General features: G+C 44.4%; 5 protein-coding genes across 8 annotated transcripts in view; 3 read left to right on the forward strand and 2 right to left on the reverse strand.

Moving 5' to 3' along the window:
• Positions 1-652: 652 nt before the first annotated feature.
• Positions 653-17,364, forward strand: LOC142015736 (lipase member M-like). Its single transcript, XM_074999528.1, has 9 exons — positions 653-802; positions 4,253-4,370; positions 5,643-5,841; positions 7,333-7,442; positions 8,798-8,934; positions 9,803-9,949; positions 11,036-11,107; positions 16,759-16,830; positions 17,041-17,364. Exons 1-9 carry the CDS (start codon positions 653-655, stop codon positions 17,272-17,274), a joined length of 1,239 nt encoding a protein of 412 aa, XP_074855629.1. The 3' UTR covers positions 17,275-17,364.
• Positions 17,365-30,536: 13,172 nt separating this feature from the next.
• On the forward strand, positions 30,537-49,563 carry LOC142015794 (lysosomal acid lipase/cholesteryl ester hydrolase-like). The gene is given in 10 exon segments (XM_074999594.1): positions 30,537-30,704; positions 33,198-33,312; positions 36,774-36,972; positions 37,739-37,804; positions 37,806-37,828; positions 40,383-40,519; positions 41,511-41,651; positions 44,776-44,847; positions 46,441-46,512; positions 49,300-49,563. Coding segments are annotated over 10 exon segments (1,224 nt in total). The 5' UTR covers positions 30,537-30,569.
• An 8,996-nt stretch (positions 49,564-58,559) lies between these two features.
• On the reverse strand, positions 58,560-75,304 carry ANKRD22 (ankyrin repeat domain 22). The gene is made up of 6 exons (XM_074999529.1): positions 75,284-75,304; positions 67,023-67,214; positions 65,721-65,828; positions 64,638-64,715; positions 61,002-61,100; positions 58,560-59,676 (listed from the first exon to the last, which is right to left on the reverse strand). Exons 1-6 carry the CDS (start codon positions 75,302-75,304, stop codon positions 59,599-59,601), a joined length of 576 nt encoding a protein of 191 aa, XP_074855630.1. The 3' UTR covers positions 58,560-59,598.
• An 11,215-nt stretch (positions 75,305-86,519) lies between these two features.
• STAMBPL1 (STAM binding protein like 1) lies at positions 86,520-130,495 on the forward strand. Of its 4 annotated transcripts, none has more exons than XM_074999531.1 (11): positions 86,520-86,651; positions 104,400-104,480; positions 105,597-105,814; positions 109,444-109,519; positions 112,096-112,191; positions 114,140-114,494; positions 115,097-115,221; positions 116,217-116,354; positions 119,483-119,595; positions 124,378-124,477; positions 129,049-130,495. In XM_074999531.1, exons 2-11 carry the CDS (start codon positions 104,400-104,402, stop codon positions 129,103-129,105), a joined length of 1,359 nt encoding a protein of 452 aa, XP_074855632.1. In that variant the 5' UTR covers positions 86,520-86,651; the 3' UTR covers positions 129,106-130,495. The 4 variants fall into 4 exon arrangements, with proteins under 4 accessions (XP_074855632.1, XP_074855631.1, XP_074855633.1 ...); XM_074999530.1 differs by having other exon boundaries at positions 86,521-86,651; positions 104,381-104,480; positions 129,049-130,494; XM_074999532.1 differs by lacking the exon at positions 129,049-130,495 and adding an exon at positions 124,105-124,239 and having other exon boundaries at positions 86,521-86,651; positions 104,381-104,480; positions 124,378-124,476.
• A 2,456-nt stretch (positions 130,496-132,951) lies between these two features.
• Positions 132,952-143,386, reverse strand: part of ACTA2 (actin alpha 2, smooth muscle) — a 15,251-nt gene continuing 4,816 nt past the window's right edge. The window contains exons 3-9 of the mRNA XM_075000349.1: positions 141,929-142,057; positions 139,702-139,812; positions 138,446-138,530; positions 138,192-138,353; positions 137,745-137,936; positions 135,282-135,463; positions 132,952-133,210 (exon numbers count right to left, since the gene is read on the reverse strand). Of these exons, the coding sequence (XP_074856450.1) occupies positions 133,067-133,210; positions 135,282-135,463; positions 137,745-137,936; positions 138,192-138,353; positions 138,446-138,530; positions 139,702-139,812; positions 141,929-142,057 (1,005 nt within the window). The 3' untranslated portion in view covers positions 132,952-133,066. The remainder of the gene's footprint in view (positions 133,211-135,281; positions 135,464-137,744; positions 137,937-138,191; positions 138,354-138,445; positions 138,531-139,701; positions 139,813-141,928; positions 142,058-143,386) is intronic.

Consider the following 143,386-nt stretch of genomic DNA (forward strand, 5'->3'; position numbering starts at 1 on the left):
GATAAATGAAAACTGAGGTGAAGGGAATTTAACAGACAGAAAGAAAGAAATGGAATAAAAACTGATGAATCATCTAGATAGGGCAGAAAGTGAGGGGAAGAAAATTACTTACTGCCAGTGTCTATTCAGTTAAGTGGTCTGCATGTAATCACAACTAATATCAAAGATGGGGAAAGACAGTTTGCAAAGACAGTTTCTCCATCTTTGATATTATTGTGAGCCTGGTGTTCAAGGAAGTGCTGAGTTGGTAATGTGCCTGACTCCTGCGTGGATGCATTAAGAAGAATGGATCCCATCACCTCTTCCACAGCACACCAAAACCAAGGAAGCTGCTAATCTGATCTAAGTAACCTACGATGCAAAACCATATTATTCCAATGGTGTAAGTTCCATGACAATGTCTACAAGACCCTTTCACCAAGTACCACTCCCCAATGATGTTTACTGATGTTTTCATCCAGCACTGAGAGTCCTGATTGCTGCTCTTTCTGCTTTTTGCTTCAGGTTTTTCCTGCTTGTACTGCAGAGGTAACTGGGGGCCATGCCAAATGGCTTACTGTGTGGTACCAGGCACGGCTTGGTCTCTCAACTACTCACCTCTCATTGCACAAGAGGTCTCTTTCTGCATTGTATCCTGTGCACAGAGAAAGCAATGCTATTAACAGATGCATGTTCTGTTTTACACAGAACCAAGATGTGGCTATTCGTTACAATAGCATATTTGGTCCAAGAAACTGTATCTCCAGAGGAATTTGTAAGAGTGAAGAGAGATCATGTGGACCCTGAAGCCTACATGAACATTGTAAGTTATTCATTAGAATTAATTTAAAATGAATTGAATGTTTTGCTGATAACATGGTGTTGTTCAGAACAGTCTGAATCAACAGGTACAGCTGAAATGCACTTAGCTAAATTTCCTCCTAAACATTTACTGTCATTCTGATTTTGCAGCTGCTTCTTCCTATCTGCTTGTATAGAAGCCCAGGTCATTAGAGAGAGACAATACAACAAGTTACATCTTCCTGTACTAAAACGGCATAGTAAAATTTCCTATTTGAATACTTGATTGTTGCACCAGCTTCAGCCTGCTAATTGAAAAGGGCAAGGAGCAAAGGTTTTAGAGCTACAGACTTCCTGGGCCAAGAGTTTTGCAAACGATTTGTGATTTTTTTCTTTAATGTCTCCATTTTGGGGGGCCCAACATCAGACATCTTGAAGAGGCTGATTTTCAAAAGAGTGCTGAAAATCAAGCCTTTTTCAATCACCGGTGTATTTAAAATCTTAACCCTACGAGAAGAATAAAGATATTTACTGACAGCTAACTTGGCAAACTGTGTCTGATTCAAGCAGGTTTTCACCACGTATTTTCAGCTGTCTTCCAGACAAAACCCTATAGGTCTGGACCCCTTCTCCCAGAGTCCACTGAAGACTTGCCTTGTTGCTTCAGGTTCAATAAACATGATGTGGCAAGGGGAGAAAGAGGGAGTCCTTGGGGTGCCTGTCTTTCTTTTTAATAATTTTCATGCCGCTATTAATAAACATTTTCAGCTGGGCATCAGGAGGCCAAAAGTCTACGTGGAAGGATGTGCCCTTCTGATTTTTCCCCCTCACCTGTTTCGGTTTCCTTTGGTTCCATTTGTGTTTGATTATTCTGTTTACTGCTGTAGCATCAATTTCCTGTTATTAGGACAAATCTGTTTGCCAACCTCAGTTTGGGCACAGCTGTGGGTTTTTGAACATGTGTTAATAGTACCATATATGAAAATCTTATAAATTCATGTACAATGTCGCCACATGCATTTTATCAGGACAGCAATGGTCAGCAAATTATGAAATTTCAGATGATACCTTATAACGTATACTTTGTGCAAATATTATTACAACAATTTGTAGGATATAATACAGGGATGTAATCTGTTACAGACAGTTAACTTTTCTGAGTCATCCTGTAGCACACTGTTAAATGGAGGTAACATATCATCGGGCTTAACTTTAACTTTAGCCTACTTTAAGGGATTTTAATCACAAATATAACTGAGTCAATTTCTTTTCACTTTCCTGGGAAAGTTCTATGATCCACTGAAAGGTTAACTTTCAGGCACTCTTTTGCAAATGTGATTAGTATTATCGTAAAAGTTGGAGTGGCTTAAATGTAACTCTGGGTCCAACCTTAACTCAGAAGGATTGTCACCTCTCCTTCCCAAACTTCGTACACGAGACCATTCATCTCCTTCAATATACATTTATACATCATGTGAATTACAAAAGCTTCCATGGCATCCTTCAAAACAGACTCTTACCAAAATGTCTAGCCACTAGTACGTTTCTCAGTCATTAATCGCACTCTTTTACTTTATTTGTCTTCTAAGTCTTTTCTACATTTCTGTGCGAGTGGCAGAATTCTAGAGCTGAGGTTTAGAACATAGTGCATGGAAGTGTAGGACTGTATATGGCATCAGTAACTCATATAGTCCATTCCCCTGGTCTGAGGCGAGACTCAATTATCTAGATCACAGATTCCCAAGCTATGGGTCGGGACTGGGAATCTGTGTGGGTTGCTATTAGATTTTCTAAGGGTCATCAGCTGGGGTCTTAAGGAGCCATTTGCTTCTTCCTTGGCTCCCAGTCCCTGCCCTGCAGTGCTGAAATGGAACTCAATTTAATTGGTTTAACAGCCGGGAGCGGGGGGGGGGGGCCTGCCCTGAAACCAACTAAACTGAGCCCCATTTAAGTCTGCAGAACAGGGCACTGCCCTGCCACAGGTGGGGGAAGGGAAGGTAGGAGCCAGGCAGAGAAGGAAGTGGTCCAATAAAGGAGCAGCAGGGGTCAGAAGCAGCACTGGAACTCCCTTGTGAGGTAGGTCGGGGGGGAGGGTGGCTAAGACAGGTTTAAACCTGTGGATGGTGGGGCAGAGTGGGGCTGAGTGCCGGTCAGGGTTCTGTGCCCCAGCTGGCTAAAAGCTGTGTGGGTTTCCCCCAGCCAGGGTCCTATGGCTGGTGCTCAACCCAGCCAGGTCTCTACACCCCAGCCAGCTCCCAGCTGCAGGGCTGCCAGGCTCCCCACCCCAGTTTTGGAAATCTTATGCAGGACAGACAGCCCTGGCTGGGGATCCTGCGGGTGAGCTGCCTCTCTCGCATAAGTTTTCTAAAAATCTGGCAACCCTAAGAGGGTTTATTAAACCTTGGAATCGGGGGCTGAGTGGGGTTTAAGCTGAGGGGTGGGGGCATTTTGGGGATGAGAAGGGTTTAAGCTAGGGTGTGGGGGGTGTTTGGGGGAGTGAGAGGGATTTAAGATGGAGGGTGGAGGGGTGTGTTTTTCCCCTGGGAGAAACGCACCCCTTCCCCCTCCCCCAGTTTTGAATTGCCTTGGATCACAAGGTCTTCCTGAATTGGGTCCCTGACTTGAAAAGGTTGAGAACCGCTGATCTAAATCATCCCTGACAGGTGGTTTTCAAACCTGTTCTTAAAATCTTCCACTGCTGGATGGTGATTCTACTGCCCTGCTAGGTAATGTATTCCAATGGTTAACTACTCTTGGTTAGGTTGTTGTTTTTTTTTAAATCAATAATGTCTAACCCAAATACCACTTGAGGCAGTTTTAGCCCATCGATTCTTGTCCAGTCCACAGTGGATAAGGAGAACAATGTCTCACACTCCTTTTTATAACAACTTTTTACACATTTGAAGACTTCTCTCCTCCAGAGTAAACAAACCCACTCTTTTATATTTTCCACATAGAATATATTTTCTGCACTTTAAATAATTTTGTTGTTCTCTTCTGGCCTTTCTGTGATTTGTCCACATTTTTCCCAAAACGTGGTACCTAGAACTGGATTCAGTACTCCAACTGAAACCTTATCAGAGCAGAGTAGAAGAATTACTTCTCATGTTTTGCTTACAACACTCCTGCTAAAACCTTCCAGACTGTATTATGGAACATGAAAGGAAGGAAGTAGTTTTGAGGGATAAGTATCAGAGGGGTAGCTGTGTTACTCTGTATCTGCAAAAACAACAAGAAACCCCGTGGCATCTTATTGGCTAACAGATTTTTTGGAGCCTAAGCTTTCGTGGGCAAAGTTTATGCTTCAAAAAATCTGTTAGTTTGGAGGAATGTGTCATTAAAATATCATGTTTTATAATGGATACTTCATAACAAAGAGGTCATATTACCAATCAATCTTTTCTGACCACAGTATAGAAAATGGACACCCATAAGCCATCTGATGCACAAGCATTTGTGTTTTGTCTTGCAGAGCGAGCTCATTACCTACAGAGGGTACCCCAGTGAGGAGTATGAAGTGGTAACAGAAGATGGCTATATCCTTAGTGTTAACAGAATCCCTTATGGAATAGAAAATCAGGGGAATATGGGTATGATTTATTTCTGTAAAACAAGGAAGACTTGGGAGGTGTCTGAGGGTAGGTCTATGCAAGAAAGTTATTTCGAAATAACTATCCTAGCATCTACCTGATGCAACCGCTAATTCAAAAGAAATTTGAAATAGCAGTTGACTTGTGAAATTGGCAAACCTTGTTTTCCAAGGAATAGCACCTATTTTGAAAATAAGCCAGAGTGCATCCAATGACTCTATTTTGAAATAGGCTGTATGTGTGTAGATGCTGTATTCTGAAATACCTAAGTGCTGTTTTGAAATGCATTTTTGTGTGTAGCAGCATTATTTTGAAATAAGCCATTTCAGAATAGCTTATTTCAGAATAAGGCTGCTGTGTAGCCATACCGTAGATTGCTTTGACAATCTGTATATGTTTGGGCTCAAACCCTGCTCGCTGTAGGTCAGGAGTATCACACTGAAGCTGACAGAAACTTTTTTGGGAGTCAGATGAGCTAATTGTGTGCTACATGGATCGCAACAATTTGAATAGTTCAGGTATTTAAAGCCGTTGAACAAAACTATAAACCCTGAATTTCAGGGGTCTCAAACTCACAGCCCACAGGCCATCCCTGGCCATAGCAGTTGCACAATTAGGCATGGGAGTACCAGCGGGCCAAAGACGGGAGATTATCCTTTTGCCTTGCCCAAGCCCCACACCTTCCTGCTGCTGACCTGCCCTCTCCCTTCCCCCACGGCACCTCACTTCCTTCATGACACCTGGCCTTGGAGATGACTGAGGGGAGAGATGGTATGAGGTGGCATCAGCAGTTGCCCCCCCCCAACTCACTGTGGTAGCAGAAGCAGAGGTGCAGGGAGGCAGAGTGAGAGTACCTGCTGAGTGCACTCTGCTACCCTATGGCTCCCACTGCTGTGAAGAGTGCAGGGAGGAAGGGGCCAACTGCTGCTGTTTTCCTGGACCAGGTCCCCCACCATAATACCTGAGGCTGGGTCCCTTGGGAATGGGTGCAATGATGCGGGGAGAGTGAGGCAGTGGCAGGAAGAGGCAGGGACTGGGTGATGGGAACAGACAGCCCCCTGCCTGCAGCCACTGTCCACCAGTACTGATGGGCTGGGATGGGAAGCTGCCCTGACCAGAGATGTCTCTTAGGCTCTGAGTTTGAGACCCGAGCTGTAGTCCACCTTTAATCCAATACAGTACTGGGAATTGCAGGTTTAAGTACTAGATAAGATGTCTTTGTATTACCATATTAATCAAGCAGCTGAGTAAAGCGTTTTTTTTCCCCCCCAGTTGTAAAGCCTGCTGTGTTTCTTCAGCATGGATTACTAGGGGATGCTAGCAACTGGGTCACAAACCTGGCCAACAACAGTCTGGGCTTCATACTAGCAGATGCTGGGTATGATGTTTGGATGGGAAACAACAGAGGGAACACCTGGTCAAGAAGACACCGAAATCTTTCTGTTGAGCAAGATGAGTTCTGGTCTTTCAGGTAGACTGATTATTGAACACTGTGGGAAAGAGCATTCGGAGGGGCTTGGAATATGGATGCTGGGATATTGAACTCTTCATCTGTCTCCTCCATCTTTCTAGATTCTTATAAAACACTCATCACTGTGGCATCAGAGTACAGATTAGACTGAGTGAAAATTGTTGACATCTAATGGCTTAGAAGTTGATGCTGGAAAATGAGTTGGTTGTAGTTTGTCCACACTGTAAAAATATTATTGGCACTAACTGAAGTCCTTACTGGCCTATAAGACATGGGTGAGGTTCAACCATAGGGTAGCTCAGGAAAGACTGCACTGCTTGTAGGCAAGTCCCTGCTGTCCCTGTAGGCAGGCAAAAGACTTCAAACACTTAGGCTTCCGGTGTACTTCGTTATCATGAATGTCTGAAGACTAGACACTAAGGGTGCGTCTACACTAGCCGGCTACTTCAAAGTAGCCGGCACAACATAGAAATAGAACGCATCGCGTCTACACGTGCCATGAGCTATTTCAACGTTGAAATTGACGTTAGGCAGCGAGACGCCTAAATCCAAAGATGGGAATGGCACCCTACTTCGATGTTCAATGTTGAAGTAGGGAGTGTGTAGATGATCCATGTCCCGCTACTTCGAAATAGCGGGGTCCTCCATGGCGGCCATCAGCTGAGGGGTTGAGAGATGCTCTGTCCAGCCCCTGCGGGGCTCTATGGTCACCGCGTTCAGCAGCCCTTAGCCCAGGGCTTCTGGTGGTGGCGGCGGCAGCGGCGGCTGCTGCTGCTGCTGTTGGGGGTCCATGCTGCGTGCACAGGGTCTGCAACCGGTTGTCGGCTCTGTGGATCTCGTGCTGTGCAGGCCAAGTGTGTCTGGGAGGGGCCCTTTAAGGGAGCGGCTTGGGGCTTTACTGGCCCCTTATTTCGACGGGGAGCACTTGTGTGTGTGTGTGTGTGTGTGTGTGTGTGTATGCTCCGCATTTCCTTCCAGGGTGGCTCCTTTCGACGTTCTCTGTTGCTACTTCGACGTTGAACATCGATGGCACCAGCCCTGGAGGACGTGTAGATGATACGCGTCGAAGTAGCCTATTTCGATGCTCTTACTTCGAAATAGGCTACTTCGATGTAGTGTGCTAGTGTAGATGTAGCCTAATGGTACCTTATATAATCCTGTATCTCCATCAGAATAGTTCTATTGTATAATTAATTCTTCATTCTAGGCACTTGTGGTCTGATTGTAAGCCCACTCTCGTTAAAAAGATTCTTTCCATTGACTTCAATGGGTTCTGCATCAGCCCCGCAGGTATGAGCAGAAAGCGTCTCAGAAATTAGCAGACACTCTGTTTTACACCAGGGGCTGCAAAGATCTAGAACCCAAAACAGTAGAATTATTCACAAAGCCATTTGTTTATTCTCATCTGACAAGCCAGGATTTCCCTTAGCTCGCGCTAACTCACCCGGGATTTAATTTATGCATGCATGTTTTCATGCTTTCTCTCGGCAGTTTTGATGAGATGGCTAAGTTTGACCTTCCAGCAGTGCTAAACTTTATTATGCGTAAAACTGGACAAGAGCGATTGTACTATGTTGGCTATTCACAGGGAGCCACTATAGGTAGGTAATGTTACGAGGAATGCAGACTGATGTTTTAAAGATAGGGCCCAGCTCAATTCATAGCCAAGAAAAACATGTCACAGATCATGAGATCTGATCTCTCCCTGTAAAATCTGGTCTTTTATGTGCTTTTGCCATATATTAGACAGATTTCACAGCAAGACCAGCATTTCTCAGATTGAGGGTCCTGGCCCAAAAGGGAATTTGCAGGAGGTCACGAAGTTTTTTATTATTTTGTTTTGTTTTGTTTTTTGGGGGGAGTTGTGGCATTGCCACCCTTACTTTTGTGCTGTGTTCAGAGCTCAGTGTCCAAAGAGTGGCAGCTGTTGCCCAGCAGCAGGTTACATACCATACCATCCCCACTTCTGCATTGCTGCCTTCCAAGCTGGGCAGCTCGGAGAGTGGCAGCTACTGACTGACAGCCAAGCTCTGCAGGAGCAGCACAAAAGTAAGGATTGCAGCGCCATGAACCCCTTACACAGTCTTGAGACCTCCTCCCTAAGCTGCTGTTGGGACCAGACCCCCTACAAATTATATCACTGTGAAATTTCAGGTTTAATGGCTGAAATCATGTAATTTATAATTTTTCAAACCCCGTGCCTGTGAAATTGACCAAAATACATGGTAAATTTGGTAAGTCCTTAATTTGTGGAATCACGTCTGCACTACTATATATAGTGAAGACTGCATTTGGCTCTCTCTACCACCTTTTTTTATGAGTGATTTAAAATTCAGGTGTAAAAACACTTCCTAAAATGACAGTAGAAAATTTAAACGAACATTAATGAAGCCAATTTTTATTCGTCTGAAAGAGAACAAAACTGGATGGGCCAAGTATTTCTGTTGTAACTCCACTGGTGTGGAAATTACACTGGAGTTTAACATGATCCAATCCTTTCATTGAGTTAATGGGTTAAGGGAGTTGGCTCTAACTGGGTGATAGAATTTAAGTTAAGGCAAGCAAAATTTGGAGATGGCTGCATACAGAAGGGTTGGGACAGATGGAGGTTAAAATAAAGGCAATATGATGAGGCAGTTGTTTGGTAGTGTAATGCATACAACTTTAGAACAAAATAGCAGATCAATTTTGAATGAATATTTGAAGATACTCTTTTTGTTCTTTCCATGTAAGAGGAGAAAGTAAGATAATGGTTAGCAAGCCAGTAGGGAAGGGAGGCTGGTTGAGTTTCCCATGTCATCGAGGATGAACACTTACTTGAGTAGTCACTCCAAGTGTTTGAATAGCTATAGGATCACCTGTAAGTTAGAATCTTCAGGATGGACTATGACAAATATTGATAATATTGTAGTTAATGAAAGTTGCTCCAGTTAACTTGTCTCTTGAATTTCCTCAGCTCTCGTTACATTCTCGACGATGCCACAGCTGGCGAAAAGAATCAAACTGTATTTTGCCTTAGCCCCTGTTACTACAGTTAAGTATGCCAGGAGCCCTGCAGTGAAACTCCTGAACCTCCCTGAAATGTTGCTCAGGGTATGTGATACTTCCGCTTAACATATTTGATTGTTTAATTATTTCTTTGACTTTTAGAATGGCCAAAGTGAAAAAAATGTTTAAATTAGAAATGTATAGGTCTGCTCATGTCTGAAATTATATATTTTAGCTCTGCCCACAACACTGGGAAAATGGATTCATCTCCTTATAGTAACAGAGAGATAGCTGTGTTAGTCTATATTCTATTAAAACAAAAAAGCCGTCCAGTAGCACTTTAAAGACTAACAAAATAATTTATTAGGTGGTGAGCTTTCACGAAAGCTCATCTCCTTATGTCTTTCTTTTATGTCCAGAAACACTAAAGGAGAACATTGCATTCCACAAAGTCAAGTTCATGACAGAAAAAAATACACTTACCTCTATTTACAGTAACTCCCAAAGAATTGCTATAGCTCTGGTCCTACAGACACTCAATCACATGCGTAAGTATTACGCAAGTGTGAATAATCTCATTGATGTCAATAGAGCTACTTATTTGTGCAAAACTGTTCATGTGCATAAGTGTTTGCAGGTTCTGGAGCAAAAGCAGAACTGGAGTTAACTTGAAAGAGAGTCTATCATTAAACATACAAAGAAAACCTGAAGCACGTTGATTGGGCAGAGCCTGTGCTATGCTTGTTTGATTGGTAAACAAACAACTTCTTTCCCACATGGCCCTATTATCAAGCAGTATCTAGCTGCCAAGTTAGTGGGGAGAAGAAAAATAGGGGCATCACCATTAAGGAAGAGGAGGAAATGAAAGGGGGTAACAAAGTAAAAAGGGTTTTATTTTGAAAGAGAGAGAAAATGCATAGAACAATTTTTAAGTGAGCAATACCTTTCGTACCCACCCCCCACCCCACCCCAGGGCTTGCTTGGCAGAAGAGAATTATTTCACCAAAGTGAATGGCTGAGAAAGCTAATTGTTTCCTTGTGTGGCCGCAGCATTTTTGCTAAGCTTTGTGGAAATGTCTTCTTCATTCTGGGAGGCTACAACGTGAACAACATGAATATGGTAAGTACAGCCCAAACTGGCTGCAATTGTGATTTGAGATTTCAATTTGTATCCATTTTTAACTTGAAATTCTGAGATCTGACAATGGAAGTCTATGGAATCAAATCATGCCTTTCCACAGAAAAGTCCACAGGAATGAGCTGGGAGGTAGGAAAATTCTCACAGAACTGTGTTACTTTGGTAGGAGAGAGCTTTGCTCTACCTGCCAGAAATTCAGGCAATTCAGTCCAGAGAATCCACTGATGTTCCAAGACCCACAAGTGTTCAGGGCAATATGTTGGAGTTCTCTCTCCTGTCCTGAGAGAGCTTATCTTGCTGGCTGCTGCCCATAGAATTTTAATTTACCATGGAGGTGTCACAGGGCACTGGGACGCCACAGAAAAGATTGTTAAGCCCCAGGTTGTATGCCATTATCAGCAGGTTCCCCTTAGATAGGAAGGGAGAGAGGAGCAATGCTGAGTAGAAAACCTCCCTCCCTCATCTGGCTCCCCATCACATGGACTCCTCAATACTGCAGACAGCTCTCCATGGGTCCAAGGATGAGACTTTTATCAGCAGGGATACAGACACTTGGAAATCCCTGTCTTGTGCATTTCTAGACAAACCAGTCTGCCCCTTAAGATTTTTCTTCTGATTTTTCAGGCAAAATCCCCGTAGATTTTTTAGTTAGTTTCTCTTAACTATGGACTGTGTAACAGCTTCAGGGCTCAGGATTTATTTGTGTGTGTTCGTGGGAGTTAACATGTTCCTGGAACATCTATCTAGGGCTCTCCCTCATACCAACTTATTAATCCCTATAAGTGTGAACTAAATAAATACTCTATAGTCTCTTGGATAAATCTCCTGCCTTGTCATCTAATGACCTCATATTCTGTGAAATTATAACAGCATTAAAATCCTGCATTTTCTGTAGCCAGTGTGTTGCCATACTCTAAGTACGTAAGCCCTATCCTGCCACCTTTAATCATATGGAGTGTCTTACTCCAGGGGTACTTCCACCACCATCGTCATAAATCCTCTAGGGAAAAGGCACAATTCTGTTGGAAATGAGGTGAACCTGATCCCTCGTTAAATGTTTTCTTTCAGAGTCGTGTTAATGTGTATGTGGCCCGAGCCCCAGCAGGAACCTCTGCCCAAAATATAATCCACTGGAGCCAGGTATTGTTCATCTTTTGGGATGCAACGTAGGCACTCATCCTTGTGTGTTCTACAAATTGGACAAATTTAATAGTCTTAAGTGATGCTACAGCTAAGGGGTTGGAAACTTGCCTAATTTGTAGTTTACAGCTGAAATGTCAACAAAAACAATACTTTTAACCGACACTGAAACAACAGGTGTTGAAGTCCCTCTGGGTAATACACATACATTTGGAAATCAGAGGTAAGGGCAATGGGGCAGCTGTTTCAGCTGTCTGCTAGTGCAAATGGGCTCCTGGGGGGTTGACATTTCCCCCTGTCAAAGCTCTACGAAGAGCCGTGGCAAGTGGAAATTGATGAAATTTCACAGCACACTTGGGCAGTTCTCATGGCATGCCAGTGTGCCATGGCACACTGGTTAAAAACCACTGACCTAATGTAATGACAATTGAAAAGAAAAAGTCTCCAAAGACAATCCTGGCATTTGCAGGCCAGTAAGGCTAAGTTCGGTACCAAGCAAATGGGGTGGCACTATAGTAAATAGCAGACTTATTGGACATAGAAATGCATGTGAGATGTTAGGGAAGATTCAACATGGCTGTTGCCTCACCAATCTATTATGATTTTCAAGGGGGTCGTTTATCAGGTGGACAAGGGTGATCCAGTGGACAGAATGCACTTGGGCTTTTAGAAAGCCTTTGACCAGGTCCCACACCAAAGGACTTAAGCAAAGTAGACAATCCTGGGATAAGAAGAAAGGTCCTTTCATGGATATTCAGTAAAATTCCTTTAATCCGGCACATCTGGGACCAGACAGGAGCCAGACTACCAAATTTTCTGGACTATTGGATGTCACCATAACCCCCATGCCATAGCTTAACCACCGTCTCGTGGCTCACCACCCTGGCACCCAGCTGTGGCTCACCACTCCTGTGCATCCTCAGCTTCTTCTCTACCTCACGCTCCTGCAGCTTCTTCACCACCTCTGAGCTTCTCAGCTTCACCACCTCTGTGCTCCTGCAATTTCTTCACCCCCGTGTGTCTCCAGCTTCACCTCCCCCTCAAGCCCCAGCTCCAACCCCCGCACTCCCCAGCTCAACTCCACCCCCCCCGACCCCCCTGAAGCCCTAACACACCCCCGGCTTAACCCCTCTGCCTGCCTCCCACAGCCCCAACCCACCACCCAAGTCCCCCGACTTACACAAATTTCGAGATATGCATATCTTGGGAGGTGCCAGACCATCAGGTTTCCAGACCATCAGAGGTTTGATTAAAGGAATTTTACTGTATTTGGAGAGATATGAATATATTTTGGCTGGGTAAAAGAAAAGAAGCAAAGAGTAGGAATAAATCTAGGAATGGACAGTAGGAGGTGGAAGCCCAGAGGCTGGACCACTACATAAATTGTCCTGTTGTCTTCATTCCTTCTGAAGCATCTGGTACTGGCCCCAGTGAGAAGACAGAACAATGGCCTAAACAGACCATTATTCTGACCTAAAATGGCTTATGTTCATATTAGAGCAGCCCCTGGGCATTTGCACAATTATGCACACCTCAGCTAGCTACCTGTCTGCACACACCCATGCAGTTGCCCAATTTGCAAATACATACCAAGACCATTGGATGGCAATATCGCACATTGGAATTTAGCCCTGACTATATTTTTTTACATTGTGTTTTGAGATTTCAACTTGTAACTATTTTTAACTTGAAATTCTGAGGTCTGACTGAGAACGTCTGTGTGGCCAAATCATGCCTTTCCACAGAAAAGTCCACAGGAATGGTCTGGGAAGATAGAAAAACTCTCACAAGACTATGTTACTATGGTAGAAGAGAGCTTTGCTCTACCTGCCAGAAATTCAGGCAATTCAGTCCAGAAAGAAATAGCTACAGATTCATAGTTTCTATAGCTAGAAGGGCCCATTGTGATCATCTAGTGTGAACTCCTGTATAACCATTTGAGGCCATAGAATTTCCTCAAATAATTCCTTTGTATGAGAGTATGTATCTGAATCTTGTTTAGAGGCTCAAAACTGAAAACTCACTGCCCAACATTCTAATGGGAGAAAACTGCAAATTATTTCATTGTCTACTAATGTCTGGTCGTTGTCGTCGTCGTCATTGTCATCGTCATCATCATCAATAACCATGGGCTCAGCACCTGTTGGTGTTTGATGCCTCTCACTATTTCCTTCCATTTTTCCCTGTCCAGTGCAGAGTGGCTTAGTTTCTGTAAACTAGCACTGCAACAATCTACTATATCATCTATCCATTCTCTGTGCAGTCTGCCTCTCCTGTTTGAACTGTCTGTTATGCTGAATACCAGGGTCTTGATTTTCCATTTGTTGTTCATTCTGCACATATGCCCAAATAGTTGTAGCTTCTGGTTTATAACCTTCTGCATTAGGTTCTCTTTTGGCGCTATCTTCCTTTATAATTCCTCATTGGTGACCTTCTGCATCCATCCTATTCTCAAAATATTTCTATAACAACTCCTTTTGAACGCCAATATTCTTCTTTTTGAATCTTTCGTTGTCACTCATATCTCACATCTGTACAACATGCTGCTGAATACACACGTTTTCAAGATGCCCAGCTTCATTCCAAAGTTAATGGCTTTGCTTTTCCAGATCTTATCCATCGCTTTCAAACTTGCTCCTGCATTCGCTATTCAAGTCGCTATTTCCTTCTTACAGTCTAGATCATACGTTATGTTGCTCCCCAGATATGTGAACTTCTCTACATTTTCTAGTTCAATACCATTTACGCTGGTCTTCCTTCCTATTTCCTTATGTCCAAATACCATTGTTTTTGTTTTATCGATGTTCATAATCAGTCCATACCGCTACCCTTCTTCTTTGAGCACCTGCACCGTTTTCACTAGCTTCTCCTCATCTTCCTCAGTGATAACTATATCATCTGCAAACCTTAAATTGTTAATTCTTTTCCCATGCACAGATATCCCTTCTACATCTTCCTAGATCTTGTTCATCACTCTCTCCAGATGTGCAATGAAGATATTTGATGATATTGGATCTCCTTGTCTTGTACCTCTACTTGTCTTAAACCAGCTTCCGAATGTTTTAAACCAACTTCCCGCATGTTCTCACCGCTGCCTCTGCATTGTCATTGATATCCTTCAACAACCGTGTCAGTCTGCTATTCAGTCCATGTGACTCCAACACCACCCAAGTCACTTTCTGGTCTATACTGCCAAACGCCTACTGAAAATCAACTAAGCAAGTCCATACGTTCTTGTTCTTTTGTCGAGCTTTTTCTGCTATCAGTCTTAGTGCCAATATCTGCTGTATGGCACGTCTATCTTTTCTGAACCCCACTTGCTCATCTGCTATATGTTCTTCTATCTGCGATCTTAGTCTCTCCATCAGTATCATCATCAGCACCTTGCCTAGATGACTCGTTAGGGCAATCATTCTGTAGTTCTTGCACTCTAATGTATATCCTTGTGTATTGTCACTAGCACAGATCTTGTCCATTCCTTAGGTGCCTTCCCTTCTTTCCATGCTATATTACTTAGTTGGTGTATTTCCTGTATCATGCTTTCTCTGCCGTATTTGATCATCTCTCCTGGGATCTTATCATTTCCAGGGGTCTTGTTGTTCTTTAGTTGTTTCACTGCTTTTTCTACTTCCTCCTTTGAAATATCGGTCTCACTCTTGATGCTCGGTGGAGATATCTCTTTAAGTTCTTCAATCAGTCTCTCTGAGACACTCGGTTCCAACTGTGCTTTGTGTAGATCAGTGCAATATCTTGTCCATCGCTGCACAGTCTTCCCCCTGTTCATGAGCACTTCTTCATTCTTATCTTTGATCACCATCTGCTTTGGTTGCCATTTCCTATTAATATTCCTAATTGTTTTATACACCTTCCTGGTCTTACATTCACTGTAATACCTCTCTATATCTTCACATTGGTCCTCTAACCATTTCTCCTTATCCTTTCTGGCTGTTTTCCTTATTTCATTGCATTTCACCCTATATTGTTGTTCTGCTATCTCTGAAACATCTCTTCTGATCTTCAACACTCTCTTCTCTTGAATCAACTTCAGTGTCTCCTGGGTAATCCACTTCTTATTGATCTTTTCTTCTTCTGGAACAGTCTACTCAATTGCCTCTTCTATAACGATGGCTGTCCCTGTGACTCTCTTGTCTAGGTCTTTCTCTGTGGCAATAGTCTTAATCTTCTCTTCAAGCACTGCTCTGTATGCATTCCCTGTTTCTTCCTCACGTAGTCTCACCATGTCTCTTTTCTTAAACTGTGTCTTACATTTTCTTTTGAGTTTTATCTTGATGTCTGTGATCACTAGCTGTGGTCTGAGTTTATATCCACTCCTTGGAAAGTTCAGCACTGCTGTACTGATGTTATTTATCTTCTCCTTATCAAAATAATATCTATCGTGTTCTTGGACTTCCTGTCATTTGATCACCATATCCACTTCCTCCAGTCCTTTTGTTGGAATCTCGTGTTGCAGATCACCATCTCATGCTCTGTAGCAAACTCTCATAGCTTCTCACCTCGTTCATTTCTTTCTCCATATCCAAACCTTCCCATAACTCTCTCCCAACCTTTGTTATCTGTTCCAACCTTTGCATTCCAATCTCCTCTGATGATCAACACATCTTTCTTCGATATCTCCTCCACCGTCTTTGTCAAGTCTTTATAGAATAGCCCAAACTCTTCCTCTGTACTGTCCAACGTGGGTGCATACACCTGAATGACTGAGATGTTGAATGGTTTTGCTTTGAATCTCACTACCATCATTCTTGCACTCACCAGTTTGTATCCTAATAACCCGCTTCTAGCTGTTTTGCTAAGAAGGAATCCAACTCCTGCTTCATGCTTCGTTTAGTTTCCTGACCAAACGACTTCGCAACTGCATATCTCTCCTGATGCCATCCAACGCATCTCTGCCAGTCCAAGTATATCACACTGGTGTCTCTTCATCTCCTTCTGAAGCAGCTCTAATTTTCCAGCTGCCCACAGTGTTCGGACGTTCCATGTTCCAATGGATAGCATATGCATTAGTTGTAATTTTCTTTTGATAGCCAACTTATTGGCCCAACCCCGATAGCTCGATTGTTATCACGGACCTTGTTTATCGGGGAGACGTCTGAGCTGGCATCTTTTATCATTTAGTTGTACTGGCATCAGATTTCATTTGGATTGTTTGATGGTCAGCGCATTGACACTCATCCGACCAACCCTCCTCCTTCATCCAGGCTTGGGACTGGCATGGAGCTCATAGAGGCTTCATGGCAGAGTTTAATGTTTGGTCACCAGATGGCACATATGACAGGTGATGGTTTAGTTGTGCAAGCCCAGCTAGTCCTTAATGCTATTTATTATTTGTATTAGCAAAGTGGCAAGAAGCCCTAGCATGGACTGGGATTCCCTTCTGATAACAAGGTTATTGTGTTTGTTGTCAATTTCTTGGAAGCTGCCGAATATCTGTCCACTTGGCTCTGAGACCACTAATTTAATATAAGCCTCCACATAGCCTTGACATGGGAGTAAGCTTAGTTGCTGTCAGCATAGCATAGATTGAAATCCAACCAAAGTCTTTGTGGTGAAATATTCATGACTTACAACTTATCCCCTGATCAGTTGGTTTGTATATTACAATTGTAACTTTTTATATCTCTTCATATTAGATAGTTCATTCAGGGGAATTCCAAGCTTATAACTGGCGCAGTCAAACCAAGAATAAGGCAAAATATGGTCAGGTAGGATAATTTTTTTTATTGTAACTGTACTATCATCTCTGTAAAAATAAAAGCAATTGAGATGAGAGCCCAAGGGCGGGGAGGAGTAAGGAAGTTTTCCTGCCTGGTTTTTACTGAAGAGCAGATTCTCTCATCATTGACTGCATGAACGTGTGTAAAATTTGCTGTGATTCACAGGCTTTCTTGTCTACATTCATTACTGTTTTCCAGGCCACCCCTCCTTTATACAAGATAAAAGATATGACAGTGCCAACTGCAATATGGACTGGAGGGCAAGACTTGCTTGCAGACTTAAAGGATATTAACATTTTACGCCCTCAAATTATTAATCTTGTTCATTACAAAAACATTCCTGAATGGGCACATCTGGATTTCATCTGGGGGCTGGATGCACCACTTCGCATGTACAATGAAATCATTGACCTGATGGAGAAACATCCATAAAGAACACACAGTAGCCAAGCTTTCAGGTTAATGATGGATTCCTCTGAGGAAGCTTGTTTTATTGGTGTATGGAAAGAAGCCAATTTTCCTTTTTATAAAACAGTTAACCCCTCTACTGACTCCATTATTTGCTTTGGTTAGCTGTGTTTTCACTGCATCTGTTGTTGTATCGTGTTTTCTATCCTGCTGGTGATTTTCTGTAACTACAGCATCACATCACAAAGCCAACCTTCTTTAATTTCTGAAGAGAGTCCAATGCCAAATGTGTAGAAATGTCAAGCAATACCCTGTCTGTCCCCTGTTCAGAAACAGTTGAAGAACTCCTTGCCCCACTGCCTCCCACACCAGCTATTGTTGGGGTGAAACACCAAGAGCCCCTCGCTTATGTAAAGTAATGATTGTCACCTGGCTCCTCTGCAGATAAATGTGACTCCCAGACCTCACTCCCAGGCCACCCTTTGTTTGGCATGGGTTTGTGTTTTTCTGCTGCATTGGTTGAGTCTATCATTCTATGCAATCTAATCTTTTTGGCCCAGATCCCCAAAGACATTTAGGCCCCCAACTCCTCTTAGATTCAGCCTCTCTAAAGTCCTCATCACTGAGGTACACAAGTATTCTACAGGCACATTAGGAAAAATCAATTATACTCGAGGCCTGGTTGCAGCTCTGCTTGCAAGTAGAAGTTGGGATGGAAGAAAGTCCTGGACAGAAACTTGTTGTAATACACATCCAAAGTATATGAGCTGGGCCCCGAGCTGGCCAAGGGAGGAGCTCTATTGGGAGCTGGGCCGAGCCCTGCGTTGGCTGAGGGAGGGTTGTGGCTAGCAAGGTGCTTGTGGGAGACTGTGTTCAGGGAACTCGACCAGGCCATGCACTGACCAGGGAAGGGGCTGGGGCTCGAGAAGCTCTGTCAGGGCTGGACCAGGCCATGCGCTCTCCAGGGAAGGGCCTGGGACTGGCACAGTCCAGGATAGGGTTCCATTAGTGGGGGTGGGATGGGACCCACGCTGGCTGGGTGAGTTGCTGGGGCTGGCACAAAGAGGGGGATGGGAACATGGTAGGACCTTGCCCAGAAAGACAGATGGATGGACACAACAAAAATAATAAATGTAATGATTTTCTGTTGAGGTAGCTCACTCTTCCACTAATATAACCATAAGTATAAGCCCCACCTCAGATGAAATGAATGTGTGAACCTTCCCAGAAGCTTTTGGTTGAAATTGGGTGGGGGTGGACAGGATAAATCACAACATGTACCAGCAACTAAAAACATGATGTCTGGCCCAGGAAGAATCATGAGAGGAGGTTTCTGGGCTGATAGTTAAAGGAGCAAAAGAAACTGTTTCCTGCTGTTTGTTTTCCCCTGTACATTCATTGTAGATAAACAAGAACTGCTTCAAGGCAAATACTAGACTCCCTCAATTTCTACTTCTGACTGGGGAAATTCCTGAGGCCCAGTGCTTTATCTGGCTGGGCAGGGTTAAAAAGAGCCAACAGTGTCATTCAGGGTTCAGCTGTCTATTCCTCTCCTTTTATCTCCTACAATGCATGCAATTCTTGTCAGCCACTTTCCGAGGTGCTGACTGCTCACATCTCCAGCTGAAATTAGAGGCTCAGGATCTTTGATGATTAAGTGGCTCATTTTCAGGAGGAATGAGGCTCCAGCAACTGTACTCAGGAACAGGCCTGCTGACGTGTGGGTGGGGGGGCAATTGCATAGGGGCCAAGTGGACATGAGGGGGCCCAGGGCTGCACCTACTGTAGCTCTGCCTGTGTCCCAGGCCTTTATAAATAGCACTGCTGTAGCATAGTGGTAGGACTGCAGAGAGACCCAGATTTGCAGGGCAGGAGGAGGGCCCAGAGGTTGTATCTGTGTGGGTGAGCGGGAGGGAATAGTTAGGCTGGGAATGAAGTAGGGGGTGGGAAGAGGAGGAGGGTGCAGCGCTCTGGGGTAGAGCCAGAAATGAGATTGTGGGGAATGAGGGCTGAGCAGGGTGGAAGAACCAGGCTGCGAAGGGAAAAACAGAAATGTGGGGGCACAGCTAGGCAGGGATGGCTGGGAGAAAGGAGCCGAAATGGGGGCACAGGACCATTGGGGCACAAAGGCGAGCTGGGGGAGGGGCAGTAGGCAGAGGGATCTGAGCTGGGCCGAGAGCCACTGGGAGGCAGAGCTGTCCAGGGTGTTGCTGGGGTGAAGAGAAAGGAAAGGGCAGAGCTGAGCAGGGAGTTGCTGGGGATGCAGAGGGGAAGGGGCCAAGATGGGCACAGGAGTACTGGGGGCAGAGCCGTGCAGAGTTAACGGGCGTAGCAGACAGGGGAAGGAGGTTGGCAGGGGCACATCCAGGCAGGCGAGGGATGAGCTGCCACTGACCATGGGGCCCTCTGATTGAGGGGTGGTGGTGGGAGTTTCCCTGGGTGGGGGGCTTCTGGCACTGTCTGAGGAAGAGGAACAGAGGGCCCGGGGCAAAATAGATGTAAAAAAAAAAATAAAAAAGGGGATGGTGCTTGGTCCTGCTAAGAGGGCAGGGGACTGGACTAGAAGACCTCTCAAGATCCCTCCCAGTTCTATGAGATGTGTTATCTCTAATTCCTGTCAGCCGGCCTGCTTGGGAATATTTAAATGTTTTAGCTTGTTTGCCCTCTAGTGGCTGGTTCAAGAAGCGATACCCTAATACTTACAGGTAAAGGTGGTTTGCTTTCCTGGAGCAGTCTGTGTTTCTTGAAGCAAAAAGCTCTTAATTTTACTGCTGCTGGTACATGTGCTGTTAAATTGACTAATGTGAGTTCCATACATGTACAGCAACTGCCTTTATATGATGTGGACAGAGGATGGATCAGAGATCATGGTGGCACTGAGGTGTATATAAAAGCCTTGACTGTCCCCAGGGAGCCTGTGAATGACAATGTGGGGCACTTGTCCAGATCTAACTCACCTCCCTCAAGAAACTCACCTCTTTGTTTATCCAAGAATATGCAGCTTTGTTTTTCAGGTGAGAATTATTTCTGAAATGAGCTTGTCATTTTGATAATGATTTGCACCTGAGGAGTGTTTCTTTTTCCCCCAGAAGCAATATTTCATTAGAGTGTTGTAAAGAATGTGTAAAATCATCTCCAAAAACATGCCAGAACAGCAACCATTAAAATCTAGGTTTTTGCCTGATGGGTTTAGATTACACAGGTTTAAGCAAGGTTTGCACAATATGCATTGAAACTGCATGTCTCAGGGTAAATGACCTTCAGAAGAGAGGAGGAGTTATTAGGTTTTGGGTCTCTTTTAGAAGGATGATTATATTTTAACCAAACCATTTTGCTGATGCTAATTTCCTATCTAGTGTGTGTGCAGCAGAAGTTTTTGTGGATTTGGTAAGAACTGTCTTGGACCTGGCTATTCTATTTGTTTGTGTCAACAACTCTCTTCTAGTGCTTTTAGTTAGTTCATGGGCCTGGGGGCTGTTCACATAGTGGGGAAGGGCCGAATACATAAAGGGTCTGTAATCTCTACCTAACCACCTGGAGCACTTTGCAAGACTTACAAGCCAACGTCTCCATTCCAGTTTAGACTTTCTTGACCTATTTCAACTGATAAGTGAAGGTCTGACTAATGATCGTGTGCCTATCAGGAATTGAAATGACCTCTGAGGAAAGGCTATGGGGCGATTGGATAGCAGCCTTCAACTTTTTGAAAAGGGGTTCTAAACAGAGTGACAGATGGCAGAACAAGGAACAATGGTCTGAGATTAAAGTAGGGAAGGTCTAGTTTGGATATGAGAAAAAAAACTATTTTATTACAAGGGTGGTGAAGCACTGTAAAGCATCATCTGGAGAGGTGGACTCTCCATCCCCAGAGGTTTTTAAGTCCCAGCTTGACAAAGTCGTGGCTGGGATGACTTAGTTAGGGTTGATCCTGCTTTGGGCAGGATTCAATGACCTCCTGAGGTCTGTTCCAGCCTTAGGATTCAATGATTCTGTGATTGATTCTCTGACAATATCAGTTAAGATAGCTAACGATAGAAGTAGCTTTTCCAAATCCACACAACACTTCTGAAACTTCAGAACGCAGCCTGAAGTCAACATAGATATTCAGGAGACGGATGTTAATATCCCTGCTCAATTTAATTTTAAATCTTGAGGAAACATCTGGAGATGATTCTAGTCCATCTTTATGTACTATCCATGTGAACACCATTTGAACACCAAATGCTAGCCATTACACATAGAACTTACCCGCACCCACCTTGGAGACATGACTGAGCAGAAGTGAATCAAAGAGATACTGTTCCTGAAAATCTGCTATATATACTTTAAAATAGTGTGAAATTGTAGTTCCGTATGCATTTTTGGTGCATTTGGTAAAAAAGCAAGCAAAGTCCTGTTGACAATGTCATTACTAAGAGGACAGCTTATCTTCTCGTTTTTTCCTGAGAGCTGCAAGACATTCTGACACTGCTTGGGATCCTAATCCCTATGCTCCTTCTATGATCACTTGGTTTGTTAAATATGGGACAATCTTACTACTCGAAGGAATAAAAATAATTATTATAGTGCTATGTGAGCTCCTCAGAAATTGTTGCTGTACATGATTTCCCTGGTACTATATATGACATCCTGGCCCCACTGAAGTCAATGGGAATTTTACCATTGACTTTTGTAGAAAGAGCAAAAAATTCCTATCCTACATCTTTTTTACGGAATAATTTCAGATTGCTCTATAAGTGCATATTTTATCAGTTATCTGTGTGTGTTACTTTTCACATCATAATTTAAAAAGGTTTTCTTCTGAGACCATATCATATTTTGATTAGTACATGGCTTAGTGAATATTTGTGAAAAACCTATTAAAATTAGAATAGACAATTTTAAAATAATCTCAAAAGTCAGTATATGAAAATATACAAAATGAAATGCAGGCTTAAGCAGTCTTCCTGATAAGAATCAAAGATAAGAGGGGGACAGACCCGACTCCCCCTCCACACACCTATTGAGCTGGAGGGAAACCACATTTCATCACCATTTTGTTTTTACATTTACATTACTTGCCAAGAAGGCCTTAAACACACCCTGCTACATGTGTTGGCAACACACAGCAACTGTCACTGCTGCTCTTAAGCAATGAATGCATTTTGATTGCCTGTAGCTGACATATGCTTCCCACAATGAATCAGTCGGGGAGGAGTCAGCCTGAGAACTAGAGAGAGAAGTAGCACTGAGACAACTGAAGCAAAGTTAAGTTTCTTGTATATGTGTGTTCGTGCGTGATCTCTTTGTTTTGTCACCTCTTTATAAATAGGAATAATCTGCAGGGAATGGTTTGTGTCTTTTTGTTTCTGATGCAAATGGTCATTGTGTGGTTGGAGTGCTCTGCTTGGTGGTACTGGCAGATGGGATGTATCTGTGTACGAATTTCTGCTTCTCCTGTTTGACAGTGATGAGAGCTCAACAATTGCACTAAGGATTAAGCTGTGCAAATCCCTGCTCACTCAGGGTGCAGCTAAGCTACCCAATATTGGGCACATAATTTAACATTGGTAAAGCTGCATTTGGTAGTTAGCAGAGGCTGTGCCATAAACAGTGTCAGTGTGTCCGTTTTTGTGAGTATGCAGGTAATCTATTGGGTTTTGTGTCTTTTATCTGGGGTTTATAAGGAGATCATAGGCTGGGAGAACTGGGCAATAATCTTTAGTGCTGCATCTACACTAGCAAGCTCTTTCGGAAAATCAGGCCCTTTTGTGAAAGAACATATGGCGCACCCACATACAAAATGCACTCTTCCAATCCGAAATCGAAAGAATGAGGGTCTTCCTCTGGAAGCTCTCTTCTGCTCCTGGATCAGGAAGAGTGTCTCCTTTCCAAAGCTTCTTTAGAAAAGCAGCATATGTAGACACTCTGCCTCTGTGGGCCCTTTTGTTCAAAAAAGGTAGTCCTCATGGCACTGCATTTTTCAATCCTTGGCCCAGTCTTTTGCAACAGCAGAGGCTGTGGGGATGTTCTCTATCAAAACAGCTGATTGAGCTTTCAAGACGCGTTTTTTTGTGTGTGTGGACGCGCTCTTTTGAAAGTAGATCTTCCAGAAGAGGTTTTCTGGGAGATTATCTTTTGAAAGATTGCTGTAGTGTAGACATGGCTAGGAGAGCCCTGGTTTTGGGCTTCTGCAACATTTTGATGAGGGTTCCTTTTTAGAAATACTTAGTGTCCCAGATAGAAGGGGATCTTTCAGATTCCTACCGCATGGGGTTTTATGGCAAAGCGATGAGAGTTCTGCTAAGAGCCTTGATGATTCTGTCAGTCTGGGTACTGTGTGCATCTCTCAGAATTATCTAACTGACAGCCTGGGTCCAGAACTGGTACTGCTTAGGTACTAGCTGATCCATCAGCCTGCTGCAGAATGAAGTCTTAGAGGGGTAGCCATGTTAGTCTGTATCTTCACAAAACAAAGCTGCAAAGACAGCTGTCCATTCCCACCCTGGGACAGTGCAAAGAATGTGTCAGAGACTGAGGGTCAGTTCCCTGATCTGCCTGATTCAGGCCACACAGCTGAAATACAGACCTCCTATACCCGTGTGAGTGCCCTAAGCACTTGGCTATTCTGCAGTAGTCGTTCTTTCCGTTGTTTATTTCCACGCACACAAACTTCAGCAGCTCTTGGTTTCATTCTTCGTTGTAATTTCAAGACCACAAAACTTTTCAAGGACTGGAAATTTTGTTTCCCAGCTACCCAATTCCACCTGCTTTGTAGGACACGCTTACCCACAGTTTAGTTTGTTTCAGAATGTGCCTGTGCCTTTTACTTCTAGGGCCAACACTTATGGCTTGGCTCGTGTGTAAATGAACAGATTTTCAGGAGGACAGTCCATTCAAAATAGGGTGTGCATACACATAGGCAACGTCTGCACAAGCACCTTTTCCCAGCAAAACAGGGCTTTTTTTCTGGAAAAAAACACAGAGCACCTACATGGCAAATGCACTTTGTCAACAGTTGGTTGACAAAACTTGGCACATCTGCTGGCAGCGTATACCTCTCCCCATTCAGGCATAGCGCCCCTCTCGACAGTTTCTTGTCAACAATATAGCTGTTTAGACGCTCCAGGTCCCTTTTATCAACAGACAGGGCTTTCAGTTCACCAGGCAGCCCTATTTGCAGAGCTTCCTGTCAGCCATTCTGTTGAGAGAGGGCTGGGCAGCCTGGATGCTCTCTGTCGATGGAGCAAATTGCTCTTTCAATCTGCTTTTGTGTGTAGACACAATTCATCAACAAGTTTTGCTGGGAAATCCCTTCTGACAGTCACTTCTGTTGACAGATGCTTCTCGTGTAGACATAGGCATAATGAATACCAGCTTCACTCACTGTGCTGGTGTTAGTGTCCTCACACAAAATGAATGCGTCCACTCTTCCTTGGATGGCCTGTCCTGTGAATTCCTAGAAAGCATCTTCAGCTTCTGGATAAAACCTAGGAGGAGAATTGTCCCAGGGCTGGCCATGAGGTGATTTTTATTTGTTAAACCATAGTTGTGGTCTCTCCCCATGGATGGCAGATAATGTAGACATGGGAAGGCATTGCCTTCTCAAAACTGCCTACACTCCCCAGCTACCCAAGAAGGCTGGGAAGGTGGCATGGCAGCCTCAGCCCTCCAGGTGGCCAGGAAGCATTGGGCTGGGGCTGGGTGGGAGTTTTGTTTAGGGCTGCTGAAGGGACAAGCCTTTGAGAGGAAGGGGTGGGACTAGCCTTCCATAGCTGAGCCTTCGCCCACCTCCCACACCTCTCCCTGTGTTTGTGGGATTTTTTTTGGTGGTTCGATTTTCTTAATATGACTTGTTTCAATCAATGCTCTGTTTGTCTAACAAATAAAATTCAGTGCATTCTAGCTGTGTTATTAAGATAATTCTTCCTGATTCTGTGTGTGCTTGGTTAAAGAATGCTGTTTTCTGTGCCAATGGTCCAAGTAATATTAGTTTACGTTAGTATTATGCAAATGTAATTGTGAGACTTTTTATCCACATACAGGAAAATGTGAATCAACTGAATAGCACAGCCTCACCCAGAAGGAATTACTTAATTCAATGAGGGCATTCATGGGGGGGCTTGTTTGCTTGCTTTCAGACTCACATTCTTGAGTCCTTGTTCCTGAACCTGGCAGGAGTGATGGCAGTTTAGTACCTTTGTACTCTGTATATGATTTAAAAGGTAGTCAAGAGAAGTGCATTGAAGGTTCCAACATGGCAGCAACGCCAAACAGTAATAAGATGAGCATTAAGGAAAATCTCAGCCTTCAGGGGAGGAGTAATTCAGCCTTCTTAATCTCTGTGGCTGGGTTCCACAGGTAGACAGAAAGAACCTCGGACATCAGCAGAACCTTGCAAGCTCTACTAAACTCCCATAGAGAAGGAAAGAGGGTCTGCTCCTTGGTAATCACTGTATAATTAAGCTAACAGACCACTGAAGAGTTAAGAATATCAATGCCCATCACAGGATTCTGTTATTGTACCCTTGCTGGTTGTGCTGGTTTGGAATGATTGTTAGGGCTGACCAGGAATTTTTGAGTAAAAATTGTCTGAAAATTTGTCGAGTCAAGAGAGAGACCCCAAAATAACCAATAGGCCAGTGGTTTGGGTGCTCATTTGGGCTGTGAGAGACACTGCCACCCCATTCGAAGCAGGGGCTTGAAACTCTGTTTCCTAGATATGGTTGCCAAGTTCCTAATGGCAGAAAACTGAAAACCTTTGCCTGGTGCTGCTCCTTCTCCAGGGTCCCCTCCCCTCACGAGTAAAGCCCTTTCCCTGTTCACTCCCCCACCACCCCGCTGGTCTCTTGCTCTGCCCCATCCTCGCTCATTTTCAGCAGACTAGATTAGAGGGTTGGGATACATTAGGGGTGTCCTTGAGGACTCTAGCTGGATATTTGGGCCCTGGAGTGAGGTTGAGGAGAGGGAGTTGAGTGTGGGAGGAGGCTCCAGACTAGAGCTGAGGGTTATAAGCCATTGCCAAAGGTTGGGCCATTGTGGTTTTACAACTCTTTTGTTCCTGGTGGCTCAGGAACATATTGAAGCAATAGCACATTTGGAACGTTATCTTGATATTTGTAAGTATTTCTTTTAAACCTTAGATTATGGGGAAACTGTGTTTCACAACTCCCACAACTTACTGGGGTGACTTTGTCAAGCCCTAATCACCACCTAGTGTTGTCATCTCTCAGGAGTCTTGCAATATTTGGTGCTTTGCTTCTTGTATCAAGAAATTGCAGAAGAATATCATCTTTGGTTTAAAAAAAGGGAATTTTCAGCCTTCCGTGCTTATGGAGAAAAGCTTGAAAACATAAACTGAGTGCACACCAGGGCTCAGAAATGAGGCGGCAAATAAAAAATCCACTTAAAAAAAATCTCATGCATTTAAGGACATTGTTACATCATCAGGGGGGTCGACTCAAGATTTTGGAGCTTCTGTGGGTCACACTGTAAACTCTTGGTTTTTTAGAGCCAGAGCAGGAGCCACCCTTGCTTGGCTGCACTGGGATAGGTGTTCACAAGTAGGCTGTCCTCATGCAGTTGCACCACGGCCTCCAATAAAAGCAGTCCTGGTGCTAGGGAGAACACAAATAGGGGCAGAAAAGGGGAAGGTGTAGGGCCTTGGCCCCACATCTCCCCACATGGGCTAGCACAGCCAGGCTAGTGCACTGTGGGGGCACAACGTACTACATGCTGCTGGAGCTGGTCAGTCACCTCGAGTGCTCTGCAGATCCGTACTGCCCAGCATGTAGGTCTGTGCCATAAATGGCAGAGCAGCATGGTGGGTGGGTGTAAGAGGCAAAAGGGAGGCAATGCCTCCCCTGGTTCTTTGTACTCAGCCTTCCCCTTCTTCCTGCCCCTATTCTGATTGTTCTGAGGGCTCCAACAACACGCTACTTATTGCAGCTTGCAGACTGCTGACTCCTCCCACCAAGTCAATCCGTGAAAAGTCTTCCAGCCTGTAGCATAACACTGAACCTGTGAAAGAGCCAATTAAGTGATAATGAAACCATTTAATAGGCACGTGCCAACTCTGAATGGACTGACGAAACCAGTTGTACATTAATAGGTTTACAGGGTCTGTGCTTAAAATTTGCCCTAAACATATTCCATTAGTTTGTGGCTCACAATTATGAAATCACATCTGTAAAATAATCCTTGTATAGCTATTTAGCTGCACAATCTGAGCATTCAGCTTTGGCCTTAAGTGCTTGGATCCTCAGACATAGTTTTTTAAAATAAATTCTTCAGAAGACCACATTTACCTAAAATACATATTTTAATTTTAATTATTCCTGTATAAAATTTGCTTCCAAAGTCTTCGTGTCCATTCTGTCCATCCCTACTCTCCTTTTGCCCACTGTTGAAGAGGGCTCTTAAAGGAACAAGATACCTTTCCTTCCAGGTAGCTGGACAGATGAGTTTCCCTTTTACTTCTGGCTAGTTGATGAACTAATTTTAAGACAACCCTCCACCAAAATCAGTACCTTGTTAATATATTAAATTGTTTGGCATGCCTACAATTTTTTTAAATGTATTTTAACATAACCATAACATAAAATGAGTGCTCCTTTTCCTAAAAGCAATGAAGTTTGTTATGAACATGCTAAACAGCTCTGGCTGATTAATTTAAAATAATGTCTTTGTTTCAGTGAGTTTAAATATGTACTAATCTGGTATGATTACTTTATGAAGGCTTAAGTGTATCTTTAAAATAGAAAATCAGCTTAGAAATACCGATGAAGAAAATGTAAAACACATATCACTTATTCATTATATTTAATATTGTATTCAGCAGAACAACTGATTTGCCCTACAGCAATTTTTTTTCAAATAGATCTGTGATGAATTTCAGGGTATATAAAAAAAAAAAGCCCGTGTGATTGACTTTTTAAGTTCTTTAATTTAAGTAAGTTCTGCATGTACAGTCTTCACAATCAGGCATGCTAAGGAAAAAGAAAGAAAGAAAGAAATTTTAGGAGAGTGGGGTTTTTTACCCAAATGTGATTTGCTACAATTGGAAACAGGGATATGGTGAGCAGAGAGAAGAGTGATGAAGTGGGGCAGGGATGAGACAGTGGGGGAGGTGGTAGGACTTGGGAAGAGCAGGGTTTGAGTAGCGGCAGAGCCACAGGCTGGGGAGCTTGCTTCCCCAAGCAGCAGCTTCGTTCTCCACCCGTGTAGAGCCAGCTGGTTCTTTCAACAGAAATACTTTTTGGCCACGTCTACACTAGCAAGTTCTTTCTGAAAATCCAGCTGTTTTACAAAAGAACATGCAGAGCTCCCACACACAAAACGTGCACTTTCGATCTGAAATCGAAAGAGCGCATCTCTTCTTCCTGAAACCCTCTCCCACTCCCAGATCAGGAAGTCCACCTTCTTTCGAAAGCATCTTTTGGGAAAAAAAGTGTGTGTAGACACTCCTTGGGCCCTTTTTTTGTAGTTGTAGCTTTTCAGACCCAAACACAAATGTTCACATACAAACTTATCTTAATTTTTTTCTTTTTCTTTTTGATGAAAAATTTCAAAGCAGTTTAAAAAAAAATAGTTAAGAGCCACCACCCAGTCTTCGAGTGTTTTAGGAAACAGTAAAGGCACTCTGGACAACCTGGAAGCATACAACAAGCTGGGATGAGATGAGTTTGTGATGAGTGATATAGCATTGTACTGCATGGCGGGTTCTATTTCATACATGTCTTAACCTGCAAACTTTTTTCAGCTGAATAATGCTGTTTTCTTTTTTTAATTACATCTTCCTCTTCCAATCACTCTCATGTACCTGTCAGTGTAGGCACCTGGTATGTAAAGTACTAGACACGCAATGTCTGGTCAGTTATGTCCATGTCTTTGGCCCCACTGATAAATCACATGATCTGGAAAAAAAAGCTATTTTCTGAGGGTTTTTTTTTTGTAGGAAAGAGAAGGGCTGTTGGGCTATTTGATAGCTACATTTATGCAGGAAAACTCTGCAAAACACTGAGTCTTCCATTGTGAGCTGAATGATACAATATATTTATTTGCATTGATCTACAGTCAGGGATTCCTACCTCCAGAAGCCCTGTAATAAGCATATCTTATCCTCAGTCCTCAAGCTTCACCTTAGCCCAAGTATCACTGTTGATCCCAATGTTGGCATCATAGACGGATTCCTGCAGAGAGCTGGTCCAATAAGAATATAAGAACATAAGAATGTTCACACTGGGTCAGACCAAAGGTCCATCTAGCCCAGTATCCTGTCCCCCAATAGTGGCCAGTGCCAGGTGTCCCACAGGAATGGACAGAACAGGGAATCATCAAGTGATCCCTCTCCTGTCATTCATTCCCATCTTCTGACAATCAGAGGCTTGGGACACCATTCCTACCCATTCTGGCTAATAGCCATTGATGGACCTAACCTCCATAAATTTATCTAGCTCTTTTTTGAACCCTAGTAGAGTCCTGGCCCTCACAACATCCTCTGGCAAGGCGGTCCATAGGTAGACTGCATTGTGTGAAGAAAAACTTCCTTTCATTTGTTTTAAACCTGCTATCTATTAAGTTTGTTTGATGACCCCTAGTTATTGTATGAAGAGAACGAGTAAATAACTTTTTCTTAACACCAATCATCTTTTCATAGACCTCTATCATATCCCTCTTAGTTTCCTCTTTTCTAAGCAGAAGAGTCCCAGTTTTTTAATCTCTCCTCACATGGCAGCCATTCAAACACCTAATCATTTTTGTTGCCCTTTTCTAAACATTTTCCAATGCTAATATATCTTTTTTGTGATGAGGTGACCACATCTGTATTCAGTATTCAGGATGTGGGCCTACCATTGATTTATGTAGAGGCAGTAAGATATTTTCTGTCTAATTCTCTATCCCTTTTAAAATGATTCCTAGCATTCTGTTTGTTTGTTTATTTATTTAATTTGACTGCTGCAGCACATTGAGTGGATGTTTTCAGAGAACTATCCACAATGACTCTGCGATCTTGCTCTTGAGTGGTAATAACCAATTTAGTCCACACCATTATGCACATATATTTGGGCTTGTGTTTCCCAATATGCATTAATTTGCATTTATCAACATTAAAATTCATAGTTACTGTCATTTTCCAGTAGTGCTTTCTTCACTTTCCCAACTAGCCTCAAGCCTGGGAGCTGTAGGTGGTCCTTGTGCAGGTATGTGATTCTAAGCCAGCCACTGCGCTTCTTTCTTGCCATAAAAATACAGAATACCACTTTTTTTAAGCAGAGAGATACAGTATGTTAAATGAATTCCTATTAACAGACAAATGAATTGTTTCACACAGGCCAAAGATGCAGCTCCTTATTATGTTGGCATATTTGTTCCAAGGGCTTAGATATTCAGAAGAATTAATGAAATGGAGCCTTGAACATGCAGAAGAAATGCTACAGAAGATAACTGTGGAGCCAGAATGTTTTATGAATGTTGTAAGTGATAAAATTTTCTATCTTTAAATTATGGGTTGCATAACTGATTGGACCTTTATAGTCCAGACTGCCATAGTTTGGCAACATATGTGGTCTGACATCCTCATGGGTGCTCCCAGGCTGGAGCACTCACAGGAAAACCCTGGGCCCCATGCTCAGTAACTCCTTCCCCACCCTCCCAGCGTGCCACTATAGCTCAGGAAGAGAGTGGGAGGGGCAGGGATGGACTTTGAAGGAAGAACCAGGATGGATGCAGAGCCCTGCAGGGTTACACCCCTACTGCCAGCTGTGGGGTTCTGCAGCCACCCTGTCTCTTTCCCCAAGCAACCCTTTGTGTCCCCCCTTGGTCCCCACTGCAGCTGCCAAAGCCAATGTCCCACAGCCAGCGGCAGCAGAGGGGCCAGCATGGAACTTCCCTCGTCTGGCAGAGTCACTAGTTCAGGACTGGTCAGGTCTTGAGCAAGCTGGAGCAGGGAGGTACAACCTGTATTACTAATACAACATCACTTATTGATAATGGTCTGCAGGCTAAACTAATTTCACGAGAGTTCAGATCACAATGACTTGACGATACAATCATGTGTACAGTCAATGTACCTTTGCCTCAAATCCCTTCATAAGACAGCATGTTACATTGGCGCTGCCACCACCTCTCCTTTGTCTAACAGGACAGCTGAGTAGTTGCTTTAGGGCACAGGGAGTTAAGACTCCTGAGTCTCATACCCAGCTCTACCACTGATGGACATTGTTCATGAGCAGTGCACTCCAGGCCTGATCCAGCTCCTACAAAAATCAATGGGGTTCTCTCCACATATGAGCAAACATATGCCTGGGTAGCAGCTGTCAGCCATAGTGAGTTAGCTGGATGCAGTGACGGCTTCCTCTGATGGGCATTTTAGTATTTGCAGGCATGGCCGGGGGTTGAGAAGGGATTTGAGTGAGAGAAGGTGCCTGGTGCACTGGAACAGGAAAGGGATTTCAAGATCTAGATGCTTTGCCTTGAGGATTTTGACTGCAGGACAGCCAGCTCCCCAGTAGAGTTGGAGTAGACTATTTTCCAATCTGAAATAAATTAAACCTTTCCCTTGTAATAACATGGATGCTCACTGTTGTATGTAGGAAGTTAAGTATCTTCCCTCAAACACTGGGTTCTGACAGTAGAAGCTACCAGACAATTCGGGGAACAGGCTACAAACCTGCTGACTGAATTATTTTAAAATTGTCCCTTTTTAAAGGCAACAGTTTTATGAGTAAGTTGTTTCATTATTTTTCAAGTGAAAAGACCAGGCATTTCTTGCGAAAGTATTATGGTGCTCTGCAGCACTAAAGGATCATCTTTAACACTAAGATACTAAAGCTATGTAGCGAGTTCACCTAGCAAGATGAATATAGCCATGCTGTGCTGCTTGTCTCATGTAAAAGTGAAATGTTCCTTCCCAGCATCCAGGGAACCTGTTCTCCACTCTTTTTTGAAGCGGACTCTGAATGGGGGGAATGGATTGTCTACTAGTCAGGCTATCACGCATTCACCTTTATAGTATTCATTTTATTGTCTGTTCACAAATCTAGCTAACATGGCATTGTTTGGAAATAAGCCCAATAGTGAAAACCATTTCTGCTAATAGATTTCTGAATGTTTCTGAGCCTGTGAGATAGTAGAAACAAGGAACTGGTGAACACATCACTGGACCAGTTTCATGAATAAGCAAAATATATCAGCTTAATAGTATTACACTATCCCTGGAGTTGATCAAATACCACTGAAAGGATCCACCTATTCAGATGTCCAAAAGGTGAAAAAATTAGGAAAAAAGAGTAACAGAGAGGTAGCCGAGTTAGTCAGTATCTGAACAAAACGAAAAAGCAGTCTTGTAGAGCTTCAAAGACTAACCACATAATTTATTAGGTGATGTGCTTTCATGGGATAGACCCATTTCTAAACATATTAGCCTAATTCTCTTCAATCTGCTGTATTGTTTGATCCTTAGCCAGGATGCTTATCAGCAAAGAACTCAAATTTGTTCAGAACCTAGTTACCAGCACTGTGGTGATGGATGCTTCTGAAAAATCTGAACTATGTCACTGATGGTGTGGAATGGATTGTAATTCTTTGATATCTGACACTAATCTAGTCTAAAGGCTACACTATCCAGGGCATCTCAGATGCCCTTATATGCTGGTGTAACCGCATATCACAGCAAAAGCCCTTTTATGGCGATCTCTTAGAGGGAGGGTGCATAGCTTTGCTGTACTTCATTGATCAATTAGGGACTATTACCAGTTTGCATAATTAGGACTGTGGGCAAATGAATGGGTACCCAGCAGCCCTGGGAACTGGAAGAGCACAAAGGTGTCATATGGTCACCTTCTTTCTGTCCCTCCTGTGTTGAGCAACAGCTTGAGTGGACTTTCAGATGGGGACCAATGTTTCTTCCAAGAGACCAATGTGAAAAGAGGTTATGTGTAAACAAGCCTTTCTTTGACTCCCTGCAGACTGAAATTATCAGGTACCATGGATATCCTACTGAAGAATATGAAGTTACAACAGAAGATGGGTACATCCTTAGTGTTAACAGAATTCCTGGTGGGAAGAACAGTGAGAACACAGGTATGGCTTCTGTCTGTGAAGTAATAATGGCTCCATGAACCAAGTTTCTAAAAACACTCCCCTTAATTGCACTTGCATATATGCGGTTGCATGTTTCACGGTTTCCATTTATGCCAAACTGCACTGAATTCACCAGCACACATGGCGGGCTTCTGGAGGGCCCAGTTTTCCAGGTTCCATGGCCCTGGGACATCCTGGCTATGTGGAGTATCCCAGGACTTTCAGGCTCTCTGCCACATAATTGGAAGCTTGGGAGCCCTGGTTCCTTGCCGTGGAGGTAGAGGCTTTCAGGGCTTTCAGTTTTTTTTGATGGAGTTTGGAGCCTGGAATTCCTAGCAGATCTAAAGTACCTATAAGCCCTAGGAGCCAGGGCCAAGCCAGGAGCCTTGAAGATTGGGCATACAACCTCAATTTTTTCAAAAATATATTTTTTTCAGATTTACTTTCCAAAGATTTTGAAATTGTTTTTTTGTTCTGAGATAGAATGACATTTGATCAGAATTTTGTACAGAATGTAAATTCCATCTTTTGACCAGCTCTAGTTGCTACATAACAATTCTATATAACCTAACAGTAAAAACGCCACCTCATGTCTTTCTTTCCAAGAGTCGTCATCCCCAGGTAACATAAGCCAGAGGGTCAAGCTCTAGTTAAATTTGCAAACAAAAAATCTGTTTGGTGGCAGTTAAGGTTGCAGCAGAACACTCCTTCCACCAAAGACTTTTTAGGAGGGGAACTTCACATACATTACTTTTCATTTTCCTGTTGCTGAGCATGCGTGTAACAGACTTCAATATTCCATGAGGCTTTCACTTCTCCAAGAGACTTCCAAAATTAACACATCTCCCAGCTTCATTTAGTACAAAACCTTAACGGTCAGTTCATGAGCTTTTATATGAGCAGTTTAGTACACCTGACAGCTGCACGTGCCTCACTATTGGAAACTATTCTGCCTCAATGGTGCTAAGGTCTCTCCATGAAAATGCACCAGGAATAATTCTCCAAGTTTAGCAGTGATGACATAATTGGTTATTTGGAAGGAGCCTCAGTGGACAAGTCTGTCATCATTCCGTTCCCAAAATACTCCATAATCTCTCTTGGACTTCTGCTAATTGGGTACAGCCACAAGCATCTGCAGAAGCAGATCTGCCCATTTCTCTCCCATTTTTCTGCCACTACAAAACATAGTTTTCAAACTTCAAACATGCTAATAAGGACTATTGATGCCATTTTGACCAATGCTTGGGACAGAACGGATCATAGAATCATAGATTCATAGGGCTGGGAGGGACCTCAGGAGGTCATCAAGTCCAGCCCCCTGCCCAAAGCAGGATCAACCCCAACTAAGTCATCTCAGCAAATACTTTTTCAAACCAGGACTTAAAAACCTCTAGGGATGGAGATTCCACCTCCTCTCTAGGTAACACATTCCAGTGCTTCACCACCTTCCTGGTGAAACGGTGTTTCCTAATATCCAACCTACTTCTCTCCTTCTGTAACTTCAGACCATTGCTCCTTGTTCTGGCATCTGTCACCACTAAGAACACTTTCTCCCCATCCTCTTTAGAGCTCCCTTTCAGGAAGTTGAAGGGCTGCTATTAAATCACCCCTCAGTCTTCTCTTCTGCAAACTAAACAAGCCCAAACCCCTCAGCCTCTCCTCATAGGTCATGTGCTCCAGCCCCCTTGTCGTTTTCTTTGCCCTCCACTGAACCTGCTCCAACACAACAACATCCTTTCTATACTGGGGGGCCCAGAACTGGCCACAATACTCCAGATGTTGCTTCACCAGTGCCAAATAGAGAACAACAACTTCTCTAGATCTGCTCAAAATGTTCCTCTTGATGCACCCCAACATGCCATTAGCCTTCTTGGCTACAAGGGCACACTGTTTACTGATATCCAGCCTTTCATCCTCCAGAATTCCTCGGTCCCTTTCCACTGTACTGCTGCGTAGCCAGTCGGTCCCCAGACTATAACAATGCTTGGGATTCTTCCATCCCAAGTGCAGGACTCTACGCTTCTCCTTGTTGAACCACATCAGATTTCTTTTGACCCAATCCTCCAATTTATCCAGGTCCCTCTGGATCCTATTTCTACCCTGCAACAATTTACGTCTCCTGCTAGCTTGTTGAATGGCTTCCAGTGCTAAAAGCATGTACTAAAGAGTAACACTGAGAGCTATCACAGACTTGCGCTGTCTATGGATTGAGTCCAAAGAGGAGCATAGGAAACACTGACAAATGGGTGATGCAAGTAAAGTGTGTGGCAACATCCACTTTTCAGTTGCTGAGTCACGTTTTAGTTTACAGGCGATTCAAGTTTTCTAGTGCAAAGGCCTATTTTAAAGAGATCTTTTACTATGTGATTCATGCGCAACCATACCATCACCCTGTGAAATCAGCAGCAGGGTTTGAAGGGCTAGACCTGTCAACCCTTATTTTAGACCTTTATTGTTGAGCTTTATGAATAAGTGCCCCATCTTTTGGAGACTAGCCAATGGAGGAGAACTTGACGCACACTTCTGCAATGATTTGCATAACTATTTACTATTTAGGAGTAACCTCCTGGGGACCCTGTGTTCTATCTAGGGTTTTGGAAAGAGGTCTGAGATTTACAGTGGTTGGAGAAAAGATAATCCAAACTGATTTAGCCACTCTTAGTGTTAGTGTGATGCAGTTGGGTTTGTTAAGATAATTAGACATCTGTGTTCTTGGTCTCCAGACTCCTGCATAACTGTCTTCTAATTTGGGGTTCATGGCCTTCGTTGATAATAATAGGGTATTCTACTGTCAGTTACCCAAGAACTCTATGATAGGCTCTCTTGCCTTAAGAGAACACCTGACAGCTGATTTATTACACAGACAACACCCAATTTCCTTGCATACAGACGTTGCAACATAGCTCATTCATACAACCCAGTCACCCTATGGCAAACAGGCATTACACCCACAGTTAGGAGAGATTACATATGAGCCCCAGGCCTCTTCTTGCTGCAATCTAGGACCTTTCTCTTAGATTACAGGCATATTTTGGGGAAGGCTGTCACATTTGTTTTATTGCTCTTCTGAAAGTGACAGAATTTTATCAATCTGAGTCAAAAGTTCTAAAATACTCCATAGCTCATATTCTTGGAATCAGCATGTTAGGAGCAACAACATGGGCAAAGGATGGATCCCAGGGCTTTAAATTTCTTGCAAAATGAGTACAAAAATGTTACAATCCTGTAGGAAATTGCTAAAAGAGGTGATTTTGCGCTCTTATTAGTCTTTCTCTGTTTATTTCTTTTTCATCAAATCAGCAAGACAAACCCAAAGAAACTCCATTTGTATTCTGTGTTTGGGGGTTTGTCATTTCAATGAGACTTTTACAAAATAAGACTCTTCTAAAGCAAATTCTCTAATACAACCTTCACTACTAGGTTGCTATGTCATGCCCTAATGAAATGTTCTTCTTTTGCAGGGCAAAAACCAGTAGTGTTCTTGCAACATCCAATCCTAGGAGATGCTACCCACTGGATTTCAAACCTGGACAACAACAGCCTGGGCTTCTTGCTAGCAGATGCTGGCTTTGATGTTTGGATGGGAAACAGCAGAGGGAATACTTGGTCTACAAAACATAAGACACTTAAACCTGACCAACAAAAGTTCTGGGAGTTCAGGTAGAGTGAATTAAGGAGCACTACTAAAAATAGAACTGTCTGGCTCCTGGGAGACTGGCTGGATGGGTGGGGGGTGAGGGGTCATTAGAAAATGGTATAGGAGGCTCTTTTCTGCTCACTTTATTAGTTCGTACCTATCCCAGATTGGTAGGGACCTCAGAGGTGGGATGAACAGGTGATAAACAGGTAGGGTGAATGAGATGATAAAAAGGCATAGAGGCTAAAGTGTGGCAGAGAAATGGTGGGGAGGGACTGAGGGAGTAAAGGGATGAGTGTGGTTAAAGTGCAGCAGATACTGAAGTGAGTTAGGGGAAGAACAACAAAACGAAGACGAGCAACATGCTGGGCAGTGACCGTGAGCTAGCTGAGGGCCTGCAGGGGTAAGAGAGAGTTAGGAAAAAGTGTCATGGACAATCAAAGTCTACGCACCAAATGCAGAAAAAACACCTATTCATAGTGTAAGTGTCAGAACTGGCACAAGGCTGAACAGTTCTCCAGACTGTAGCTCCTCATTGGCATGAGGAAAGGTCCATGGCTTGGTGCTCTGGTACCTTCCAGTAACCTCAGGTCTGAGCTGACATGCTTGTCTTGATTTCTGGAGACAGAACTGCCTTAGTGAATCGAAACCTCTAAATGTTTTCACTTAGTCATTGAACTGTTATTGTTTTACTTAGCTAGCCAACCTGAGATTCACTAATGTGCATTCTAGTGCACTGGGTTCTAATATAATTAATGCATATTAGCTTTCTGTGTTTCCTCTCTATAGTTTTGATGAGATGGGTAAATATGACCTTCCAGCAGCTCTCTCCTTTGCCATGAATAAAACAGGACAGCCATTCAGAGGGCACAACTTTAGGTATGTTAAAGAATGCAATCTAGTCTACCATAGCATCGCATTTACATCTCCACAGCCTATTGAAAATAGGATGTGGACTTCAGTTCTTTATACCCTTTCCCCCAAGCTTAAAAGTCAACCTTAAAAGGTAGAGATTTTTTCTAAACTGAAATTGTCAGTGTTTGGATAACTTTTCTCAGAACAATTTTTGTTTGTCTGAGCTAAGAAAACAAGTTGGTTCCTGACATCCCTTTAAAGATGTCCTTGGAAAGGCTTGTAGGTGTCAGAACAGGTGGTCAGCATGCAAGCCTGCCTGGTCTATTTGGTTATTCTAACTTTGCCCATTCCTGTGATTTTATCACGTGTCTTACAATGTTTATTGCCAGCTCCTAGAGGCAAGCCATTACTTGAAATGCTCAACTTTCATGATTTTAAGTACTTTTTAACCCTCGTATTTTGGAGAAAAGATTTAAGAACCAGCCTCTTGAGGGTCCAACACCAGAAGAAAATGAAAAATATAAATATTATTGAATTTCAGCCCAATATTATTATTTTAGTGGGGCCCGATTAGGATTTTTGTGTTTGGTGCTGCCTGTTCTGCTACAGATTACACCTCTGATATCCAGTATTCTCTGTTACTGCCAGACCAGAATGGCCAGAAGCTCAGAACAGGGAGCGACAGACAGAAAACGGTGGCCCAGCATCGACCATGGAGCTGCCACTGGTCAGGGAATGGTTGGCCAGCGGCAGTCAGGGAATGGTTGGCCAGCGGCGGTCAGGGCATGGTTGGCCAGCGGCAGCCAGGGAACCTGAGGAGCTGCGGCTGGGGAGCCAGGAAGCTGTGACCCAGCTTCCAACCCTGCCGTGGTAGCACCTCAGCGGCCTCACTCCCAGCCCTGCTGTGGTAGCCCAGCTCTGCCATGGCAGCCCTGGCTCCAGCTTTGATGCAGGTGCCACAGCAGGGCTGTGAGCCAGGGCCATGGCAGCTGTGGCAGGGCTAGGGGGCCTAGGCTGGTGCAGGCCAACAGACAGCCCAGCTAGGGCCAGTGGCAGGGTGCTGGCCAGCCAGAAGTGGAGGCAGGAGCAGGCTGAGCGGACAGCAGCAAGGGACCACCACAGTCCAGCAAATTCCCTTGTTTGGGACCAGTCTTGTCCCAAGGGTGCCGGACCACGGTGGTTGATCCTGTATTTTAAAACAAAGTATTGGTACTATCACTACCAAACCAATGTTTACCAATTGTTTACTGTGCATAACACCTGTACAGAAAGTCAGCTCAGTCCCTAAGGTATTTATGCAACAAGGGATTTGATTTATTTATAGTCACTTGAGGCTTCATGGTTTGCCGTTGAAATCCACTGGGTGCAGTGGGATGGAAGGGTATATAGGCTTGTATGTCATGTTGCACCATTGCCATATGAAAACAGTGAAAATTGTTGGGAAAAAGATAGAAAAAAAGATGGTGGAGTAGGAAGCATGTTGCCACTTCTGTGCATAGTATCCTTTTCTCTTTTTCCAGTAAGAAGATTGTTAGGCTTTTAGGACAAAAGTGATAAAAAAATAAATTTAGGATGCAATTTTCAAAGGCATAAAAAAGGTTGGATGCCTGGTTTCCCTACACACTTTTGAAAATCCCATCTTTAGAATACAAATAGTACCACAAATCTGCTAAACATAGGCATTGTTAGTACCGTTTTAATTGCTCTTTCAAACACTGTGGAATTGTGTGAGTACTCACAGTAGAGTGTGTTTCTTTTTTAGCTGAACATTTGCTTCTCTTTTTTAATTTGGGTCACAGTTTTAACAGTCTTTCAAATACAGGTTTGTATGTGAATAATTAAATTGCAAATTACGTGCTATATAGATAAGGTCTCTGCTCTAAGGGTTAAACTTAAAAAAATGAAAGATTATAATACAAATCAAAACTTCATGAGAATTATACTACTGTAGTATGTATATGATTTATAATCTTATAAAACTCAGAAAATATTTTATGGGAATTTTGGAAACGCAATAAGAAGGATTCTGGAATCAACAGAAATCTGGGTAATATAAAATCTGCTCTGCATTAAAAGCCATTGAGGCTATAACTCTACAACTATAACTCTTGGCTACCTGAATCCATCTGACTAATAACCCAAAACTTATTTTTCCCAGTGAAGACTAAATGGAAATTTAGGATAAACATTTCACAGGGTTGGAAGGGACTTCAAAATCTTCAAACCCATATACTGAGGCAGGACCAAGATGCGACCTAGATCACAGGGTTTTTTTTCCAACCAGTTCTTCCAAACCGCCAGTGACAGCAATTCCACAAGTTGCCTTGGAAGACTATTCTGGAGCTCAACAACTCTTATAATAAGCAAGTTTTCCTTATTATCAACCCTCAATCTCCCTTGCTGCAGACTCAGTCCATTACTTTTGTACTATTTCAGTAGTGATGGAGAACAATTGCATAGAATTTGAATTGATAAAAGTCTACTTACAAATTTTAAGTTTCCATTTGCTTCCTAGTACTATGTATTTTAATTGTGGATGATTGCTTTGCAATAACACAGATCATTTGTATTTTCCCAGGTTTCGTAGCATTTTCAGTTAGGCCAGACTTGGCACAAAGAATAAAAATGTTCTTTGCCTTGGGACCAGTAGCCACAATTACATTTGCTAAAACCCCTGCGATTAAGCTTTTGAGACTTCCTGAAACCCTGATCAAGGTATGTCACTCCTCCACCTATTGGGATTCTCCAACAGTGGAGAATCCTTGGATGGTTCAAAATTGCTCTGTTCCCCAGGCTCCCTTTCTACTGGGGGGAGCATGTCGGGGACTAACAGAGTGAGGAGGACTGGGAGGGTAATTCAGCATAGCTGAAAATCTGGCTTTGAATATTTGATCATTCAAATATTTCTCTGAGGGACTTCCAGCTGCCCAGCAATGATTTACAAATGCTGCATGTTGGCCTGGATATTTGGGTGTATTAGGTTAGCTCAACAAGAGTCTGTGTGGAAGAATGGGCAGGAAAGAAAAGACTGGCTCCAGACAATTCACCCCTTAACAAATACTCTAGAGTTAGGGGACAGTCACAGTCTTTTTACCTCTGAGGACTTACTTTGATCTCTGGCTGAGCCTAGAAGACCAGGAGCACGTTAGCAGTTTTAAACAGTGACCTTTTCTCAAGAGAAAAGTGACGGGGGAACAAGACTGGGATAGCAGTCCCCTCTGTGGTATCTGGAATAGTCTAGCCTGCCTAGCTACCATTTCAGGATGCTGAGCCCAGACATAAAGACATTTGCTAGCGACTGTTTGTTTAAAAGTTTTTTTTTCTCTAAAAGCCTTGCTCCTATTACAAAATACGTAAATTCTTCTGTCCAAGAAGGCTGGTCGTTGCACACCGCTAGTCACAGATCCCTGAAGGGAAGCATTTCAGGTGCCCAAACCCAAGCCAAACCACTGGATACGCACGGTTGATATGCAGAGCGCTGTAGCCCAGGGCATTCAGAGAGATGTGACATGGCACCAAGATGCAGCTAGTGTTATGACTACTTTCCTGTCTGTGGAGGGAACAGCTCTTCCAGTGGTACTATGATTACATCTACACAGCGGTGTTATTTCAAAATAAGCCATTCCATAATAGCTATTCTACACACAAGAATGCATTTTGAAATAGCACCCAGCTAAAAAAAAATTGGTATATACTTTTCTTTCAGGCTGTTTTTGGAACTAAAGGAGTCTTGCAACAGAATGAACATCTGAAAGAGTATTTTACTCTATTGTGTACCAGGCTGGCTAAGTTTTGTGCAAATGTCCTCTCTTTTGTGGCTGGGCGTAATGAGCAAAACTTAAATATGGTAAGTTATGGACCAGACTGTTACACAGCAAATAACATTTAAATAATTTCTGAGGTAACTAGTGTTGGTGCCCCATGTGTGGCAAATACCTAATTTGATGTGAGGAAATATAAGCCTAGTACTTGGCCTAACTCAGTGATGTTTTGAGGGGATAAGAGCTCTATGGTGTCTTGTTTGACCAATGCCAAGGTGGCTTTTAACTAGTGATGGGATCAACTAGAATGCTGGGTTCAAGCCCATCAAAGCATTTTGAGGGAGAGAATCTGAATCCAATCCTGGATCTAGCTTTTACAAATGTCCCTCTCTTTAAACTGATTGATACAAATCCCTGCTCTGAACAGCATTTAGCCAACTGCAAGGGGGTAAAGATCTAGAACCAATCTGGTGAAAGAGCCATTCTCTGATTTTAACCCATGAATGATATGTCAATAATACTCACTCTCTTTTCTTAACATAAAATTCATTGTACCTTTATCCTATCTATCGGTGGGCTCCTTCTTGCCTATGTGGCTGGGGTGTGGGGGAACAAGAGAGTGGCAGGGAGAGAAGCACTTCATCCCCTTCTGCCAGTGTTGCACCCCAATCTTGCCAGTTCACGTCTGTAAGGCACCAGGGCGAGAAGAAGGTATCTGGGTCTATGTGCCCAACTCTTTTTTCCCTGCGTGAGCTGGTACGAGGACAGGGTGAAGGTACTGCACCCTGGAGGAAGTAAGGAGAGACTGCTTCTCCAAAATGTACTGTAATTTGTTCATTCCTCACATGAGATTAATGTTCTGTCTCTGTAAGGCTAATGATCAGTATGTACTGCTGACATTAATTGGAAGCTTACTTTAATCTAAATAAATACTGTGAGCCATATCACACCTTTGATTATTCAGTAGATCTTGTAGATTTCTATAGGGGCTTCCATTGATATGGCATGGCATGAAGTTTGCAAACTAATTTGGATTCATGACTTTGTCCTCTTTTACTTTTAGTTAAATAAAGACTGAAAGATTAATTTAAGAAGTTTTAGCTTACTGTAAGAAAAACATCCATTTTTTAAAATCAGTGGCAGTATTTCATGCAACTGAAAATCATGGTAGTATTTTAAAGCCAAGTGAAAAATAAACCCTACCAAAGTCTGCTTCCGGTCTAACATTTTGTAAGTTCATTATAGAAATATAACTACAGAAAGCTGTTATAGGCCATGTCTACACATGCACGCTACTTCGAAGTAGTGGTGCCAACTTCGAAATAGCGCCCGTCACGGCTACACATGTTGGGCGCTATTTCGAAGTTGAAATCGACGTTAGGTGGCGAGACGTCGAGTCGCTAACCCCATGAGGGGATGGGAATAGCGCCCTACTTCGAAGTTGAACGTCGAAGTAGGGCACGTGTAGACGATCTGCATCCTGCACCATCGAAATAGCGGGGTCCGCCATGGCGGCCATCAGCTGAGGGGTTGAGAGACGCTCTCTTTCCACCCCTGCAGGGCTCTGTGGTCACCATGTGTAGCAGCCCTTAGCCCAGGGCTTCTGGTTGCTGCTGCCGCAGCTGGGGACCCATGCTGCATGCACAGGGTCTGCAACCAGTTGTCGGCTCTGTGGATCTTGTGTTGTTTAGTGCAAGTGTGTCTGGGAGGGGCCCTTTAAGGGATCGGCTTGCTGTTGAGTCTGCCCTGTGACCCTGTCTGCAGCTGTTCCTGGCACCCTTATTTCGATGTGTGCTACTTTGGTGTGTAGACGTTCCCTCGCAGCGCCTATTTTGATGTGGTGCTGCCCAACGTCGAAGTTGAACATCGACGTTGCCAGCCCTGGAGGACGTGTAGACGTTATACATCGAAATAGACTATTTCAATGTTGCTACATCGAAATAAGCTATTTCGATGTAGCGTGCACGTGTAGATGTAGCCATAGTGATTTAGAACAGGCCTTTCCAGGAAAGGGTTAGCCTTTCTAAATGGCAAAGCTAAATCATTAATGTTTTTTCTGGCATTGGGTAAATTAGTAATGGTAACTCAATCCGGATCCAAATTTGAAGGAAAATATATGTTACTGTCTCAGAATATTAAATGATTTTCTTTGAGTTTACTTATATGGCTAGAAAAAATATATACATGTTGAAACTCTCTAGTTCAGCACCCTTGGGACCTGACTGGTGCCAAATGAGAGAATTTGCCAAACCATGGGAGGTCAATATTGTCTAGCAGAATTACCAATATTTCCACTGCTTACTGGACTCCTAGCAGACATTTAGGGGTAAATTACAGGTAAATAACAGCACATGACACTGAGAGCCAGGACTGGTGGCAATAAGCAAAGTTGATGGGACCACGGGAAACTTGCCCACACCCATGATAAGTGGTCATCTGGCTAACTAAAATCATACCAGATTACAGATGTTGTCAGAGGAGAGAGAGCCAGACAAGAGAAGTTCAGCCTGTACATAAAATAATTGTTTTTCTTCCTTTTTTGGAAAAAGTAAAATACATAGTTAAACAGATAATCTTTGTTACTTTATATATATATATATATATATATATATATATATATATATATATGATTTTGTTATGAGATAAGGCATGCATCTGGCTTGAAAACTCTAGTTTTTGTATTCCTTTCAAATATTTTAGTTACAAACTTTGTTTATTCAGTAATACTGACTTTGCATAACATGGAGTCCCTCTAGTGGCCAAAATTACACCTGTAAATTCTTTGCATTAAGCCAATAATTTTGTAGACTTGTTCGTAAGTTCTCTGTTTTATATTTTATGGGGTAATATGTTCTGATCTTTTTTCATGCAATGGTGAATCTGGTGTTTTCTAGCGTTAGAAACCTGCGGGGGTGGGGTCTGTTTTCTACTATAACATACAGCATAAGTCACTTGCTGGTAAGAGTTAGAGTACATGGGGGATTATTTTGTAACTTGATGTCTTTAACCCATGGGCTTGAGGACTTCAGTAACTCGGCACTAGGTTATGAATATAGCACAGGAATGGGAGGGTGAGGTTCTAAGGAAAACAACGTGCAGGAGGTCAGACTAGATTATCATGATGATTCCTTCTCGCCTTAACATCTTTGAGCCTGAGTCTTACCATATGGATTCCATACTGATAACAACTAGTAAATGTTTTCTTTTCAGAGTCGGTTAGCCATATACGTTGGACATTCACCTGCTGGAACATCTGTACAGAATGTTTTACATTGGCGCCAGGTATTTTTTGGCTTTTGACTCTTAACTCTTGTGTATTTTATGTAGCATAAGTGTACTTGACACTCTGAAACCGTCAGAGCCACTGTGCTACGCCCAGATGTGTATTTAGGCTCTGTGATCCACAGAGCTCCTGCTAGGCTCCTGCATTACCCTACTGGCCTCTAAACTGACTCAGCACCTAAATCTTTATCCTGAAAGTTCCCTACACACATATATCTCTGTTTCTGGGTGAGGCCTGCCGAAGAGGGGAAATGGAGCAAAGGGCGAAGTTGCCACAGGACCTGGCAAGTCATGGTGGCCGGGGACTCTCACCCACCACGGCTGCTACTTCAGCAGGGGCTGAACTCTGTGCAGCTCTGAGGACTGGAGAGCAGGGTGTGCCACTCTCCAGTTGGGGTCTCTCATTTCCCAGCAGTGTGCCCTAACCTAACCACCAGGCTACTGTTACTCTCACTCTTTTTGTGCCCGTCTTTAAGCAGTTATCCAAAATGGAACAACTTCAGCAGGAGAGACTGAGGGAGCCTCCATCAGATCTCCTACAGCTCAGTGCTTATACAGCCCTCCTGAGACACAGAGGACCCCAGTGAAATGCTCTCACCCCCTTAGGCAGAGGGGGAACTGAACCTGGGCTCACACATTGCAAGTGAGCGCTCTAACCACTGAGCAAAAAGTCAGGGCCGTCCCTACCAATCCTGGTGCCTTATGCTGCTCAGTAATGGCGTGCACAGAAATACACACATGTGCACACACACACTCATGGAGAGAGCAGCAGCTTTGTGGGTGGGTGCTGTGGGGGATGGAAGCTGCAGGGGGCAATGGGTTTCCATCTCTCCTGGACTGGACAGTATTTGAAGCAATGGTTTCCAATCCAGGAGAGTTGGCAACCCTTGAGCAGGGCAGGGAGAGATGCTGACCTGCAGCCTCAGCGCAGCAGGCGGGAGGTGTGGGCAGTGCAAACATGGGTCAGAGGAGCAGAGGGTGGCCAGGCAGAAGCAGTGCTTTGAAGGGAAAGCTGCTGTTTCTCTCCAGCCACCAGTTGTGTGGCCACCCCCAGCTCCTCTGGAGTCCTCTGGCCTCTGCTGCCTGGTGAGTGGGAGCTGGGTGCAGCCCACAGATGAGAGTACCAGGCCACAGATGAGAATGGGAGGAGGAGCCGGTGTAGATCCTCTGGCTGTGGCCTGGCTGGGGGAATCAGGGAGGGGAATCGTCCTGTTAACATTTCAAATTTCTCTCAAGTGTAACAACTGGAGTCACACAACAGACCAATCTGGCCCACTGTTTGGTTCCCTAATGTCCTTCAATTCAGTGTCTATAAATATTTACATGGGAAGGAGATTTCTAATAACAGTTGGCTCTTTAATCTAGTGGACAAAGACGTAATATGATCCAGCAGTTGGAAATTAAAGGGAGATACCGTTAGGTTAGAAGTAAAGTATGCGTTTCTAAAAGCGAGGGCAGCTAACCACTGCCACAGGATGAGAGCAGTGTTTGGTCAAACATTTTAACAGGATGAGATTATTCTGCTCTCTATTCACTGACTTATCCAGATGCTTGCTATAGTTATAACTCTTCTTACTATTATATCATTAATAGGTATTGCGTTCAAAGCAATTGCAAGCTTATGACTATGGATCTAAAGAAAAGAACATGGAGAAATACAATCAGGTGGGTTCATGTATTTTTGTTGAAAAATGCTGTGAGCTTTTGAAGAAAAATAACATTAAAAAAACCTGAGGACTAGAAATCTCAATGTTGAGTACAATAAAGGCAAATTTCTATAAGATGTGTCAGTGGTAGTTTACATCAGTGAAATTAAAATGTATATATAAATAGATTGTATTGGGCTAGTTGTGAGCGAAACTGTGGAGAAAGATGATTTTTATGCATATGTGTGGACATATCCATTTATTAAAGGTTAAGAGACATAACCAAATATTACAAATGGATGGAGATTTATTGCCAAATGATCCTTTAACAGTTCTCCTGGGGCTTCGCAGTAGGAAGGTCATAGGCAAAGGAACGAAGAATTAATCTCTCACCTACTAGTAGATGGTAGAATATTTATAGTGTCCCACTGGAAAAGGCAAAATTAGAAGGTGATTCAAAAAACAAAATAAAACAAATCCCAGAGATAGTATATAGACTAACATGGCTATCTCTCTGTTACAAATCCCAGAGATGAATACCGTTATGAAGAAATTAGTGCATCAAATATGCATATATCAGTACTAAGATATTAAACTGATAAGAACAAATATTTAGTAGTTTTCACCTCTTAGACATAAACTACATGTGATCAAATTAGTACATAAAATATACATACCACAACACACAGATAAACTACACTCACCCCGTAGTAGCAGGCATCCTTCGATCCTGAGGGATCATGGGTTTGCACTCCAGATGGACTGATTCGAGCAGCATCTTCTGTGGCTGTGCAGTCCAATCTGGGAGTGGCAGTCCTTTCCGCACTGTGAGCAGCAGTAGGCAGGTGTCGCTCTGGTATCACGGGCACGGATCTTCCTGAGGGCTCTCCTGTCTTCCACTTCCTTCACCAAGGTAGTTTCATACATAACAAGAGTTTCCTTCACTCCCTGTTTCCAGGCGTGCCTGTCTGAGGCGAGCGAATGCCAGGTGTTCACACTGATAGAGAGAGCGCTGAGGTCACGCTTGCACGTGTCCTTGTAGCGCAATTTAGGTCACCATTTCGGCCTCTTTCCAGACGCCAGTTCGCCGAAGAGAAGGTCCTTCGGTATTCGTCCATCTGTCATGCGTGAGACATAGCCCAGCCAGCGCATACGCCTCTGTTTGAGAAGGGTGAACATGGAGGCGGTGCCTGCCCTCTCAAGCACTGCGCTATTGGGGACCTTGTCCTGCCATGAGATAAAGAGTATGCGCCTAAGGCAGCGCATGTGGAATGTATTGAGCCACTGCTCTTGTTTTGATCGCAAAGTCCATGTTTCACTGGCATACAGCAGTGTGCTCAAAACACACGCTGTGTAGACCTGCACCTTGGTGTGTACAGTGAGCTTATTGTTAGCCCATACTCTCTTCGTCAGCCTGGAGAACGTAAACAACTATCATAAGTGGCAATTCTTTAAGAAATTTAATAGACTTTGGATTGTTAACATATAACATAGAATTGTCTTTCAGTTGAAGGATAGCCCCAGAAATCTCATGGCCTGAATTGTGTGAGGAGGTTCATGCTCTCAACCAGATAGAAGTGTCTTTTGACCATCTCCTTTCATACTGCATCTTTTAACAAAAAGTGAAAACCCATTTTGTAACTGTTAACGTCTGCATTGTCAATGTTTCTATGGCAATGATACTTCCTAAGTATGCCATTTAAAGACAAAGCAATGCAAAGTATGCATTCTTTGCTAACAAAGGTCAGTTTAAGAGTTGTGTGTGTGTACCAACAGGGAGGAATAACAGCCCTTTTTAATAGTGACAGAGAGAGAGCCATGTTAGTCTGTATTCTATCAAAACAAAAAAGCAGCCCAGTAGCACTTTGAAGGCTAACAAAATAATTTATTAGGTGATGAGCTTTCATGGGACAGACCCACTTCTTCAGATCATAGCCATACTGAGTCTGTTCTGGTATGGCTATGATCTGAAGAAGTGGGTCTGTCTCATGAAAGCTCATCACCTAATACATCATTTTGTTAGCCTTTAAAGTGCTACTTGACTGATTTTTTTGTTTTGATAGTCCTTTTCAAGGCTCTTGTTTCGAACTAAGATGATCTACATTCTATTGCTGGCTCTGTCTTAGATTTTGTGTATGGTCTAGGAAAATGTATTTAATGTCTCCCTATACTCCAGTCTTCCAGTGGTAAATGGAGATTAATAATGCTTCCTTACAGGATTGCTGCAAAGCAGAATTCATTAAGAGTTTGTGTGGTACGGTGATCGTGAATACCAAAGAAAAGCCTATGAGTAAAAAAGAAAAGTGGTTCAAAGTGTCCCATTTTAATTACCAATAAGCTGCAACAGTTGGTTTAAGGACAAATGGAGCATAAGAAAAAAAATGTATTTTGTTCAATGCGCAGCAGGCCAATAAGATGTGAATAGACTGCTAGTATATCTTAAGACGATACAATTATATTTTCTTGCAAAATTTGTGACATGAACAAATGAACTTTAACATCGGTATCATAGGTATGGTTTTTCATCTTTTGAAATTGATCCCTTTAATTTTAAGGTTTACCCCCAATCCAACTGCTGAAGAATTTCCATTCATATATTATGCACAAATCCAAAAGTACAGTTGTTGCTGCAATTAACAAGATGAAAACAGGACTAATAAGATAGATTTTATTTTTTACTATAATTTTTAATTTAGAAGGCTCTGAAAGCCAGACAATAGTCATCTGTCTCTTTGGTATTTTGTGTGTGAAAAATTTGGTACAGCTTTATAGGCTTTAATTTCTAATCCATTTCACTTTGTTCCAGACTAGCCCTCCTATATTCAAGATAAAAGAACTGAAAATGCCCATTGCTGTATGGAGTGGTGGACGTGACTTGTTTGCAGACCCAAAGGACATGGCCGCATTACTCGGTCAAATTAGTAATCTCATTTACCACAAGCATTTTCCTGAATGGGAACATCTAGATTTCATCTGGGGTCTTGATGCAGCTCAGCGCATGTATGCAAAAATCATTGAGATGATGAAGCAGCATCTTGGAAGCCAAACAATGGTTTCTACTATTGAATGATTTGATGCTTCTGTTGTGCCCGGCCATAGGGATGGTTTTCTTGTACAGTTTTCTTTCCTTAAAGAGATTTCTCTTTAAAAGGGACCAATGGTGACAGCTTATATTTTACTACATTGTCACTCTCCTTGATTTTTCCAACCTGCTGTTGAATTTCAATAAATAGGCCACTGCCTCAGGAAGCTCAGCTGAATTTCTAAAGTGGAATCCATTGTGAAGCTACAGCAACAGCCTTGTACTCAGGCCTGCCAGTGGGGGAGGGGGGAGGAAAAACAGGGCATTTGCCCCCAAGCCCAGCATTTCAAAGGGGTAGCGGTGGCAGCTGGAACTTCAGGCCCCTCTGAAATGCTGTAGAGCGCAGCACTGTCATGCTGACTGCCCTTATGCCCTTGGCCCTGCCCCTTCTGGAACCACTCTCCCCTCCCTCCTTGCTCCGGGGCCCACAGCAGCTGTCCGTGCTGCTGAACGTCCCCTGTATAATATTGTAGGGGATCCAGTTTTTGAATGCTTTATTCTCTGCAATAGGGTCTGTCAGTGGGTGATTCATGACCCTCAGACAGTAACGTTTTTGTCATAGCTTTTTAAGAGCATGTTTTTGTTAACTGGGCAGTTTTTAAAGAGATTCTCAAAGTTCTCAGACTAAAAACAAAACAAAACAAAAAACAATTAAAAAAAACCAAAAATTAACTTGGGCACGTGGGAATCATTCCCTTTGTAACCTCTGGCAACTCATTCAACTTCTCTTTCCAGCTTCCTATTTGCCGACTGGGAATAGTAATACCTACCTTTTCATAGAATCACAGAATTCTAGGGCTGGAAGGGACCTCAGGAGGTTATCTAGTCCAGCCCCCTGCCCAAAGCAGGATCAATCCCAACTAAATCATCCCAGCCAGGACCATGTCAAGTCGGGACTTGAAAACCTCTAGGGATGGAGATTCCACCACCTATCTCAGTAACACATTCCAGTGCTTCACCACCCTCCTGGTGAAATAGTTTTTCCTAATATCCAACCTAGACCTCTCCCTCTGTAACTTTCAACCGTTGTGTCTTATTTTGCCATCTGTCACAACTGTGAACAGTCTCTCTACGCCCTCTTTAGACCCCCTTTTCAGGAAGCTGAAGGCTGCTATCAAATCGACCCTCAGTCTTCTCTTCTGCAAACTCAATAAGTCCAAATTCCTCAGCCTGTCCAGGTCATGTGCTTCAGCCCCTTAATCGTTTTTGTTGCCTTCCACTGAACCCTCTCCAATGCATCCATATCCTTTCTATACTGGGGGGCCAGAACTGGACACAATACTCCAGATGTGGCCTCACTGGTGCCAAGTAGAGGAGAATAATAACTTCTCTGGATCTGCTGGAAATGCTTCTCCTAATGTACCCCAATATGTCATTATCCTTCTTGGCTACAAAGGCATACTGTTGACTTATATCCAGCCTCCTGTCCACTGTAGTCTCCAGGTCCTTTTCTGCTGCACTGCTACTTAGCCAGTCGGTCCCCAGCCTGTAAAAATGCTTGGGATTCTTCCATCCCAAGTGAAGGACTCTGTACTTCTCCTTGTTGAACCTTATCAGATTTCTTTTGCCCAATCCTGCAATTCGTCTAGGTGACTCTGGAGCCTATCCCAACCCTCCAATATATCTACTTGTCCCCCTAGCTTAATGTAATCTGCAAATTTGCTGAAGGTGCAATCTGTCCGGTCATCCAGGTCATGAATAAAGATGTTGAACAGTACTGGCCCCAGAATCGATCCTTGGGGCACTCCACTTGAAACCGACTGCCAACTAGACATTGAGCCATTGACCACTACTCTTTCGGCCTATCCATCAAACTATCTTTCTATCCATCTTACAGTCCAAGTATCCAATCCATGGGAAAGAATGTTGTGGGAGATTGTATCAAAAGCTTTGCTAAAGTCAAGGTATATCACATCCATTGACTTCTCCGTGTCCACAGAGCCAGTTACCTCATCATAGAAGCTAATCAGATTGGTCAGGCATGACTTGCCCTTGCTAAATCCATGTTGACAACTCCTGATCACTTTCTCCTTTTCCAAGTGCTTCAAAATGGATTCCTTGAGGATCCCCTCCATGATTTTTCCAGGGACTGAGGTAAGGCTGACCAGTCCATCGTTTCCTGGATTGTCCTTCTTTCCTTTTTTAAAGATGGGCACCATATTTGCCTTTTTCCAATCTTCTGGGATCTCTCATGATTGCCACAAGTTTTCAAAGATAATGGTCAAAGGCTCTGCAATAACATCTGCCAATTCCCTCAAAATCCTTGGATGCATTAAATCCAGAACCATGGATCTGTGTACCTCTAACTTTTCTCAGAAGCTCTTAACCTGTTTGAATTTAGTGCTGCTGTGAGGATTAATTAGCGATGCATTTAGTGCTGCTGTGAGGATTAATTTGTTAATGTTAGTAAAGCACTTTGAAGATCAACAGATTTTAAGTACTGTGTTTTATCAGCTCATATTGAAAGATTGGTTTCATCTTTCCAGGCATACATAAATAATCCACACTGCAGCAAGACTATACTGAAAATTTAGATACTTTATTTCCATGAGCAGCTCTGCTGTGATAGTTACTAACCAATAGCCACTAACTGAAAAATATGTCAATGTTTAGGCTTAACTAACAACCTGGAGCGAGTTCCTTTTAATCAATAATGCAGCTGCAAACAAGCTTTGAGCAGATTCAGCTGTTCGGTGCTTTCAAGTGAGCGAAGTTTTTTGTTCTGTTTTCAGCTGAAATTTTCATATACTTCTGCTTTGTTGCCCTTGGTGGTTCTTTCGGTGGTTTTGGATGCCGAAAAATTAAATCTGTTCTTTAAAAACATTTTGAGAAGACTATGGGGCTTTTTTACATTATTAGCAGTAAGAAACTCCAAGTTTATGGTATGGTTCACTTGGAAAATACACCATCAAGGCTGTGTGTGCTTATGTTATGTACACCCCCAATTGCCAGTTATGTACACAAATACACTGTGTGTAATTATGTTATGAATTAAGATGTGTGATTTAAGACATTTCAAGTAATTTAAAAAATTAAAATCACCTCCTGGTACGTGTCCATGAGTCAGCTGCATCAGAATTAATTTTTTAATCTAATATAGGAATGCAAGGTTTCCTAGTGTATACCCCATCATTTCTGGACTGGTGAGGGTGAGGGGGAATGTTCTATCCATAGGAAATATCTCAACCTCAACAAGAGTTAGGTGTTTGAGAAACCTTTGATTAATGTTGACATTAAAAAGTTGATTGTCATTTTATCCCCTTGATTGTCACCCTCATTATCCTCATGATTTTGAAGTGAACTGCATAACCCTCTGGGTGTCTAACTTGAGATTTTAGAACCGCTGTGCCCAATACATTCACCACTCACCACATGTGGCAAATGGAACACCGCGGTGTGGCAATTCTGGGCTCTGGAGCCACATGCAGCTCTTGGAACCTATAAATGTGCCCTCTGCCCACTCCACATATGTGCCGCACCACTTGGTGGTACAAGCGCGTGGCGACAGTGGCAGCAGTAGTGGCTTCTGGAATTCCTGCCACTGCAACTCGGGCCCCAGTGTGACTCAGGCCCCTGCATAGGTCCTGCCTCCTGCTGCTGCACAGTACAGGCCCCTGTACTGCTCTGGCCTCCCACCACCACTGCTTGGGCCTTCGCATAGCTCTGGCTCCAGCATGGCCCCAGTGCGGCTCCTGTGGCAGCAGCTCTGGTGAGTTGCTGTGTGCAGGGATGCGGATGTGCCTCACTCTGGGGGTCCCTGGCTCTCGGGGAGGGGAGGCAGGAGATGGCATTCTGATAGAGTGGGGAGGGAGGTCTGGGGGGGGCCTGGCTCTGGGGAAGGGCATTTATTTGGAGCGAGGGAAGGCATTTATTTAGAATGGGGAGGGTGGCAAATATGGAAGGAGGACAACCACAAGTGTGGTGATCCTTGAATTACTATTGGACGTCACTGTTTTAGAACATGCAGAGGTGAGAACAGTGAAAACATCATCACCTAAATGCTATTTTAAATGAAGCAATTGATGGAAAGGGACACATTTTTCATGTTAAGATTTGTATTGGTTGGTTGTTTTCACCAAAGGTGAATGTGGGGATACATACAGACAATACGGCATCCAGAAATAATATTAACCCCTCCATATGTACAGCAAACATAGAGTAAAATAGTCACAAAGCAAAAAATGACATCTATATTTTTTTCTTGAATTCTCATCAGACTTCCAAAATAACAGTAAATATGGCCCAGTTTTATTAGAAACTGTCTGTCTGATTGTTGGCCTTCTTCTTCTGGAGCTCAGCCCCACACCTGAACAGATCTCATGCAATCGTGTTAGGGTGGCAAATGTTTTCCTTTCAGTTATGATTCTTAGCTGAAGCTTCCAGGCTGCCCTGTGAAAATTGCTTCTCTTCAGTCTCCCAGCCCTCAACTGCCTTGCCCTGGCTCATATTTCCACCCTTATGATCACATTTCCCTCTTGTGGCCACCAGTAATGCCAGCATTCACTTCCATTATGGTCTCCCCTCCCACTGCCATCTCATTTTTCAGGAATGGCCTTTTCCTCACATGTATATCAAACTATGCTGCCATGCCCTCACCTTAAGGTGTTGTGTGGTGGCAGGGGAGGAAAGAAGTATGGAAGAATTCCAGCCTGGCACAGCAACCCTCCGTGAAGGATCCTATGCCATAGTGAAATGTGGAGCTGCCCAGCAGTACAGCTAATCATCATTGGCACTGACCCGGACCTGAGAAGGAACTGCACCCAGCTCCCTGACGCCGCCCTGATCCTCCTGCTCTCTGTGCCATTGGCACATTGGAGACGCTGTCCCCTTATTTCTTAACTTGGAAGGATTTCATTTTACTGGTCCATCTTCCCCTTCAAAAAGCACCCAAAGGACAAACTGAGTTCCATATTGTCTTATGTCTGGGGAATGGGGGGGAGAAAAGGCCTTTAGAGGTTTGGCAGAAGATGGATCCCCACTTCTTGCTCAAAAACTTAACTTGATTAAATGGGGATGAGCTGGCAAAATGTAGGCACTGGGGGAGAGCTGAGGATGCCTATACAGAACAGGAGGAGCACAGTGGACGGGAACAGCATTTCTCCACTCCGGGCAGCAGCCTGAAAGGTTAACAAATTAATGGGTGAGAAGAGAAGAGAGGTAACTACCATGGAGAACTGGAGGCAGAAGACCAGATTTTCTACCGCCTGTCTGAGTCCCTGAGTGAGTGAAGGAGTGTGCCAGGCACTGGACGGCAAGGTCACTTGAGAAAGACTATAGACACGGAGGCATTCGCATGAGGGAGAGATGGCCTGCAGAACCTGCCAAGCTGAAGACTGGGCTGTTTCTTATGTTGAGTTAGACTTTGATAGAAGACTCTGAAGCTCTGGAAAGGGCTGTAGTCTGAATTGGTCTGGCCAGAAGGATAGATCACAGTCACGGCTGGACTGGACCAAAGGACAGAGGAGGAAACAGAGATAGAGTTGCTGCATCATTAAACCAACCATAAGGGCCAGAGTATGACATTGAGGCCTAAGCTGTGTCAAGTATAAGAGGCCATAAAAATTATTTTCACAGAAAGGATATTGGCTATATAAACACAAAAGCTTTATATTTGCATATATACAAAGGTGGAGTTGTAAAAATATGTAAATAATAAAATTTACTAGCGGAGTTCTCAGGAAATTTTATTCTCTCTGTTGAGGCATCTAAATTAAGAAATTTCTTGAGTAAATACGCAATGACTCCTTTAGAGTATGTAAGTTGGCAACAGATGATCCAGAGGCAATGGAAGACATATAGGATGCGGATAACCCCCAAGCTTAAAGCTCAAGTATTAGTCATATGTATATGAATTACATCAAAGTAATAAGCAAACCATTAGGACATCATGTGCTGGTTGGGTTTTTGCCAATACACTTTTTTTTTGTTTGTTTTGTTTTTTATAGAAAATGGTGGTCAATTACCAAATATTGCTATTAAAATTAGGAGCAGAAAGTTTTTATTGAAACAGTAAAAATGTAATTTATATTATAAATATTGAGACATATCTTAACAAATAGTCTGTGTATACATCCTGGTAAAAATTATTATAGATATATAATAACTAGAGGCCCCACTGCAGCTCCACTTGCAAGTGGAAGTTGGGCTGGATGAAAGTTCTAGACAGAAACTTTAACACACATCTAAAGTGTATGGGCTGGGCCCCATGCGGTGAAGAAAAGGACTGGTGCAGGCGTATGGGGTGTGCGGGGGCAGGTGGCTGTTGAGAGGGCTGGGCCAGCCCCCATGGTGGGTGGGTGGGGGGTGGCATGGTGCTGGGGGGGTGGGATCTGTTGGGGAGCTGGGCCAGGCCCTGTGTTGGCTGGGAGAAGGACTGGGGCTGGCACGGTTGGGGGGTGGGTGTCCTTTGTGGGGGGTTGGACCAAGCCCTGCACCGGCTGGAGAAAAGGCTAAGGCTGTCACAATGGGGGTGGTGCACAATTTGGGGGCTGGTCTGGGCCCTGCACTAGCTGGAGGAGGGGATGGGGCTGGCACGGTGCAGGGTGGTGTCTGTTGGTGGGGCTGGGCCAGGCCCTGTGCTGGCTGGGGGAAGGTCTGAGTCTGGCACAGTGTGGTGGGGGGAACGTGGTAGAACCTTGCCCAGACAGACAGATGGATGGATACAGCAAAATTAATATATATGATATACTGAAATCATGTGTTATTTTACTAGGATGTTTCTGTGAAAGCTAGAACTATTTTGTTTATGTTCTCCCAGGCAAACAAGAAGGTATATAATTATTTTGTACCATGAATAAGGAAATGTATCCTCCTTTACATGACTAAATCTTAAAAAATTGATTAATTTTGTTAGGGAAATACAAAGTTACCTAGCCTATATATAAAGTGTATTTAGAAATTTTTATTCCAGTTTAATATTTGCTACAAAACTATGAATTTTTGGGATTTTTAATTTTGGCATACTATAAAAATAAGTGAAGGGTCCCAAAACTGATAGAAAGAAGCAAACATAAATTTATCTTACTCGTGCTCCAATCGACTCAAGCCCATAAAACTCAGTCGTGCGAAGAACAGAAAGAACACAAAGCAGACAGCAGCGGTTTTATGTGTGTACAGATCAAAAGGAGAAAGACCACACTAACACTCAAGAGCACGAAACAAAACAGGAGCAAAGGCACAATACGACTGAGCATGCTGGAGTGCAAACCAAAGCTGGTGACCTTCCGTCTGGTACTGTTGTTTTTAGAAGAGCTGTGCAGGAACTTTTGCAGGGGGTAAGGCAAAGCCCATTTATAGGTGATGCATATATCACTCACTACTTTATCATATGCATATATTGCACTCACACACACAAGCACACACCGTATGGTTGTTGTTACCAGCTAGTTGCTCCCCCTAACTTCACTGATCAGGTGAGTTACATGGGGGAGGGACAGAGCCGGACTTCTGCCGATCCGATGTTGACAAGACTAGACCCAAGGACCCCAGCAAGACACCTTTGATTTATAGTGGCCTCTCTGTGATGCAAATCTACACAGATAGTCATCCCATGCAAACGAAAAATCCAATGCACTGTAGGGGGTGTCAGTCATGCCTGGCCACTTCGTCTGGGTGCCACCTCAATGCTGCCACGTTCATCTTCAAAGAGGGCCTTTTGAATCTGCTTGCAAGAGAAGGCACTTGGTTTTGACTCCAAAGGTCATCAGTATGTCTGGTCTTCCCCGCCTGACAGGTGTTCAATATCCTCCGATCAGGTCCTCTTCCTTTCTCCAACTGTTGCAGCTGTGAAGAGGTGCTCGCCTTTCGCACCTCTCAGTCACACTTCATTCATTCAACAGGGCAATCAATTAAGTAAAAGGGGAGAGATCTAGTCTGGTACAAAGACATTCACTTTATCCTAATTATTCTTAGGGACTATTATACCAAGATTTGATAAGCAGACTTAATACAAAGTTACTATGTAAAAGGACTAAATACAAAGTGTGTGTGTGTGTGTGTGTGTCCAGAGGTTCCCAACCTTTTCGAGACAGTGACCCATTTTGACAATTCACTGAAACTGTGTGACCCAAGGCAATTCAAAATGGGGGGGTCTCCCCTGGGCAATTTTTTTTTTTATAAATCTTGATTTGCCCCCTGCCCCCAGGCTTAAACCTCTCATAGGCCCAGACTGCCCCGCCACCTATCTCACACAAGCACTGCTGCTGCCCTCTGCTGCTCTTTCGCTGGGCCTCCACTGCCTCCTCCATGCGGCTCCCCCCAAACCATCCTACTGACTTTCCCCACATGTAGCACAGGCAGTTACCTGCCTTGCCCCACTGAAAAGGGACTCAGTTTAATTGGTTTAATGGTTGGATCTTTCCTACCAGCCACTAAACCAATGAAACTGAGTTCCTTTTCAGTGCAGCAGGAGAGGAGCTGGGAGCCAGAGGAGTGAGCGGTGGGAGCTACAAATGGCTCCTTAAAGAGCCACATGCAGCTCGGAGCCATCCAGCTGGCAACTCTTAGAAAATCTAATGGCAACCCATGTTTGGGTCCCAACCCATAGTTTGGGAATCCCTCTCTCTCTCGCTATATATATATGGTACTTTCTTTGTGGAATCCCTCGCTCCCTCCCTCCCTCCCTCTCTCTCTCTCTCTCTCTATATATATATATATATGGTGCTTTCTTTGTTATGTTACATGTTGATATGGCATGCTGCCACCTTTTTGCAGAGCAGGGCTGGGAGCTGGAGCCCCCATGCCCTGTGGCTGAATGGGGGCTGGGAGCCAGAGCCCCCGATCCCTGCAGCAGAGAAGGCTTGGGAGCCAGAGCCCCTACTGCCCCTCTGGCAGTCCCAGCTGAGGGACCCTGTGGGTGGGGGGTGCTCCTCTTTTTATATATATATAAAATTAATAAGAAAATGGTACAGAAATTACAAGGTTTCCATATAAAAAGACTAAATAAACAAATGATACAGAGACTTAGTACAAGGTTATGGGAAAATGATAGAGCAATATATTTATACTACCAGCCAAGGACAAGTCCCATAAGAGGCAGAATTACCTCACAACACTGCTGTCTCCAGCTTCACATTTTTCCTTATTTTATGGGCAGTGAGATTATTTATTTAAATAAGTTAGGAGGACACAGTCAGAATTTTACCAGGAACAGCTTGCCAACAAAGTGCTGTCTTAGGAGACTGATCGCAGACCTACACATAAAAATACTAATTTTACAAGTGGAATTATCATTTTTCTTATTCTGCCCTGGCCTCATGCCTGTCAATAATGAACGATTAGTGAAAAGTAAGGGTGGAGTAAGAGTATCAGCCAGCTGTGCATATTTTTATCATATTTGAACAAAAATGTCTATATTTAAAGAGAATCTTCTTCTTCCCCATATTTCCTTTATCAGCTAATTTTGATAAAATTTGAAATGGCATCAGCTTTTTCTTTTATAGAGGCCCCTCATACTGCAGAGCCCAAAAGTGCATCTTAGTTAGTTTCATGTCTTAATCCAGCACTGCATAAGAAGGGTGTCCTGAAATAGCAGCTTTGCTCTCAATAAACAGTAGCAGACTCTAAAATGCCATCATTCATCACAAAAACTTAAAACGGAAAATCTGCAAGTGTAATATATCGAGTTTGCAGAGCACTGGTGACCACTGTTTTGTGGTTAACTAAACCCAGCAATCTACTGAAAAACATTTGAAATTTGAATATAATTTTTTGCTGAATCTGTTGTGAATCATGACTTCTACAGTCACCAAATTTCAAATCATTGTTTCAACTTTAAAATTCCCTGCTAGTGCCAGAAAAGAGAGAAACTGGGAAAAATATGTGAAAATTATATGTCAATAGAATAAAAATAAGACTGTGAGTTGGATGTATTTTATATGGTGTACCTACTGACTGACAGACATAATGCAGTGCCGGTCTGCAGCAAACATCAAATCTTGAGGAGGAAAAAAAAAAAGTGATGCCTCCCCAGCTAAGTTGTTTCTATTTCAGACCTAACAAACATGCTTATCTTCTCATTGAGGACTAGGATGCCTTCTTTAACATGTGTTCAATGTTGGTGAACTTTAATCTTCTTGCTATATCCAGAGGAGTCTCCCCATTCTGAAAGAAATAGAGAAAACATGCTGTGATAACCGTCATGGGAGCAGATACCTGCATGTGAGTAGGTCTCTATTGCACTCAGAGGGGTGAGTGCAGCAGGTGTAGAAACACCAGATATAGGGTTAAGCTAGTTAGCACCAATCCTGGCGGTAGCAAAGCTGGGGCCATACCAGCTTTCCTACCGGCTGGTTTTCTGACAACTTGCCCAGGCTCCAGAACATGTTAGTACAGATCACGCTGATGTGGGTGCTGCCTCAGCTTTGCTGCTATTGGTACTTCTGCTAATTAGATGAAAGTCAGCTGGGGTACGTCTAGCTGGGCTGTGACTACACCTCTGACTGCAGTGCAGACACACTCTGGGAACCTCTCGAGACCGAGCAGCCAGCTTATGTTTACCTATATGGTTCCAATGGTCTGATCCAAAATGCTAGGAATCCCCAGTGCTTACGGGTGTCTCAATGAACTGACTTTCACCTGCTCTCTGTCAGGCAGTGGGTCAGGGCCTTTACTTCAATCACACCAAAATCCATTTTGTTATTCAACTTGGCTGCGGTCAGAAGTCAGCACTGAAGCAGTGATAGATAAAGGGAGCAGAGTTGCCAAGTGATGGATGAACCTCCTTGGGAACGGAAGTTGCTGATTTAGTTCCTTGCACTGGCATAAGCTAACGTGCAAGGCTCCCAGCAGCAGAAAATACACCTGGGGAGGGTGCCTGCATAGCTCATCCCCCCTGGGGGCCTGTAACAAGCCATTATAGCTGGTGGGAAGTGCCAGGCTAGGTCTACACTGGCCACCGAAAAACCAATGCTGAGGTTTGAACTTCCAGGGCGCCATTTCCTGCATACACAAGACGATACGTTCCAGGGTCAGTGTCAACCCCAGAACTCCTTGTGAGCGACCAGGATTAAGGAACGTCAGCAGGAAGTGCACCCCCGGCAACATTCTGCAGTGAGGATGGGGATCGATGTCAACAGCTGCAAAATCAATTTTAGGTATGCAATTGGCATACCTAAAATTGTGTAGCAGCTGTCAACATCCCCAGTAAGCGTAGACATAGCCCCAGACTGGGAGAGACTTGGCCAAGAACTCTAGGTCCTAGGAGATGCACTGATTGCATACATCCTCCATATACCTTGCACGACTCCAGTCATACACTACTTCCAGTTTTAAGCTGCTCGGCCCCCAGCAAAGCAGTGGGGCAAAACCTTCAGCCCTCCCTGGAAGTACAGCCACTGCTGTGGAGCAGCACAGTCTGCATTCTCCTGTACTAGCCACCTGATTTCTGGAAGGGGAAATGCTCATGGGCACAGCTATTTTCTCCTTACCTTATTCTTTATAGACAGGTCTGCATGGGCTTCAAGTAGCAGAGGAATGATGGACTGATTTTTCATTTCACAGGCATAGTGAAGGGCTGTGCTGCCGGACTGAAAATAAACACAGTGCAGGTACAGGTTACCTTTGCCACTCTTTGAGCTGAACATTTAGACGTACATTCCTCTGTAGTTTCATCAGCCCACCTGCAGGTTGAAAGTTGTTTTGTGGGGCGAGAGGGAGGGTGGGAGCTGTCTGGAGCTGGGATGCGGTTTAACTGCCATGTCCTGACTCCAAAGGGCTGGTGGGGAGGGGAGACAGCTTTCAGTGGTTACTTGTTTATTCAATATCCCCAGCCTGGCATTGTGCGGGTTTTGAAAACGTGCCTGTGCTTGCTGTCTAAGATGGCATATTCTGTGGTGGAGTTGAAGCATTGATGCATTTGATCCTTGTTTAGCTTGTTGTATGCACTACTATGTTGCAAACCTCTCTAGTAAGACTGTCACCATAGCAAATGTAAGGAAATGTGATGTTTATGAGCAATCGATTGAGGTGAAAAAAGTGGGTATGCTCTGGAATTGTCTCATTGTAGTGTGTCATGTTACTGAGACAGCTGGGAACCACTGGGCTAAGCCACAACATAAGGATCTAGATACAGGCCCAGACTTCAGTCTCTGCAAAGCTTGAGCCTGCAGGAGGGATGAAAGAGGGACAGGCTGGCTCAAATGGCAGGATGGGTGCTGGGGGAGGGATTTGTCAGAATTTATCAGCTATCTGCTGGCTGTGGAACTATATACAATGCTTGGGGAAGCACAGTTGTCCTGGAGACCTGGGTATAGAACGTCTGAACAAAGGAGACAAATCTATGTGGCATTTCTCCAAGTCACAATGAAATTTCTGTTCACTGTGGACACTCATAAATCCACATGGATGTACAGATCTGTGAGAAAAACTGGGGGCTGAGGAAGCTGTGTCATGCAAAGGTATCCGGTTGGAATGAAAATTACCTCTGAGATTCGGTACTGGGTATCTAATGGCAGCAGTGGCACTGCCAAACCAGGCCCACACTCAGAAGGGAATGATGAGTATACAGAAGCCCACGAATATGCTTGATGGCAGGCCCACAAAATGGTAGTCTAGCCCTGAATAAACAGCATGAGACCAGGTCCATGGATGTGTGTGAAGCTAGGCTGATGGTTCACATGCAGGATGGGTTGATTTAATTTAAATCACAAAACAAAAACAAAAACAAAAACAAAATCATTGATTTAAATCAAGTTACCAAAAATGCCAAGACTGACTGTGCTTAGAGGGCACTTAATTTTGGAGTGAACCCTTCTGAACTCACTGGCATTTCTGTTGTTCTGTTGAGTTGCTTTTGTTTGGTTGTTTGGTTATTTTTTTTTTCTATTTGTTGTTGTTGTTTGTTTTTTGAGAAGACAAGTATAGACTGGGGTTCCCTTGGAAAAGCTGAGTTATGCTGAAGTAAAATAGGGACTAGACTTATGGCATCACCATTGTGCTCTGTGACCAAGGTGTTCCAAAATAAAGGCATGTGTTATGTCATGTAAAATAAGAAAATGACACTTTGTGGCAACTCTATATTTCTCTTACTGTAGCTTTCTGTATTCTACACCTGAGTGATAGATTCTAACCAAGGCGACTGGTGCAGAGATGCAGGGGCCAGGCTCCAGCCATGTGCCCCTGCTTGGCCTCTGGCCCATCCTCTTCCTGCCCCTGCTCCGCCCTGCCTGCCTCTTCCTGCAGAAGCGCTGCACTGCTTCCAGTAAGCGTGGGACCATTCCCTACCCTGCAGAAAAGCATGGTTTGAGAGTAGCGTGAGCTTAGGCTGCTCTCGGGCCACAGCACTCTGGGAGAGGGGTGGGACTGCACTCAGCAGAAGTGGTGTGGCACTGACAGTGAAGGGGGGGGTACACGGGAGGGGGGGAGCATGTGACCCCTGTGCACATCTGACGAATTGTCTTTGGCTTCTAAACCTACTTAACTAATTAAACAAGCCATAAGGATTAACTAAGCTAAACTTTTTTTCTCGTGGCATCCAACACAGCAAACAGCCTGGGAATTTACTTGTCAAATGACCCTTATACTAAAAAGAGCATAAAGAGAATCTTAATGAATGACGCATTGCAAAGTGAGTTATTTACATTAATAGCCAGTTGATCCACTCAGCCATACCCACATCTTCATCCACACAATTTTCTCCCAATAAGCAGGGATTTTTTATGATGTTTCATTCTTGCAACTGAGCCTTGCATCTTTCCCTTGCACTGCTTACACTTAACATAATTTCCGTTTTTACCCAGAGAACAAATTTCTTCAAAATATTCCCAAATAGAGTCTCTCTTACACCCAAAAGCCAAGACAGTTTCTCTGTGGCAAAAGCGCGGGGGAATATAGGAAGCAGTGTGTACACTGAACGCCTTCTTTTTTTTTTTTAATCTGCTCTACTGGTCCCTTCGATGCTATCTCCCATCCTTTCCTATATATTGTCTCTCTGTCCTAAGACAATGTCTTAACTAACGCCTCTGCCATACTTGGCCAAGGTCCATCACCACATGAGCACAGAACAAAACCGATCCTATCCAACTTGTGTCTTTCTTTGCACGTGTTACTTTTTAATCTGCTGAAATTAACAGAAACAAAGTTGAAAGCCCAGAACTTTCAAGAAGCAAGAGCTAGTAGTTAGGCTGGACAGACTAGAGCCATTTAATTCATTTGCATGAGATTGTAAGTGTATGTGTAGCATGTTTGTGATTAGATTTAATTGTAACTTATTTTTAGTAAAAAACTTAATATTTTATTGATGATTTTTTAAAATATCAAAACATTCAATTTAAATTAAAGCAATCAGATTTTTTTAATCATCAATTTTATCCACCCTTTTCCTATATAGGATTGGAACTGGAACCTACCCTGACTTTGGAGAGAGGGAGCTTCTAGCTCAGCTGTTCATACACTAATACCACGCCATCACTTGGAAAAGCGACAAGTCTAACCTCCCTAGCCTAGGGAATCAGCTCCCTTCTGGTGCACTTTCAGGAAGATTTGTGCTACCTGACTCAACACCTACTGGCCAATTTGATAGTCCCTGTGCTAAAAACAATATAGTTCCATCGCCCCTGCTGGATGAAAGCATGTTCACTCCACTAAGGGCTGACTAGTGACTGAACTCAAGTTTGCTTTCCTCTACAGCTTATACTCCTTTAAAGGTGGTATGGCAATATGACACTTAACTAAGCCTCCACCACAGCAGTCAAGCTGACAGTCAAATGTAGCACACCAAAGTAAGGGGAGTGTCTCCAGCATTTCACATTTGTTTTAGCTACTCTAATTAGCAAGTAATTAAAATCTAGCAGCAAGAATAACTGAGTTGAATAAAAGCCAGGCAGGGCTCTGAAGGGGGAGAAAATTGTGTACTTGAGCAAATTTCACCCAAAAAAGGACCACGGTGAGCTGCAATGCCAGACAAATTTAATTTATCAAGCCAGCCTCTCGGCGGCTGAGCTTCCTCTGAAAGCATTACTCTATATTTCTAGTAGCCTCTGAAAGCTACCTTTCTAAATTAATGAAATGAATGTTGCATACACCGTGTTGGCAATTGAGCTCTGTGGCGGTACAAACCCACTTACATAATCCGTAGCGTTAACATCTGTGCCAGCTCGAAGTAACATCTTGATTAGGTGTTCATTCTGCTTAGTCTTTGATACCTGTGTAACACATGAAAAAAGTCCAACAGAACTGGAAAGCTCATTCAGATAACACGCGCTGTTGAGCAGATTTGGGCTACCCACGAGTGTTCTACTCAAAACAAGGAACACGCCCTATTTGCGCAGCACATTTAAATGTGACGCTCCTGGTCTTAGCACTATGTCAGTTATATTCAGAGCCAAATCCTGAGGTCTGTACACATTGTTACAGTTCTTAGTCAGTCCTTAATTTGAAAATCACAGCCCATGATTATTTTGTGTATATTTACAACTCTGGATGAACTATAATACACGGTCCTGCCTGTGATCGCTGATTGGTGGGTATCACAGGCTGGCCCAGGTGTTTTTTGATAGAGACTTGAGAAGAAGTGGACACAGATGCTCTGTCTCTCTCCCACCGCCTCCCCATCCCCCCACCCCCAGCATAAGTTAAGCCTATGAGCTATAGAAACCATGTTGGGAGTCTGGGGAGTCTGCCTATAGAGGGTGGCCTCAGCAGGAGCACACCTAAGGATCCTGTGCCAAAGATGTGAGATAAAAAGGAAGAGACTTCCTATGTTTCTTCATGAACTTTATTAATAACCCATGTTCCATGATAGAGTATTACTTGACAAGTAAAAGCCTATGGCAAAGTCACTGGAGAGTCTAGGAAGGAGAAAATGAAACAACAGCTGGTCCAGGTATCGCTGGTGTGTGGTAATGGTTTCAGTCAGGCATGTAATTCTCCACTTGTACGCCTCAGATGGCCCAAAATGGCTTCCTTCACATGGTGTGACCTTGCATGTATGGGGCAGATGAGGTCATGCTGTGAGAGGGAGTCTGGCTTGTTCTGCAACATGTGGTGAGGACGCCGGATGGAATTGGCCTGTAGGCTACTGTTTGGATCACGGCTTCTGGGATGTGTAATGGGCACCTCACCTACAGTGATGCTATGCCACTGCCAGGAATGTAACTTGCGGATGAAAAAAATACAAGGTAGGTCTTTCTAGCTTAGTTTGTACTCACCATGAGAAGATAGCCAATAAGCAGAACAGGCATGAGGATGATAATGAGCAGGTAGTCAAGGAAATTAAACCGTTTCCTCACAGCATAGTGCAAACAGGTGCGGTCTTTCTAAACAGAGAAAATATATTGGTTGTTATCTTAGCTGCACAGTTACTTTCCTTGTGTATTTCACAGCTTTCCAACTGGATATATATCTGGTGTATTTCTTCTCTTTCGTCAATGTGGAAACACGGATGTGTGTATCTTGCTCAACTGGGTGAAATACACTTCATCGTTGCAAAGCCACGTCCCCTGAATTTCACTGGGGGTGCCTGAGACTGGGGGATGGGGAAAGGGAAGAGTGCACTGCAGTTCCCATATGGTTGTGCCTGTGGAGGCAGAACAGCAAGAATAGACTCCACCGTTAAGTGTCCCATATTAATTGTCAATCTGCATCATCAGCGACCCCATTGGCTTTTCCCTAGTCAAGGGGTGGGGTGGGGTGGGGAAAGGGGGTAATGCAGCAGAAGTGGGGTGAGGCTGTGAAGGAGGCAGGTCTGGCCAAAGAGTCTGTGGGGCCCAAAGTGGCACACTGATTGTGGGTCTGGCCAAAGGGCAGTAGATGACATAGTCAATTGGAAGCACGGGGGCCATGAAGGCACCTTGCTCACCTTGCCCTAAGGCTGGACCTGGACAGAGGGTTTGGACTAAGCAGTGAGACAGGGCTACTGCAGGGAGTGCTCTCCATGCCCTGAGGAGGCAGAGGTGCTTCTGCATGGTGTGGAGGAGATAAGTAAGAGCCTAACAGCTCTGCTCTCTCTTCCTCTCCTGGTTAAAAATGGTCTGCCCTGCCTCGGTAGTGCTGCCACAGCAGGCCTGGGAAGGAAGAGAAAAGGGCTCTCTCGGCATTCCTGCCCTGGGTGGAGAAAGAGACACACAGACATACATGAATGACACCTGAACTGATCCTCCTTGTCAGGCCTGGGAGGGGGTGAAGAGCCTCCAAAGCCATAGGAGAAACAGAGTGAAGTGGTGGGGGCCAGGTGGGTGAAGAACTGTGGTGTGGGTAGAGCTGATGTGCAGGCAGGGTCACAACATTAATTACTATAACCAAAAATCCAAAACCTCTCATTCACTGTCACATACGATCTGAGAGCAGTTGACTTCAAAACTTGAGAGACAGCTTACAAAACATTTTGGGGCCATCTCAGGACCTTTTATTGGGTCTGACAGTGAGGTTTGAACTTCTGAGGTTGGCAACGTTGCAAACATTTTCTTCCACTCCTAGCTGCAAAATGTAGATACTTGGCTATTGGCACTCACCTTGTTTCTGATGTTCACATCAGCATTCTCCTTCAAAAGGTGGCTGACTATTCTACTGTTTCCCTTTCTGCAGGCACAGAGTAGGGGAGTGTCTCCACTGAAGCTGTCTTGAACGTTCAAGTAATTGCTATCCTTTTCCAACAACAGCTGAACTTGATTGAAATCATTATCATAAGCTGCTTGGCAAATCGGCTGAGGAAAGGAGGGGAAAAAATGATAATACGCTGTAAGCCTGAACCTTGGAAGAGCCAAGTACTTCTTACTAAGGCCAGGTCTACACTATGGGGAAATATTGATTTAAGATATGCAACTGCAGCTATGTGAATTGTGTAGCTGGAGCTGACGTATCCTACATCAATTTTTCCTGCCATCCCTTACTCCTTGTGACAGTAGGGAGTATCAGGGTTGACAGTGGAGCCCTGGTGGTTTGACTTAGCATAGCCCCACCAGCTACGCTAAATTGAACACTGGAAGATCAACTGCCACCGCATCAGTCTTCCAGTAAATGTAGACATACCCTAAGTGAAATGAGTCCTCCTAACTCTCACTGAAGTAGATGCGAACACCCTCAATTCTCACCTTTTATAAGGCTCTCGGCACCTTACCTTCATATTGTTTTAGACAATATGAGGGCTGGGCAAAATACAGCCTGGGGGGCAGATTCAGTCCACCAAGCCTCCAGATCTAGCCTGTGGATGCAAAAGGGAGCCTCAGGCAGGCTTTCTGCCTGCCGGCTCCTACTGGCCACTCAGAAAAGTAGCTCCGGGGCCTTGCTTGCCTTGCAACAGCTGTGAGCCTGGTGGGGGAGAGGGAAGGAGGTTCACATACTGCCCTCCCTGGCCTCACCATCCCATCCCATTGGCTGGTTTCTGGCCAATGGCAGCTTCATGTTTGAAGAAAAGGCAGCATATGAGCACCCCTTCCCCACACTTCAGGATCATGGCTATTCAGAGAGCATCTGCCCTGGCCTAAAAAACCTGCTAGGCTCCTGCCAGAGAGTCACCCAGGCAAATCTTCCAACTAGAGCCTGCCTCTGGGACCCCAGCCCCTCCCTTCTCCAAATTCTCTGCCCGCCCCCCACATCACCCAAACCCTCTGCCACCCTCCTGCACGCAGAACACCTTCCAGACCCTGCACCCCAAACCCCTGCCCTAGGTCACAACCCAAACCCCTTGCCGTCCTGTGGCCTGCCCCAGATCTTAACTGCCTCCTGCATGCAAACTCCCTCCCAGACCCACCCGCACTCCAGTCCTTTACCCCAAGCTCCTTCTGTACACAGCCTTTGTCAGAGACCCTACACCTCCTCCATTAACATCATGGAAGAGTGTGGCCCTTGACCACTTTCCACATTCTTGCAGTGCCCTCCGCCGATCCAAAATTATTGCCCACCCCAGGACTATCCAGTTAATTTAGATGAATGTTGCAGTGATAGAGAAATTCCACGAGAGGGCGCCATGAGACAAATCACAAGGCAAATATGCCTATTGGCGTGTAAAGTTTAGGAAAGCAGGAGGTTTGGCAACACTGTAATAAACCAAGCTATTAATTCCTGTATGTGCAGCTGGAAGGCGATTCTCCAGACAGAGCTGAAAACTACCGCTGCCATCCTAACCACTGGGCTATAATTTATGAGGGAGCAATTCCTGAATTCCCTTTTTTGGTGGTTTTTTTGCCTCTTTAGGTCAAACATCTTTGTCTGGTGTGGGGGAGGGGGATTCCCTTTTTTTTAATGTTTAAAGACAACTTTAGCCCTGCAAAATGTTTACTATGGCTACTAGCTGCTCCAGTTGAGTTCCATCCTGAAAAATGCTGGACCTCAGCCCATTAACCCACCCAAACAGGAATTTACAGAGGGTGAGCTGTGTTCCCTGTAAGCTGAGCTTTTGGGTGGCCACCCAGGAGAGATTCAAGTGCAGCTGAGCTGATTAGCTGCGCACCCCCAGCCCGTCACAGTGGGCAGCATGCGCTTCTGTTGGTGGTACACACCCACTCATGCCTTGGTCCACATAAAACATTTGTTCTACTCATGGTTCTGCTCAGGGAACCCAGATGGTGAGGAATCCTGTTGGATCTAAACTGCTGCGTCAGAAGCCGGTTTTGCACAGTCACTTTCCAGACTAGTTAAAATGGACACTTTCTAAAAGAAGTCAAGAAAGGATCATTTCACTTCTGTAAATACTGGTCAAGAAGTTTAAATATAAGTAGCACAATTTCTCACCTGGGCAAATCGTTTTGTTTTTTTTCTTTCTTTCAGAAATCCCAACCCCATTAACAGATGACTGAATGTCGATAGTGAAATGGCACTGTGTTACCATGCACTAGGGAACTTCTCCTGTGCTCCAACGGGTCTAGCAGAACAATTATTGTGCAGCACATTAGTGTGCTGTGGAAATCATATCCCTTCAGCATGGGATGATGCTCCATTTAGACCTCTCCTGAGAGTGCTAGAGAAGGTCCTAGGTAGAATCTTCTCAACGCTCTTAACAGTGAAAGCTTACATAGAAAAGTCATTTAATTTCTCAGCAATATCCTTCTTTCTTCGACTGCTCCCTTTAACCCTGGGTGATCCAGTGGACCTAGAAGATCTGCCCAAGTGTTCTTCCTGGCATACAGTACTTAAAAAAAATCTCACTTCTTTGTTTTACCCCTTCTGATATTTGCTGTCGTCATATTTCCTGCTCTATTTTATGCTAGAAGGGGCTCAACGTTCAGTGGTCTAGGAGAGTAAGAGGGTGTGAGGGAAGATTATTCTGGTCAGGAGGCTGCATACGCTCCCAGCTGGACTAGTTTCACCTGTTCTCTTCCCACTACCCTATCAAAGAACAGCGCTAAACAGGCATCCTTAGGCGCCCTTTTTTTTAATGCTAATTGGTCTGGAGCTGTTCTGTGAGATAAGAGCTGCAAGCACTGGGGGCCAAAGTTCCTTGAGACTGATGGGCAGAAATCACAGCCAAGAGCTGGATGGCAGCAGATGATGACTGACAGCCAGCAGGGTTGGGGCAGAGAGATGTAACAAGCAGTAGGCAAGGTAGCACAGTGGTTGGTGAGTAACTAGAGGAGTGAGCAAGATGCCTCTTTACTTCTCCCCACATAGAATGGGGGGGTGAACTCTTGGATGCTCCTCTGAACTCAAGGTCTGCACTAACCAAGGGCAGCAATTGTGAGTGGGGTGCAGAGAAGGGTTGGCCATGTGAAGGGGACATTTCAATTGCTGGACTTCAGAACCTGAGAGAGGAAAAGGCCACTGCCCAGCTTAGGTGGGGTGGATCTTTGACTCCTGGTTTACATTTGTGAATCCTGTTTGCGGCATTTCCTCAAATTAATGCCAAGTTACTTCCCTTCCTTTTATTAAACGTCTCTTTTCTACTCTCAGACTCTGTGCTTGCAAGTGGGGAAGTATTGCCTCTCAGAGGCACCAGGGGCAGTGTGTGAATTTCCCAAGTAATGGGGTGGGGGCTGGAGCCAGTTCTGTGTTGGACAGATGGAGAGGCACCCCAAGATATTGAATCCAGCTCTGGCTGCTGCTGGTTGCACCTGACAGAAGGGTTACACGTCAGTGGTGCTCTTGCTATATGATGCTGCTATGCAAAACACTTCAGGTTTATTTAAGCTCACTTCTACTTTTTGTCTCAGACCTTGTAACCTTCAGCTGCTTCTGTTTATAGAGAAAGGGTGGAGGGTGTCTTGGTAAGATGAACACCACAGGGAAGTAATTTCCCTCGAGTAGGAAGATCTGTGTTGTGACGGATTTAACAATGTCCTGGACAAAGCTGACAGAATGCAGACCGACAGAGAGAGAGCCATGCTAGTCTGTATTCTATCAAAACAAAAAAGCAGTTAAGTAGCACTTTAAAGACTAACAAAATAATTCATTAGGTGATGAGCTTTTGTGGGACAGACCCACTTCTTCAGCTCATAGCTATACCAGAACAGACTCAATATATAAAGCACAGAGTTGCAAAAATTGTTGAGACTAACATTACTGACGTAAACAATGGCTTTGGGGATCAACTGTATTAAAAAGGCAACTGTTTGTGCTCTTGTGAGATAACATACCTTAAGTTTCATACTGACTGGTTGTCAGCGCTTTGAAGCCACCCCTGGACAGGTCTGTATATACTATTTCAAACTGCATTCTCCAGGGACCAGAAGGCAAAGATTTTGGGCACCAATAGGCCAATTTTTAAACCTCCTTAGGGTCTTCTTGCTGACCAACCAAATGGAGAGGACCAACAGGGCTGACAGCCTCAGTAGGCCCCCAGGCAAGGAGTGGGGGCTTCTCCATGCCCCTGGAAGGGTGGGTCCTTGGTGCAAGGAGCAAAGCTAGGACAGCCAGCCCTCAGTGCAGCCTGGACCGTGGCACCCGCAGCTCCCAGCACTGCCCAAAGCACATCAAGCAGCATTCCAGCAGCAACCTAAAGAGGCCAGGGCTCTGGCTGCAACTAACACAGCAGTAGCACTGGCTGAGAGGTCTGGACCATTTGATACCACTGGGTCCCAGGGAATTGCCCCATTTGCCCACCCTGTTGGTGGGCCTGGACAGGACCTCTGGTCCAAGGAGGCTATTCATATTAGGGAAAGGTTGGAAGGACTGGGCCTACTGAACCTCATAAGACTGTGTACTTTGTTCTGAATGGACGCTGAGATAAACTTGAAAACATAAAGAAATAACTCGAGGTTTTGAAGGAAGAACTCTTGTCAGAGCCCATGTTAGTGTTGAGGTATCTTTGGTAAATTTATTTGCATGCATATAGTTTTCATTTATTTTGTCCGTCTGTGGTGCTTTTACCTTACAAATAAAATAGGCCTTGCATAGGAAGTACCACGTAGTAACGAGCAGCTACACTGGTAAAGCTCTGAAGAGAAAGTTTCACAAGCTTGCTGTGTCAGAGTCTCTTGCTCAGTGAGGGCAGAGAACTGTTCAGCCTGGAGATATCTCAGCCAGAAGGAGGAAAGATACAGGACTCCAAGAGAGCTGACAGTCAAGGAACCTTCTTCAAAATTGCAAGTGACTAACCTCACAGCTGGATCGTCTCCTTTTTTTAACAGAAAAATAGCAAAGAGGAAGAGTAACCGCAAACTGACCAAGCCTAATAGCTAACAGCAGGTACCAGAGCCTTAGAGGACAAGCTAGGGACTTAGCAAACAGTTTCATTCTCTTACAGTGAGGAGCACTCTGCCTTAGGGTTGAGGCACCCTAGTCGAACAGCATGAAGACCCTTGCGTTACTGCTGCACTTGAGAAATAACTTCAGTCTCCTGGGTTGCTGATATGACGACTCCCAGGAATACTGAAGTAAAATGAACAAATGGAAGCACAAAGCGGCAATCGCAGCTCTGGGAGAATGCCTGCCGTGTGAAGAAGAGCACGGGCTGGTGCCGGAGATGACTGCTGTGAAGTTTTAGGAAAACACCACCGATCTGCATGGCCAGAATGCTGATTTACAAGCTCACATTACAGAACCCGAAAGACAACTGCCTGATTGAAAGAGGAACAAGCTACTTTAGGAGAAGGTATAAAAGGAAGCAGCCCCGAATATAATTAGCAAGATGGAATCCCAGGTCAGTGAACCTGAACTGTTTTGACAGGCCTAACTTTTCGGCTCTGAAATACCATTGGGATTCACAAAGCCTGGCTCAGGCTCCCTGTACAATGAATGGGAAGAGACAGGCACTTTAAAATGGGACACTCAAAAGCCAGCACACTATGCGGCCCTTGTGTAGGCTAGCAAAGGGAGATGCCAAGTCAAGAGATGCACTAACTGCATGCCTCCCTTCACCTGGAATCTCAGCGGCAAACCCTGTCTTGATATTAGGCACCAACATTGGTTTTTAACAAGAAGTCAGAAAGGGGGATCTCCCTCATAAATTACAGCTCAGTGGTTAGGATGGCAGTGCAACAAAAACTGGAGAATGTCCCAGATTCCCAAGGCATTCTGTTGACAGTAAATTGAAAGGATGTAGCACTTTTGTCAACAGTGTTCTGCCACTCCCCCATGAGGCAGAAGGCCTCTGTCGACAGACATCTGTCAACAGAAAGCTGGTCTGGATGTTCTGGGGTCCCTCTGTCAACAGACAGAGCTTCCAGGACACCGGGCAGCCCCCGTCTGCTGTACTTCCGGTTGGCTGTTTTGTTGAAAGAGTGGCCAGGCAGTCCAGCTCTTCGCTGCCAACGGAGAGGATCACCTTTTCAATCTGCTGTACAGTCTGGCTGTGCTCTGTCGACAGACTTTTTGTCGGAAGATATCTTCCAACAAAAACTTCTGTCAACAAATCCCTGTAATCTAGGCATAGATGTGTGTCTGCCCTTGCAGGTGTGTCTGAAGAAGGCTAGTCTCACACTAGTCACCATCAACAGTCAGATCAACGTGCCCGTAGACATGTTTGTTTAATTTTTTCCACTGCTATGACTAATATGTACATTGACTTAACAAGATTGATCTGATGACTGTGTGCGCCATTAGTCATGGATTCCTGAAGGGAAGAGTCCCAGGTGCTGAGCTCATTTGGACTTGCTAGGTTAGCACACTTGATGCAGGGGTGCTGTATCCCTGAGTCATTTAAGGGTGAGACTGATTGAGAATATTTCTCCTGCCTGACAACTGAAGGGAAGAGAGGTGTAGCTAATTTTTAACTGTGTGCCCGAGTACAGAAACTATAGCCTCTCAAAACAGCATGGGATTTGTAAGAGTATGTCTTAAACTTCCATTTGCTTTTATAAACTGGAGTCACTTCCCCTAAAGTATTGCTACTCTGTTCTAGAAATTCCACTGCATGACTTTATGCCTTAATATAACTCAAGCTGACTTGCTTATTCTACAAAACAGGTGCGAATCAATGCTGAGGAGAGTAACTGGGAAATACAATGATTATTTACACTATTTCTGCAATATCTGAAAAACCTGGTGACATCTCAACTGTCCAGAAACTCTGACTCATCATTCATTTACATTATTGTCAATATATATTAGTCAGGTAGGAGACCTACTCTGCAAAGAAAATTAGTCTCTAAAAACACATTGGATATGTCTACGCTAGCCTCCCACCTTCAATAGGGGGCTACTAATGAGACACTTTGGGATAGCTAATAAGGTGCTGGAATGAATATGCAGTACCTCATTAGCATAATGGCGACCACAGCACTTCAAAAGTGCCGCTTTTGATTGCACATGGCCCTTTTCAATACCCCCTTATTCCTATAACCAAACGGGGTGCCGCGGCCACCATTATGCTAATGAGGTATTCATTTCAGTGCCTCATTCACATACCCCAAAGTGTCTCATTAGTATCCCCTTTTGATAGACATAGCCATTCTATTGGAAAAATAACAAATGAAGTAGTAATTGTTTCCCAAAATGCATGGAAAATTCTGGCAATTCCACTGACTGTGCTCTAATTAAACATCTTAAATTTTGTTTTTGATTTGTTAGACAAATTGGGCTTATATTTAATTTAAAAAGCCAAAACCTTTACCTGTCAGAGAAGTAAAGACTTCAAAGGTGTGGACAGCTTTACAACAACCTTTTAAGGTGGAATGAAGTTCAACCAGTTAGCTGGCTTTGCTATGAATAGGTGGAACTGAACTACTTGGTGTATATATAAATGAAAAGTGCCTCCTTCCCTTTCATTTGAAATAGCTCTTTAGCAAATGAGAACTTTATTACTTTTCCCTATGTAAATTTTGTTTTTGAAGCATGTACGTTCTGTGCTATATCCACAAGGAAAAATGTTTCCATTGTAATGAGAGTTCAGGGACCAAAGGAGAGATTCAGCTCTTTGTCATTATGGAAAGTCTTCTGACCATACACTTTGTACAGCACTCCTGCGAAAATCAAGGCACTCCCCCCACCATTTCCCCATAACCAAGGCTAAGATGTGGGTGGGAGAAAGGGGAGAACTTTTTTTCCATTTGGTAAAGAGAAATGGCCACTGGATTTGGCCCTTAATGCAATAATACTTCATCAGCTCTGTTAAATCGAGGCCAAAGTGGCCACTCGGTATCTTGCCTAACATGTCAAAGGGAATCCCAAACTCTGCTCTGAATCCAGAGCTGTAGCCTACTCTAACTTAACTAACACCTCTAGAAATGAAGCAAGGCATGTAATACATTTTCTTAGTACAACAAGTTCCTTTAGTCACATGTAACATTGTACTTTAGACAAGATTTGAGTCTTGAATTCCTAATCTGAGCTGTGAAAGAAACCTAAATGTCATCTATGTAGCTGTACGGTTTCAAATACCTCACAGGAAATGGGCACATACCTCGGAATAAAGTATCCCCATGTCTGTTTCACAGAAGAAGGCCCGAGGTCCCTTGGAGCTCCCTTGTCCAGCAGGTTTTCTCGACTTCCAATTGCTCTTGAGTTTGTTTAAGGTTGATTAAAGTGTAATCTTAAGTGTCTCGTAGCAGAGTGATTTGGGCCATGAACAATGTAGGTATCTGATCCTTCCCAAAGCTACATGTGTAGTAAGTGCTTTCCTAATCAGGGAGTATGAAATGATGTGTTTTCCAAAGCCCAACCCACGGAGGTAAACCTGAGACTATGAGTTTACTGCAAGGCTAACACAGGCAGTTCATGTTACAACAGCTAGAAGTATTTTGCAATAGCAGGTTCCCTAAAAGGAAAAGGGTAAACTAGCCACAGAAGAGAAAGCAAATTTCACAAGAAAATGCATGAAGAAACGTGAGACTTCTAAAACAAGATCTTACAGATCTAAGTGTGAGATTATCACCCAAATTATAACAACGGGGCCCTAGAACACAACAGCTGTGAGTGCAGAGAATGAGACTAAAGCTAACCAGAGTGGTGGTAACATACCCCGTGATCAGGAAGTGCAGATTTGCTTTAACAGATAAATACACTTCCATCAGTACACAATCACAGAAATCAGAGACTGTGAATTGCTAAAATGGGATTTCCCTGTAGCATTTTTTTTTCTAATTTAACCTACACTTCCAGTTGTAATATAGTCCAGTCCCCCAGGGGACTATGCTGTCATCTGGGCCAAATGCTTCTAGGAAAAATAGAGATCCTTTTGGATCATTCAGAACACTATAAAATATGGGTAACAGTCTGCTTCACTGAGCCAAGAACATTGTATTAATTATTGCCTACATTGTACATATTTTCTAAGAAATATTGAAATGTTTTGCTCTCTGTAGAATTTTTGCATTTTTTCATGCTAAGTCCATCAGAAGAACACCTGTAAAGCCTGGCACCTGGCACCGTGCCCTCCTGCCTCCCCAGCCAATCTCATGGCTGGGGCTGTTGACGTGCTGGTACTAAGTACTGGCGCACCCACAAAAAATGAATAAATAAAAACCATTGGGTGGCACTATCTTCTTTGAGACCATCTTGGCTTCACTCTGCAGAACAAAGGGAGGTGCTGGCCATCTTTGCTAAGAACAGTTTGTGCCTTTAGTCCTATTGAGAATGAGACTAATGGATGCTGTTCTTTCTTTCAAAATGGGCAAAAAAATCAGACTTTTTGTTTTGCTTTTCATATACTAGGAAGGTGGATCTCCTGATTCAATACATACTGCACAAAGTTCACACTTCCCCTTGAGTTTGAATAACTAGGTGAGTATATTATCAATAAAGTACTGCATTTCTCCTCTTCTGTTGCACTCTCCCTTGCACTCCTCACTACTCCATTTCCTGGCCCAGTTTTCAGCTGCACTTTGCACTGGAGGGGAGTATATCAACCCATGGTATTGACGTGACGTTACTATCCCTAAGGTAAAAATCACCATTCAGCTTAAAATAACTAGTCTCACCTTGAAATAATTCCTTTTCTTTTGCTATATGGGGCTATGACTCATCCTCTGGCATATTGTTGTAAATCTTGAGAAGGAACAACACATGGGCTATGCCTAGATTGCTGAGCATTGTCAGAAAAAGATGCACAAATTGTGCGACGCATTTGCATATCACCTTCCAACAGTTCTGTCGGGGGGGGTGCTTTCCTGACATTTGGCCCATCTGCATGGGGCCAAATGTCAGGAAAAGCCCCTCTGCCAACACAACCCTTCTTTCTTGTGGAACAAGGAAGACTGGGATGTGGGCAGAAGGCTTCCGACATGGCAGAAGCCAGCAATATAGATGTAGCCATCCTTTTGGTGTTCATATGGGAAGGGGGAGGAGAACAGGATGGAACTCTGTAGGGTGACAGAATGTGTCGAGTTTCACTAGTTCATCCATCAGGCTGTGTAAATACTGTTTCTTGCCTGTCAGAAAGTAAACAATATCCACCTTTCATTACATTATGTAATGTAACAAATTATTCCATTGCCAAAAAAACTTGAGCTTAAGCTCCAATCATTTTTAACTCTCTGAAAGGGGCTGTGTGCCTTTGTGAACCTGGGTGGACCTAATCGGACTTGCCAAAACAATTCAGAAAATAAAACAGGCCCACCCCAATGGTCAGTTATTAAATACCTGAAATCAGAAAACTGCTTTAAAATTCAAGCCTCCCATAATTTTAAAAGAATTGGCTTGGAGATGTCTCAGAACCATTTATGTTCATTTTTAACAAATCTTAAGAGTTCTGGGGAAGTTCTAGATGACTGTAAAAAAGCTAGTGTGCCAATATTTACAAAGAATGAACCAGACACTTACAAGCCAATTAGTCTGCCATCAGTCCTAGGGAAAATCATGGAACCATAACACACAATCAGTAAAATATTAAATCAGGCTCCTTAGAAAGGAGGTCTTCTCTTACAAATTTTATCTTTTTAAAGAAAATTGCCAATTTAACTGGTTAAATGTAATTGTGTTGATTCAGTGAAGGCACTCTTCTGTAAAGTATTTGACTGAATAATGCAAGACATTCTGATTTTAAAAATGGGCACTGTGGAATCAGTGTTTCTTGTGTAGTTTTCCAGGAGTCTGTATTTGACACAATGCTACTCAATATATTTACCAATGATCTAGAAGAAAATAAAAAATCTTTTCCGTAAAATTTGCCAATGACACAAAAGTTAGTCAAATCTTAAATAATGATACTTTGGTTTTCCAGAGCAATCCAGATCTGCAAGTAAGTTGGAATGATTCAAGCATGCTTTTTAAGCCAATCAAATACAAGGCAATACACCTAGGAACAAAGGCTGAGATCCTCAGAAATGTTTGATGCTGAAATCAATGGAAGTCTGGAACTAACTAAAAATCTGTTTGAGGAGCTGGGCCAAAGAATGTTGGTCAAACTTTTAGAAAGTCCCATCCTGTAAAGCGGCAACTCTGAAAAGAACATAATTGTCATGATGGATAACGGTGTGAGCATGAGTTCCCAGTGCAATGCAGTGGCTAAGAGAGCCATGGCCATTATGTAGCGGGTGTACGGCCTGGGACAAGCCATCCCATTACCCCAGGTCCCATCCCTGCTCTGCATCTTCCCCACCTCCATTTCAACCCTTCCACCAAGCCCCCAGCCTACCTGCTTTTGACTTCTGGACCCTCTGCCAAGTGAGGCCAGGAACCACCAGAGAGGGACAAGCTGGAACTGGACTCCTTATTGCTGCTGATACAAGGCCCCCCGCTAATCTCACAGGCTGCCCTGGACCCCACATTCCCTTGAAGCATAGGGACCAGGGCTCTTACTCCAGACTGTTGCATGGATGGGAGAGCTCTGATGAGCTAATTCAATCTTTGGATATATAAACTGAGACGTGGAGTAAAAGTAAGAGTTAGCATTACCTCTTGATACAGCATGAGTGAGATCACTACTGAAACACTGTGTTTGATTCCAATGGTCAAACTTTAAGCAAAGCACTGAAAAAATCACAAGGGAGAAGCTAAAAGAACAATTTGTAGTCTGGAAAACTTGCCTTTTTTGTAATAAAGGCGTTCAGCAGTTTAGTCAAGAAGAGGTTCAGTGATAACTTGACCATGGTCCATACAGACTGACATACAAGATTTAATATTAGATATGCCTGTTTCCTAGAATAATGTTCTATCAATGAGAAAAACAGAATATGACACATTCATATCAGAAACTGGTGCAGTGTTTTAACAGTGAAGTTAGTTAACCGTTGATCTAGGAATGTGACGGATTCTCCATCACCAGAAGTTTTCATATCTAAATTATAGGTCTAATAGATACGCGCTATCCAAACTAGAAAATATGGGCTTGAAGCAGGATTCACTTTATGAAATTCTGTGGCATGTCTTATGCCCAAGATAAGACTATTCAACCATAATGGTCCCCTTCTGGCCTTGGAAATCTATACAAATCAGTAAAGGATCCTGAATTACCTACATTAAAAAGTACTTATAAAATAATCTAAGGACATCTTCCCGTTTCTGCACCAGTCATTTCTAGACTGCTGACGTCTTTTGTAACTTCTGGAAAAATACATTAAAACAACCATAGTGGCTGGGGCTAGGAGAGGCAGCAGGGACTTCTTTCTTTAATTAGTTCAGCATTTTGCTTTTCAGTTCCTAAGAGAGGATGTGGATGTTGTCTCCAGACTGGGCTGGTAACACCCCCATTGTCCTTAGTATGTCTGTTTCAACTTCAAGTCTTTGGCTCTGAGTGTTCCTTTTGCTAACTAGCCTGTTGAATAGAAATGAATAGCACCCCCTGGTGTTCAGGTGGAGAGCAAAAATGAGATAAGTCATTTTTACAGCTGCTGCACTTTAGCAAAGGAGTATGCGCACATCCTGAAATACGAATGAAAAACTTGTAAGAGATTCATTTTGCAGACATGCCCAATTATTAGAAATGCAAGAAGTCAAAATTATTTGATTGTAGACCTTGTTTAAACACATACTTGTTAAAGGCAATCATAAATTCTGTGAAAAAAAATAAAATTTTGATGGTGATCCATATAGAGTAAATTCTTTCATATCTGGCAGCCCCAGGAGGTTACCAGATATTCAAATATTCTGGAGACTACAGAGGTATACCTAGCAGTGCATAACAATAAAAAAAACCCAAAAACATAAAGATTAGCTATTAAGAAACAAACAAAACTGGATGCACAGTACTTTATTTACCAACAACAGTAGTACTGTACACTGCAAACTTGTCCTGTATTCATTTGTTTCCTTTCACTATTCTGTACTTATCTAAAATGTAACTAAGATTTACTTATGGTTAAAATGCTGATTATTGAAAGTGCCAAATGATAGAATGCTGGATTTGAAAAAGTTTACTGTATCAGGTTTCAGCTGTAAATGCTTAACTTAAAAACTGGCTGTACAGTGAAAGGTTCAAATAGCTGGGGCCCAGTCTCCCTTTTGCATATGCAATTCATGGCCCCAAATCCAGCCCGTATACCTAAGACTAATTGAATTGGGCTGTTAATCAGGAACTTAGAGCGGCAGGAACTCTGACTTGCACGTACAAACGACAAAGAAGCCACTCTTTAGAAAACACGGCCACTTGATTATTCCTTAAAATTTTCAAAATAAAATTGATATCCATATATAAAATCTTTCATATATATATACATGGGGAATTTCTTGCAAAAGTGTATCATTTGGTTACTACTCCTGAAACACATGGTTCCAAAATAATATCTTTAAATGTAAGGGTGTATTATATTCCCACAGCAGTCAGTGGAAACAGGATTGAAAGCCTAAATTGTCATATAAGTCTAGTACTGCAATCAGTGTAGTTAATCAAATAATACGTTCAGTGAATTCTTTATTACTCACTGAATACAATTTAAACTGATAATTTGTTTTTTTTTGCTTTATTTTCCTTGCTGTATAGTTAATGAAATTCTAGTTGTCAAACAATTTAAGTGACAAGCAATGAAAAGTCATTGAGTACATTATTCAGTTATCATGCATTAGCCATCAGTTCCAAGTATAAATTTTCATGCATAGTACTTTGCATCCCATTCCATAGCATACTTTTATAACTGTGCAACACCTTTTGTGACTAAGGCCCAGGTATTCAAAGTTTGGTGCATAGCTGTTGACAAAAAGTCGGTCTGGACGTTCCGTGGGGGCTTCTGTCGACAGAAAAGGCCCCCCAGGGTGCCCAGCAGCTGCCCCTAGGGATGCTCTGTTCACAGCATGCAGCACTCTAGGGTCCCCGCCTCCGGCCATTCTTAAACCTGCAGGAAGCCCCAGAAACCTGGTGGCAGGAAGTGAGAGCATGGAAGGAGCAGAGCCACATGCTGCTTGCCCCCCACAGCCGCTCCTGTCAGCTGCTTGACATAAGATGGCAGATAGCCAGCCAGCACTTGAACCCCGCCACCCCACCCATTGCCCTATAGGGACCAGCCAGAGGAGTCCCAGGAGCCACCCCAGGGCACAAAACGCCAGGCCCCTTCCTGGACCGGGCCTAAGGTCCTGGACCTGCTGTACATGTGGGCCGATAAGGAGACCCTCCTTGACCCCTCAGCAAAGAGGCGTACTGCCTACACCTGGCTGGCCACCACCCTGGTGGCACGAGGCCACACTGCTCACACCATGGAGCAGGTATGGGCAAAGGTTAAAGAGCTTGGCCAGGGCTACACCCAGCCCCACGATGCTGGGCGGAGGTCAGGGGCAGGACCCTCCACCTGCCCATACTACAAGGAGCTGGATGAGCTCCTGGGGGTGGATAATACCTCCCCACCAACCTCTCCCATAAACACTGTGGCGTGCTCCCCACCCCACAGCCAGAGCCCAAGGAAGAAGAGGACCAGCAGCACCCTGGGACCCAAACCCCCACCAGAGCCAGAGATGGACATAGGATCCAAGGCCAGAGGCAGCACCCTGGTCGTCGCTCTCAAGTCGGGCCCTGCCAGCCAGGCTATCTCTAAGGCATCCCCAAAGCTTGGCAAAAGTCCCTCCAGTGAGTACCCCCTGCGTTGCACAACCCAGGACATAGGAGCAGGGCACAGACAGGGTGTGCCATGAGCACTGCCAGGCCAGCTTGGGTGGGATCTCATGCTGCAGTCCCAGCCCACAGAACTATGGTGAAAGTCAGTGGGTCCCACTGGGCCTAGCAGGCCACCCGGGGCATGGGCACCAACCCATTGCCAGCCTCATGGGAGCCCGTATAAGCCCAAGCAGAGGCGGGGGGGGGGGCTGCCAGCACCCGCCAAGGCTGGAAGTGGACCAGCCACATGGGCATTGACCTGACCCAGACACACCAAGGAGCACAGCTCCTGGCACACGGGCATGTCCACAGACAAGAGTCAGCACCCGCTCCCACGGACAGTGCTGTAAACGGCACGTCGGGGGCAGGGCAGGAAGGGCCAGACTGCTCATGGATCACATGCCACCCATGCAGGGACCCCTCTGCGGCCAGACACTTCCCCGTGGCCACTAGCCTGTCGAGCACAGAGGGGGGCTGCAGGAGTCAGCCCCGTTTCCGAGGCCCTGCAGAATGCCCATGCGAAAGGGCCCCCTGTGCAGGCCACACATGCCTGCGCTCCCAGGACATCCCTCTCCTGTGGCCCGGTGGGGGTGGGGGTGGTCAGTGCTGATGGTGGGGGGTAGGGCCTCAGGAGCTGTGTTGCATGAATGTCTCACCATCTCCCCTCCCTGACTTCCCTACAGCTGGAGCCATACCAAGCGAGGCCTGAGCCAGCCCCACCTCCCTGCCAGGGAGACCCAGCTCCGAGGCCGCACCAGGGCCATCTGGCCCTCCCTTCCCCACCAAGAGGGCAGGCCTGGGGCTGGAGGGGCCGTCACCAGGCAGATAACGACTTCCAGAGGGCCCAGACTCCCGCTTTCTGGAGGTTGACCAACATCCTTGGGCAGCAGCTGTGGGACAACCGGGAGTGGCACGCATGGGTTAGCGAGTGGCGGTCGTGGGCCTGGGACCAACTGATGTCCTGCACTGACGCTGCCGCCAGCGTTTGGTCGGACCTGTTGGCTCAGCCACCTGCAGCTGCCATCTCTGCTTCCCCTACTGCCATGTCTGCCCCTCCTTCTCCCCAGCCTCCCCCTGCTCTCCCTGCTGACCCAGCCCCACCACTTCCATGTCTCCTCATGCTCCCAGCCCCACCCAGCCTCAACAGGGACTCCAAACCCGCAGCAGTAGGGGGATCCTGAGGCCAACGCTGCTTGGGATCCCACTGGCCCATGGGGTCGTGGTCCCCTACCCCCACCATGGATCAAAGCCCTGACACCTCATCCCAAGCTCCCCGTCCCAATTTGATGCCCCTACCCCTCATCCAGTCCTCCGGCCTGTACACAGTTAAAAACTCTGTGCAAAGTGCAGAACCAGTTATTACCTTTATTTTTAAACTGTTCATTTATGATGAAGCAAAAAAGTTGTTTGCTCACCCCCACAACCCTTCTTATTGGGAAGGGGTCAGGGAGGGGTGAGTTGGTGAAGGAAGGGGGTCATAGTAGGGACTGGGTAGGGCTATGGGCCCAAGGTCCCCACTGGGGGTGCCCTGGGAAGGATCATCGGGGGCCATGGGTGAAGCTGTCCCTTAGGGCCTCACAAATCTGACCCCCACCCCACCCTCACACCCCCAACCCTGCTCCCCGAGGGTCCCCCTTGGGCAGGATACCACCCAATGCAGGGCCTGCAGCTCAAATGTGCCTTACCTCCATGAGGACAGCCCCAGCTGTGGACTTCCCCATGCCGAACTGGTTCCCAATGGATCAGTAGCTGTTGGGGGTGGCAAGCTTCCACAGGGCATTGGTGACCCTCTTCTCCACAGGGATGGCAGGCCGCAGACAAGTGTTCTGTCTCCGGAGGATGGGATGAGCCAGGCGCAGAGCTCCAGGAAGGTGTCCTTCTGTACGCAAAAGTTCTGGAGCTACTGCTGGGGAGAAGGCGGAGGACAGCTGTGATGAGCTTCAGCAGAAGGTGAAGCACCTCTGGGTGGGGCCAGTGGAAGCCCAGATGCTGCTCTGGCTCCATGGCTATCTAGAAAGTTCTGTGTCACTCTCAGAAAGCATGTGAGCCCTCTTGTAGCAGCTGTGCGGTCCCTCCTGGAGGTAGGCAAGCCTCAGCATGGGCAGGGAACAGGTGTCAGGGGAATGGGGGCTTTAAGAGTACACCTCTGTGGGGCTCCTGGCTGGGATTGCCTGCCACACGACCCTTCTCCGAGGCCAGTCTGGCCCCTCTCTGTTGACTGCTGGATCAAAAGAGCAATCTGCTTTTGTTTCTGGCTGCTGTCGATAGTTTTGTCAAAAGATATCCTCTGACAGTAACTTCTGTCCACAGTATCAGAGAGGTAGCCATGTTAGTTTGCATCTTCAGAAACAACAAGAAGTCCTGCGGCACGTTATTGACTAACAGATATTTTGGAGCATAAGCTTTTGTGAGCAAAGACCTGCTTTGTCAGATGCATGCATGATATTGAAATATGTTACTGTTTTTATGTATGGGTGTTCAAATTTATGTACTGATTAATATAGATTTTACATTCTGCATACATATTTTCTTACAAGTACCAACAATTTTTTTTTCATATCAACAAAACCAACATCTCCATCGGTTTGGATTACATTAGACAGGTTAGGGTGGGAGGAACACTATTAATTGCAGGGATGAAAAATAGACTAGACTTGACTTAATGTTTGAACTCTGAGTGGAGCTATGGTCATCTCCAAGTCTCTTCCACTTCACTCTGACTTGAGACGAAACTTCCAGCTGACTCCAGGAGTACTCCAGTTGTTGTCCTTCAATATCAATAGATCTTCTCCATGTTGTCCAATATCTTCTTCTTTTGTGTCTTCCTTGTCGGTTCCACGTGAGACCTTGACTGACTATGCTGGATGACGGTTTTCTGAGAGTGTGACCTTGTTCTGCTCTGTTCCAAACCTCCACATTTGTGACAGTCTTGCCATTTGAACAACAAACCTCAAGCATCTGTTTATGAATGTCTGTAGTCTTGTGGGATCTCCTCACTGTCCCAAATAGATTATACATCAAGTTGACTAATGTCTCACTGCCTGCTTGGATTGCTTCTTTAGGGATGTTGGCTGGACCAGGTGTTTTTCAGCTCTTCGGATGGGCAATGGCTTTTCTGATTTCTTCTTTAGTAGGTCTGCTACTGTTTGCAGAGGTATATTTACAGGTGGTAATTTTGGAGGTTCTACGTATGCAGGGTGGTTCAGTAGCTCTTCAAAGTGTTCCTTCCATCTACTGAGCTGCTCACTTGGGTTCGTTAGGGCATACCCCTCTTTAACCTGTACTGACTGATCCACTGTTTCCCATGACCCAGCTAGCATTCGTGTGATGTTATGGAGCTCTTTCAAGTTGCTCTGTTCTGCAGCTCGTTCCACAGGATCTTCCACAAAGTTCTTCTTGTCCCGTTTTACAGCCTTTTTGACTTCTTTGTTGGCTTCTGAATACACTTTCTGAGCTTCCGCCTTGGCTGCTCATGTTTTGCTGTTGTTGATTGCTGCTTATCTGAACTTTCATTCCTTCACTTTTCTCAGTTTCTGCTGTGATCTGTTCTTTCTCACTGTTTTATCATCGCTTTCCAGGATGTTTTGGTGTGTTCCCAAACTTGTTCCATGGTAACATCTACGGTGATAAGACTTGACAGAAGCACATATCTGTTGGACAGCTCCACTTGGAAACCAGTGCTTGTCTCTAAGCCTTCAGCTGCTCTGAGGTGAACCTCAATCCTGGCTCGCTCACTTTGGTGGTGTACCTCTTGAGTTTGAGTTTTATTGTGATCAGATGATCTGAATGAGTATCTGCTCCCCCTCTCCATGTGGACAACCTGCATCCATCCTCTGAAAGAACTGCTGACTCAGATGTGATCAATCTGTGCTGATAATGGGGCCTGACCTAAAAAATTTGCTCATCCTCACTATTGCTAAACCTGCTGCTTGCTAGAGACACACATGGACTATGTCTATTTTCTTTAAAACTGCCTCCCATGCTGCCTTTGCCTGACGCTTTTCTCAACACGTTATTTCTCTAGTTCACTTGCTGCCCTTTCAAAATTACATCTTGCAGCTAAAAGGCAGAACATGCGCCCCAAGAACCCCTGATTAAACCTTTGGTACAGTGAGCTGGCGGGCTGGACCTCCAAGTGGCGCCTGGCACCTGACACACAGCCTGTGGGACCGGTTCCACCCACCAGCCTGGCTCGGGCCCTGACTGCAAATACGCACCAGCCTGAACACGCGTGCCCAGGAGTCTCCCCTCCTGCCACCAACCCACTCCCGTGAGTGGGGACTCTGGGGCGGGTGCCTGGGGGCTCCTCGGGGGCGGGGGCCGGGAGGGGAACGGACTGCGAGGCGGTCCCTTTGCCCCCCCGCCCCCCACCTGCAGCCAGCCGACCTCCCGCGGGGTGGGGGGAGGCCGGGCCCTTGGGGATCCCCCCCCCGGCGGCATTTCCAGCCTCGCCCCCTGCAGGCGGCGGGGCGGGGCGGGCCGCTCCTGCCCTGCCGCTTGCTGAGTGGCGCGGCGGGCTGCAGAGCTCCGCCCCCTCCCCGCGCTCCCGCCCGGGGCCGCGGCTCGGCTCGGCTCGGCTCACTGCGGCGGGCTGGGCTCGGCAGCCCCGAGCGGGCTCTCCTCTCCCGGGGGCGGGGGCGCAGAGCTCGCTGGAGCGCGCGGGCGGCCGGGCCCGGCCGGGCATCCCCTTGCCCCAGGAGCCGGCCGCGGGAAGCCGCCCGCCTCGGGCTCGGCCCCGTCGCCGCCGCCGCCGCCGCCGTCTCGCGGGGTGCGAGCGCCAGCAGCCTGCGCCGGGGGACCAGCCGCCTTCCTGGTAAGAGCCTCCGCCTCGCTGCGGCGGCGGGCGCGGGGTCCGCCTGCCCCTCCCCCGCGGCGGGGCGCGGGTGCGCCGGGGGTCGGTGGCGGCAGGGGCAGAGGGAAGGGCAGAAATTGCCTCCGTGGGGGTCAGGCGTCGCATCCCCCTCCCCGCCCTGCCGTGTTCCGGGCGCACGTGTAGCAGCGGCGCGGGGAGTGGGGGGTGGTGCCCGGGGTGCAACATCCTGATCCAGCGGCGCTCATCGCAGGCATCAGGGTCGCCAGAGCGCCTGGAGCAGCGGTCTGCGGCAGGGGTGCTGAGAGCTTGGGGAGCCCGGTTATAAGGGAAACTCCTTGGGGGTGACGCAGCCCCACCCTCAGGGCCCACAGTTCGCACCTGGGATGTGCCAGTGGTGTCTAACCTTTGACACTGCATTTTGCTGGGCTTGTAGTAGGAATGGGCCGAAATCTGCTCACAGCTGCTGCCAGGTAGATCTGGGATGGCAGAGAGCAAAGTTTGAGCCAGTGTCTGGTGTGCTTTCGTTTTTAAAAATATGGCAATGTTTCGTTTTGTTTTGGTTTCCCTTCAGATGGCACACATGCCTGGGCCACCTATGTGGTCTGGAGGCCCCCGTGGCATAGCTGCAAAGCTACAGCCGTGTGGCAGTGGCATCAAAGTGCAGATTCTTACATAGAGGGAAGGGGTTTTTGGTCAATGCAGATAATCCAGTTTTTCAGGAAGCAGTAGTTAAGGGAAGAATTCTTCCATTCATCTCAGCTCCAGCTACACTGGAGGTTAGGTTAACTTAACTGTGGCGCTCAGGAAATTTTTTGTACCCTTAACCAACATCCAAAATTGCTAGGTCAGTCTAAATTCTAAGCACAGAGTAGGCCTTATATGTATACGCAGAACAGCAGCATGATGGCAACAGGTTTTGTTAAAGTGGCACATGCAATCGGACAAGAAGTATCAGCAGTTTGGAAAGTGGAAGAAGAGCTTAAAAAAGAATGAAGTGGACCCAACGGCGTAGTGGATGGAAAGCTGAGACTTCTAAAGTGTGCAGGCTCTTGTACTGTGCTTCATCACGGTAGTGTCTGTTTAATGCCAGACTGAAAGGCAATGTGACTAACATCTGTTATGTGTTTGTTCTGTTGTGCTCTCTCTGACAGAAGAGTGTATAGTAGCGTGTTTTGTTTTGGAAAGCTTTGTCTCCCTCACAGATGATCTTTACCCCTGATATGTGTTCTGTTGGCTCAGTGGAGCAGAGTTGTTGATCATGATCACATATTAGGGTGTTGGAAAGTGCCTAAAAGTGGGGAACCCACTGGCACTCAGACCGTCTCTCTGAGACCCCACATTGCCCCTTCTCCCCAAGCACTTGTGCCACCTCTTCCCCCACGTCCTGCCCTTACTTGCTCCCTTCCACCATTGCTCTCCCTTCTGGTCAGTATAAAAGTGGGGGGACATATCTCTCCCACAGTTAAAAGTGATGGGGCCATTCCAGCACCCCAGTATGCATTCTGGAGCTTAAATTGATTTTTTAGCTATCCTGTGCCCAGGCTGTGACAATGTTCTCTTTAATTATCTATGTCCATGTGCAGAGTGACTTTTGCTAGGTACACCAATATGGAGGTGGTATGTGAGTGGTGGGGGTTGGCCAAATGGTTGTAGTGAGGGAGAGGGCTTAGGACTGGGGCAGAAGTGTGGGGTGCAGGAGGGTGAAGGCTACAGACCCTGTGTTGGGGCATGAGGTGCAGAAGGGGGCTCAGGGCTGAAGCAGAGAGTTGGGGTGTCAGAGGGCCAGGGATCTGTCTGGTCATGCAGGCACAGGGGTGGACCTGAGGATGAAGTGTTTGGGGTGCAGGCTGCTCTGCAGAGAACAGACTCCCGCTCTCACTGCAGCATCTCAGGGCCAGGTGAGGCAGCTCTTTACTGCCCCAGTAACTCCAGTGGGGCATGGCTGGAGGAGAGGTGCCTGTTCCCAGCTGGGGCAGGTCTGGGCTAGGCTGGATGGGGGTCAGGGAAGGGGTTCCTCTTCCTGGACACGGCAGCTCTGGTGCAGCTCCAGGTTGGAGCCTGCTGGGAGAGGCATCTCTCCCCCGGCCATGGCAGCATCAGGGTTTGGCAAGAGGTATTTCTCCCCACTGTCTGTGCAGGGCTTAGTAGGCACATGTGCAGCTATGCAGCTTAGTGGAACACCTTGAACATAAAGACTAAGACCTTGAACATGACTGAGTAATCTATGAGAAGTCAGTATAGGCCAGGAATGGAGAACAGGTTTTAGCTTTTACTGTAGTGTACGCTGCTGAGTACATTGCAGCATTTACTGTACTAGCTGGAGTTTCAGAAGCACTCAAGGCTTCCTGCCCAGATAAATTCCCTTGCTGTAGTTCAGGTAAGAGGTGAGGAAAGGATGAATAACCGAGATCAGCTAATTTTTTGCCGTTATGAGATGGTGTCCCATAGCCACCTTGAGGTGGCAGAAAATGTTTCTTGCAGATACTGCTTAGTTATAATTGCACAAATTGTAGTGAACCTGTTCCGAATGAGATTATGCAAAATTAAATGAATTGTAAACATGAGATTTTTATTTTAAAATATTGTGATAATGAAATAAATAGTGGGTATAATGGCTTGATCCTGCAGACATACATACAAATAACTTAAGTAAATAGTACAGTGAGCCTTCTCATGTGAGTTAGTTTACATGAGTAAGGTATGTGGAAGATCAGGTCATGAGGCATTTCCTGGAAATTGATTACCATGTTGGGGAAAATTGATAGTCCATCATGAGATATAATTAAATCCTGGGTTATTGAAGGAGAAGCAGGGCAAATTCTGTTAAAGAAATTGGAGAACTTTTTATAAAAATAAATACTTGGCCTTTGTTTTCTTCAGTGTTTAAGCAGATTTCTTTATATTTGTCTGATATAGGTATTATTATAATAATTAGTATTAAGGTGGTATTTCCTTGTAAAATATTGTTATTGTGTGTTACTTTCACATCTAATATTTTTCTTTCTTTTAATAAATTGACAAATATTAATCTTTTAGAAAATGTTATGGTCACTATTTCCGGTATTAATGAAAGCGGGGAGGGCTAGCTCAGTGGCTTGAGCATTGATGTACTTTGCTCCATTTTTTTCTTTTCTTTTTTTTTGTTAAAAAACAAATTTGTAGCCTAGCTGTATGTAAAATTTATTAGTGGTTAATTCAAGTGCCTGGAGTCAAAGTGACTTATTGTATGCTTAAATGTATTATGTATGTCCATAATCTGAAGAAGTGGGTCTTACCCGTGAAAACCCATTACCTAATAAAACTGTTAGTCTTTAAGTTGCTACAGGACTGCTTTCTTTGGTTTATGTGCTTAAAAATTATGCAGGAACGTAAGTCTTTGCAGAGTTGTGGCCGGAATTCATACACTGAGCAAATATACAAACAGTTTAATGCTATGAGTATCTGTCTTTTTTTTTTTTTTTTTTTTTTTTTGTTGGCAGGGGGAGGGTTTAAAATAGTGCTAGTTAAAGTACTTGAAATTCTTCTTATAAATGTGCGTATGATGACTTTCAGTCTGTTTATGAACATGAAATATTCTGAATCATCTGCTATATATTTTGTAGGAAGTGATAGGTTTTACTGTACATCATCAGTTCCATTTGTAAAAATACTGTGTATGTGGAGAAATTGGAAAGGGTCCAGAAAAGAGCAACAAGAATGATCAAAGGTCTAGAGAACGTGACCTATGAAGAAAGGTGGAAAGAATTGGGCTTGTTTAGTTCGGAAAAAAGAAGATTAAGGTGGGACATGATAGCCGTTCTCAGATATCTAAAAGGGTGTCATAAGGAGGAGGGAGAAAACTTGTTCTTCTTGGACTCGGAGGATAGAACAAGAAGCAATGGGCTTAAACTGCAGCAAGGGAGATTTAGGATGGACATTAGGAAAAAGTTCCTAACTGTCAGCGTGGTCAAACACTGGAATAAATTGCCTAGGGAGGTTGTGGAATCTCCATCTCTGGAGATATTAAAGAACAGGTTAGATAAATGTCTATCCGGGATGGTCTAGACAGTACTTGATCCTGCCATGCGGGCAGGGGGCTGGACTCGATGACCTCTCCAGGTCCCTTCCAGTCCTAGCATTCTATGATTCTGTGATTTATATTTGTCTCGTTGATTGTTTTGCTTTATGCTGCCTGACCACAGTGTATGTTGTAGTAAACTTAATATTTTAGAAATAAATCCATTCTTTCAAGAGAGGTTTGAACTTCCTTTTACTTAAAATGATGAAAGAGAAAGCCATATACATCATTAATTATCTTGAAATCAGTTAACTGTATTGTCCTGTTATCAAACATATCAAACCTTGTACCGCCCAAGCATGATTAATTTGGTTATGGTCGTATTGTAGTTGTTAACCAGGTTATCCGAAGGATGGGGTGTTATCAGTAATGTAGCTGCACGCACTCACTTCCAATAATTTTATTTGCTAAAATCTGTTAAAATTGATGCCCCCGGATTATTTAATTTCGCCAAATTGGAGGCCTCAGTTCAAACCCAACATGACCATTTTATGGAACCAATTAATGGAGTGATTGCAAATTGTTAGTGGGGCATTTCTCACATAAATGATACATCTGTTCTTCCTCCTTGCTACCAGTACTTGCAGGTCCCCAGTGAATATAACAGAATAGGAGTTTTTTGCTGAGTTGAACCATGTGAACTTTAATTGTCAGTTTGTCACCTTATTATTAGGTGCCATTATCATATTAGGTATCTTAAATTGCCAAAAGAGATTATGAAATAAAGCATAAACATCATAGGTCAAATCATCCCGTCCTGTAATATGGAAAATGGGATTCCAAAATCCACACGTGGTTGAGTCATTACTATTATTTGTATTACTATAGCACCTAGGAGCCCTAGTCACAACCAGATCTGCTAAAGCATCCTTGCTGAATAGGATATTGCCATGAAACCATGACACCAGTGAATCTGCAAGGAATTCTGCTTGCAATAGTGCAGGTCCCTAGTAGCCTGTGTGGTGTTCCAGTCCCTCCATGCTGTTCTTTGCCTCCCTGTTGTTTCCCTGAGCAGTACAGGTCCATTAGCTCTAGCAGGGTACAAGGCACAATATGAACATGAACTTTGCAGGCGGTATTGTAACTTCACTGATGCTAGTGGCACCATTTCTGATGGTATTTCTGCTGCTTAGTCAGACAGTTTGTCAATGTCATGTGAAAAGGACTGTTTTGTAGGTTTCACCAACTCTCTGGCCTGACATGCCCCATCTGTGTGGTAGGCTTGGGGAGGGATGTTAGGAGGTTTCTGAGAGCAAGCATGTGGATGTATTTTAGCTGACATCGCTCCTCTAGCCCATTTTCCATTACTTTGGGATCTTATCTACCACTCTGTGCTTTGTTTCCCTTTGTATGGAAGGAAAGGATTTTGAGTGAGATTTTACAGACATCATTTTGGTGGACCACTGGAAAGCTGGTGTAAAGTAAAATATTTCAGTGTATGGCTGGTTCAGAATGTTGTTATTTTAAAGGAATATCTGCTTCATGAAAGTCTGGCATTGGTGATGTTTTCCCCAAAGTAGTAAAAATTTATTTTCTTCTCTTTTGAGATCTTTTTGTAACGCGCTGTGAGGGAAAACTACAACTTTCGGAATTTTCATAACTTACCATTGATTGGCCTGCAGTTGCATTCTGAAAGCTTTCCCTTAGAAATGACCTGCATCAAGGAACTGTCCCCCATAGAGAAATTATTGTAGAATATCTTAATACACTTGGACCTAGTCATGACTTCATGGTTCATAAAGCTCAAATGAACAGGTTTTGTGTGGGTCCTGTATACTCTGAGAAGGCACCCGTTCCCCTACATCATCCTACCCAAGGGTCACACCACAGCCACTACGACAGCCTCAGGGTCCTTCACTCATCCACGGTGTGGTAAGACATGAATTTCTTAGTAGATCTACTGGCTGCACATGTCCCCTAAATGATGCACTTTTTTCTTCAAAACTTGTTCCTTTAGTGAGCTAATTTAGCATACTTTGCATCTTCAGTGGCTTCAATATAAATGTGGAGAGCATGTATACTAATATTGCAGTTATTTGTGTAAAACCCCTGCTGTCTGCATTAGAAATTATATATGTATAAAGAATGTAGGTTTGTTTGAAATGCCAGTGTAAAACTGCAAAGATTTTGGAGTTCAGAATTTTTGTTCCTGAAGTCAGAGTCTTGTTCTCTACTCCAACAGAAATAAGTATCGGAGGGCAGTATTTGGCTATAAGATAGTGTATTTGGCTTGTCTGTGACCCCAGAAGGATGGTGCATGCTGGGTCCAACCTCCTATTCTAGTATGGTCATCTGTGCTAAAGGTTTGGTGGTGCCACTGGAAACATCAGCAAGGAAGAACATCTTTAATATATGATGAGGCATCTTTAGGTGTAGTCTTGGCAAGAACGGCATAGGAGATGTCTTGATCTTGAAACCAGAAATAAAAAATTGGTTACTTTGTCTTGCCGTTGTCCATGGAGCATCAGGAATCTTAGAGCTGCCCCTGTGCCAGGCTGGGCCCTGTTTGCCTTCTAGGCTGCTCCGTTCAGCTGAGTTCTTCCCAGCCTGCAGCAGTTTAACTTCCATTTCTGGGTGGAGACCTGGCCACATCTACGCATCATTGCATCCTCAATCTTCATTTGAGTAAAGTAGGGCCTCATATTGGGGTGGGCTCACCTCCGTGGCGCCACCTGCTGGTCACACCAGGAACTGGCTCAGTTTTCTGAACATGTCTCCTTCTGGCCAGTGCCTGGCCCCATCCTCGCTCCACTAGGTTCTCATCCCCTTCAGGGGATATCAGCAGTCCTCAGTTCTTATACCTGCCACCATGGCCAACTGCAGCTCTGAAGTTGAGCCCCTGGCCTCAGGGGCAAGCTTCAGTCTATGAAAGCCATGGGCCGTGTCTACACTAGCCCAAAACTTCGAAATGGCCATGCACTTTGAAACTGACGTGGCTCGCTGCCACACGGCTCGTCCAGACGGGGCTCCTTTTCGAAGTGACCCCGCCTACTTCGAAGTCCCATTTCGAAGTTTTGGGCTAGTGTAGACACAGCCATGCTGTGCAGTGGCTAGGTGCCGTGCAAGGGGGGAGGGCATGCCTACCCATTACTTTGGGGCCTGTCCTGCCATCCTTCACTTCCCCTAACTGCTCCATTCCCTGACCCACTTCCCCTTCACCCTGGTATCCGACAGTCTGGAAGGTATCAGACTGGAACTTTTCTCTGGCTCCCCGGGTCTGCCCAGCAGTGCTCCCTCCGAGGTGCCACTGATGCGGTCACTTACTGGGACCCAGCTCTTTCTCCCTTAATGGTCGGGGTGAGAGTTAGATCCCCTCAGCCCTGCAGTCTTTTATGGGACCCAGCCTGGTCCTGATTAGCTGATTGCTCCTCCCCATAACTGGCACAGCTTACCAGGCACCCTCCCTGCTTGTAACCCTCCCCCTGTTGGAAAGGGCTACAGCACCACTGCAGGCCTGTAATAGTACCAGCAAAGGAGGGAGGACTTAAAAAGTGGTGTAATCATTTAAAACTTTAAATGTGACGTATTATTAAGGGTGCGCGTCACAACTTTTTGCCCAATAATAGATGAAGATTAAGAGTCCTGGTTTACACTTTCAAACTCTGTAAAATGTCAGTTGCTACTGTCTTTATCAATGAATTCAAATTTCACTTTACAATGACTGGAATTTCTGTTTTCTTAGCAGTGGTGATTTTTCTTTTGCCTATGAAGCCATTTCACATAATGACTATATCAATATGATGAATTGTGAACATGTATCCAGACTTCTTCCATTTAATCTATCTGCCTTTGTTAACAAGTGCTCTCAGTGGTTTGGTCTAGAGAGATCTATAAATTGAGCAAGTAAATAGCATAAGGCAGGAAAAAGCTGAATTCAGGTCTCATAAAGTTAAGAATGGATGGAATAATCAGGAAATATACAGATAACTTTAGTATATTGTTTTAGTGCCTACTGTAGCGAATGAAAGGTCTGTGAAATCCACTGGGTGAAAATGAGAAGAAAAAACTGGTTAATGGAAACCTAGTTTAAGTGCAGCAGAGTAAACATTTTTTGTCATTCTTCCGATTGCTGCTAACTTGATTTGTGTGCCATTTTGCTGTGTCGCAGCTAGATATCAGAGCCCGAGGACACAATGTAACAAATCTTTCTCATTGTATTGCAGAAGTATCTCTATCTAAGAGTCTTTCTTAAAGTGGTAATAGTGGTATGTAAAAAGTGAATTCTTTCCAAAATTACAGAAATCTGTGTAGTAAACTCTTTCATATCTGTCAGCCCTGGGACCGGGAGGTCGTAGGATATTCAAATATTCTGGATAATAGAGAGGTATACCAGGAAAGGCAAAACACTAAAGAGAGCATTTCCTGGGCAGTTCTTGTTAAGAAAAACAAGATTAGATACTAAGACACAAACAAAAATGTATACAGAGTATTTTATTTACCAACAACAGTAGCATCATACACTGTAAATTTATACTGTATTTGCTGTATTTATTTGTATTTACTTTCACCAGACTGTACTTATGGAAAACCTAACTAAAATTCACTTATGATTAAAATGGTGGTTATTTGAGAGTTCTGGATGATAGAATGTCAGATATAAAAGAATTTACTCTAATTAGAAAAAGGCTAAAATAGACTTTCTTCCTCCAAAAATGTCACCCCTGGATTGAATTTCAGTAGCTTTGTTAGTCTTCAGTTCTTCAGGTTATCTTAAAAGTGTAAGTTGTAGTAGAGCTTATTTTGTTTCCCTTTTTTGGCTGCTTTTAAGAGGGGAAACTGATTTTAATTTCACTCACACTGTCTTGTAGAAGTGAGGTTGAATTGTGCAATTGTTAAGAATGTCACTGTGTGCTTTAACCACTTGGACAGACAGTGCCAGGCTGGTGCCCCCAGCACACTCCTGGGGCATGTCTAAGTAGGATCTCCCCTCTGTGCTCACTTGCCATTGTAGGACCCTACCCCTCTGCCATGGAGCTGTAAGAGAAGCTTTGCTGGGTGACTCAAGTTATGCACAGAAGAGATGGTGGATTGGACAAATGTGGGATGAAACACTGTCCCTCTCCTGATTCTTTGGAAATTAGATGAAAAGAATATAATGCTGACCACAATAATTTCTCTTGCACCGCTCTCCATCTTTCCAGAGGGGGTGGTCATGGGAGCTGCCAGTTCTCAGGGGAGATCCTGCTAATCAGCTCAAATGGTGGCACGCTAGCGACTGGAAGGTCCAGTTGCAGTGTCAGCATTGAAGCATGGTCCTCTAAATGGATGGCATGGATTCATGGGGATCATCCAGACTTCTCTTCCCTCTAAATTAACAGAACACAGCTCGTGTGGGCCCAAAGAGTTAAAGGTGTTTGCAGATCCAGCTACTGTCTGCAGTTAAACACACTGGGACACAAAGACTTCAGCCTGTTTAATACCACGGCAAACACACTAGACATTCCAAGAGTGATTACTTATAGATGCTTTTGGATAATTGGTCAGCCACAACTGCTGTTGCTTTCCTTCCTGGGCAGAGACGTCATTTGACTGGTCTGGCTAGGTCCCTCTCCTTCCCTGGTCCTTCTCTGGGAAAGCAGCACTGGCCGGTGTGTCTCATCTCGCCATGCCGGTATTGTGTGGTTAATGTCAGGATCAGGTGAAAAGCTGAGAGAGGACAGGCAGAAGATAGCATAGGGTGGAGTGGAGGGGAGGTGGGCTGTACAAAAAAGGGTACCCAAAGGAAGGGAAGACATAGAAGGTTCTCACCTGTGTCAGGTTGGAACCCTCACTGCTGCATAAGGGATATGGCTGTGCCAGTTTCTGTGCATTACAATGAAGAATGGTGTTCAGTAGGCTGTTGCAGTGATGGTAGTAATGTTCCTGCTCTCCCCCACTCAGGAGGAATAATGGTGGAATAGCTCACACCTTCATTATTTTGTCCACTGGATAGGCCTAATTTCTGGTCCCACCTGCCTCTTGTTTACCAAACATGATCTTAACACAGTCCTAGCACAGTGTCAGTAGGCCTCCTTGTTTGAATTAATTTAATCTTTCTTGCTGCTTCTCAGATCTTTGTCTCAAGCAGGCAATCGCTCTCTTTGTGCTAGCTGAATCATTCTGATAGTGAACACTTATTCCAAAAGTCCACGTTTATTTATAGGCAGCCATCTTCTGTACAGACTGAACTGTTAGAAGGCAGCTGTTGCTATTTTGATTAGCTTCAAGTAATATGTAAAGACAGCTTCTGTCCCATGACTTCTTTCTTTCAAGGAAGCTTGCATTGTAAAGGTGCCTAACTCCTACTGAAATTCAGAAAATGGGCACCTAACTTCCTTCCGCTCCTTTGAACTGCTCATCTAGTCTGTACTTTCTGTTCAGCAGAAAAAGTATTTTTCTTTTACTCTTGTGTTTGATATATTGGTTTTGAAAATGTGTGGCTGGCAGTGCCGGGAGACTAGCTTTTAAGAGCATCACTCAGGGTGATCATGATGCTGTTTAAAAGTTGTTAAACAATTTGGGTCTGAAATTAGAAGTTAAAAATGTTTCCTCTTCTTGTATTTTTCCTCATTAGAATGATGAGTTCAGTAAAGATCGAACACTTTTCCTCGGCACACACTTCTACACTAGAGGAAAATCTGAATGTTTGGATACATCATGGTCAGAACATTTCTAACAAATTGTGTAGTGACAGGATGAGTTGAGAGCAGAAGTTTTGTGAGCATGTTGATGTTCTGTCTGTAGCTACCAGAGAGACTGGAAGTATTTGCTTTATTGTCAATATGTATACTAAGAAGTAGCCATTCAGTGATGTAAATCCTTGTGTTCCATTTTCCTTAGGGCATTAATAAGGAATGACTGTACACATTATGCAAATCAGATTTACCCTCAGCCAGTTTAGGTGCACAGAATTGGATCATTGAGTAATATGTCAATAGCTCGACAGCACCGTTGGGGAACATTTTTTGAATCAGGGCCACTGATCCACAGAAAAATCAGTCAGGGGCCACATAAAAGTGAGAAGCATGCGCACACACGCGACCCCACAAATCTCAGTGATGTTGCTCCTGACTGGGACCAAAAATAGAGGGGTTCAGGGTTCAGTGTATGGGAGGGGGCTACTTGGAAGCACGTGTACAGTCTGAGTGGGTGGGAGGGTGTAGGAGCAGGGTGGGGGTCTGGGTGGAAGGAGAGGGTGGGAACAGGCTGCCACTGGGGGGTGCTTACCTCTGTGTGCTGCTATCTTTTCCTCCTCTGGCTGGGGAAACAGCAGTGGCAGCAGAAAAGCCTCTCTTGGGGGCTTTTTTTTCCCTCCGCAGCCAGACACTGCCTCGCCACTGCTGGGAAAGAGGGAGTGGCAGAGCTGGGAGGTGCTTCCTGCCCACCCGTTTATCCTTCCTACCAACAGACCCTGTGAAACATATCCAGACCTGGCTTACCTGATTTAGCCCACAAAGCTTGGGGCTCCCCACCTCCCACTGTGCTGCAGGCTGGATTCTGGGGATGGGGTTCCCAGGTTTCAGGGGCCGGTTCCGGGCAGGCCATGGTCCAGATCTAGACTGCAAGCTGTGGCTTCCCCATCTCTGCTCTACAGCATTCCAACACTCTTATTGGCGGAGATGGTTCCCAGCTAGCGCGGTGGCTCATCTTCCTTGTGTCTAGGATTGGAATACTGTAATCCCTCACTTTATGCGTCTTCAGGTTGTGCGAAACTTGCTTTACTCAGGCTGACCATCCGTCCTGTATTGGGTGGGACAGTCCTGCATTTGAGACGCCATAAAGGTCTCTTGACTTGCTTTTTAAAAGGGATTCATTGACCCTTTTTTGGGCTGTCCCCTCGCCCCCTTAACTTCCCTGAGCCTTGGGGAAGCAGGGAGGTTGCTGGGGGCTGCAGCTTCCCCAGGGCTGCAAGGGATCGCCGGGACTACCGCTTTCCTGGGGCTCCCAGGGAGCGGCAGCAGCTGCTGCCTCCTTCACAGCTCCCTGGGGCTGGGAGGAGCCGCCCCTCCCCCCATATTTGGGACAGGGAGATATGTTCGCTCTAGTTTAATGTGAGTTTCACACAACTTGAATACATGTGGCTGTCAGCCTGCTTAGCTTCCTGCAGTTGCCCCTGCCTTCCCAGGCACCACTCTGGGAAGGTAGGGGGAAGGCTTTTAGCTCGCCTAGCTGCCTGCTGCTCCGGGCAGCCAGGCAGGCTAAAACCCCCTTCCCAGAGCTGCACTACTGTCAAGCATACAGCGGCACTGCTCTGGGAAATAAGGAGAAGGGCTTTAGCGCCCCCACCCCCCTGCAGCTGCCCACTGCTGCAGGCAGCTAGGGGGCACTAAAACCCCCTTATCCTCCCCACAAGGATCAGCCCCCCTCCACCCCCCCGTTGCCCCAGCTTAGCCCCAACCTGTGCTTGGGCCTCCCAGTCCCTGGTGCACTACAGCCCGGTGTCGGGCTTTGGAACCAACCTCCTGCCCACCACCCTCACAGATCCTGCTCCAGCCTCTGCAGACCCGGCTCCTACCCCCGCACACCCTGGCTCAACTCCACCCTCCTGCCCCCTCTGCAGCCCTAACCCACCCCAAGCTTATAACCCCTAGGCCCCAACCCTCCGCCCAAGACTCCACGATGCACCTGAAATTTGGGATATGCAAGGGTTACATGGAATGCAACCCTCGTGCATCCCGAGGGACCACTGTATAGTTTAACACGTTAACATAATTGATTTCTATTTCTGAAAAACAAAACTGTGCTCCATTTCACTCTGTGGGACTACACATTAGAATTTCTCCTTGCTCCTGTAGTAAGTACTTGATTACTCTTCTTATTAACTCATGTTTCAATAACACTAATAAGCCCTAATCAGGATAAGTGGGGATTTTTTCCACGCCCTATACAATATACAGCATGTTCATGTGCAGATGGAAACAAAGCTGCCCAATGTCATTGTTTTTAGAGAGGCTTAGTTTTCTGCGCTATAGTAGTCTCATTTTTTACACCTGAATATGATGGTCAGAAAGTGTTCTAGAATCATTATAAAATATGCTCGTGTTCCTGTAGCTCTGTTTTTGTGTTGTATGTCAGCCATGAGCAAACTTCTTTCATCGGGCCCCACTGGGGTCAGATCCCATTTGGCGTGGGGACAGCAGGTGGCTCAGGACAGGCCATGCTGCCCTGCGCCCAGTAGGAGCATCGGGGCAGAATCATCAGGCCAGGGCAGCACAAGAATAGAGCTTTCCCCACACCCATTGGGCCAGCAGTGATGCAGCTCCAGCCCGTCCGGGGGAGGTAGCAGGCTAGGCTGACTCCCATCTGACCAAGTAGCGATGGATGATGTGCCGAGGCTTTAGTGCCTGCAGCACTTTTGGCAACCCGGAGATCTTTTTGCACAGTCTCCCTTAGTCCAGGGCCCTGGGCTTCAGCCCCTAAAGCCTCTTTCTTAATCTAGCCCTGGGTATTAGGCATAATGCATCTTTTTCAGTACATTTTTGCCAGGATGTCAAGTTTGTCCTAGTATTGTATTTATTGTGTCAGATTTAAACATTGTTCCCCACCTTCTTCACTGGAATCCACAAGGGCTTTTCTTTTTAAAGATCAAATGCTTCCCTAACTGTGCTGACTTTTCTGCTCATCTCTGTTCCTGCATCATGACACATTGTGCATAGGTACAGGAGCTTGCTCTTCGGGGCTCTGACTTTCACAAACATCAGTGCATAATTTGAGGAAGTATGAGTTTCTGCTGCCACCAGATGTCTCCTCTTAATATGCCTGAAGTTGTAACTGAATTTTAATTCCTATGAACACTTTATTTTAAAGAGATCATTGAGGCAATCGTAACCTTTTTATTTTAACTTGTGTACTGTTAGAGCCAGGGCACATTGAGAAGGGGGCAGGGAATTCCTTGTTTGCTTGTGCCTCCCCAAAGGGGAGTCTGTTTGTATGGCGCTGGGGGAGAGGACACTGTCCTGACCTAGGATGAAGCCAGACAAAGCCCATCATGGTGGCCTTCCTGCTCTACACAGCTGAGTGCTTTCTGTTTGGGAGTGGTCTACAGTTTGATCCAGGAAGGGGGGAAACTTTTTTTTTCTCCTTCAGCAAAGGGTCCCACATGTGAGGCCAATGTAACGTGATTTATTGGGTGAGGGCAGAGCAGTGCTGAATGATTCATTTAGAGGTGTTGATTCATTATGGTTGGCTCAGTTTTCAGTCCTCAGGAGAACAGGCAGTCAAAATAAATGGATGAGAGATTGGGCAGTAGCGGGAGTGACTCAGGATACCTGTGCATTCAGCCAGGCTAGTAGAAGTGGGGAAAATACTTTAAGCTGTGGTGGTACATTGTCACCGCTGACCTGTGTTGGATTCAGACCAGCAGCCTAGTTATGAAAAGTTTGTCTTCTTGAACTGGCTGCTCTATTAATAAACTTCTACATTTTATGTGGAGAAAGATTTTGTAAAATATGATTGGCTTATGATTCAAACAGTTCATTGTAATGCAGATAAAATCTCAAACACACACACATGCACAGGTTTGTTTCATTGTTTTAACAGACTTCTTGTTTGAGATTGGTTTTGTGGGGTGGAGAATACTATTTTTGGTACCAGGTCAACACTTATTCCTGATACTTCTCCTGTATCACTGTCTTCCTTTCCCCTCCTGTCCCCCCCCCGCCCCCGCATCTTCCCTTCTCCTCCTCTGCCCGCCTGATTTCCCCAGTTTCTTGAAGTGACTAATGCTTTTTTTTAAAAAAAAATAAGAAACCTGAGGTAGGGGTAGACTTAAAATTAATAATTAGTTCCTGCATAATAGACTAGATACTGAAGTTCTTGCTCAGGCACAATGTCTGCCATCTTCAGCAGGGGATTTCCTAAGTAATCACTGTTGGGTTCAGGAGTTGATCACATTTTATAGCTTGAATGTGCAGATACACAGAAAACCCAAAATATTGAACTTGGGACTTGACAGGAAAATAAAGGAGGAAATAATATCACAGCCTTTGTTTTAACATGACCTTATATTGTAGTAAGTTTTAATCCTTCGGGGCATTTCAGCTCCACATAAGCTGAAAAAGAAGACTGGATGCTGTCTTTCATGCTGAAAATCAAAACACACTCTCTGCTAAGGCAGTCTGCATGGTCGCAGGCATTGGAAAGCTTATGAAAATGAGCTCCTTAATGCCCATTTCTTTTTCTCCTTAATGCCCATTCTGCTTTAGTAGTTTGAGTAGTTAGAATAGCCTGGTTAAGCTAAAGCAGCCTGTAGGAAGCTGATCTGAGGCCTCCTTAATCTCTGGTATGTGTTAGAGCAAATACGATGCTGTGCCCAGCCTCTGTGGCCTCGAAAGTCTGTTCTATACACCAGGAATAGGCAGTGCTTTGGCATTCCTTCATGCCCAAGCTACAGCTCCTCATGTTGGGCTACAAGAGTGAGGCAGGAGAAGAGGAGACATAGGACAAATATTTATACTAGAAACTCCCAGGGAGTCATTTAAGCTGGATTTATGGTGCTTTTGTGCCACCACGGTAGCACTAAAGACTCCTAGCTGGGTATCATGAACAAGATTTTTAAATATATCTACTGTATATTTCAGAGAGTGTGTGCATCTGTCCAGCTGTCTGTCTTTCCACCTGTTCAAGGACTCCTTGTTAAATGGTAAGAGCTAGCCCTACCAAATTTGGCATATGGCTGCCTCTTATCATAACTTAAAGCAAGATAAGGGTTGGGTTGGGTTGGGATGGGAAAATGGGATGTGCCTGGAACGGGCTTACTTCTCACAAAACCAAACAGAAAAGAGAGACTCACTAGGCTGAGAATGGGTTTGGCTGGGCACACACCACCCTCTGTACAGCACCAAGCCTCCCACCTCATAGGTGCCTTCTAGGGAGTGCAGTGCGGGGAAGGTGAGGGCTGTGCCGTCATCAGGGAGCAAAGGGAAACTGCACAGTTTCTGCATTCCTTGCTCGGACTGGGGATTGCAGAGGGCAGATGAAACTATACCTGCCCCAGCCGGGGACCTTCATCTCTCCCCTGGCTGTGGTTGCTGGAGCTGCGGCAGCCATGGAGAGGCACTTCTCACCTTGCCCCAAGCTGCTGCGGTAAGGGAGGTCTGGGGTCCTCGTCTCTCCCAAGGTCAGCTTATGTACTGAACCCCAGATCCCCAGCCCCACCCCCGAGCAATGATTTAAATCAGGGGAAGGGAATATTTTTTGGGTTGGGGGCCACTGACCCACGGAAAAATCAGTCGGGACACATAATGAAAAGCAAAGAAAAAACTTTCACTGATATGGCCCCTGACCGAGACGTCCCACTTCCCTCATGCTCAAAACTTGCAGGTGAGGGGTGGAAAAGGGATAGAGAAAGGGTCTGCAATGCAGCGATCTGTCAACAGAAGTCACTGGTGGAAGAGAACTTCTGGCAAAACTTCGGTCGACAGTGTGCAGACCCACACAAAAGCAGATGGATAAAGCAATCTGCTCTGTCTCAACAGAACGGCCAACGGGAAGCAAAGCAGACAGGGCTGCCTGGTGAACTGGAAGCCCTGTCTGTCAGCACAGGACCCCCTAGAGAGTGCACCTGGCTTTTTTGTTGACATACTCTGTCAAGAAAGGCATTCTGTCTTGTGGCGGAGAGGCTGTCAATGAAAGTGGCGAGTTTGGTTGACATACTGTCAACGAAACGCATTTTGTGTGTGGAGGCTCTGCGAGTTTTGTTGACAAAACCCTGGTTTTATCGGCATAACTCTCTAGTGTAAAAACATAGGCATCATCTTTGCTGCAACTCCTTTCGATCTGGGGCTTCTGTGCTGAACCAGTCTGGCCCTTAGGTGTTTATAATGTGCATTTTCTATATCACACAAAACCTTTAACATTCAAGACTAATTTTCTAGAAGGTGCACTGAAGTGTTGGGATTTACAGCTGCCACTTTGCCACCTTTGCACTGTTATTGAAGTATAATTTAATGAAACATTTCCTTGTCAGAAACAATTTTGCTGACGATTGCAGCACCTTTAAATATTTGTCTTTAGCTGTTACTGTTTGCTTTTTCTGAAGGGTTGTGTTAAACTACACTCAGCATGTGGAAGATACAGGTTTTGATCTCTGCTTGCAATCAGCCAGTGCTGTAGGTGATTCAAAAGGTGCTGGAAAGATTTCATATACTTTTGGTTACCAAATGTATAGTTTCCATATTAAGTTAGGACAGTTGCCAGAAAAAATACTCAGATTCAGACGATATTTTTACCATGGTATGTACAGATGGAAATATTAAATACAGTTGTTATTTGAACTTCTGGTTTGAACTTTTTTGCTCTCTCCCACAGATACTAATTTATCATTAGATTACAAGTTAACTAAATGTTAAATCAAGTTATTTTAAAACTACTTAATGTTATATACTGAGGCCACCTGTAATAACATGTTTATTAAAACATACAATTGGGCTTGTTTGTGTTGTGTTCGATTTTGAATAGTTAGGATACCTTCCATGGCATAAGAATCTAGCTCTCTGAAGATATTTCCAGTTAAAATTACTTCATTGTTGTGTTTTTCATGTTAGCACATAGTTAATGTCAGTGGATTTGTACTAAAGTTCCTCTTTAACTAATAACCCATGACTGGGGTGGGGGGTGGGGAGCAGCAGCTTACTGCAACCACTGAACACTGCATTCATTTGCTTTTTCCCTTCCTTCTTCCCCATACCTCCAGTTGTGTTGTTTGTGTCCAGATGGAGGGATTAGAAAGAAATAGTAACCTTGGTTTGCAGACTGTGGGCAACATGGAACAGCCATTCACTGTTAGTTCCTTGGTATGTATTACATTTTAATAATTAATGCTTTAGCACCCTGAGTTTCAAAAAAGCAACAAACACCACCCCTCTTGTTTATTTGTGTTGACTGCCAGTTCAAGGGTTTTTCCAAGGTTCCAACCACCATTACCCTGCTACCTCCCTTATTCTCTGCCCAGCTACCACTTAGTATGGAGAGTAGCAATCTGGAATTTAAATACTTTAAAAATACAATATTTGATACATTTGATTTGTTGGGGTTTCTCTCCATTTTATTGACTGTGCTCTTCTTCCAGCTGTGTGTATGTGTACACATTCTGAACTGAAAGCCTGAAGCCTTTAAAAGATACTAAGATGAAGGAGTTTCTCAGCAGCAGTTTCATTCAGGAATGTAATCAAAAATATTTTAAGTAACAGCATGAAAGAGAAAATGCTTTAAGTCTTTCAGAACATGAGTTCATGGCTTTTCTTGCTGACCTCTGTTCCTGTCCTGTTAAATAGCTTTAGTTTATTTGGCTGTAAATGCAATGTCTTAAACTGTAAAGCGAACTGAAATTAATTCCTTATGTGATGCTGCAGTTTCTGTTAGCTAGCATCAGTTAAGCTACAGCCAAAAGAAATCATTGCATTCAGAGGTAAGGTACATGTGGTACATCTCCAAGAGGTGGCAGTTAGGTTGACAAAAGAATTATTGTGTTAATCAAGCACTGTCTATGCTGAGAGGCTCTTATTGCTATGAGAATCAGCATATCCAGGCACTACATGAAAAGTGTAGGACCCAAAAAGAACGTGCAGCACCTGCAGTTGGTGGGTTTTTATGTGACATCTGTAATCGGCTCTGCCAATCAAGGATTGGTTTAGGCACTCATAAATGGTGGTGCAGATGATAGGATCCATCGATCGACGGCTCAGTCCAAGAAGAAACAGAAGAAGAAGATGCTGAGGGGTGGAGACAATGTTGGCATAGCTACATTTCTGAGGGGTCTGGTCTTTTCATGCCTGTAGGACAAGGGTGAGCAAATAAGCAGCTTCTAGGGGGGACATGATTTGCCAGGATTAGTGTTTGCTGGGATGCATGTTAATGGGGTCAGCCATCCAAGGTGAAATGTAACCTGTGACATGTGGCTTGTTTTTCAGAAAAAGTTAGCAGCTATGCCTGACCACACAGATGTTTCAGTGAACCCAGAGGAGCGAGTACGTGCCTTAAGCAAGCTTGCCTGTAATATCACTATCAATGAGGATATTACTCCACGTCGTTATTTTAGATCCGGAGTAGAGATGGAGCGCATGGCATCTGTATATCTGGAGGAAGGAAACCTGGAGAATGCTTTTGTTCTTTATAATAAATTTATAACGTAAGGAATAATCTATAGTTTTTCTCCGTAAATGATTCTCTTAGATTGATTTGGGAATTTTGCCCAGCCATCAAAGAGACCACAAAAAGACAGGCTTTTTACTCCCTCATTCTACTCCTATTCCACACAAAGACTAGACAGCATCTGTCCCTGAATGAATAAGCCATTGCAAAAAGTTCTGTGCATGCTGAACATGTGATTGTTTTCAGAAGGTCGTAACTCCATCAAATCAGAAACAGATTTCACTAGAACACCCAGTTGCTTCCTAACTGAGAGCTAATTCTACATCAGATTTCAACTTTCTAAACAGACAGTTTAGATGTGGAGCTTTAAAAAAAGTTAAAAGTGTAAAGATTGGGGTGCGGCATGAATTTCCCTCTCTCTGGTATACTGTTTTGTTCAGACATTTTTGCAATTTGTTGTTCTTTTTAAACAAATACATGCAACTGTGGGGACCAGACAGGGCATGGAAATTTCCAGTCTTTTCAGAGAGCCATAGATGGCTGTAAGCAGAAGTATCCAATGTGCATCCTACATGCACAGCAGAGATTCATTCTGCCTGTGCTATATAAGAACATAAGAATGGCCATAGTGGGTCAGACCAAAGGTCCATCTAGCCCAGTATCCTGTCTGCTGACAGTAGCCAATGCCTGGTGCCCCAGAGGAGGTGAACCGAAGACAATGATCAAGCTATTTGTCTCCTGCCATCCATCTCCTGCCTTCGACAAAAGGCTAGGCACCATACCTTACCCCTTGCTAATAGCCATCTATGGACCTAACCTCCAAATATTTATCGAGCTCTTTTTTAAACTCTGTTAAAGTCCTGGCCTTCACAGCGTCCTCTGGTAAGGAGTCCCACAGGTTGACTGTGCGCTGTGTGAAGAAAAACTTTCTTTTATTAGTTTTGAACCTGCTACCCATTAATTTCATTTGGTGTCCTCTAGTTCTTATATTATGGGAACAAGTAAATAACTTTTCTGTATTCACTTTCTCCACACCATTCATGATTTTACATACCTCTATCATATCACCCCTCAGTCTCCTCTTTTCTAGACTGAGAAGTCCCAGTCTCTCTAGCCTCTCCTCATGTGGGACCCGTTCTAAACCCTTAATTATTTTACTTGCCCTTTTCTGAACCTTTTCTAATGCCAATATATCTTTTTTGAGGTGAGGAGACCACATCTGCATGCGGTGCTCAAGATGTGGGCGTACCATAGTTTTATATAGGGGAAGTAAGACATTCTTTGTCTTATTTTCTATCCCTTTTTTAATTATTCCTAACATCCTATTTGCTTTACTGACTGCTGCTGCACACTGCGTGGATGTTTTCAGAGAACTATCCACTATAATTCCAAGATCCCTTTCCTGATCTGTAGTAGGTAAATTTGCCCCCATCATATTGTATGTATAATTGGGGTTATTTTTCCCCAATGTGCATTACCTTACACTTACTCACATTACATTTCATTTGCCATTTTGCTGCCCAATCACTCAGTTTGCTGAGATCTTTTTGAAGTTCTTCACAGTCTGCTTTGGTTTTGACTATCCTGAACAGTTTGGTGTCATCTGCAAACTTTGCCACCTCACTGCTTACCCCTTTCTCTAGATCATTGACGAATAAGTTGAACAAGATTGGTCCCAGGACTGACCCTTGGGGAACACCACTAGTTACCCCTTCCATTGTGAAAATTTACCATTTATTCCTACCCTTTGTTTCCTGTCTTTTAACCAGTTCCCAATACATGAAAGGATCTTTCCTCCTATCCCATGACCACTTAATTTACATAAGAGCCTTTGGTGAGGGACCATGTCAAAGGCTTTCTGGAAATCTAAGTATACTATGTCTACTGGATCCCCCCTGTCTGCATGCTTGTTAACCCCTTCAAAGAACTCTAATAGATTAGTAAGACACGACTTCCCTTTACAGAAACCATGTTGACTTTTGCTCAACAAATCACATTCCTCTATGTGTATGATAATTTTATTCTTTATTATTGTTTCTACTAATTTGCCTGGTAGTGATGTTAGACTTACCAGTCTGCAATTGCTAGGGTCTCCTTTAGAGCCCTTTTGAAATATTGGTGTTATATTAGCTGTCTTCCAATCATTGGGTACCGAAGCTGATTTAAAGGATAGGTTACAAACCACCGTTAATAGTTCCGCAATTTCACATTTGAGTTCTTTCAGAACCCTTGGGTGAATACCATACGGTCCTGGAGACTTGTGACTGTTTAGCCTATCAGTTAGTTCCAAAACCTCCTCCAATGATACTTCAGTTTGGGACAGTTCCTCAGATTTGTCACCCATAAAGGACAGCTCAGATTTGGGAATCTCTCTAACATCCTCAGCTGTGAAGACTGAAGCAAAGAAATCATTTAGTTTTTCCGCAATGGCATTATCTTCCTTGATTGCTCCTTTTATGTCTCTATTGTCCAGGGGCTCCACTGCTTTTTTAGCGGGCTTCCTGCTTCTAATGTACTTAAAAAACATTTTACTATTGTTTTTTGAATTTATGGCTAACTGTTCCTCAAAATCTTTTTTGGCTTTTCTTATTACATTTTCACATTTAATTTGGCAGTGTTTATGTTCCTTTTTATTTTGATCACTAGGATTTGACTTCCACTTTTTAAAAGATGCCTTTTTATCTCTCACTGCCTCTTTTACACGGTGGTTAAGCCATGGTGGCTCTTTTTTAGGTCTCTTACTGTGTTTTTTAATTTGGGGTATACATTTAAGTCGGGCCTCTAATATGGTATCTTCGAAAAGTTTCCACGCAGCTTGCAGGGATTTTACTTTAGTTACTCTATCTTTTAATTTCTGCTTAACTAACCTCCTCATTTTTGTGTAATTCCTCTTTTTGAAATTAAATACCAGAGTGTTGGATGGTTGCGGTGTTCTTCCCAACACAGGAGTATTAAATGTTATATTTTTATATATATATATATATATATATATATATATATATATATATATATATATATAATTCATTTCACTTCGCAGCACAAGTTGATCAGGTCTGAAGTGGGCTGCAGTCATGTATGTTAGTATGGCATGCATGACTTCACATGAAATCTCTGTAGAGACTTCCTCTGTTGGTAGCTTCCTCTCCTACACTTTTGCCATGTTAACATTATTATTAGTGTTGCAGTAGCTCGGGGAAGTGCCAGCATGAACAAATCTAGACTAAAGGACATTCACTGGCCTGTAGAACTTAAATAAGACAAAACCTAACAAGTGTGTTCAAAATGAGAAAGAGATGGAAGGACATGGGTGGTGCTCTTAAGATCTGGTTGCAAAGTCTAGCTAGTGCCCAGCATGGTGGTTCCTGTGGCCATGTTCTAGTTAGTCTTATTATTACCCGTTGCTACTAAAGATCAAGGAAAAGTACATCTAGCCACAGAAAATAGTATTATTAGGGGTTGGGGGGCTAAGAGTTGGATCCTCTAAATCAGTGCTGGAATGCTAGTGGCATGGTTTAAACCTGTGAGAGCCTAGAAAGCTGCTGTAAATGAAATTGGAATGCAGTGTTCAATATCTGTGACATGCGAAGCTTGCTTTCCTCCCAACATAAAAGCTGTTTTGGATTTTCTTTTGGTTAATAGGGTGAAAATGTGTGTTTAATTTTCTAGCTTATTTGTGGAAAAGCTGCCCAATCACCGAGACTATCAGCAATGTGCAGTACCAGAAAAACAGGATATTATGAAGGTACTATTGCTTTTTCCTGGCCTTTCTCAAATTGCTTTCTCGGTAACTAAACTGTTCTTTCCTCAATACAGACAAATAAACATGGAGCCAACCCAGCCTACCATGACTAACTTCTTATATCTAGCTCCATTAGCAACAAAGTTTCATTTCAGTGTAGCTGCTTGATCATTTCTGAGATTCTAATTACAGCTCCTATGTTGTAAATCAGTTGGTATTACTGAATAGAGACAAGAGTGTATGGATTGTTGGCATGCCTGCCCACTGGGGGGAGGTAAAGGTGGCAGTTCCCCAGGGCCTGGCCTTTCAAAGGGACCTGGAGCTCCACCGCTGCCTCTGGCAAAGTAGCAGCAGTGCCAGTCAGAGCTCTGGATCCCTCTGAAAGGCCACTGCAGCGCTGTGCCACCGCTGCGTGTGCAGTTCTGAGAGAGTGTGGGAGGAGCTCCAGGGCTGACTGCCCTAAGCCCCTCCTCTCCACCCTTGACCCCACCTCTTCTAGGGGTGGAGAGCTGGGCCCCTCCTCCCACCTTGCTCCCAGGCCCACAGTAGCTGTCAGCCCTGCTGATGGTTGGAAACTTAGTTAAATCTGTTTCTAATGTAAGGTCACCAGGTTGAGGAGTGGGCGAGGGGGAGGTCAGGGTGCAGACTTGGGGTGGCACTTACATCAAGTTGCTCCTTGAAGCGGCAACATATCCCCACTTCAGCCCCTTTGCACAGGAACAGCTGGGGTGCCGCACACTGCCCTCACCCCAAGTGCCGGCAGCTCCCGTTGCCTAGGAATGAGAGCTGTGGGAGCAGCACTTCAGGCCAGGCAGCACAGAGCCTCTTGGCTGCTTCTCTGCACAGGTGCTGCTTCCAGGAGGTGCGTGAGGTAAGCGCCACCCAGAGCCTGCACCCTGAGCCCCCACTCCCATGCACTCCAACCCACTGCCTCAGCCCTGATCCCCCTTCTGCCCTCCAAACCCCTACAACCCCAGCCTGAAGCTCCTCTCTATAGCCAGAACCCCTCATCCTTAGCCCCAGCCCAGAGCCCATACCCCCCCAGTCAGAGGTTTCATTCACCCCTGCACCACACCCACCTGCCCCAACCCAGAGCCTCCTTCTGCATGCAGAACTCCCCCTTCCCTGCCCCAGCCCTCACTCCGTCCTGCATTCCAGCCCCTTAAGCCAGCAGGGTGGAGGTCAGTGAGGGTAGGGAGGGTGAGCAACAGTGGGAAGGTGGATGAAGTAAGCAGAGGTGGAGCCTCTGAAAAGGAGCAGGGCGGGGGGTACACACAGGAGGGTGGGACAAGGGTGTTTCGTTTTGAGTAGGAAGTTGGCAGCCCTGTCTAAAGGATACACATGTTTTAAATACATTAAATTAAAACCACACAGGATCTCATCCTGCTTCCATTTAAGTGAATGGACATGGACTTCAGTGGAAGCTGGCTTTTCCCTCCATTTTCTGCTTTCTTTAACATTAAAACATGTACTCCAGTTCCTTTTTATGTTTTTCCCACTTTTTCTACTACTATATTAGTTTCATGGTTGTTTTGAATGAAATAAAAAGTTTTAAAGTAGCCCCTTCCTCTGTTTAAAATACTGGAAGATACCCACTGATGTTCACTGGAGTATGGAAAACTCTCTCTTCTAGTAGAAGCTTGTGCCGTATGCTGCCGTTCCCCTGGGCGTTCCAGTGTCTCCAGAAGGAAGTAGCTGCTTTCTGGTGCATGTGTGCTGTGACAGGCATTAGCAACTGTGCACTGTTTGTGTATTCTCGGATTAATCTGGGAAAAAGCTGCACTGTTGTTAAATTTTCCTGTTTGTTTGGGTCATTGAAATACCCCACTAGCTGTGGGGACAAGGGTGTGAGTGAAGCTAAGCAAGTATGTCAAATGCCATGTGATTGAAATCTGTCATTGTAAGTTTAATACATTTAATAATGCCCATTTTGAGGCTTGGTCCATATAATTTTCTTCTAGTTCTTACTCTGCCTTGGGCCTTGTATCAGGAAAGCATCCCTGTTTAGGAAAGGTGCATGAACACATGCTTAATTTCTGCCAGTGGGATTAAATACATGCTTAAGTACTCTAATTAAGTCCTTGAAATGCCTAATATCAAAGACCCCATTCTGCAGTGAACTGTCCACAGGCAGAACTGGGCATTTGAGCGGAGCCCTGTTGATGTTTTTGGGGGTCCCACATGGGCTCCTCCCAGACACCTCACTGCAGGATCTAGGCCAAAACTGATGTTATATGAACCAGTAATGCCGTTTGTCATATGTGATTTATGCCTCACAGGGGCATCAGCCTGATTGAAAAAGTAATTTTCCTTTTCTATACAAAACCTGTTGGCTAGAGCTCAGCTGTTGTAAACTGACATATCTTCAATGGACTGTGCCAATTTATATAAGCTATGACCATGATCTTATATATTGGACATGCCTGTGATTTAGTACTTTTAACTTTGTTTTGAAATGATTGCCTTTTTAAATCTGCTTGCCAGCTGGTTTTCCTTTCCTGCTAATTGTTTGTTTGTTTGGAAAGCAGGAGGCAATTTTACATATTTTTTAATTCTTCTATCCACCTTATTCCCAACAGAAATTGAAAGAGATTGCATTTCCAAGGACAGATGAATTGAAGAAGGATCTTTTAAAGAAATATAATGCAGAATACCAAGAATATGTGCAAGACAAAGTAAGTCATAGATGCATTTACATTTAATTTTTAAAACATTATTCCTATGAATGTGTACTTAGTTAAAGACTTAGTTGTAAGTATTACGTAATCAAAATTCAAATTAAAAAGCAGTTGTGGCAAAAAACACTAAAATTTTACAATAGCATAATAGCATAGGCACTCTTACAAATTGTGTCTTTTGAACCTCTAATAAACAAGTGATGTATCTATGTGTTTATTTAAAAATAAATATGCAAATTATTAATATTGGTTTATTTGAAAAAGTCACATACTGTACTATGTATTTGAATGGGCTCTTTTCTCCAAACAAAAAGCAAAATTAGACCACAAATCTAGTGTTCACTTGGACTCTGATGTACATCAAAACATGGTGAGAGGTACAAAATTAAGCTATATGATGGCTGATTTGTGGCTGTATTTAAACTGTTGAGGGATGCATAGTCATCCTCCCACTCTGTGTAGTAAAATCACTGAGAGTGGCATTCATAATTTAAAGACTTGCAGTGGAAGGAGGTTGAGGAAGTAAAGAATGCTGTTCTTTCTTTCATGGTGTGTCTCCTAAAGTTTGGAACAAAAACCCACGTTCCCATTCGTAATTTGTTTCTGAGGTTTGGTTTGGTTTGTTGGTCATTGATTAAGTATCTGTACTTTACACCTGAACGTTTGTGCTGCCGTCTCTTTAAGAGAAGCGGGGAAGGAATGTTGGAACCTGAAAGTTCCCTGCAGCTTTTGGATTAGCAGTTGATGCTGGGCAGCTGGAGGGAGATAAGAGTACAGTGAAGACCGATGTGACAAACTCAGAACAACTACTAATGTGGGAAAATCCATACAGTGCAAGGTTAATGACTCATCTACATGGAAAACGTCCATTGGCTTAGCCCCCCGCCACTGAGAGAGAGAGCTATTATGTGGTGTAGACAGTACTAATCTTTGGAAGACTTCTTTCATCAACATAGCAACTGCCTCTTGGGGAGGTGGATTAATTAGCACAATGGGAGACCGCCCCCCTTGTTGTTGTTGTAGTGAGTGTCTGTGCAGCTGCTTAAGTGTAGACATACCCTAGATTTCATGGAAATAGTCTAAAAGAAATTTAAAGCGAGTAGAGAAAGGAAAAGGGCAGGAGAAAGTGCCAGAGAGAGAAGTGTGCTGTGAAATCCACCTGAAGATAAATGTGTTCTTGATTATAAAGGCTCATTTGTGCCAGCTCCCTTTGCCCTGCCCCACCCCCAGAAAAGATATATATATTTTAGACTGCAGTTATTTCTGCTATGATATAAGTGGATCAAGGGGAAGTACCACCAACAGTGAGGTAAATGGATAATGGCTGTGCAGAATGGGAGGTCTCTGTCCTCTATCCCTTGGTACATTGTCTTTAATATTGTAGAGCATGTCTGTGGGCACAGTTGTACTGACCAATGTGGCTAATGCAGGGGTCAGCAACCAAAAGAGTAAGAAGATCTATTTTTTTTTTAATTTGGCAAAAAAAAAAAATTCAAGAGCCGCAATGCATGTGAATTCGAGACGGTCCTTAATAAATAACATCAAACCATAATTTTTGTAACCCTTATTTTAAGAACACATATCCCACAATGCATGGCACATGTTAAAGGGGGAGTTATCCATTGTTTCAAGATCACATTTCATTGCTATTTAGCTATGAGTTGTTCATTGTTTGGCTTTTAGAGTTCACCAAAATATTGAAAATAGTCGAGAGGTTTTTTTTTTTACTTTGCAATTATAGCGTTGTGACCCACAAAGACATCTTTTAAGAGTCCCATGCAGCTCCAGAGCCACAGGTTGCAGACCCCAGGCTAATATATTCCAAACAGTATTGTTATTGTCTGATAACAACTGGTAAATCCATTTGCTAGCTTTCCCCTCACCATTATGTGGCTTTTTTAGCATTGTCTAAAGGAGCTGATCACTTTATTTACATACTTTGCAGAACAAGTCTAAAGCTGAATTCTTAAAGAAACTGGAGCACCAGAGGTTGATAGAAGCCGAAAAGAAGAGAATTGCACAGATGCGACAACAGCAGCTTGAAACGGAGCAGTTTCAGTTCTTTGAAGACCAGCTGAAGAAGCAAGAACTAGCCCGAGATCTGAAAAGTAAAGAGAATATGGTTATGTCTGAGCAGATCGATGGGAGTGTGTTATCTTGCATTTCAATGCATCAGAATAACTCTTTATCTACCGCATTTTCTGAGAAAGCCAGTAAGAGTGATGCCTCTGTTTCTGCTAGGCAGTCTCTTCCAGTAAACCATGCCTTAAGTCCAGCAGCCACTTTAAGCACTGTTCAGAGTAAGTGTTCAATTGAGCTTTATTTCTCTTCTACCTCTCTTAACATAGCATATAATATCAACATGCATGTGTTTATTTCAGTACATCCTGGAGGATATAGTGAAATAAATATTTTTATTATATTGTGGAGGATCAAACGTTCCTAGAAAATATTTTGTGTGTGTGTGTGTGTGTGTGTGCGCATGCACATTACCCTTTGTTTTCTCATGTAAAATGGATATGTAGATATACAGTTACGCATTTCACAGCTACAAGTTCCAGTAGCCACTCACGTAGACATCAGGCCCAATTATCTCCATTAAATTAAATGGGAATTTTGCTACTGACTCTGTGGGAGCAGAACCAGGCCTGCTGAAGTTGCATTTTAGAGTTGTTCTGAAAATTTGCCCTAAGAAGTATGCTAGTTCACATCCTTAGTGAATGCAAGCCAGTTAACATTCTGTATTTTTAAATGCATGTTTTATAGAAGAAAGATTATGCTCTGTAAACTTTTGTATTATTCTGATCAAAACCTCTTTGTAGCAAGTATGGCACTGCCTGTGTAAGTCTGTAAGTAGGTAAACCTCTTACATTAGAAAATGCCCTTTCTCTTTGTTTATTAGGTCAAGTGACTGAAGCACTCCGAAGTGTAGTTTTACCCACAGATCTTTGTCACAAATTTCTGCTGCTGGCAGAGACAAATACAGTAAGAGGAATAGAGACATGTGGAATTCTCTGTGGAAAACTGGTACAGTTGAACATTCACATTTGTATTTGGAAGGCACTTTTGATAGTATTGTATTTTCCTTTAATGAATGGCTATCAAAGGAAAAGCAGGTCTGAAGTGTATGAGCTACTGTACACTACCACGGTGCAATAGCATAGCTGCACTGGTGCAACTGCACTCCTGTGGCACATCTTGTGAAGACACATACGCTCCAATTGGCAGAATTACTCCACCTTAACAAGAGGTGGAAGTTGTGTTGAGGTGAGAGTGTTGCTTAGATGGGTGACCTTTTTAACACACCTGAGTGGTGTAATTTATGTTAACTTAAGCAGTAATGTAGACAAGCCCTCTGTGTAAAATAATCATATGGGTCTGTTTAGCTATCTTATTAAATTGTGGTCTTCTGTTTGCACTATTATAGACCTTAATTCTCCATGGTTATTGTGGTCATATACTGTTAAAAAGCTCTACCATTAAACTTCATTACAGGACTTTTCAAGAATATTCTTAGTATCCATCAAACAATATGATTTTAGTTATAGGAAGACTGGATATCGAAAATGTTAGAAGCTATTGTTAGGTGTCCTCAAATTCTAAAAAAAAATCCACCTCTGTCAGTGAATAAAAGTTCAAATTGTATATCAGAATGCATTAAATACACACAAAAATAATAAAAACAGGGAAGCATTTTGTGTTCCCATGCTTAAATGAAAGTAATCATATTTGTATCGTTCTTGTTTCATTCTTAATGGCCATCATCTCCCCTTTTACCTTTTTTCTGTTCATTCACATTTCAAATCTATTTGTTACTTCTCTGAATCCTGCTGAAATACTGAAATACTAACCAGATTCTTAGCTGGTATAAACTGGCATAGTTTAATTGAATTCAGTGGAGCTACAGCCACTTACAGCAGTTGAGAATCTCATAGCAGTCTTTTTTCCTCAAGACTCACTTTCAACGTTTGTTCATTAGAAGACCCTTAATTTAAGTCATCTTTCTACCATGTGTTTTTCAGACACATAATGAATTTACTATAACCCATGTGATAGTGCCAAAGCAGTCTGCAGGACCTGATTACTGTGACGTGGAGAATGTGGAAGAATTATTCAGCGTGCAGGATCAGCACAATCTCCTCACTTTGGGTTGGATCCATGTATGTATGTATGCATTACGTATCTTGATTTCTTTGTATTGGCTACGTAGGCTATAGAGAACCTGCACTGGAAGCTCCAATGTAAGGAAGACATTTGCATGATCTCATCTAATATTCTCTCACAGTTTTTGTGCTGGTGATCTGATTAGAGACAAATGTAATCCATGGATGCAAGCTGCTCTTTATTTCTAGGAAGGTGTAGTTTCATGGATATAGTGAGCCCAGTTTTGCCAGTGAAACTTCTATCTAAGACAATAGGAGCTGTGTGTCCTTTAGCAGAATGTGTTGCTGGAAAATGCTGATTTGTCAAAACAAACTTTTGGGGATTATTCAGTTCTGATCTATTTACCATTTTGGAAAAAAAATAGATTTTTGGAGTTTCTGAAATATCCCACTTTTTCTAAGAAAAATTTAGTTTTTTTCCTTTGGAGTAATTTTTTGTTTAAAAATTTTAATTTATAGTGTAAAATTTATTAAATTAAAACAAACACTTAAAATATCAAAACAGAACATTTCAATTGAACCGAATAATTTTGGCAATTTTTCAGTCCTTAAACAACTTTTAAAATTTCAATTTTTGGTCCTGATACGGAAAAGAATTTCTCTTTTTTAAAAGAAAAAAAAATCATGAAAATTTTCATAGGTCAGGGAAACCATTTACTGTGGTCACCCAGCTCTGTCAATTTGATATTAAATCCATGTTTGCATTGGAACCAAAAACAGTTGTGTAACTTGTGAATACCATGTAAAATTTGAACCTGCTTTACACTTCAGTTTTCTTATAGGCGTTAATTCACTTTTTGCCATCTAAGGAGAATTACTTTGAATTATGGTCTAATTTTTATTTTTTACTTGATATGTTGGTTTGTTATCACACCCAGGGATTTTGGACAATTGTATGTCCTTTTCTCTCTGTATGCCATCTCATTATACTCTCACGTGCCTCTTCAATTTAGATTTGTTTCCTTTCATAAGAATACTAATCTAACATACAGAAGAGTTTCAAATTGTTTTTGTAATCCTTCATGCGCCTGGTATTAGGAATTTACTCCTGACACTAGCATTTAGCTTTTGCATTGTTGAGTCATTCATGAATATTACCCTGAGACGTTTGTTGTGCCATGGAAAAGTTAAGGTTTAGTAGCAAATAATAAAAATTGAATCTGGATAAAATGCTAAGGCTATGTCTGTACTATGAAATAAAGTTGAATTTATTCAATTCGACTTTATAACTCTGGATTTTATAAAGTCTTAGTTGAGTGTCCGCATCTGCCCACAAAGGCGACCTAGTGCATTCACCTAGTACTAAATCACCAAAGTTCAGCTGTTGCAACAATGCACTGTGGGAACCTATCCTACGGTTCCCTCAGCCCTGTAGTGTTCTGGGTTTTTTTGCCGGTGCATTGTGGAAAAAATGCCCCGCAAGTGGCTGTGGGTGTGTGGTGTCATCTTCCCAGCCTGCATTGCCCTCATTCCCCTGCCATTGAAGACACACAGCCATCTTTCAGAACACCATGCGGTGGTTACATTTCTAAGTGAGCACTGCTTGGACTGTGCTTCATTCTGCACCTTTTTAAAGAGGAGTGACTTTAAAATAGAACCTTACTAAATGTGTTCTGAGTGCTCTCAGCTGACTGAACCATATCATTGAGGAGTTCAACTAGTTTTGTCCTGGTGAAAAACCACCAAACATGTGGGTGTCAGAAACTGAAGCACCCTTAACAAATGTGTTGTGGGAACACCCAGCTGACTGTACTATGTCAACAGGTTGCTCAGCTAGTTTTCCTCCCATGAAAAAACCGGCTAACAGGTGGGCTTCAGAAGCTGAAGCCCATGATGCCCAAGTAAAACAATTTGTCTCCATGTGACTAGGGAAAGACTTCAAATTATTCTTAAGGAAAGAAGATACAATACAAAAGCGCTAGTGTGTCTGGCTGCAGGAACCAGGTTTGAAAAGACAGAGAGAGGGAAATCTGTAAGTCGTCTCCACACAAGTGAGGAACGCTATAGGGAGGCCATTGTACTGACATCTCCAACATGAGGCGACGAGACATTTAGAAACATTTGCTCCACAGTCATTATGAATCCCCAAGACTAAGCAGAAGAGAAGGAAAGGATCCCAGAAGGCACTGGTGTCTTGTGGGTACTGGAAGGAGCCATTATCCCGTCAGAAGTACTAGCGGCTTGAGAAGAGAATTAAAAATTAAGGAAGCAATAGAAGATAGAAAAGTTGAGGAAAGAATGGAGTCCCTTGCCTCTTCTAGTAAAGAGAGAGAGCCCACAAGCTCCATTACTTCATAGGAAATCTTCTCCCTGAGCCATGCAATTTGGGAAGGGAGAGTATTGCTTCCTTGGGGGACCAGCCCCATAAAATTTCTGTGTCAGGGGGCCAGCTCCCTGGTGCATGGTGTAAATTTCAGAGGTTGAAGCTTTTAAGAATGAGCCCTGGAAAATGTGATGAAAACTAGTTTCTCACAGGGAAGAACCCTTCACCCCACGCAGGACAGGACCTGCTGCTGTCTGGAAGCATGGTCCACACTGCACAGCCAGCAAGTGATGTGGTGGGGCAGGGGCTAGTCTGCCAGCTGAAATGAGATCCTGCCTCTCCTGATGGCTCCATGCAGGAACTCTTTTCCAATCCTGAGAAATCATGGGTAGATGCAATCAACATGCTGGCCAGAAAGAAAATGAATTCAAATTGCCAGGCTTTCTGTTTCCTACTTCCTGCACACCTGGGGGGCAGTGGAGGTGAAAGCAACCCAAACAGAAACATTTGGGGCATTGTGGGATACCCCTGGAGGCCGATAAAATCAATTTAAAGTACTGCTGTTTCCACACGAGCACTAATATGACATTTTGAATTTGAACTTGGTGTTACACTGCCTGGGAGGGGCGAGGTAAGCAAGTCAACCTAAGCGCCCGATAAATCAGCCTAATTATGTATGCAGTGAAGACAGTCACAAAGTAAAATTGAGCTGAGGGCCATAACATTGACTTTATGCTCTGGTGTAGACATAGCCTCACACTTTCTCATGTTACAAAATCCTGGCTTTTCTTGAATAGGTTTTTGACCTTGACTTAATTAAGAAATACTTTCACTATGTAGAGCTCTCCTTTTCCTTTTGTAGACGCATCCAACACAAACTGCGTTCTTATCCAGCGTTGATCTTCATACTCATTGTTCTTATCAGCTAATGTTACCAGAGGCAATTGCAATTGTTTGCTCACCAAAACATAATGAGTGAGTTCTGTTTTTTCTAAGTAATGTTTAGCTATCTCTCCTAGCCTGCTATCTCAAAGCCAGATCACCTGCAAAACAGCATCTGAATGTCAGCTAAGGTGAAGGGGAAAAAAGTTTGTAGTATGTCTGGGTTTCTAATGTAGGCTTGCATTCTGATGAGCCTGGGCATGCACTTTTATTTGACCTCTTTGTCTCTTACCTTTAAATTCTGTGAACATTGATGCTCCACTCCACTTAGTGGGTGTAATCCCATTTGATATTGATAGTTCTAGGACTCATGGATCTCAGGTGTCTCACAAAATTCAAACTGTACTCTTCTCAGTGTACATCTGAACTTACCAGAAGATCAGCTCATTCAGGGTCACTCTTCTGAGGTTCGGTTTAGCATGTCTAGTGGGTACATGCTAAATCGAACTATCTGGGCTCTGCAGTCAGTCCTGGTACTCTTCGTCGTCAGCAGGGGTAAGGGAGATTTGCTGTGCAGACCATCAGTAAAATTGATCTACAGTACATCAATTCCAACTATGCAATTGTCATAGCTGGAATTTTGCAGCCGACTTTTCAGCCGACTGTAGACCTGGCCTGAGTGAGGAGGGTGGATGGTATAGGCTTTTTAACTTGTTCTTAGTGAAAAACATGAAGCATTGGGAGCACTGAGATAAGTACAGTACAAATAAATAACCAAAAGCTGATTAAAAGAGATTTGCTACAGGCCAGATTTATAAAGGTATGACAATGTTGCTCCTCTATGTATTACCAGGCCTATGGTTTGGAGTCACAAAGGGCTTAGGCATTAGGCTTCCAGCCCTCCCGCTTTCACTGGGAGTCTTCTGGAATCAGGGCTGTCCTTATGACTTCGGGTGCCTTATGCAGCCCGACCATCGGCACCTTCCCTCCCTCCCGGGGAGCTGAACAGCAACTCTGCAGGGTGCAGGCTGTGCCCAGGGCTGTGGGAGCAGGAGAGGGAGGCTGATGGAGGAACAGGTAGAAGGAGGAGCAGTGCACCCCATAAGTGCTGTGGGTTGGGAGGCAGAGGAGGGGTCGGGCCTGGGGACCTGAGGGACTCAGCCAGGGCCAGGATGCAGAGCTGGGGGGCTGCGGGCTAGGGCTGTGGGAGAGCAGAGGTGATGGTGGATTAGGCCACAAAGCCGCAAGTGGAGTAGGGGGATGTGGGGGTGGAGGGGCCAGGGAATTGGGTGGCTGTAGTTGGGAGGCAGAGCGGAGGCCAGGGGATTAGGGCTGCTTCAGGCAGCACTGACCTCCGGCTGCGCTGCGGACACACACACAGCATAGGACACTATTTAATGTGGGGCAAAATGGTGTCCCACATGTAGTGGTGCCCAGTGCAGCTGTGCACTCTGCTCATGCCTGGGATGGCCCTGGCTGGAATCAGGCTCTTATCTTCCAGAGGCTACTTCAGCCAAAGTGGGAGATTTTGGGTGCTAACAGTTGACCATGGCAGCAGAGCTAAAGCAAGCTTAGCTCCCTTGGCTCTGTGCCACTCCCAGAAGCAGCCAGCACCTTCCCTCTGCCCTGCGAGCAGACTCTGCAGGGCAGGTGCTTGTGGACGGGGTAGTGCACAGAACACCCTGGTCCTCCTGGCTGAGGTGCTGCTTCCAGAGAGATGTGCCAGTCGCTTTCAGGAGCTACCGAAGGTAAGCGCTGCACTCCTTCCCACAGCCAAATCCTCTGCCCCAGCCGAAACCCCACACCCCCTCACAATTGCAGATCCATCAAAGCAGTCAGGATAGGTCTGTGCTGCATTTGCACACCTGTGCTGGCCTGTGCCAGAAGGGCGTCCACTGGTTAAGTACAGTGTAGACAGACAATTGGTCTCAGTCTGCAGCCCAGACTCTGAGACCCTCCACCTCACAGGTTCATAGAACCTGCACTGTAGGCCAAGCCCAAACTCTACATCACAATTAAACAGCCCCTTAGCCTGAGCTTCAGGAGCCTGGGCCAGCTGCAGGTAGCTAATTGCAGAACTCACAGCCTTGGCCCCTCCCCTGGAGTTAGGTGCATAAGAATGCACAGGCTTTCCTAGCAGAAACTACCACCATTGGTTATCGCTTACATCCCAGAGTTTAGGGTGTTCACTTGGGATGTGGGAGACCTGTTTTCTAATACCTGCTCTAACTGATGGATTAAGCCTCCCATGTCCTATTCGCTAAATTATTCGGTGTTCAGAATCCCCCTTAGAAACAGCATTAGTGCAAGAGCCTGAAAGTGTACATCCTAGTGATCAGTGCATCCACTTTAGTGGTGGACAGTCAATTTCAAGTCCTTGCTGCAACGGATATGTAATTATACAAGATGTAGCAGCTCCATGAGGAGCAATTGAGTGATCTGTGTCTCAGAATAACCTGAAGTTTAGTGCACTCACGTTTGAGCTCAGTTCAAGTTCCTATCCAAATCAGGCAGAGTGGGGATTCCAACCTTGGTCTCCTATATGCTAGAGGAGCAACCTAACTGCTGGGCTACAGGGGACTTGCAGCTCTACCACCCTGTTCTGAAAATTCTGAGCTGTCTTTTGTGCAGGTTGAGTATAGTTGTAGCAAATGTAACAAGTTGGTTCCTGCCAGTGAGATAGGCAGGAGAACACCTAGTTTGAGAATCCCACCAGGGCTCATGCATGAGCAGGCTGAGAGCTGTGGGATGGTTTTGGGATTTAGAGGCATGGCACATGTCTACTAGGAGTAGGGTTGCCAGGGTTCTGGTTTTCAACTCCCCCAGTTGGACCCTCACCTTCCCGTGCCCCAACCCTCTTCTCCAGATGGGAGCTTCTTCCTGAACCCCAAAAGCCTTCGTTTCCAGCCCCACCCCGGTACCCACACCCTGCAGCTGGAGCCCTCATGTCCCCTGCCCCAGCCCTGATCCACGTCCTGCCCTCCAAATCCCTCTGTCCCCACCTGAAGCCCCCCTCTTATGCCCCAAACACTTCATTCCCAGCCCACCCCAGGACCTGCACCCCCAGCACAGAGCCTGTACCTCTTCCCGCACCCCAATGCCCTGCCTCAGCCTGGAGTCCCATCCTATACTCTGAACCTACACTCCAGCCCTTCAGCCTGGACCCCCCTCAGGGCACCCTCATCCCTGGCCCTATCCCAGAGCCTGCACCTTCCACTAGAGCTTTCCTGCACCCCAACCCCCTGAGCCAGCCTGGTGGAAATGAAGGCATGAGTGTGGGGAGAGCAAGTTACAGAGGGAAGGGAGATGAAAGTGAGCGGGGGATGGGGCCTCACAGGAGGATGGGATCTGGGAGAAGTGTTGGGGCAGTGGCAGGGCAAGGGTGACTGGGGTTTTGTGAGAAGAAAGTTGGTCACCCTGACCAGCAATATAGGGACCTTCAGGGTTTGGTCAGTAGTGATTGTGTGATGGCCAGTGGCACCTAAATGTGTAACTTAGGTGTCAAAGTGCCTCTGCAAGCACTCCTTGTGAAACTAGCCCTTGGAAAACGCTGAGTAGAGCAATTCTACATGCTTTTAAAATTGGGTATTTGTAGCAGGTCGGTAGATTGCTTATAAGCATCTATAATACCTTCCATTGCTCTTCCTACAATATCTGTTGTGCATCTCACTCATCTCTGAAACATCAGCTGACCCATTAACCTTTTAGAAACAATTTATAAATTGAAGCTGAAAGTGCGCAATGATAAGAAGCACATGGGTGTAATCACTAGCAATGCAGTTCTACCAAGGAGCTGCAGGTTATCTTAACTCACCATGGCTAAAAGAATATAGCCAGCATATACATTTTTTTGGCATCACAGGGAGCGCAGCAGTCTGTCTCCACGTACCCCAAACAGGCGGCAAAGGTCCAGGGAACTCTTTGGAAACCCTGTGCAAAACTGCCCTGTACAGGCTGCAGTGCCAGCTTGGGGGAAGGAACCACTCAGTGGTTTGAGCATTGGCCTGCTTAAACTCAGGGCTGTGAGCTCATTCCTTGAGGGGGTCATTTAGGAATCTGGGGAAAATGGATTTTTAAAAAAAAATCTGTCGAGGATGGTGATAGGTCCTGCTGTGGGTGTAGGGGACAGGACTTGATGACCTCTCAAGGTCCTTTCCAGTTCTATGACATAGATTGCTCTTGTGGTCCAGACATGGCAATAACAGCCTGGAATGTGGCTGTGCCAGGATTTGGATAGCTGAGAAGAGGCAGGGGTCTGTTCACCCCTTTTCTTGCCCTTCCAGTACATGTAGTAGAGCCCCACATCATACCAATCTGCCTGGGCTTTGGGCTGGGGATGGGAACTGGTCTTTCATTATTCTCTTCAAACTTAACAAAAGGAACTGTCGTCAGCAGAAGGTTCTACATCAGATGTGAAATGGGCACAGAGCCTTTTGGAAGAATCGTGCTAACTCAGTACTCATAGGAGCAGGCCTTTCTCCCCTGCGTAGTAGTGCCGACTTCAGTGGGACTACTCCTGGGAGTAGGGACTGAGCATTGAGTAAGAGCTGGTATAGGACCAGCCCCTCCACTTGTAATTCTGATGCTCTATTTTTTATTCAGTGTTACGAACATTCATCATAGTGACTTGATTTGTAATGAAGACTCGGAGCATACACCAGCTGTATCTGGCATGGCATTTTCTATTTTATAGACTCATAGCCAGAAAGGACCGTTTATCATATTATCTGATTTCCTGTAAGTCACAGACCATTAACTTTCACCCACTTAAGATGTACTGAACCAAGTAACTTGTGTTAGACTGAATAATTCTTGTTTGAACCAAGTTCTTTTAATGCTACAAACCTAATGTCACTTTTGTTCTTTGCTTTCCAGCACTGGGTTCTTCAGGCTTACTAATGCTGGCATGCTTGAAGTTTCTGCTTGCAAAAAGAAGGGATTTCACCCGCATACTAAAGAGCCTAGACTATTTAATGTAGGTATATTACTTTAAAATATTTCTTAACATGTTCCAACAGAGCAGTCAAAGATGTGATCATTGTTGGAACCCCCTAATCTTACCTGCTGTTTAATATTGGCTGTAGTATTCCCAGAATCAGTTCCTGTTTGAATCAGAATGTGTATCTTAGAAAAACATCAGTCCCTCCAAATTTTCACCAATGCCCATGTGGTAAACAGAAGTTACACCAGCTTAAGTTTGAGTTTCTTTGTATTTTCCTGTGGTGTCCTTGGGCCATGTGTAGTTCATGGTCCTTTCCTAACTGACAGGTGTATTCCTGGTGTCTGCATGCCTGATATTTGCTTCTGTCCCCGGTAAAAGTGATGTTTGTACATGTTGAATAGGAATGTGCTAAAATATAAAAAGATAACTTAAATTTAGGCTTGATGATGATGAGGCCTGGTAGATAAAGCTCACAGGCAAGTTAAGAGAGAATTGCAGGTTATGTTGTAAACATGTTTAGTTCTAACTGGTTTTAAAAAGAGTTTTGGATGTAATGTGACTGTTTTAGAAGCATACTATCTAATTGGTAGTATTCTTCATCATCATCATCAACAATAACCATGGGGTCAGTGCCCATTGGTGTCTGATGCCTCTCTCACCATTTCCTTCCATCCTCCCCTGTCCAATGCAGAGTGGCTTAAATTCTAGACTAGCTCCACACCAATCTATTATATCATCTGCCCATTCTCTGTGGGGTCTGCCTCTCCTATTCAAACCATCCATTATGCCAAATACCAGGGTCTTGATTTTTCATTCCTAATTCATGCTGCAAATATGCACAAGTAGCTGTAACTTCCATTGTATAACCTTCTGCAGTAGGTTCTCTTTTGGCGCTATCTTCCTTTATAATTCCTCATTGGTGACCTTCTGCATCCATCCTATTCTCAGGATCTTTCTATAACTACCCCTCTTGAATGCCAATATCCTGCTCTTTGAATCTTTCACACACATTTTCAAGACACTCAGCTTCCTTCCTAAGCTAATCACTTCGCTTTTCCAGATCTTATCCATTGCCTTCAAACTTGCTCTTGCTTTCACTGTTTTAGTTGCTATTTCCTTCTTGCAGTCTACATCAGGGTTTCCCAATCTATGGGTCTGGACCCAAACATGGGTCGCGATTACATTTCAAAAGCGTCGCCGGTTGGGCTGGGCGGCTCCACAGGTGGCTATTAAGAAGCCATTCATGCTCCTGAAGTGGTTCTCAACTTCTTAATTGGATTACCAGCCATCAGGCAAAACAAACAGCAGAAATGTAGCACTTTAAAGACTAACAAAATGATTTATTCATTGAGTTTTTGTGGGACAGACCTACTTCATCAGGCAGTTAAGCCAATTAGTTACATTGAGAACCATTTCAGCTGCAGGGCAGAGAACTGCATACCTGGGGAGCAGTGTCCAGCTCAGGTAAGGTGGGGCTGAGGTTGGGAAGGAGGGAGGGCAGAGCTGATCAGCTCCCTGGCTTCCAAGCTCTGCAGGACATGGGGTCCCTGCAGACCCCAGCAGGATGCCTGCAGCTGGTGGTACCGGCTGGGGATCAGCCCTGTGCCTCCCCTAGCTTCCTCCAGCCCGTGAGTGACTTCTAGCCCCTGAGTGTGACCCCCTTAGCCCCCTTCAGCCCGAGTGACCTAGCCTCTGAGTGTGACTCCTCCCCAGCACCCTCTAGACCCTTCCAGCCAATGAGTGTGACTCCACGAGCCCCCTTCAGTGCCTGAGTGATTCTTAGCCCCTGAGTGTGACTCCCCAGCCCCCTCCAGCCCCTGCATGTGACTCTCCTAGCCTGAGTGTGACTTCCCTAGCCCCTTGCAGCTCCAGAGTGTGACTCCCCTAGCCCCTGAATGAGACATCCCTTCTGCCCCTGAGTGTGACTCCCCTAGCCCCCTTCAGTACCTGAGTGACTCCTAGCCCCTGAGTGTGACTCCCCTAGCTGCTGATTGTGAGGTTTAAGCGGGGGGAAACAGTATGGGGAGGAGTGTCTTTACTATAGGTAGTCAGAATTGTGGTGGTGGAAATGCAGTGTTCTTATTTTATTAATATATTTCCCCTTTTCTATGAAATTACTATTATAAATATATAAACATGAGGGGGCACAATTTTATATTCTTGCCTCAGGCGCAAAATTAGCTAGTTATGGCTCTGCTCTCCCCCCTCTCTTTCCCCACTCTTTCCCCCCAGTTTTTGAATTGCCTTGTGTCACCAAGTTTTCCTGAATTGTCAAAATGGGTCCCTGTCTGGAAGAGGCTGGGAACCCCTGGTCTAGGTTATATGTTATGTTGCTCCCCAGATACATGAACTTCTCTACATTCTCTAGTTCAGTCCCATCTACACTGATCTTCCTTCCTCTTTCCTTATCTCCGAATACCATTATTTTTGTTTTATCGATGTTCATAATCAGTCCATACCACTTCCCTTCCTCGTTTAGTACCTGCACCGTTTTTGCTAGCTTCTCCTCAGAATGGTGTTTACACTTTAATTAACATCAGTGTAAATACCACTGCAATTCCTGTTTGCTTTAACCAACTGTTCTATTTTAAATGAAGTCTTTGAATCTGTGACTCACAGTTCCCCACTAAATTACTATAGGTAGTCAGAATTGTGGTGGTGGAAATGTAGTGTTATTATTTTATTAATATATTTCCCCTTTACTATTATAAATGTATAAACATGAGGGGGCACAATTTTATATTCTTGCCTCAGGCACAAAATTAGCTAGTTATGGCTCTGCTCTCCCCACTCTCTTTCCTTACTCTTCCCCCCCAGTTTTTGAATTGCCTTGTGTCACCAAGTCCTCCTGAATTGTCAAAATGGGTCCCTGTCTGGAAAAGGCTGGGAACCCCTGGTCTAGATTATATGTTATCTATAAGCACACCAGAGCCGAATTTAATTTGGTTATTGATGTTGTTTCCATGTAAAATGTAAAACAAAGGTTATACTTCTTATCACTACTTGAGAGGAAGTAAACAGTAAATGCCTTGAACAGCTCTCTGACTAACTTGAGAAATATTATCAGCCAGAAGAGAAGCTTTACCACATTAGGATGTCCAAGTGTTCCCTGAGCATGGAAAATATACTCCTGTTGTCCTTCTTATCAGTTGGTCAGTAGTTCCATGCCAACAGGTCAGTGAATTCCCACAGAAGTTTTCCATGACCAGTTAAAGAGATGTCTTTCCTAACAAAGAATCACAACTGACTTCCCCAGCTGTGATGTCCAATAAACCTGCAGAGCTAACAGCCTCTATGAAGGATAATTTTTCGCTATTGAACCCCTGCTTCCTTTCACCCGTTCCACCAGTCTCTCTGCAGCTTCCAGTAACCACAAAGTAGTTTTCCAGTTAGTCAGGTGGTCAGAGGTTCTAGTGTGCACCTTCCATGGCTAAATAGACTGTAATGAGAATCTGTGACTGAACTGTTAAATAGGCATCAAGCATTATTAGAATTGTTGCTCAGTTGTTTGCAATATAAGGTTCCTTATCCTGGCAATTACAGAAATAGGACTACTGGAATGTTATTTGTTAGTCAGAATTGATGAATAAGAACAAGACTAACTGCAGTGACAGATTCAGCCTCTCCCTTGGGGAGTCGCAGACGGGTAAAAAGGATGAAACCCAAGTCCCTCATTTCCTTTGAGGTGGGATTTTCAAAAGCTGACCACAAGCTGACCTGTGCTGCTGTTGAAGTTAATGGTAGTTCTTCTCTTCTGCCTGTGGGGGGTGTGCAGTTCTGACGTACGTTCTATTGTTCTTTGCTTTCTTAAATATTGCCTTATGGCATGAACTACGGATATTGTGAGATGAATGCAGGCAGCAGCTTACTAGCATTGCACAGAGGGTAAACGTGTTTTTTCTCAATTAACACACACTTTAACAATACTGACAGAGGTGGGCAAGACTGGTGTGCTATGCACTTGTCAGTGTTCAGTGACAAAGATATAAATGGACACCAGTCAGATATTAGTAACATACAAAAACCTGTAGGAGAACACTTCAACCTCTCTTGACACTCAGTAGCAGGTTTAAAAGTAGCCGTCCTGCAACAAAAGAACCTCAGAAACAGACGGCAAAGAGAAACTCCAGAGCGGCAATTCATTTGCAGATATTATCATCAATCAAGGACTGAACAGAGACTGGGAATGGCTGGCCAACTACAAAAGCAGTTTCTCCTCTCTTGGTATTCACACCTCCACATCAGCTCCTGAAAGTGGGCCACATCCTCCCTGACTGAATTGACCTCATTAACTCTGGCCTTCCTCTTGATTGGCACTCCCTCCTTTTCATGTGTATTTATACCTGTCCCTGGAATTTCCACTACATGCCTCTGATGAAGCAGGACTTTGCCCACAAAAGCTTATGTTCTGTTAGTGTATAAGGTGTGACAGGACTTCTTGTTGTTCTTTCTTTAGCTGTTGCATAAAAGAATGCATACAGGATATGGGATGGCTCTCTTGTGATTGGTTTGGAAGTGGTGTGCCTTGATTTTGCCTGACATTCAAATGATATGTTACCTTCATTGGCTGCTTTCAGTGACTAATGATTTGCTTTCTTTTACAGACATGTAAACATGTAGTTGTGAAAGAAACAAAAATAGTCGTGTTGGATCTGAGGTGATGCTGATGGAAGATAATTGGCCTCCCAGGGAGAGGCCCCAAGTAGCAAAATGGCTGCCAGATTTTCCTAAGATGTTTTTCAGCAATTACTGATGTTTTATATTTATATGTTGTAGATTTAATGGTTTAATATTTATTGCTCTTGCCATTTTGAGGTTATCAAAGTTCACAGTGTATTAAAGAAAAATCTGTAAATGTGTCTGACTAACATGATGCAACAATAAAGTGAGCAACAAACAGCACTGGTAAAACACGTACGGGACTGCTGAGGTCAGCTTCCTTGTCCTTAGATATTTTCTGTGCAGCAGTGCTTTCCCAGCAACAGTGGTCTATAACCCTGACAATCCACAGCCAGCCTAATGCATTCAGCTGAGATATTCAACTCCCATGCTGCGGAGTTGACTCGGTCAGAGTACGCCAGGTCAGCTTGGAGGAATGGGCACTCACAAGCCTCAGAACGTTTCAGACCTGAGTCCAGTAGCTGACCAAGGACAGGCCTCTGGCCCTGCTGAGAGTCCCAAGCTGATGTAGGACAACTGAGCATGAGGGGACAGCCTGAGCACCACCCCCAGCTGTGCCCCTCCCCCAAGCTCCCTACCCAGCCGCAATCAGGTGCAGGGTCCGCAACAAGATGCAGGTTCCCCACAGCTCCCACATGCATCTTCCCAAGCAGGCTGTGGGAGGCGGGGAGCCTTGGTGGCTCAGTCCACCACAGAGCCATGCAAGTCTGCAGACAGCTACATATCCACAGATAATTTTTGTGGCTTTTATATCAGCTGCAGCTACATATTTGTCTATCCATGTTTTGGTAACTGTTCCCAACTTTGACGTAAGGCACAGTTACAGTGCTCCGTGGCTATTGCTGAGAAACATATTCACCAGTGGTTTGACAGACTCAGTGGCTAAGGTTACACTATGGCGCTCTGTTGGTAGAAGCCACTGTTGGAAGAGATTTCCTGACAAAACCTCTGTTGACAGTGTGTGGCCACACACAGAAGCTGCGCTCTCAACAAAACAGGCACCTGCAAGCACAGCAGACAGAGCTGCCTATTGTTGTGGATGTCCCGTCTGTGGAGAGAAGGGCCCCCAGAGCACCCACAAAGCTTTTCCTTCCAGCAGAAGTGCGGTGTTTTGTCCTAAGACTGTCAACAAATCCCATTTGGTGTGTGTGTGCCCCACAAGTTTTATTGACAAAACTGGGGTTTTGCCTGCAAAATTTCCTGGTGTAACTGTAGCCACTAGATACTTTCCTGAGGCAAGATTGGAGAGAGATTCTAATTGGACCAGTGCCAACTGGTGAGAGAGATGCTTTTGAGCTTACACAGGGACTGACTTGTAGCTGAGCTTTGTGTAAACTTGAAAAGCCCACTTGCTTCCCAACAGAAGGTGGTCCTATTAGACATTAACGCATGCACCTTGTCTTACTAATAGCCTGGGACCTACACAAGTATAACACCATTGTATATGCACTTTCCTAATAGCACCACTCCAGCTTAAGCATCCATAGGTACAGTGAGAATAAAATTGTTAACCATTTATTTCATTAACTAAACCAGTGGTAAAATAAGTTAAATAAAAAGCTTCAAATAAAGTCAAGAGAAAACCAAGTGCTAGCAATCTTTCTAGCTGTTCGCACGGTGATTCCAAGGGCATTTTGTGTGATCAACATTTTGTGTGGTCAACATATGTGGCTTGCCCTCTGGAAGTAGCCAAAAAAAATCACAGCACCAAAATGTCACAGAACTGCAGTCAGCACAGCTACCCATTAGTATAGTCTGAATTGAAGCCCCAGTTCATTGCTCTCCTTAGCTTAGCGCTGTGACAGCACTTTTATGAGCAATTCTTCCCTGCTTTGGCTGACACATGTGAGCCAATTATCTGAAAGAATGGGTCAGCTCCCACACAAAATCTGTGTGTATGACGGATTTGCTAATAGCTACAGCAGGGTGGGGAACCTTTTCTGGGTTGCGGGAGGGACTGACCCATAGACAAATGGGCCAGGAGGGGGCAGGGAACAAAAGGGAGAAGCTTTAAAAAAAAACTTTGCTGATGTGGTTCCCCAACTGAAAAAAAAAAAAGAGACACTCCCCTCGCACATCAGCCCCAGAGCATTGGGGGGCGGGGGTGTGTGTAAGGGCTAGTACATTTTTGTGGGCCTCTCTGGGGTTGGGCCAAAAGTCGGGGGGGAGCAGTTTGGGAGGGGGCTGCTGGGAAGTGGTCTTGGAATCTGGGGTCTGGGTGGGAAGGCGTGGGGTGCAGGCTGAAGGTGGCGGGGGCGGTCCTGGGTGGAAGAGTGGTGCAGGAGCCAATGGGGAATCTGACCAGAAGAGGGGGAGTGGTCTGGCTTGGGAGGGCGGGGGCGGCACAGGGTGTGTGCAGTAGCAAACTGTGTGTGTGAGATCTGGGTGGGAGGAGGGGTGCAGGAGGGTTTGGAGTGGGGGGGGGGCTTAGTGGGAGGGGTGGAAGTGGTGGGGGCAGGAGGGAGAGAAGTTGGGGCTGGGCAGGAGCAGGTGCTGGAGATGGGGGCAGGGGGGGGGGCAGCACTTCCCTGTGTGACAGCCCTGGATGTGCATGGCTTTGTGCCCCCCCTCCCCCGGTGCAACCCTCTGCACTGATAGGCTAGAACACTGGCCAATAAGAGGTGCCTCTTGGAAGTGCAGCCACTCCCCCTACCCTTTCCCCGGCTTGGGGAAAAAGCAGCAGCACTGTGCGGCACCACTTCCTGTCTCCCCCCCGCCCCCCCGCCCCGATTCCCCACACTCTATCAGAGCCCATGGGCTGAAGCCAGCCCCAGCTTGCCTTGCTCCAGACGGGGAGGCTCAGCGCTCTCCCCTCCACTCCCCCCACCCCCGCACGGGCTGGATGCTGGGGAGGGGAGCACCAAGCCTTGGGGGCTAGATCCAGGAACGCCAAGTCCAGCTCCAGACTGAGCGCACCATCCCTGAACTACAGAGTGGTGGTAGCCTAGAAGTAGATTCTATAGCTCATTTTTGGGCCTACTCAGCACCTCTGAAATGCAGGTCATCTCTTTAGGTGCCTATGCGTGAGTAAGGCTGGAATATCTACTTAAGGGTCTGTTTGTTTTTCCTTGCCATGCCCCCTGTAGCTCAGACGCCCCCTAGGACACTTTCTTAACCTGTGGTCCATGGAACACTGATGGTCCATGAACACCACACAGATGTGCCACACATTTGGAAAAAACACACTGATGGTCTATATTTTCTATTATTAAAAGCAGACTCAATGTTACTTCTTCTTTGCTATGATACCTGACAAAATGATTTCCCTTTGTTTTTGCTGTTTCGGGGTTTTATTTTGGTTTTGGTCTGACAACTAAAATGTTCACAAGTGTGCTGCAGGAAACTATTATTGTTGTGTGGTCTCAAAAAGTTTAAGAAACGCTGCTCTAAGGGCACGTCTACACAGCCCCGGAGCATAATGCTGCTGCTGGCAGTGCTATGCCAATGAGGCTTCTAGAAATTGCAAATAGTTCTGTATTTGCATACTCATGCAGCTAAGTAGCATAGCTGTGCAAGATTTCGCTCTCGGCAGAGGGGGTTGCTGGCAGTAAAGAAGCCTGAAGGCTAAGGGACTGGCAACAGAGTGGGGGTTTACTCAGCAGAGATATGTCCACACGGCCTCTTTACTGCTGCAGCCCCCTCTGCTGAGCGCGAACTCTCTCACGGCTATGCAAATGGAGAACCATTTGCAATGTCTAGACACCTCATTTGCACAGCATCGCCAGCAGCAGTGCTCTGCTCTGGGGCTGTATAGACATGGCCTAAGAGAACAGGCACCCTTTTGTAAAAGAAAAGAGGTTATGAGACGCATATTTATTCAAAAATACACAGTATCCAATTAAATCTATTAGGCTGAAAGATTTTGGAATGAAATTCTAAGAGCGTATTTATTCCTGCATACATTCACAGCAACATGCTGAAAATACCTAGACAGCTAAGCAATTAAAAGCATTTGCGGTGAACAATGGATGGGCCAGCTTCATCATACTCCTGTTTGCTGATCCACATCTGCTGGAAGGTGGACAGGGAGGCGAGAATTGAGCCGCCAATCCAGACGGAGTACTTACGCTCAGGAGGAGCAATGATCTGTTAAGGAAAAATACCACCTTGTGTTAGGGGGTAAACACATTTGCCAGCAAAATGATTGAAGTTGTGATACTTCCTGTTAATGACACCCCTTTGGAAGAGCTGCACGTCCGTGGTGTCCCTTGCCTTTCATTAAGCCACCTGTGGGGGCTACGGTCCAGCTTGTCTTAGGCTGAGCTGCGCTGATGCTGAGGCTGAACTCCTGCCCAGTAAAAGCAGCCGCAGTGACTGGCGGTGAAGAAAAAGAAGCCCCCACAGCCCCTGAAGGATTTAAACAGGCTAATGGATTGGAAAATGCATTAAGGGACGACCCTGCACATGCAGAGGGCTGGACAGCGGGTCTCACGCTGTGGTCCGTGGAGCCCTTTGCTGATGATATGGGAAATACGATATCACAAAAGCAGAGGCAGGCCTGAGCTGACAGGCAAGGCGCTTTCTTTTAGAAAATGATCATCAGAGAGAGAAAAGGTTGGAAAATGCTTGGCATAGAGGTGGTGGCACCAGAACAGGCAGTGGGGCCATGGCCCCATCACTTTATACCATTCAAGGACAGGGAATAGGGGGGAGCTCAGGGAAGAGGTGGAGCAGGGGAAGGGATTCAGGGAGGACAGGAGTGGGTGTGAAACGACAGTTTGTGCACTGGTGGCCTCTCCCACACATCTAGGAGCTTCCGGGACTCCTGAGCAGGGACCTAAGCTAAAGCCCAGGAAAAGCAGTATCTGTTTCTTTCAGTCTTTAGACTGCTAGCGCCAATAGGAAATGTTAACTTTCGGTAGAATTTTCAAAAGTTCCTTAAAGTAGGAATCAAAAGGGGGATTTGGGCTCCTCACTACAGCTATCTGAGGGGGCCCTGTCACCACAGGCTTCACAAGCCTGGCTGAGACACTCAGGCTCCCGGAGCATTGCAGGGGGAGAGTTCATCCCTGCACCAAGAGCTTCATAGAAGGCAGGAAGCGACAGATGACCTGCTGAGGCTAGCGTGTATGAAATACAGAGGAGCTGGGTGCAGCCTAAGCGCCCCCCCCACCCCCCACCGGCCCAAAGGGGTCAGGTGCCCAGCTCTGCGCTGGATAGTGGCACCTCACTGCAGCCAGGATTCTCAGCTGAGAACCCCTCCTGAAGTCAGGTGCCTGCGCCAGGCCAGCCCTTCCTCAGAGAAGGATGAAAAGCTGGTGCTTTTGCCTCTTCCACCACAAGCCTAGTGGTTAGAGTGCTGAGTTCAGGTGTGCGAGGTTTGGGTTGAAACCCTCAATCTGTACAACAGGGGCTGGCGCGTAGGTGTGCTCTACCTGCTGGCTGTAAGTAGCCTGGGTGGATCTCAGTCCCTCGTGTGGAAGCCGCCCCTTTGTGTAAAATACTTAAATGCCCACTGGGCAAGCGAGCAAGACTGACCTGATAGTCTGGTGCTTGGAACACTCACTAGGAGATGGGAGACCCCCTCCCCTGCTCCAGTTCCACTTGTATACAATTCTCAAATTGCCATTTGAATGTCCTAAACAGGAGACAGACAGAGAGACCCTCCCCAGAACAGTGCACAGACCAGTGGTTAGGGCTCTCATCTGATCCCTATGTACAGCAGGCAGGAGGATTTCAACCTAGGCATGCCCCATTGTGGGGGAGTGTTCTAACCACTCGGCTATTGAGTTGGAAGAGCAGCGCCATGTTGCCAGGCTGTGCCTTTGCAGAGCCCAATCTCGCATGTGAGCGTCACTGGCCAGGAACAAAGAGGGACTAAGCTCTTACACAGAAAGAGGTGAAGTAACTCACTCCATGCTGGGAACACAGGAGGAAGTGCGATTCAGATGCAATTCTTTCTCTGTTCTCCTCTTGGGGCAAAGCAGTAACCTGCCACCCTTTACTCAGGGCAGATTATACAGTTATAGTCTAGCCCAGAGTAAGGTACATTTCATCATGAATCGGTAGCAAAACTGGCCTTTCGCCAGCAAGCAGGGAACATGCTGGTGATGGATGTGAGAAAACATTGCATGAAACAACTGAACCCACCCCCCCCCCGCCCTGCACACTTATACACAGTTTTGCAAAAAATATGTCTAAAATAATTGTGCTGTACCTTGATTTTCATAGTGCTGGGAGCCAGAGCAGTGATTTCCTTCTGCATGCGGTCAGCAATGCCTGGGTACATTGTAGTGCCACCAGACAGGACGTTGTTCGCATACAGGTCTTTTCTGATGTCGATATCGCACTTCATGATGCTGTTGTAAGTCGTTTCATGAATGCCAGCAGACTCCATGCCTGTGAAAAATAGCAGGTTTAGAATAAGCAATAAGTAAGATGTCTTAAAACTGCGAACCAAGAATAGAAGCTGCTCTTTTAGAAAGCACCAGTCTCCAAGGCTTCTGCATCCCTGTTACAGCAGAACAACTGAAGTGTTGCAGCTGTGATGCTGTAGTGCAGGCACTGCCTATGTCAACTGATGTAGTTATTCCACCGCTCTGAATTCTTCTGTCACACCAGCTTCACCTACTGTGGGGTTAGGTCACCCTAGGTCACACAGGGCATGAAACTGTTCACAGCCCTGAGTGGTGTTGCTGGGATGAGCTCAGTTTTATACCAGGCCTTGAGTTATAAGTTCCTGGGGCACAGGCCCAAAGGGTCTGGGATGCGAGAAAAGTGACGTCTGCATTTGAACTTTCTGTTCAATTTCAAGCAGGCTATAAGAATTTCTTGCAGCTTTACTGAAATCGTTTATGTTTTTGTTTAAAAAAACAAAAGCACTAATCCAGCTGAGATCCATGCTAGCCAGAGTATGACCTAGGAATATTGTGGCCATGGCTACACCAGCCCCTGCCTTTCGAAAGGGGGATGCTAATGAGCCACTTTGGCAGATGCTAATGAGGCACCGCCATGAATATGCAGCATCTCGTTAGCATAATGGCAGCTGCATGCGTTTTGAAAGTGCTGCTTTCGAAATGCATGCCGCTGGTGTAGACATCGCAGATATCGAAAGCACCTGCAGATATCGAAAGCCCCTTCTTCCCAAAACCAAATGGGAAATACAGCTCCCTTTGAATGGGCCAAGGGTACAGAAGGGAAATGGAAATGGATTTTGAATTTCCTGCAGTAGGTATGGTTTTATAGGAAGCACATGGAGTCTCGGGGGAGCAATCTTCAGAGAACAATGATCCTGACAAAGTAGAAACAGAATCTTCAGGCCACGTTCTGATTGGCTTTAATGAGCAGGAGCCCGGCAGCAGTGCATCCACTTAAGTCAGATCTGACTCAGACCCTCGGGCAGTTTTGAAAAGCATTGGTGCGGATCCTCAGCATGTACCAGCTTCAGGACCACCACTGGGCAGGAGAGGCAGTAGCAGTGGCAGCAGCCGGAGCTCTGAGCCCCTTTGAAACTCCCCAGAGCACTGTGTTGCCACTCCACATGCATGGGGTCAGGGCCCAGCCCCTTCTGCCCTTGGCCCCACCCCTTCCAGGATGGGGAACCAGGCCCTCCTCCCACCTTGCCCCTGGGCCCTCAATGGCTGTCGGCGCTGCTTATCAGCTTTCATACTGTCTATTAATCAATGAACACTGGAACTGGAAGGGACCCCAAGAGGTCATCGAGTCCAGTTCCCTACAGGTATGGCAGGACTAAGCACCATCTAGATCATCCCTGTTTGTCTACCCTGCTTGGAGTGATGGAGATTCCACAACCTGTCTGGCAATTTAATAAGGAGTGACTTGTTGGTCCAAGGCTGTTAAAGGACTGTACCTATATTGTACACTATATGAAATGATACTCATCTCTGTCTAGGAGGAAAGGAATAAGTAGTTTTTGTTTTGAAAGTGTCTGTTAGCTGGTGAACTGTGAGTACATTAAACTCCTTTAGATGAGTAGGGGAATAGGACACTGCATTGTGGCGAATGCACGCATACCTACTTCATAAGAAATAACAATTCTGCAAATTCATCACACTTGCTCAAGATGATTAGCATAGGCTCTACTTGGCAAGCAGTGGGGACCCCCTGCAGGCGCTGCCTGTGCTGAGAGTGAGCACTGCAGGGCATGGCAAGGATGGGGTTTGGTATCACGCCCTCTAATGCACGGGGGCTGCGCCACTGTCTGCGTGCTACCCTCAGGGAACAGCTGGAGCTGTGCCACTCCCAGCCGCGCCAGGGGAGGTTGTTACAGGCTACACAGGGTTCAAAGCCTTTCCGTAGTTAGCCTCTCTTTGCTGCAACAGGTCATGTTGCCATACTTGTGTCTGTGATTATTACGTCACCTCAGAGTTCTGTGTGCACTCAAAGGCCCAAAGGCATTTATTTTTTTCATATTATTCAATAGTTTTGTATAATATAATGTGGCAAATATCTGATAGAAAGATGACAATCACAAGTGTGGTGAGCTTTGAATTCCTATTGGACACTGCCGTTCCAGAATATATGCATCTATTCTGCCTGCACCATATGCTGCAGCCTAAGTAAATGAATGTGGAGGGAGGCAAGAACAGGAATTAAAGAGCTACTAATGAGGAATGAGCTACTTTCATGATTTACTAAGAGAAGAAATCAGTTAACTTACCAATGAAGGAAGGTTGGAACAGGGTCTCAGGACACCGGAACCGCTCATTACCTATGGTGATCACCTGACCATCAGGCAGCTCATAACTCTTCTCAAGAGAGGAGGAAGAAGCAGCAGTGGCCATCTCATTTTCAAAGTCCAGGGCCACATAACACAGCTTCTCCTTGATGTCGCGGACAATTTCACGTTCAGCTGTTGGCAGGACTCAGGCTTTAGAATGGGTGTTAAAGAATCATGCATTTTAACAGATTGTCTAGTGCTTTACCCCGCCAGCTTGTCCAAGCAACTTGTGACCATAAACCATCTCTGACTAATGCTGCGTGGGTATCCTATTTTCTGCTCAATTTCTTTACGCTTCTGTGGCAGCTCTAGAACAACCTCTGAGCCTTTAAGGCTACCAAGAATTTTACATGTTAAGCGAACGTGCTTATGTAGTGTAGTCCTTACCAGTGGTCACAAAGGAATAGCCACGTTCAGTGAGGATTTTCATGAGGTAGTCAGTTAAGTCGCGGCCAGCCAGGTCCAGGCGCATGATGGCATGGGGCAAGGCGTAGCCTTCATAGATTGGCACATTATGGGTGACACCATCCCCAGAGTCGAGCACAATTCCTTTGAGAAGACAGGACAGATGCCAGTTGGCCTCAGAGTCCTTTCAGAAAAACTGTTTAAATTTCCCATTTTCTTTTCCCAAAGTCACATACCTGTGGTACGTCCAGAAGCATAAAGGGACAGAACAGCCTGAATAGCAACATACATGGCCGGTACATTGAAGGTCTCAAACATTATCTGAAATATAACAATACCAAATCACTGACACCAGAGGTGTTTTTTAAAACGACAATAAATAAATACCTTGTTAGAGACAGGGTTGGCATAAATTATTGGCAAGCAACAGTAAGGAGGAAATCATGGGGTATTTTGTCTAAAGTCTATATATGGAGGCTAGGGCGCCAACAATTCTAGATTTGTCCCCCTGTGCATTTTCTCACTTACTCACAAACACACACACACTGCTTCAATTATGGTATTTTATTCACATCAAATAACTGAGATCAGAATTTTAAATGGAAAAACCTATTACTCTATTTTTAAATAGCTTTTACTTTAAAATAAAAAAGGATTTAAAAGATGAAATGTGGCAGCTTGCATAGATCGCTTATTTTAAATAGTTTTAACAAGAGAAACGTAAATATGACAACTAGACAGATAATATGGGTGAGGTAGTAACTTTTATTGAACCAGCTTCTGATGGTGAGAGAGAAGAACTTTCGAAAGCCTTTGACAAGCTTGTCTCTTTCACCAAAAAAAAGTTGAACCAGTAGAAGAATTACCTCACCCACCGTGTTTCGCTAATATCTTGGGACCAACAGAGCTTCACCAATACTACAAACAATTTGATAATTAACCACTCTGCTATGATCATGCATATCAATAGCATATGATATACTAGTGTTGTGAGTTTAATCGTAATGGTCATATAAAAATCAATGCCATTACGATGTCAGAAAGAGGTTTGGTTCTTGGTCCTTTTGCCATATTATAGCTTTTAAGTATAAGGCTAGGAAATCTAATTTAATAAGGGCAAAAGATAGAAATTCAAAGTTCTGACTACCATTTCTAAATTTGTACTACCTGTGGTGCAGAGTAACCCCCAAGTAACTAGGTTTTACTGGCGTTTCAGCACAGCAGATAAGTGCAGTAATAACTTTACTCTGAATGTTCTTGCTTGTCTAGGAGTCAACATTATTTCATAAATGTAACTGACTTACAGGGAAGCTTTGAGATGGGTGATCTCTGTTCATGTGATTCTCTAGGTGTGAAAATTTATCCCTCATTGCTTGACTCTCAGTTTACCTGGTACCCCCATCTGCCATTTGTTCTTCATGGAAGGGAAGCACTCTGGTCTTTCCAAATAGCCAGTAATGACAATATTGTTTTCGGGTACTGGTATGCTCACCTGGGTCATTTTCTCTCGGTTGGCTTTTGGATTCAATGGAGCCTCAGTAAGTAGAGTAGGGTGCTCTTCAGGGGCAATGCGCAGCTCATTGTAGAAAGAATGGTGCCAGATCTGGAGACAATAAGAAAAGGCAAAGTGAAGAAACCAGCAGCCAAAAGACCACAAACACAGCAGTAACTTACGGCCCTGCAACCACACCTATAAGTGCTTCTTGCCCCAGAAACTGACCAACTGTGTTTGACAGCAGTTATCTCGAATGGACATGGTTGAATTCATAGTGGAGAACTACATGATCAGCACCTGCAATCTACTTCAGGTTTTACCACTATTAAGGTCTTACTTACTGTAAATGAGTTTTGGAACTCCTTAATTAATACAAAATAAATACACTGAGATGTGAAAAGCAGATAAAGATCTCTGCGTTGGGCTTGGCTGGTGAAAAATGGCTGGAGAAATGGCATCCATTCAAACAAAATGGACCACAGTTCTGTTTGGATTCATTTTTTTCTCACACTAGCCATCTGTCCATTTAGAAAAGTGAAAAAAAAAACCTCTCACTCCAGATGGAAAGGAAAAAGGTCCATGAAAATAGATGTACATGAGCAAATTAGAGACTGCCATGTGACTCTTTGTAGGTGGAATAAATTATAAGTAAAGTGGCATCCATACAGGCAATGATCAGGTTTTGTGCTTACAAACTGTTCCTTACTACAGTCATTTTGTGACTCTTTCTAATGAGCAACATCAGTAAATAGGACACATCTTAGAATCTACGGTCAGAATGAATATGGATCTTTAAACCCAGAGCAGAATTCTCATAAGTTCTATCAGGAAAGGTTAGAGTGAAAATTAAATCCCAAATTAAATCCCAAAGCTCCTCAGTGTGTCCTTGGGGTTGGCCTTTATCTGTAACACCTGAATAGGTCTGTAATAGTGTTCAGTATATAACAGGGCTGTTGAAAACTGTTTCCTAGAGGGAGAAGACTAGATTTCATGGGTGGATACCATGGGAATCCGGGACTAGCCCCACAAGCAGTTTGCTTTTAGTCTAAACAGATCGAACAAGAGGATTTTTTTTTTATTGCTTGCCTATTGACTTTCATTCTTTCCAAATACAAAACCTTGGGTTGCATCAGCTGCAGGGAGGGAGTTAACGTTCTGATGAACATCTTCGACAAACTGAACATCTCTAGTCCAACACACTCAGGACCTAACTGGTGCTGAACAAGAGAATTTGTTGAACCACATGGGGTCAATAATGCCCAACAGCATTACCAACACTTCCTACTGCTTAGCGGGCTCTTTGAAGACATTTGAGGGTAAATTAGAGCCAAATAACAGCACAGAACACTGACAGGTCAGGATTAGTGGCTGGAAACAACACAGCTTTATGTGAGCACAGGAAACTTGTGACCATCTAAGTAAAACCATGCTGGACCATGGATGTTGCCAAACCAGAGAGTGCCAGACTAGAGAGGTCCAGCCTGTACTTGGGTCTTTACACTGAATTTGTTTGATAAGTTATTGTTTCCAAAGCACTGGTGATCACAGATCAGTTTGCACTCTGTGCTGTCGGACTGGGACAAGGGGCGATCTTCCGCTGTTTATCCTAAGGTGCTGATCCCTCTGCTATAAAGACAATAGAAAAGCTGCTGTCTATGGCTAAGTACTGCTCTCATTCTATAGCACTATTTTAAATAGCTACATAATCAACATCTTACAGATAAACTTCAACAGTCTGTGACAACACACCTGGATCTAGAGACATTAAAACTCTGCCGTTGTGTCTCTGCAGTTGACTCATTAGGGCCTTGGTCCTGCTAAACACGTGCATAACTTTGCTCATATGAGTAGTCCCACTGATTTCAAAATCTTGAGTGAGTTTAAATGCTTTACAAGATCAGGACACGTGTGGCCTTACTCAAATCAATTTCCCTGATTCAGCTTCCCCCTCTACAAAATGAGTATAATATTCACATACCTTACAATAACTAACCAGGTGTCCACATCACATTGGAGAGTAAAACAATAAATAACAACATGGAAACAGCTCCGGGATGCTGCATCTATATTAGTTATTACTAGCTCAGCTCTACCATTCAAAACATAAAATACAATATTACCGGACAGCAAGATACTTCAGCCTTCAAATTATTTTGTTATCTTTTGTTACTGCACCCAGATAATTATGGCTATTGGTGACACATATAAACAAAATATTAAATACCTTCTCCATGTCGTCCCAGTTTGTGATGATGCCATGTTCAATGGGGTATTTCAAGGTCAGGATACCTCTCTTGCTCTGAGCTTCATCCCCCACGTAGCTGTCTTTTTGACCCATACCCACCATCACACCCTAATAGATTACACAAAAAATGTAACTATCTCAGTGAGAAGGGCTAACCAATCAGAATACTAACTGTGAAATAAGCAGGCAATTTGATAAGCGGCTAGCAAGTTTACAAAACATTCACTGACTACTAATATCAGAAGAATTATTTTCACCTTTAATACAAAAATGACATCTTTAGTTTACTGGCAATATTGCAAAACTCCAGACTCCATATTCGTATTGTAATTAATTATATAGCGTGAACAACACCAGCCTAATATTAGAATAATAAATAGAATGTAGAGACATTAAAGATGAATTTTTACATAACGAGTAAGTGGAAGTCATAGTATCACTCAATCAAATAAGCAACTGCCAGGGGAAAAACCTACATAATGCCATCTTGTGGTAAACTATGAGCAATACAATTTCAAAGTTACCCAAGGGCCTCGTCTATCTGTGTTTTCCAGAGTGGAAGAACAGCTATTAAAAATGTTGGCAACATGAAAATGTAAATTTAATTGGATGCTTTTACAGAACTGTGTTTTTGTCAGAAACTGATAATTACACACTCCAACCCCTCTGCTTCTCAGATCCATCGTTGAGACTGATTAAGTAATCAGTGATCTTGTAATTCATGATTTCTGTAGCTCCATGAGACAGTGTGAGAGCTGATCCAGGACGCGGAATATTCTAAATAGTTGCATTTAATTATACACAAGCAGTTATGCTCATTATGACTAAGCTGTTTGGAGCAATGAATACAATCAGTATTCTGGCTATAAAAAATGGCATGTCAATTACTATTTCTGGTTAACAGATTTTTTTTTGGACTATAAGCTTTTGTGGGCAAAGACACCCTTTGTCAGCTGCATCTGACAAAGTGGGTCTTTGCCTGCGAAAGCTTATGCTCCAAATAATATTGGTCTATAAGGTGCCACAGGACTTCTCGTTGTTTTTGCAGATACAGATTAACACAGCTACGCCTCTGATACTTATTCCTAATGAGCACTGTGCTAGTACCCAGAGGTCTCGAACAGGATCAAGGCCCTGTTTTATTAAATGCTGTACAAATACAGTGGCATATAGGGTCTCTTTCACAAGGAGCTTAAAACGTATAGGTCTTTGCATGATTGCTATGCAACAGAGGGAACTGGAACAATGGAGTTCTCGGTAAGCTCACCCCAGGACTTGGGGAGCCTTGGTTGGTATCGCAGCCTCCTCTTGCTCATGCTGTGGAAGTTTCAAGGTTTGGAGTCTCTCACCCAGCCTCTCCAGGACACAGGGCACTTTACCCTTACAAGGTACCCAACAAATCGTGCAATGAATTGGCTATAACAAACATTAAACCGT

The sequence above is a fragment of the Carettochelys insculpta genome, chromosome 7, assembly GCF_033958435.1.
Source record: "Carettochelys insculpta isolate YL-2023 chromosome 7, ASM3395843v1, whole genome shotgun sequence".
Classification (NCBI taxonomy): Eukaryota; Metazoa; Chordata; order Testudines; family Carettochelyidae; genus Carettochelys; species Carettochelys insculpta.

Bases quoted from the DNA above. Each gene is read 5' to 3' on its own strand.
- LOC142015736 (XM_074999528.1), top strand. From the start codon at position 653: ATGCTATTAACAGATGCATGTTCTGTTTTACACAGAACCAAGATGTGG. The intron at 7,443-8,797 runs GTAGGTAATGTT...GAATTTCCTCAG, and splicing joins TTCACAGGGAGCCACTATAG to CTCTCGTTACATTCTCGACG. The intron at 16,831-17,040 runs GTAGGATAATTT...ACTGTTTTCCAG, and splicing joins ATAAGGCAAAATATGGTCAG to GCCACCCCTCCTTTATACAA.
- ANKRD22 (XM_074999529.1), bottom strand. From the start codon at position 75,304: ATGGGGATACTTTATTCCGAG. The intron at 67,215-75,283 runs GTATGTGCCCAT...TCCTTTCCTCAG, and splicing joins TGGGGATACTTTATTCCGAG to CCGATTTGCCAAGCAGCTTA. The intron at 61,101-64,637 runs GTAAGTGGGTTT...GTTTATTTTCAG, and splicing joins ATGTTAACGCTACGGATTAT to TCCGGCAGCACAGCCCTTCA.
- STAMBPL1 (XM_074999531.1), top strand. From the start codon at position 104,400: ATGGAGGGATTAGAAAGAAATAGTAACCTTGGTTTGCAGACTGTGGGC. The intron at 104,481-105,596 runs GTATGTATTACA...CTTGTTTTTCAG, and splicing joins CATTCACTGTTAGTTCCTTG to AAAAAGTTAGCAGCTATGCC. The intron at 116,355-119,482 runs GTATGTATGTAT...TTCCTTTTGTAG, and splicing joins TCACTTTGGGTTGGATCCAT to ACGCATCCAACACAAACTGC.